The sequence below is a fragment of the Atractosteus spatula genome, chromosome 25, assembly GCF_055471065.1.
Source record: "Atractosteus spatula isolate fAtrSpa1 chromosome 25, fAtrSpa1.hap1, whole genome shotgun sequence".
In the NCBI taxonomy this organism is placed as follows: Eukaryota; Metazoa; Chordata; class Actinopteri; order Semionotiformes; family Lepisosteidae; genus Atractosteus; species Atractosteus spatula.
In genome coordinates, this window is record NC_142730.1 from 710,380 (window position 1) to 832,540 (window position 122,161).

General features: G+C 51.0%; 5 protein-coding genes and 1 long non-coding RNA gene across 8 annotated transcripts; 4 read left to right on the forward strand and 2 right to left on the reverse strand.

The window, feature by feature from the left end:
• Positions 1-8,893: 8,893 nt before the first annotated feature.
• On the forward strand, positions 8,894-38,370 carry kirrel2 (kirre like nephrin family adhesion molecule 2). 2 transcript variants are annotated; one of them, XM_088905236.1, is made up of 15 exons: positions 8,894-9,378; positions 27,608-27,757; positions 28,189-28,338; positions 29,959-30,116; positions 30,261-30,411; positions 31,257-31,362; positions 31,939-32,087; positions 32,403-32,530; positions 32,886-33,012; positions 33,541-33,641; positions 33,944-34,142; positions 34,725-34,832; positions 35,211-35,320; positions 35,644-35,730; positions 36,396-38,370. In XM_088905236.1, the coding sequence occupies exons 1-15, from the start codon at positions 9,333-9,335 to the stop codon at positions 36,840-36,842; spliced, it is 2,217 nt and encodes a 738-aa protein (XP_088761362.1). In that variant the 5' UTR covers positions 8,894-9,332; the 3' UTR covers positions 36,843-38,370. The 2 variants fall into 2 exon arrangements, with proteins under 2 accessions (XP_088761362.1, XP_088761363.1); XM_088905237.1 differs by having other exon boundaries at positions 34,728-34,832.
• Positions 38,371-38,948: 578 nt separating this feature from the next.
• st14 (ST14 transmembrane serine protease matriptase) lies at positions 38,949-56,709 on the reverse strand. The gene is made up of 19 exons (XM_088904953.1): positions 56,296-56,709; positions 49,219-49,366; positions 48,956-49,128; positions 47,941-48,011; positions 47,194-47,366; positions 46,577-46,612; positions 46,247-46,475; positions 46,012-46,151; positions 45,740-45,837; positions 44,975-45,084; positions 44,293-44,423; positions 43,840-43,944; positions 43,220-43,327; positions 42,835-42,948; positions 42,408-42,539; positions 42,105-42,285; positions 41,202-41,470; positions 40,802-40,938; positions 38,949-40,028 (listed from the first exon to the last, which is right to left on the reverse strand). The coding sequence occupies exons 1-19, from the start codon at positions 56,323-56,325 to the stop codon at positions 39,867-39,869; spliced, it is 2,547 nt and encodes an 848-aa protein (XP_088761079.1). The 5' UTR covers positions 56,326-56,709; the 3' UTR covers positions 38,949-39,866.
• A 3,995-nt stretch (positions 56,710-60,704) lies between these two features.
• On the forward strand, positions 60,705-87,543 carry aplp1 (amyloid beta precursor like protein 1). 2 transcript variants are annotated; one of them, XM_088904919.1, is made up of 15 exons: positions 60,705-61,107; positions 74,976-75,149; positions 75,977-76,106; positions 76,214-76,326; positions 76,839-77,023; positions 77,128-77,354; positions 77,444-77,649; positions 77,928-78,215; positions 78,741-78,840; positions 79,198-79,383; positions 79,607-79,627; positions 80,853-80,920; positions 81,563-81,628; positions 81,971-82,114; positions 82,771-87,543. In XM_088904919.1, the coding sequence occupies exons 1-15, from the start codon at positions 61,048-61,050 to the stop codon at positions 82,870-82,872; spliced, it is 2,070 nt and encodes a 689-aa protein (XP_088761045.1). In that variant the 5' UTR covers positions 60,705-61,047; the 3' UTR covers positions 82,873-87,543. The 2 variants fall into 2 exon arrangements, with proteins under 2 accessions (XP_088761045.1, XP_088761046.1); XM_088904920.1 differs by having other exon boundaries at positions 60,712-61,107; positions 76,217-76,326.
• Positions 87,544-98,684: 11,141 nt separating this feature from the next.
• LOC148814928 (uncharacterized) lies at positions 98,685-100,565 on the forward strand. Its single transcript, XR_016086082.1, has 4 exons — positions 98,685-98,983; positions 99,318-99,404; positions 99,780-99,847; positions 100,162-100,565. It is a non-coding gene; the product is annotated as an uncharacterized LOC148814928 (long non-coding RNA).
• Positions 100,566-102,438: 1,873 nt separating this feature from the next.
• On the forward strand, positions 102,439-108,730 carry LOC148814929 (uncharacterized). Its single transcript, XM_088905610.1, has 11 exons — positions 102,439-102,483; positions 102,805-102,983; positions 103,576-103,634; positions 104,262-104,447; positions 104,920-105,069; positions 105,506-105,556; positions 106,265-106,318; positions 106,588-106,632; positions 106,957-107,030; positions 107,372-107,406; positions 107,803-108,730. The coding sequence occupies exons 3-11, from the start codon at positions 103,583-103,585 to the stop codon at positions 107,885-107,887; spliced, it is 732 nt and encodes a 243-aa protein (XP_088761736.1). The 5' UTR covers positions 102,439-102,483; positions 102,805-102,983; positions 103,576-103,582; the 3' UTR covers positions 107,888-108,730.
• Positions 108,731-114,158: 5,428 nt separating this feature from the next.
• LOC148814930 (uncharacterized) lies at positions 114,159-118,720 on the reverse strand. Its single transcript, XM_088905681.1, has 3 exons — positions 118,349-118,720; positions 116,788-117,165; positions 114,159-115,551 (listed from the first exon to the last, which is right to left on the reverse strand). Exons 1-3 carry the CDS (start codon positions 118,440-118,442, stop codon positions 115,400-115,402), a joined length of 624 nt encoding a protein of 207 aa, XP_088761807.1. The 5' UTR covers positions 118,443-118,720; the 3' UTR covers positions 114,159-115,399.
• Between the last annotated feature and the right edge of the window lie 3,441 nt (positions 118,721-122,161).

The following is a 122,161-nucleotide window of genomic DNA, read 5'->3' on the forward strand; positions in this document are numbered from 1 at the left end:
GGGAATTCCAAGTCATTAACTCTCCCGGTCAGGAAGTAGCCCTGTTACAGTGTTGGAATAAGTTAAAAAGAAGAATAGAGAAGAAGTTACAGTCTGGAGCTGGATAGCTTTCTTTCCAACTATAAAAGACATTCCAGTGGGACAGTTTGAAGGCCATCCTGCACGTCTGAGAGTCTGCCCGCCCACTGGTGATCGTCCTGTCTGTCCTCGTTAAGTCTCCCTTCCGTGCGGCCTCTCTCGCCAGTCCTGAAGGGTGTCGTGGGGAAGGAAAACCAGATGAGGACACCAGCGAGGGAGTCCTGGAATAGAAAGAGGAGCTCAAGGAGACAGAAGAAAGGAAACGTGACCCCTCTGTGCAGGAAACCACTCCTTCCAGCCCGGGAAGAAACAGGAAGTGCGCTGAATTCCTCTCCTTCACTCCAGGAGAGAACCTGGATACCATCTCCTGGCTTATCTCCGGGTTCTCCGGCTTCCTCCCAGCCTCCAGACGCAGCATGGCTCGGCTCATTAGAGCCTCTAAACTATCCCTGCACGTGCGTGTGTGTGCGTGTGCGTGTGCGTGCGTGTGTCCACCCTGCCACACTCTGTTGCCCATCATGGGTGTGGCCCCTCCTTGACTGAGCTCGGAATTTCCAGGAGCCTTGCGGGACGGACAGTAAGAACTGGACAAGCTGGACATGTAACGCACACCGACAGGCAGCGATGAACACACCTGGGCGCAGAGAGACTGAGACACTGAGACACTGCTAGTGCAACAGAGTGAGAAACAGATTGATTGACAGGCAGGTTGATAGATACGCTGACAGACTGATAGGCAGACTGATAGTTTGCTCCACTACAGCTGTTTGAAGATCAGACAATTAGAAATCTGGCTGATGCTCCAGACAGCTGAATCCTAATATAACCAATCCGTTTCCCCTTCTTGTTTTCTCCGGGTTGGTCTTTGTGTTGGGGGTCCAGTCCAGCGGCGGCGGGCCAGCGGAAGGGGACGGCCGGGGCAGGAAGGCGGCTGTGGAGTTCTGGGAGAGGGGTTGATGTCCTCTCCTGCTCTCCTGCTCTCCTGGCAGCAGCTCTGCTCCTTTCAAGTCACTCCAAGCGTCCTCAGCAGCTGGAGTCTGCAGTCACGACTGCGTCCCTCAGTGTGCACGCGTGTGTATCTGTCTGCGATTGTGTGTGTGTATCTGCCTGTGATTGTGTGTGTGTAACTGTCTGAGATTGTGTGTGTGTATCTCTCTGTGATTGTGTGTGTATCTGTCTGTGATTGTGTGTGTCACACAGAGCTAAATTGATTGTGTGGATGTGTCATAAATTCTGAGGCCCAGCTGTGGAAAACGCCTTCGGTTTGACTTCCTGCTTAAGGTGTGTTTTCCCCTGGAAGCTGGAAGAGGGTCGTGCTGCTCGCTCATCCCTGTCTCGGGGTTCCTGACAACAGGCCGGCTGCCTGCAGCCGAGAGAGCGATCAATACCCCCAGCCTGGGCGTCAGCACCACTGACTGGAAGGTCTGATCTGCGCTCTCGCCTGACACCCCGGCCACCCACAGCGCCCGGGAAGAGCTGCCTCCCAGGGTCGCTGCAGGAGCGTGCGGCTGAAGGAGCTGCCGAAGAATAAGAGCCCTTCGGAAAAGACCCTAACGACACGGGGATCATCTCCAAAGGGGGAGGAGAACGGATTGGTAACGCTTGCTAACACCAACACACACAGCAAAGGCCACACGTACCCCACATATCCTGTTGTTTTCTTGGTTATTATTTCTCAATTTCATTTCAATTTCTCATTTTGAGACCAGAATCATGTTCCAAACTTTTTTTTTTCCACTCTCAGGTCTCAGGGTGGCCAAGAGCAGTGCCGGATTTCCCGGATTTTCGGCCCTGGCGTCGAAACGACCGCTCGTGGTCGACGTTCCCCGGCGCCGCCCGCGGGCCCTGTTTCTGTTTGAATGAAGTGAAGGTGAGTAACGAGGGGGGACAAGGGGGGATTCAGAAGTGCAAGCAGCTCCACTGCGGCGCCAGCTCCCTCTATTAATAGTTGGCACCTATCAGCAGGCATTACAGTGACGAGGAGCGCAGGGGGCGGCTGTCTGAGACAGGGGGTCGCGCTGCCCGGCCCGGGGTCCTGACCCAGCGAGCGCGCGGTTCCTTAAAGACAGACGGGGGGTCCCCACGGCCCCCTCCCTCCTCCCCCGGCGTTGTATTTATTTCGTTTTTAATCCATGTCTCGGGCTGACGTGCTTAATTTTTCATCGGCCTTGTAAATTAAAAATGTGAGCGGTCATTATTTATTTGTCACGCCTGCGAGCATGAAGGGGTGTCACAGAGGGGTTTCTGTAAGCACCGGCTTCTCTCCTGTGCTGTTCAGGGGGTGTGTTGAAGAGGGCGACACCGTGGTCTCACCGCTATATAGCGCCTTGAAGATCGTAGCCTTGACACCACTGCACTTTTTGGTTTTGTTCACGAGGAGAAACTGCGGTTCTGCACTGACTGGAGCCTCTGGGGCGGAAAGTGTGTCACACTGATCACAGAGCTGCTGAAAGACGGGCTCAGGAAATGGGCTTTCTTCTCTAATCAAGATAATTATCTCAGCAAAACTCTTGAGGGTGGGATGAGAGTCACAAAGCTCAGCTTCCATGAATACTTCACTCTTCTTTCATTGCGCAGTCTTTTGCCTGTCTGCACAACTGCAGATACAATGAAACAACAATGAAAGCTGGGCTGTCCAGTCCTGGTCCTGGAGGACCAGTCAGTGTGTCTGCAGGGCTGTCCAGTCCTGGTCCTGGAGGGTCAGTCAGTGTGTCCGCAGGGCTGTCCAGTCCTGGTCCTGGAGGGTCAGTCAGTGTGTCTGCGGGGCTGTCCAGTCCTGGTCCTGGAGGGTCAGCCAGTGTGTCCGCGGGGCTGTCCAGTCCTGGTCCTGGAGGACCAGTCAGTGTGTCTGCAGGGCTGTCCAGTCCTGGTCCTGGAGGACCAGTCAGTGTGTCTGCAGGGCTGTCCAGTCCTGGTCCTGGAGGGTCAGTCAGTGTGTCCGCAGGGCTGTCCAGTCCTGGTCCTGGAGGGTCAGTCAGTGTGTCTGCAGTTCAACCATATCTTCCACTGTCCTGCACAGACCCCCTGTGATGAGTCACTTGATACAGTCCTCGGCACTGTGTTACTGCCGCTCACAGAGCACTGAGGTGTCAAGGTAAGAACACGACTGCTGGTTTGTGATAATTACAGTATTTACTATAGTATTATAGCTAACAGGATAAACAGATTGCTGGTTGGCTTCATTAAGCCAATAATAAGATAAGTGAGTTTGCTAAGATGTGAGTTGGACTGCAAGGTTTTGGGCTGGACAGCCCTGATTTCAAGAATCTATTGTTTAATTTTTTGTGCCACATTTTCTTCTGATATAAAATTTCCTGCTCATTGTCTGAGACTGTGTAGAGAGACAAATTAAAGACATGTACAGGTCTCAAATATGCATATATATGTAGTTATGTCTATAGACATGAAAAATGCACATATATTTCTATTTCATATTGTGTCTTTGTGTTTGTACCTTTAAACATTTAAAATTATGTTTCCAGAATGCTGCGCGGGTATTGTATTGGTGCCATACACAGAGAGGGACTGAAAGCCAGAAAGCTTGTGGAAATGGAAAAGGTGCCCTTGTCCGTCTTCCCGAACAGCTGCTGTTCGCGGTGTCGTGGTGGAGGAAGGTGGGGCGCTCGCCATGACAACCGCAACGCGCCCCAAGAGATATGGGCAACTTCTGGTTGGTTTCCAGCCCAGCGCCCAATTGCTTAATCAGATCAATTATTAACGTAATGGAGCAGAACGCCCTCTGCTTCCAGGCCATCAGCTACACTGAGCAGTGAAATACCTACGCAGAACCCCAGCAGCTCTGTAAGACCACAGTAGAGTCAGCATTGACTGGAGGAGAGCCACAGCTCTCACTGACAGCACTGCAGGATCACAGCAGAGTCTCCATCCCCTGGAGGAGAGACGCAGCTCTCACTGACAGCACTGCAGGATCACAGCAGAGTCTCCATCCCCTGGAGGAGAGACGCAGCTCTCACTGACAGCACTGCAGGATCACAGCAGTGTCTCCATCCCCTGGAGGAGAGACGCAGCTCTCACTGACAGCACTGCAGGATCACAGCAGTGTCTCCATCCCCTGGAGGAGAGACGCAGCTCTCACTGACAGCACTGCAGGATCACAGCAGAGTCTCCATCCCCTGGAGGAGAGACGCAGCTCTCACTGACAGCACTGCAGGATCACAGCAGTGTCTCCATCCCCTGGAGGAGAGAGGCAGCTCTCACTGACAGCACTGCAGGACCACAGCAGAGTCTCCATCCACTGGAGAAGAGACACAGCTCTCACTGACAGCACTGCAGGATCACAGCAGAGTCTCCATCCCCTGGAGGAGAGACGCAGCTCTCACTGACAGCACTGCAGGACCACAGCAGAGTCTCCGTCCACTGGAGGAGAGACACAGCTCTCACTGACAGCACTGAAGGACCACAGCAGAGTCTCCATCCACTGGAAGAGAGACACAGCTCTCACTGACAGCACTGCAGAATTCTAGACTCTAGAAGTCACAGGGGGTAATTTTTACCAAACACCAAGAATACATCAAATACCCTCCAAACAAAACATCCCCAGTGGTGCTTGGAAATGTGTACGTCAGCAGTCCTGGGCACAGTCACCTAATGAGCTCAGCCCTCTGACGTGAGCACAGACTCTACCAAGACAGGGTCTGCACTATAGGTCTCAGCCTGTGCTTAACCCTGAGGCTGGCCTCTGTGAGAAAGCAGCAGTTTGCTTTAAGGCGTGATTTCCAGAGCTATTTAGGGCGCTGCTGCTAATCTCATTCCAGATCCCTGAAGTGCGTTAGCAGCCTAGCTGCAGTGCGGTCACAGCACTTCCTGAAGGGCAGTGTTCAACGTCCCGGGAGTCCGAGTTTCTGTGCCAACGTGTCACTCTCGCGCTGCCTCGCTGATGAGACACCATGGGGGGTGGTTAGCGGGGAAAATACAGATGAAAATGCAAAAAACAAATAACAGTTCACCCACAACCTCGGGGTTTGTGTTTAGGCATTTGTCTTTACACGAAGAGTGGTGGGTGCATGGAGCAAAACGTCCCAGACATGTCATTAGAGTGGGCTCCCCGAGATCTTTCAAGAAATGGGGGGGCACAATGCAGCGGGTCACCTAACTACCAGTAAGACAAGCAAGAGGGATGAGCTGATTGGCCCTTTCTCGTTTGCAGCCCTTCTTCCTGTTGTGATCTTATGCCAAACAACAGGGCCCCTTGTGCACAACGACTGCTCTTCACTTCACACCCAGGGCTTGCAGGCACTGACTGATCACCCAGTATCTTGGTAGCTTCAGGACCATTTAGTGGGAGCAGCTAATTAGGGGACAAAACAAACAAGCATACATCATCCTGAGTGCCCGGACAGCAGTCAGTGCTCTGGTCACCCCTGCCAGATCCTGTGCAAACACAGCTCAGCTGGACGACAGCGCCTGGACATGACTGGACATGACTGGACCCTGATCCTAAGAGGAGCTGACCGCAGATGCCTTCTTTTACTTTTGATTCTGCCGCGATCCGTCAGAGCTCGACCGCAAATGAAGTACGAAAACAAATCAGAAATGAAAATGCCAGGCGCAGCTCTGTGACGATGAATAATGTATGACCGCGCGCCTGTCACTTCCCCGGCTTCGTCAAGCTCGTGCCAGATCATCGTTAGGGCTCTCTCTCTGTCAGACTGTCACAGCGTCGCAAAAGCACGACCTAATTATGAACAGCTGCCCCCTCTGGACTGTCCGTTTGTCCATCCACAGAGCAGAGACAGCACGGTTTATGTCACCATAGAGCACTTGTCCTAGTCCAGTCAGTGTGTCTGCAGGGCTGTCCAGTCCTGGTCCTGGAGAGCCGGTCAGTGTGTCCGCGGGGCTGTCCAGTCCTGGTCCTGGAGGGCCGGTCAGTGTGTCTGCAGGGCTGTCCAGTCCTGGTCCTGGAGGGTCGGTCAGTGTGTCTGCAGGGCTGTCCAGTCCTGGTCCTGGAGGGTCAGTCAGTGTGTCTGCAGTTCAACCATCTCTTCCACTGTCCAGCATAGACCCTATATTTACTATAGTATTATAGCTAACAGGATAAACAGACAATAAAACTAGTAAAAACGGATCAACTACGTTGTGAGAGGAAATAAAGCGAACATGTGTACAACTTGCGAAAACGGGGTCTTTTTCAAAGTCACGCCCATCTTATTCCACAGCAGACGGGCTGAGCCGCAGGACAGCGGGGCGTCTACAAACCTGGTGATGATTTATTGGACACGTCACGCGTGTTCTCCTCTGAGCGAGAAGAACGGTTGTAAATCGCAGGCGACGGTGAAACGTTTCGTGAGCCCGAAGCCCCCGCCGTCTCAGAACTTTGCGATGCAGCCGCGCTCCTGTTCGTCAGGCGGCGACGATCAGCCTTGGTAACACCGAGCGCCGGCCCCGTCTCCTCTCGCCCATGTCCTCAATTACCGAGGCGTACAAAAAGCACTTCAGAGCTGTCATCGGATTCCCCCCCGCTTAACAGTTTAGTAAATATCAAACTGCATACATTATTAAGCACTTTAACATTCCGCCTTTTTATGAATAATTCAGGCGAATTCGAGCCGGGTGATTTTAGACCCTTCTTTTATTTCGGAAGCCAATTATTTTGTTTGTTTGTTTTTGTTTGTTTGTTTTTTAACAAGGCAAACACATTTCTGCTCGGCTTTAAACTCGTCCCGTGCGAACGGTGCTCTCAGCCTGCCGGATCCCACGCCTCGTGCCGCGTCCCTTCGCGAACATCTGTCTTGCCGGCCCGCGCGACGCGCTGGTGGGGTAACAGGAACCAGAGAGAGGCTACAAAGCAGAGGAGCCGACCGCAGGGCCGGAGTGGGGGGTGCGCCGGGCCGGAGTGGGGTGCGCAGGCCGACGGCACTCTCTCTCCGACCCGTGCAGAAAGAGGTGGATGGCGTCCATGGACGTGACGCACTTTAAACTCGTCTAGTGCTAAACCACGTGACTGATGGGGCGAGTCGCACGTCCATACTCCACGTTCCTAGTGCAGCCGCCTGGAGAGCGTGTGATTATTGATCTGGAGCACCTCAAGTCGATCGCAAGCAAGCTGTTTCAGCTGGTTTTCCGTCAGTCACTGGTGTTTCCCTCCTTCCTGGGCCCTGGGCACGGTGCCTGCACTGCCTCATGGGAAACCCGGCACCGGCTGTTCGCCCAGCCGTTCGGCAGTTAGTAGCTGAGCGATCGAGGGTCTCATCCTGCTGTTTCCTGCGAGAAGTCAGGGTATCGGCTTCAGCCACTTGGCTGCACAGCCTGTGCCCCACCCCTGCAACCTGCCCCACCACGCGGGGAGGCTCGGTCCGGGGGGGGGTTCGTGGTGAAATTGCACAGTGAGAGCTGAACAGCACCATCGAGTGCGGTTCCGGTCACCACAGCGCAGTGAAGGCGATGACCAGGCCTGCTCCTCGCCTGGCCTGACTCGCAAGCGGATAAATGACCTCGCTCATCTGCTGACAACCCCACTTCACGCTGCACCCCGGGACTGAGGGAACTGAACCTTTTTAGCATCGGAACGAAGGAAACGGCGTGGCGGCGTGTGTCAGGCAGGTGGTTACAAACCCCTGACGGGCTTTTAGTTTAGTCCTCAGATGAAGCTTAGGGCCGTTCTGAGGACAAAAAACAGGAGACCTTGCTTTACGCAGAGGGTTGCGGGGGTCTGGAGTCTGGTCACGTGCGAAAGAAAGGACTGGCGGAATGCTGGGATCGCCCTGGCGCGAGCTGAGCCCTCGAGAGAGCAGTGCGACACGAGCGTCCTCATTCAGCACGACTGTTAAAACAAAAACAATGCTTTATTTTCTTCACAATATTCCGTTTCCTTGATTTTATTCAACGGGGAAAACGGGTGCGTGCGGTTGAGCGACGCCTGGCCTCTCGTACCGAGAGTGAACGTCCAGCTCTTCTCCTCGGAGAAGCGCGCAGTGCACAGCAAGGGGTTAATATACTGAATAATGCGCTGGAACTGGAGCTTGTTCCGTCCTTCATGGTGAATGAACAGAGCCAGGGAGAATTATTCACATTCCCTGATACTGGCGCTCGGCAGAATTACAGCAGACTAATGCGGTATGTCGGATACAGTAACTTTAATAATGATAATACAAATCTAAGTGGTGCTTTGATACCCTGTCCGCCGTATACGCGTCTCACATACTTCAGGGAAAACGTGCGCAGCTTCTCCTATTGCCCCGCGGAGCAGATGCGCCCTTCCCTTGCTGGGGGGAACGACAGAAGACCACAACACCGGTGAAGCCTGTGACTGTCGCCTGATGGCTCTTCCGGGGTTTCTCATTCTAAACGAGCTGCGTTTGAGGGGGGGGGGGGAGCGAGAGAGCAGCTCGCGGCTGTGAAGGAGGTGGGGGGGGCTCGGCTCGAGCAGAGAAGCGCCGGTTCCGCCCGCCTCGTGACGCCGAGGGGGGCCCTGGCTCCTGGCGGACTCACGGGCCCCAGCGGCCGCCGAGAGCCGGGAGAGCCCCCTCCGCCCGCCTCCACACTCACACTTCAGCAAACAGTTGCTCTTAAACAAAACCCACAAGTTTACTTTTCCCTTCTCATTCTGCGGCACCCCGATGGCTCGCCCCCCGCCCCGCCCCCCGCAGGTGCCGCCGCGACGGCCCCTCCAGTCCCCGACACCGTGTTCAAAGTCTGACCGGCCAATCGGTGTCCGCAGGGCGGGGGGAGCGCCGAGCCGCCCCCCTCACCTCCGGGCTGCATCGGGAATGCGAAAGTTGGGAAAGTGGGAAGGACTTTCTCCCTTTTTTTTTTTTTGTCCCGGCGGAAAAGTCGCCTCCCTCCCTGATTTGTGTTCAGTCCTGATGTGTCTAAATCCGAGAACTGCTCGGCACATGATTGTCAGTGCGGATTAGCGGCGCGCAGGCTGCAGACGGGAGAGAGGCGGACGGGAGCCACACGCGCAGATTAGCGCAGAGGCACAGCGGAGCAGCGCGGTTCCACAGGGGCAGTGACAGGACGCGGGAAGAGCGGGGATCAGCCGGCTGAGGAACGTACAGCAAGAAAAGTTAAAGACGATTCCTCCGGGCGAAGCCGAATTCATCAACAGGGGAGCGGATAAAGTACCGGGAAGAACACAAGGGCATCGCCGAGGCAGCGCGATCCCGACGGGAGCGAATTGGATCTGAGCGAGCAGATCCGGGGTCAGAGCCTCAGCGGCCAGCCGAGCTCTCGCGCGGCCGGAGCCGGTGCCTCGAGCCGAGGAGACGTCCCCCGGACCGGGCGCGCGCCGGACGATGTCACCCCTCTGGGTCATCCTCGCCCTGTGCCTCGCGGGAGCAGGTAAGCGGCGTGGGGGGTCTCCCAGCCGGACCGGCGACCGGCGCGAAGATGGGAACAAAATGCGGCGGCGCTTCGCGTCTCCAGCTCCGTGCTACAGGGGCGCTCGCTGCGACAGAGCCCCGGTCCGCCGACACCGGCACCGGCACCGCGCGTTCTGGCGCTGCTCTGTCTCTCCGCCAGCCTGCTGTCAGTGTTATTTAAAGACCCTGAAGTTAGCCGTCGAGCACGCGTCGCTCCTGCGGAGTCCCTGACGGACGAGCCTGCTGGACGTGTGGTACCCGTGCCACTGCGCCAAAAACACTGGAACGAGAACCGGGAGTCCGGTCTGAGCGGGCTGGGGGTGAGAGAAGGGGTCACATACTGTCGCCGACTATAAACTTTATTTCACAAATTGCGGGGCAGGAGGATAGTGACTGTCGCTTTCCTACTCCGGCTTGAGGCGGGTGACCAGCCCAGCGGAGAGGTACCGGCTGTCACGGGTCAGGACCGGTCCCCGCAGGGCTACTGGCGAGAGCAACAGTCCCTGACCACCACCCCCTCCCCACACACACACACGGGGTCTGGGACTGTTCGGGCTGCGCGCTGCTGGGGGGCCAGAAGGCGGGTTTGGGGGTGACAGTCCGGTCCGGGCGCGTGGAGCGAGGAGTGAGTGGGAGTGAGCGTGGGGAGGGGTAGCGGGAGGGAAATATCCGCAGTGAACCGGGATAACAAGCCGCCCGCGAGTGTCAGGGGCCGGCTGTACGTGCGACCGACTGCCTGCTTCCTCTGAAGGGCTTTCTGTGGGGGGGGGGCGCTCGCCACGCTTGATCACGGTGTAAGGAGGTGCAGTTTTCACAGACCCCCGCCCCCCCACACACACACACACTGACAGTGCACGGCAGCGCAGCGGTGCAGTTTTCAATTATTCATTTTACATTTCCACCCAGCGCGTCCCCTGAAACACACCTTGTGCCCTTTCTCGTGTGCAGGAATAGCTCTGCTGGGTCCGCCGCCCCCCGTCCGCGTCTCTGCGGGGTCCCTGTAGCCCTTAAAGAGCGGGGGGCTCTCGCTGCGTCTCTACCCGAGCGCACAGCGCCCTGGGGTAAATTGAGAAATGCACTTACTCGCACACCGACTCCTCGGCTTAAAAGTCTTTCTCTATAGATTTCAGCGTTTCGTGAGCCCGCAGAGCTGCTAAAAGCATCCCTAGACCTATAATAATAATAATACTAACACGAGCTCGCAGAGCAAGAGAAATAATGGACGGGAGCTCCGCTGCTTCACGCGCTGCGCGCGCGCCCGTGCGCCGCTGCTCGCGCGAGCGGGCCCCCGTGCTCCAGGTGAGACCCGCACGCGGACAGGCGGCCCAGCGTGCCTTGCGGAGGGAGCGCGCATGTGTATGGTTACCTGTCGAGGCCGACGAGCTGTATGGTGGTTCAGGTGTGTAACTGCGTCAGCATGCGTAGGCTGCAAAGGAACAAGTAATAGGAACAAGCATGCGTAGGCTGCTGAAAAAAAGGAGAAAGAAAACACAACGTTTTGGCCTTGTCTTTCTCACACCTGAAGAAGACTCCACGGCCGAAACGTTGTGTTTCCTTTCTCTTTTTGTTCGAGCTGTATAGTGGTCAGATCCGCATCTTTTTATACAAATGAGGACATGCAAATCAGCTTGTTGTGTGTGTGTGTGGGGGGGGGGGGGTTATTGGCAACTTCATTTACAGTCTGTTAATGTAGTAGTCTTACACGTGAATTCGCTCGACGCCCGAGCAAAACAATTCACTGAATCCAACAGCACTCCATCACAAAGACAAGAAGAACACAGAATACACGGGTTCTCCAGCCGCGGTGACCTCATGGGTCAGTGTGAGAGTGACCGAGGGCTGGACGTGCGTGTGTACAGGTGGGCAGCCCAATAGCCAATAGGACCCAATAGTGTCCAGCGCGCACACTGTCCCGTTCCGGTCCCCTGCCCTCCCAGCGCCACAGCGAGCGGGTCGGGACCGGAGGGTGTGTTCGGGTCGCCCTGGGGGCGTCTGCGAGCTCGGCGCGAGCAGTTCCGCCCGCGCGCTGGGCTTGCGCGTGTTTTTGTTCTGAGTGTGGGCGCCCCCCTTCCAGAGAAAAACGTGCTGAGACCCCAGCTTTCCTGTGTAGTATTTTCCGAATCGGTCGGTTGTGAGGGTAAGAGGTGTCGTTGAGGGCACGCAGTTATTTCCCATTCTCCGTCAGAGTGCCTGAGTTTCTCTCCTCTTCCTCCCCGCGATGTCTCCCCTGGTGGGCGGGTACGTGATACACTTGGTATCCAGCGGTTTGTCAGACGGGCGCTAATCTCGGGCTCCCTGTTACATCAGATTCACCGAGTCTAGGAACCCGGCCGATCTGCGCCCGTGACGTCACGCAGATGACGTCTGGGGCTCGAGATTGCCAAAGCCCGTGATTCCTCTGTCGTCTTCCCCGGGGCGCGCGCTGGTCAGTCTGGCAGCGTTAGCGGTCTGTGCCCAGTCTCCCTCATCTTTGCCTGATGCAGTACATCGTGTAAGGGGAGAACAGCATTAGACAATCATCTCATTTTATAACATCTGAACCTGAAGTGAAATTATGCCTTAAAGCAAATCAATCTTGTATTCATTCATCTTCTGCATGTCTCTTTTAATGCCTAATCATGTCATCGATCTCGATAAGCGATTCCCTTTTAATGTAACTCTAGTAGTTTTCGATATGTTAATTTAATTGGCCGTTATTTTGTATGCACTTTACCACTTGTAATATCTATTTACAATATTTCTCCTAAGATACGTCTTGAGACGGCGTTGGCCTGTGTCTTGTGTGTTGCTGGGGGTGTCCTGTCCTGTCTAGTCCTTCAGCGGCCACAGGACTGTGGCCCGGGAGGCGGGTCCTTGCCTGATAGACAGGCGGCTGGTGTTTTGGAAGAGATTCGGAAGGTGACTCGTGCCACCGCCTGGAGTTCGGACCCGGCGGCGTGGCTCCGGTCCCGGGACCAGACGGGCCCTGGAGGTCCGCGGGCGCTCCGGTGGTCGGTGTTTCTCTGCTGTCTGACAAACGGGCCGTGACGACTCTAAGACGTGTTCCGCGTTTCGCTAGCTGGCGTTCACACTGGCAGCGCGATCGCGGATACAATAAGCGTCCCAGGACGCGCCACCGCTGCAGCATTCGGGCCCGGCTTTGTGTTAACAAGACCAGGCGGTGTGTGTTTGAACGCATCCCCGTGTTAAACTTAACACCTTCTGTGACGAGCGGGGCGGTTTCACAACACTGCAGTCCGTCTCCCAGGGCTGGAAAAACAGCTACCGCGGCTCGCTGGTCTGTAAATTAATGTATTGCTTAATTCCGATCTAAATATAGGTGGACAGCGTTGTGCACATGCAGTGGCAGTATGTTTGTGAAAGATGCATAGATGGACAAACTCATGAGCAGGCACACAGAAGGGGAGAGAGAAAACAGAGGCAGGAGCGGTAACAGTGCGCAGACACACCGAGAGGCATCAGTACCGCAGCAGATGCTGCTGCCGTTGTGCCAGCCTCTCGGCCTGGGTACTCTGGGGCCGGGGCGGGCAGAGAGGCTCGCGTCGCCGGCGGCGCTTTCGGATGCGCTCGGCGGCTTCGCCTCCCCGCGCACTGCGGGGCTGGCAGGCGAGGCCCCGGGCTCTCGGGGCCCAGTTCCTCCTCGGCTCCAGCCGCCGTCAGTGGTGGAGTCTCGGCGGGCGCAGTTCAAAGGCAGAGCCGGGAGATCACAGCGCGCTCCTGCAGCGAGAGAGACGGAGAGATTGAAATACCCCCAGCGACCTGAAAACCTCCGCAGCCTCCTTTTTTCAAGACTTCTCTTTTATTTAAAGACCGCAATACATTTATTTTATTTTTGTTTTAGCTGGCCAGGGCTCATCCATTAAAATCCATTTATATATATATAAAGTAGTAATAAACTACCAGCAGGAGTACACGATAAAACATTTGTTTCTGTTTTTATTTCCGTCTTTGCTCAAATGCACTCGTGCTCCGTTTGATTGCTACAAGAGGAGTCAGGCTGCTGACTGCTCTCGGCATCAGAAATATTTTATGACGGACCGTCTGAAGCCGGTTCATTTTTACTGCCCTGCATTTTTCATAAACCTGGGCTCTGAATTTATGGATGAAGAGAGATTAAGAGCTCATGCAGAGGCCCAGTTCTGGAACTTCCAATAAACTTGAGCCCCTGTCGAACCGGACCTGACAGGAACCGTGAGCGACGCTCTCGAGTTCTCATTTCTGTAGCGAACGTCTCCGGGCTCGAGTCTGACCCGAGTCCTGGCTCTGTCTCGCTTACACGGGGGAGAGATGCCTTTAAGGTCTGAAAGCATGAAAAGCCTCCGAGTACAGCGGCTTCACTGCTACAATTGATCCGACGTTTCAATCGATAGATCTTTTCTCAGGGCCGGTCTTCGGGAGGATCGATCACTTGAACTGCAGGAGCCTGTTGGAATTATTTTTGGGAGAGCTCTGGGGGAGGTTGTCCCTCTTCTATCAGGAGAAACGCGGTGCCCTGGGATGTCGGTATAGTACAGTACAGCAGTGCTTCTGACTTGAGTGCAAATCTTCCCAACAAACTGGGCATCTGCTCGTCATGAAGTCACTGTGGGACTTCTGGAACTGTGGAGCACAAGGGGCTTCTGTAGCCACAGTGCTTTCTCTGTGACACTTGTGTTTTTTTCTAATTTTATGCAATCCCCCATTTAACCTGATAAATTAGCTCAGGCGGAGCTGCAGCCCCTGTTAGTGTTGAGCTCCAGGTGCAGCTCCTCACTCAAGGGTACAACAGCTGTGGCCCCACAGGTCAGCAGTCCAAGGCCACTAACTGGGGCCTAGAGACTGGCTGATCTGCACAGATAGTTCAGGGCCTTTTAAGCCTCCATATGTTTCCAGCGATCTTTCAACAACCCTCAGAGGGTCTCGGAATGACAAGGTTAATCGCCACTAAGCATGGTCACATTTTGTTTCTGCTGGTGCAAAGGCCTCCTAAGCACAGGACCACAGGACCCCTGTCCTTCCGAGAACTCTCGTACCTTCGGGAGAGAGGGGGGTGGGGAGGGGGCTGACACAAAGGGCTACTGTGTAGTCTTTTCCATTGTGTTCTCAGCAAACACGGCCAACAATAACAAGATTTCTTTGTGCTTGTTTCACCCCCCTCCCCTCACACACCACAATCCCGACTGTCTGAACAAGACAAGAGGAGGACGCAGGGGTCAGGGGGAGGGGCAAGGCAGAGACAATAGGTTACATTCTCCCTAATCAGGCTTCCTGCTCAGGAAAACTGGAGATAAAGATATCTGCTGTTGTGTTCTGCACCTTCTTACCCACTGTGAGCAACTCCAACAGGCCCCGCCCCCCCATACCTCCAAAATGCTTCATGGCATTCTTTGATGGGCTAAACGCATCCTGCATCCTGTACGCACTGACAAGCCAGCAAGTAAGGGGCTCTATCCGGATACACACACACAGCTGGGTGGGTGTGACATTTGTTCAGCAGAGGAACAAGTAAAGGTTTATTCCTTTTCAATGTTTCGGCTGTGGAGTCTTCTTCAGGCATGACACAACTCGGGAATCACTGTTACCAATCAGAGCTTTGACATTAGTTAAGTGTAAAGTGGAGTCCAAGATAGGATTCAATAGGCTGAGCATACCAATCTACTGTACTGTGGTCCTGCAGTGCTGTCGGTGAGAGCTGTGTCTCTCCTCCAGTGGACAGAGACTCTGCTGTGGTCCTGCAGTGCTGTCAGTGAGAGCTGTGTCTCTCCTCCAGTGGATGAAGACTCTGCTGTGGTCCTGCAGTGCTGTCAGTGAGAGCTGCGTCTCTCCTCCAGTGGATGGAGACTCTGCTGTGGTCCTGCAGTGCTGTCAGTGAGAGCTGCGTCTCTCCTCCAGTGGATGGAGACTCTGCTGTGGTCCTGCAGTGCTGTCAGTGAGAGCTGTCTCTCCTCCAGTGGATGGAGACTCTGCTGTGGTCCTGCAGTGCTGTCAGTGAGAGCTGTCTCTCCTTCAGTGGATGGAGACTCAGTTGTGAAAACACTTGAGTGATTGAGATTTCTTTCCTGTTATTAAAGAAAAACAATTGATTGCTTTTGGTTTTTTTCTTACTTAATTCTTTGCACTCTAGGACCTGTCCCTCATTTGTTAAAGCCCTCAACCCGTGACCTTGCACTAGTTATCACGCCATCCACAGGGCTGTGCTGGACAGCAGTTCACATTGAGCTTCTTTCTCCTCCCTCTCCCAGGATTTTGAGTCTATGTCAGCAAAGTCAGTCATCCTTGACACAACTTGTCAGGCCAGAGTCATCAGCGACCATTCTCAAGCCTGCCGGCGAAGGTCTTTAAGCCGTCTGTATTAATTATACATGCAGAGTCATATATCAGCTCTTCATGTGCACCAGTAGCCAATGGCGAATGTTAGAGCTCTGTGCTGGAGTTAACCTGGAATTGCCTGTAGAGGCTGAAGACTTGCTGCCCCGCTCATTCGGCGAGTTAAAATTAGCCTCCTTTCTCTTCCAGGCGCAGTGCCCTTTTTGTAGCGATTAGTCAAAGCAGAGCTGTCTAATTAATAACGCCTCATCTCTCAGGACATGTCAGTTACTAGCTCAAGATGCAAAAGAAAACTGCAGTCAGGGACATGGGAGCTGCTTCACTGCTTAAAGGGGTAGTTTGGGTGGTTTACTGTGTTGTGCTGAGTCTCCCACTCTGGGGGTACTGTCTCTGATCTCACTGGGCTTTACTGCACTGTATTGTGTTTTTACCCTGATCTCACTGTGATTTTCTGCACTATACTGTGCTTTTACCCTGATCTCACTGGGCTTTACTGCAGTGTATTGTGTTTTTACCCTGATCTCACTGTGATTTTCTGCACTGTACTGTGCTTTTACCCTGATCTCACTGGGCTTTACTGCGCTGCACTGTGCTCTTATCATGGTAGTCCACAGTACACTTGTGTAAAAACCGGTTGGGATATGGGCTCCAAAAACCCAGACACGTCCGGATGAAACACCAACACCGAAAACATTCACCAAACGCCCATATCTGTTTCTCCCCTGTTCTTCTTGCAAGACCTGAGACCGTGACTCCTGTCGCTGCAGGGCACAGCCCTCGTGGCATGGTCTTTCTTTCGGGGGCCGGCAAGGAGTGAGAGAACAGCAGCCGGCATCCCTGTGAAAAACCAACCCTTGGAAGGGGAAACCCCCGGGGAGTCTTTCTACAGAGGAGAGGCGGACGAGATCCCAGACCTTGTGAAGGCCAAGCTCCTCCCTCCCTGCTGCAATGTAGCAGTGACCCGGAGGCGCGTTACGGCAAGAGTAGCAGGGGTGGGCTGTCTGCAAAGGTCAACAGGATTTGTTTTCAGGAGCAAGACTGCAAAGGTAATGGATACCCCTGCTCCACTGTGGGAGGCACCACCACCCTTCGCCCTGAAGAGCAGGTTGCCGTGAAAACAAAGGCTGAAGGTGTCAGGAGTCACAACGTGATAAATAGCAGCTCACTGTGAAGCCCGGGGGCTGCTCCTGCTCTCCGAGCGCAAACAACACCGCAGTCCTGTCCCAGGTGACGAGCTCACGCCCGCTCACAGAGCCTGCGGATTGATCGCAGAATCTCCAGGAACAACGCAGGACTCGATACCTCCACAGCTCCTGTGTGGAGCCCCAGCCGAAGGGATTAGATTAAGGAGTGCCCCTGTGGGAAAGTTTCGCCCGTGGCTCTGGTGCTCAGTGCTGAAGTACTCAATGGCGATTGTCATAGTTCGTTGTGCGTACTGTTACCATGGCAATAATATAATAATCTGCCACCCTCATGAACCATAACACTGTTGTGCTAGTACATGTAGTTATGTCTTTGAAGAATAAACGCTGGTACGCTGTAGTTTACCACAGTGCTCTCTAGTTTATTACCCGATGCCTGAGATCGACAACAGTGTATTCGATTACAATCAGGGGACACCTGGCCATGTCGGGGTGGAATTAACCTTCACCTGCTTCCTCTCGCTGTAATGAGAGGTGGCCTCTCCTGAGCCACAGCAGTCCGTGACTTCGCTAGCCCAGCAGTGGGCCAGAACAGGCGATGGCGGCCGCTCGGGCGCCTGAAACTCCCAGCTCTGCCCAGGGGCTTGTCTCCGGGTGGGCGAATATTTCCCCAGCGATGAGCTCGGGAAGGCAAGGAGTCTGGGCTCTGTCTGAGCCTCCTGGGCCAGGGCAGGGCCACGGCGAGCCCCTGTGATAGACGATGGGGCTGTGATCACGCACGCAGGCCTGGGGCCTCTCACTCAGAGAGGGGGGAGTGCGCAGTCTCACAAAGCGCAGCGTGTTTCGGCTGTGAGAAACGTGCAGGTTGCTCTCGTGTTACAGCTCCATTTCGGTGTTTTTGTTTTAAAGAATGTCCATGTCATGCGACACCGGCGAGTTATCCAGGGGACGCTTTTAACGCAAGGCAGCCTACAGCGGGGGAGGGCCTGAACACAACGGTTCTCATCCTATCCCCTGGCCGTGTTTGGGGTGAAAGATTTAGCAAGCCGGTGTGGAAGAGGGGTGCAGTCTTCCAGCGTGATGTCTGTTGAACCCTGGGGAGACACAGGCAGGGCCTTCTGGTCTCCCCTGGGTGAGCACTGGGCTTTCCAGGGGCGTCGAGTAAGGGAAATTACGGTGTGGCTCCGGTCTAGAGCAGCAACGCTCAGCGGAATTACAGCATAACAGTACAAAAACATTTACCATAGTAAAATTATAGTATTCTTATAGTCTGATATAGTTGATATCTTGATATCGAGCCATAGTCAGAGGCTCACTGTCAGAGTGCATCCTGGGTTCTGTAGCATTAAGTGGACAAGAGGGCACATGAAAGTATAAAACCTTTTGCAATAACGAAATATTCAAGATGCCATTCTGTGTTTCCGGTAGTTCCTGGAGATCATCTTCCCCGTGAGGAACAGGTGTTGTTCAGCTTGTGCAGTTCGCTCTGCTGAAGGCGTGCGGTGCACTCGGGGCCGGCTGGTCCCACTACAGGGCTTCCGGGCGAGAGAGGAGGAGTGTGAGGGTGAGGGTGGCTGCAGCGAGGTGAGCTTTGAGTGATTTGAACTCAACACTCTCACACCTCTACCCTGGCTAAAAAGCACACACATCCCCCAGATCCCAAGCCTACCTCCAATCCAATAAGGCCAGCGGCTGTGCTCATTGTCTCGCGGAGTGTTTACCTAGCTCCAGAGCTTTTCCACTCCATCATCTGGGAGCTTAGTGCCAGGGAGGTCACTCCTGGGTCCGCCCGGAAAGCCGCAGAGAGAGAAGGGATTTGAAGGCTGGCAGAGCCCCAGTTCCCTCCCCCCACTTTCCATCCAAACTTAATTTCCTTCCCTTTCTTCTGGATTTTAATCCCTCTGTCTGATTGTTCTAAGCCTCTCGACTGGGCCTATGGGAATGTTTTTTGCAAGGAGTCCCATTTTAATTAAGATTTAAGAAGCATCCCAATAGGCGAGACTTAGGGGCTCAGACGAGCAGGATGAGCTGAAAGAGAAGGCAGAGAGAAAGGAGGGGAGGCAGATGGGGTGCAGACTGTGTGCAGGAGCACAATTCATATATTCCTCACAGTGAGATCAGGGTAAAAGCACAGTACAGTGCAATAAATCACAGTAAGATCAGGATAAAAACACAGTACAGCGCAGTAAAGCCCAGTGAGATCAGGATAAAAACACAGTATAGTACAGTAAAGCCCAGTGAGATCAGGGTGAAAGCACAGTATAGTGCAGTAAAGCACAGTGAGATCAGAGTGAAAGCACGGTATAGTGCAGTAAAGTTCAAACTGCAGTCACGTGCAGTGACATCATGTTAAAACGCAGTTTACGCAGGGAGAGCACAACTGTAACCAAATCTGTTGCAGAGTAAAGCTTGCAGAATTCTGCGCACGTCTGCCCTGGTTCAGTGCTGCACAGGGACTCCAGGCTGGGGTAGACGGCTCGTGACAGCCGGGCAGTACAGGCCCGCTGCGCGCTCTTCCAGAGACAACCTGCCCCCCTGTCGTCAGGTCGGAGTGGAGGTGTGGGGGGTGCCTCCTCCTCCCCTGCCTTCACCCCCGACACACAATAGACTGTTTAAGTGACTCGGGCCACAAGTCGCAGCCAGCCGGCCGGCCGGGGTGTTAATGAGCAGGCAGGGTCAGGCCAGCGGCCCTCCCCGCTCTTTCAGAGTGAAGCACAGGCTTACAAGCACCATATGTCTGGGGTCCCCGAGTCAAGGGGGTACTCAGCCGGAAAGAGACAGGGGTACACAATGGAGCCATTCAAAGCCACTGAAGTCTGCAGAAATCCAGAGAGTGGGGAGGCACCCTTGCCGGCTCGCCCCATGCCGCTCGGGAGGCAGCAGCAGTCAGGATGGGTTTGCTCGGCCTGATTTCCGCCGAACTCACTAAGGGGCTGGTTTGCGTGGGCTGGCACTGGCTCTGAGGTCTTGGGTACGACTGTGGGTCTGGGGCACCTGTCTGTGGGGAGTCTGCATGGGCCTGGGGCCAGCAGTGACGCCCTGCTCCTCAGATGTGTGCTGTGGGCAGGTGTTTCCCATGGTGCTCTGGAATCTGCAGGGCTGTGCTTCATCTCTGCCTCCCTGCTGGGACAGCCAGCCATGCTCCCTGTGGACCCCACATGCTCTTATGTGGAAATGCTTAAGAACACAAGACAGGCCTCAAACATGTGACCTTTTGACCCCTCTAGCCTGTTTGGTAATTAGTTGCTTAAAGACTCGCTTGTTTTTTTTTTAAAGAAACCAGTATATTGGCTTCAGTTACATGTGGCGATATCTTGTTCCACACTCCCGCAACCCTTGGTGTAAAAACATACCTCCTGTGCTTGGTTTTAAAAGCTCTTCCCAGTAGTTTCCACTTGTGGCCTCCTCTGTTCAAGACTAAAGATTCAAGATAAGATAAATATTCAAGAAAAATATTCAGTTCCTCCAGCCTGTCAGTGAAGAACATTTCCTTAACCCACGAAATGTATCTGTTTGATCTTCTCTGGAGTCCAGAGCAGCCATTTCTTTTCTATAACATGGAGACCAAACTTGTACACAGTGTTCTAAATGAGGCCTTTCTAGCGTGTGACACAGCTTGATCCGGCTGCCCTTGGTTAAAACTATCCCACGTTTGTGGTTGTTTCCCCGCTTTGATTAAAACACGTGACCCGCGTCTCAACGGTTTTCGTAAGCAGCCTCTTCCAGCTCAGTGTTTGCCTTTCTATGCTTGTAGTTTTTTTATTATTTTGACTACCTGCATGCACAAACCCTGTGCTTTTCTTCCAAAAACCTTCACTTAAAGCTCTGCTTTTGAAAGACAACATGGAAGAGCCTTGCTCATGCTAGACCACCGTGACCAACACGCGGGAACCTCTTCTAATAATGATAGTTAATTGACTTAACGAACTCATTTAAAAAACCTTTCTTCTTTTTAACACTTTAACACATTCCAGGAATTCCCCGTCACACTTCCAACTCCACCGTCCGCCCTTTCCCTCCTAGTTTTCTTTCTCTTCCGCAGAGCTGGCTTAATTATTAATTGATTAATGAGCTCACTCATTAATCATTTAGCGGTTAAACACGAGGGGAAGGGGGGCTGTTTGCAGAGGAAGTGGTCGATGTGTGAAAAGCTGGGAGAGAAATAATAATAATAAAAACCCTGACTCCACATTTCCTTCTAATTATGTTTCGGCGATAATCACCGCGAAGGCAAGGAGTTTCAGGAACTGAGCATTTTTCTGCCTCTGTTCTTACTTGAACACCCCCATGTTCTCTGCGCCACAGAGCAGGACCTGTCAGAGCTGTCAGGTACACCTTTTCGTCTTCTTCTCAAACCACTTAGTCATCAGGAATTTAAAGAGATTTTCAAATCCCGACCGAAATCTGATTAACCGAATAAAGTTTGGCGTTAATTAAAACTTCTTCCCTTAATTTTTCTTGATTTTTTTTTAAAAAGAGAACAGTAGTTCTCACTTGGATATCAATGGACTGAAGCCATTTTGGGGGGGGGGACATGCAGTTATACCTGTTGTCATCAGTCCGTGATATTTACGTAATTTACGTCGCTTTACGGGAGAGGGTCTAATAATTTAATCATCACAGGGGAAAATGGGTCTGACGTTAAAAGTTTTTTTTTAATTAAAGGGAAAAATCTTACTAAGACACATCCACAGTAAAGATCGCCGAAACGCAACTTTGAAGTAAATGGATTGAAAGGGAGATAAACTATTAATCCTCTTCCTGGACTCGATGTATGTTGATAGTCGTTACCAGGGCGTGATGTATCTGCAGAATTACACTAATTTATACTTTCGCAAACATATAACCCCCCCCTGGTCCACTCACAAGCTGGCGGTCGCACCCCACGACAAACACTTTATAAAATACTCTTATTAATAACGCCTTTGCTCCCAGAGCTTAATTTAAGAAAGGACCGACATTCCTAGCTCAAATGCTTCTGTAGTCTTAATCCGCCCCGGTTGGTTAAGACCTAAATAATTCCAGCTGCTTCTAGAGTGTTGTGAGAATTTGAGAAGAAGTGGGTCTTCTACCTGTAAACGTTGCCACGGGTTATTAATATATATATATAGCGCCTTTCATCCCAAACGACCGCACTGCGCTTTTACATACAGAAGGGAGTTTCTCCAGCGAGGCGATAGACGAGGCAGGCACTCCATTAAAAAAAAAGATAAGGCATTTACAGCGTTACTATCCTCGAAAAAGAGGAAAAAAATAATTGAAAAACGGGCAGCTTCCCTATGGCACGGAGCCAGGCGGTACTCTGTGGGGGGAGAGTCAATTAGCAAGCGTAGGCCGCAGAATCCCCAGCCTCGATTAATTGACACCCCTGGGCGTTGAGCTAGTGTCCCAGCGGAACGGAACAAGCGAAAGAATCCCCCCTTTGTTTTCTTTCGTTTCCTGCAAGAGCGAGTGACTTGTGTGTGTTATTTTTTGTTCCGTTTTCGTTTGTTTTTTTCCCCCCACGTATTGAAAGAGCAATTGCAATTAATTATTCCTTTATTCGTTATAATTTTTTGTCATCTTTTTTTTAGGACTGTACCCGGGGGACCGGGCTCCGCATACGATTATTACTATGATGATTACTTACTCGCACAACTTCAGAACAAGAAACTGTCACAGGGAAGGAGGGAGGGGGCTGTGGGTGTCTTAGCATCGTGCCCTTTACCGCTGCCTCCCTCTGCCTCTCCGCGTTTCAGTAATGGCACGGAGAGTTAATGATTTAAACCTTTTCTTAAAAGCGTGGTAAATCGCCATGAAGGCGCAGCCGACCAAAATAAAAACAAACTGGCAAGCAGAGCAGCCGTCTCTCGTACGTATCGGGAAAGCACCTGGGGCGAGAGAGAGCGAAACACCACGGTTTGGTCAACAGACATCTTGTCAACAAGCTGACGGGCGCCGCGCAGGGTAAAAGTGGTTTGGGGGCTTCAGAGTCTGCCCTGCGGCTGGCTCGGATCTTTCTCTTTCTGCGCGGGGGGGTGACAGTCAGAGGAGAGTCGGAACTGAAACAAGACTTCGGGGAGTTTTCTTCAGCTGGAAAACTTCTCGGGGCCCCCCTAGGGAAGACGCGAGCTTGCTGTGAGGGGCTGGGATGAAACTGCGCGGCCGTGAGCGCTCTGATGCGGGTGCGTCGCAGCAGAATAGCAATTAGAGAGAGCAGAGCGACTGCAAAACGCGGAGCATCGACAAAGAGTGAGGCGATCCGCAGCACAAAGGTATTCAACTCCACAAGCACGGCAACTAAGGCTTCCTTCTTCATTCAACGTGAGCTTGAGAGCCACCAGTGTATAACTGAGAGCGAGTTTGTGTTCTGAAGCCTTCTTTCATTCCTCATTTCAATTCACTGACACTGGCAGTGAAGTCTATTGACAGTCCCCAGGCTCGAGGATTCTTTATGAAGACAAATGTGCTTTTGTGGGTTTTCTCCTTCCCCCTCCTCTTCAGCACACGTTGACTTCGCAGGCAATCCCTGTTAGCGTCGTTCCTCTTTCTGGGAAGCAGGAGTCACTCGGTCAGCTGATGCTTGCTCTTGATTGTGAGACGGCTCGAGGGGTTCCAGGTTCGACCCCTCTGGGTGTGGCAGGGACTCGGTGTTCCTGTGGCCGGTGCCCCTGCAGCAGCGGGTGGTGAGACAGGAGCAGGAGCCGGGCGAAGACCGGGCCTTCTCTGGGTTTCTGATCTGCTGCGAGGGCTGACTGAGAGTATGTGAGTGTCTGCTGGGGTCTCACGGTGGCACACGGGTCAGCATTGTCGCCTCACAACCCTGGGGCCCTGGGTTCGATTACAGACCTGGGGTGCTGTCTGGGTGGAGTTTGCATGTTTCCCCCAGGAGCTCTGGTTTCCTCCCACAGGCCAGAGACATGCTGGTGGGTTTAAAGACTCCTGGGAAAACTGGCCCTGGTATGTCTGTATGTCCTGTGATGGACTGGTGTCCTGTCCAGGGTGTGTGAGTGTGTCCTGTGATGGACTGGTGTCCTGTCCAGGGTGTCCCCTGCCTTGGGCCTGTTGCTAGCTGGGATAGACTCCAGCTCGTCTATTTGGAAGAAGTGGTCAGAAGACAGATGGATGGAAGAGAGTTCCTGTGTGTCCTCCAGCTGTGAACTGTGTTGACTGTGACCTGCGGTGTCTTTAATCGGTGAGGATGGAGAAATCGGCACAACCGGAAGATCCCACGTGACCCGCGTAGCCCGTCCCAGAGCCTCCACACTCGTCACACCCGGCCCCTGTCAGCTCAAGCCAGCCGTTTGCCCTTCGAGGGCTTTCGGAACTCCGCCGCCCGGATCCGGGTCAGGGCCTGTGCCTTTCCGGACGCAGAGCCCAGGAATTCTTCACTGTGCTTCCCTACGGATGTGGGGGGTTTTTTGCTCATCTTCCAAGACTGCCTTGGCTCTCCGATGACTCGACAGCAACGGCAAAAAGTGACTGAAACACCTTGTGTTTTTTCTCCGACTCGCCCGTGATGGATCGGCACTCCAGAGCCGTGTCCCGAGGAAAGCTCTCTGGCTCCTGGGACAGCAGCAGGACGCAGTGTAACACCTCTCTGAAGGACAGGAGGCATTGATTTTGAGATTTTCCGGCTCAGTGCAAGCCAATGTGACAGATACAATGGGGGAGGAGGGGGGTGTTGGAGTGCTGATGGCAGTTGTGAGTCTTTGTGTGTGTGGGGGGGCTCAGAGGGGGGTTAGTGAGAGAGGTGGGGGGTAAGGCAGGGAGGGCGCCCCTTCTCATTGAAGGCCTCTGTCAGAGACAGCTCACACAATAAGGACTGAAGATGTGAAGAGGGTGGTGGAGAGGATTATAAGGGGAAAACAGCTCTTAAAAAGCTGTTAGGCAGCAATTTATTAAGAGGCAGAAAAGCAGGAGAGGGGAGCGGGTCAGAAGGAATGTTGCAGAAGGAGAGGGCGTGGATAACTCCTCTCCGGGCTGCAGGGGCTGAGAGGGAGAGGGAGAGGGAGCTGGGGCGGAGCGGACGGGCGAACCGCAGCGATCCCAGAGCGGAGCCCGGCTCGGCAGAACGAGTGCTGGTTCTGCTGGCCCGTCCTGTGTTCAGTAGCTCAGTGTTACAGTTCTGGGCCGCAGCGTGTTCAGTGTCTCAGTGTCCAGAAGAGCGCCAGGCCGCAGTGTGTTCAGTAACTCAGTGTCACAGTGCTGGACTGCAGTGTGTTCAGCAGCTCGGTGTTCAGCTCCATGGGCTCTAGCTGGTGCAGCTGGTGCTCCCGTTTCCAGGCGCTGCAGAAACACCCGTATTAATGCCACGATACAGACGGCAAAGCCATAGAAGCTGTTGAATACATCATGTCCGCAGTCTGCTCTTCACTCTGCGTGGGGGGACACGGCGTGTCCGAGTCACCCGCGCGCGCGCGAGACGAGTCCCTGCAAGTTTCCTGGCCTATTTTCGCGTCTACAGCGCCGTGAGATGATATTCTATGTCAAAATCCGGATTAAAGCGCATTGACCGAGCATGTTTTAACCTTGCTGATTAGAGGGTAAAAAAATACAAACCTACAGGTCGTACTATTTCTGGCGTTGACATTGCTGCTGGAATCGTCCCAACACACACAAAAAAAAAACCGCTAAAATTGAACAAGGATCTGAAAATAATTCTAATAAGCCCATTTTTCTTCTCTGAAATGCTCAGCGACTGAGAAAAACGGTTTAAACGTTAAAGACGGGGCTGACAAGTCGCTTACGACTGTCAACATCCATTAGTTACGGATATTTCCTGGATTCGGAATATTAAAGGTTTTTTTACAGATTACATTTTTAAAATTCACATAATTAAGCCGCTAAAGCACCGTCAAATAATTGGCTAATTCGGCAAAAAAGGACTTAAAAGGAATTTTATATGAGTCATTAGCGTAGTTACGGTTTTGTGTGCGTTCAGCATTTCCAATAAGAATTCAAGTGCAAAGAATTAGTTTTTTTTTCATTCCGAGACGTTATTTTTACTCAAGCGAGCACGTCTTCGCAAGACAAGACACGCGAAAGAAAGAACCGAAAAAAAACAAAAGAATTAACAGCAGAAAAATCAGAGGTGTCTCTGTGGCACGCGGGAGCGGATGGCGGGGCCCCAGTACACGAAGAAAGAAAACAGGAGTTTGTTTTTAATGGAAGATCGTTACAGCTCCCTTTCCGAAGAGGGAAAGAAATCGGTTTTCTGGATTTAGGAGGACAATGGGGCGCGGCGTCTCCCCCGATTTCCCGGCTCTTAGGGATGGGCACGCGGTCGTGTCTCGGGAAGAGGGTTCGGCTCCGAGCGGGGTCCCCCTCGCGCTGGGGGGGGGGTATTGACTCGGGCTGTGCGTGTCCCGCGCTCAGATGAAGTGTATAATTGACTGCTGACAAAGGCATAGCAGAGCCGGCTTGTTCCCTTTCAATAGAGCACCTTCAAAAAGAGGAGAGAGGGTAAATCCTGCCCCCCCCCCCCCCCCCGTCTCTCTCTGGGGAAAAGGCGGCTATTGAAAACCTATTAAACACGCATTTAACAGGGCTGGATTGGAAATGAAGAGGCTTATTTAAAGAGAGGGACGGGGGCACAATAGCGGGGTTCTGGACGCCGTATGTCTCCCTTCTTTCAGCGGCTGTTACAGGGGGAGGCCCCAGCACGCTGTGTTAAAGCGCTCCCCCCCCCCCTTCTTTGGGGAATAGTTTGAAGGGGTTTTAGTGCCGCCTGAACGGGCCTCCCTTTATCACACGGTCGGTCACCGTTTTCTCTCAGCTTTTTTAAACGCACAAAACAAGAAAAACGAGGGCAATTTCCCCCTCCCCCCCTCTCTCTCTCTCTCTCTCTCTCGATCACTTCTTAAAACCCACTTTCTCCTCTTCTCTCCGCCCGCCGCGCTCCGCGAGCCGGAGACCCTCGCTGCGGTGTCGCTGCTCGTGAACTGCAGCTCCGCCTCGACAGCATCGGTATTCACTCTTCCAGCGCGATGGCAAGCTTATCCTATGGGTTGATTATGCATTCCATACCTTTACTTACTTAATATTGCTTTCATCCTGATCTCACTGGGCTTTACTGCGCTGTACTGCGCATTTATCCTGATCTCACTGGGCTTTACTGCGCTGTACTGTGTTTTTACCCTGATCTCACTCCGCACTGACGTGCTGTCTGGATGAGAGCATCCAGTCGTGGTTGCAGAGGAAAGTCTCTGTAAAATAAACGAGACAAACGGACCAATGAGGCGGATGTGCTGACGGCCTCACCACCCAGCCGCCCGATAATTACAGCACCACAAGCGCCGCTAATTACAGTCTAGTTAATAATCCCGGGGCTCTTCTCTCCAGCAGCGCAGTGCTGCAGCGCTCTCGGTGCGGACAGCGGCTTGCCTGCTGTCGCCAGCGATGGCGGTAATAAGGATGAGGAGGGTGGGCTCTATGTCGCCCTTTCCTTGCGGTGTGTGTGGGCGCCTGTGTCCGGTCCGCGCTCGGAGACCCCCCTGCGCTTTCGGAGTAAACAGTGTCACTCTGAGCAGATTGTTTCTTCTGCTGCTGCTCCCTCAGACGCCCTGCAGTCTCCTCTCTCTTCCAGAGGGAATCCGGTTCCAATCCACTTGTAAATGTTCCTGGATGTATCAGACGATCTCCTGGTGCATGATCACGCCTGGTCTTTGTTGAGGGTCTGAGCAGTGGGCATGGTGGGCACAGCAGAGGGCAGAGAACCAGTCTCTTCACTGTCTCACCTTCCTCACATCCTTTCTCTCTCCTCCTCCTCCGTCCCAGCAGGCAGGGCGGCCTACTTCTCCCAGGAGCCCAAGGACCAGGTGGTGGTGTCAGGCCAGTCGGTCACTCTGCCCTGCGTGATCGTGGGGTACCGCGGGATGGTGCAGTGGACCAAGGACGGGCTGGCGCTGGGCGGGGAGAGAGACCTGCCAGGTGAGGTCACTGTCCGGCCGTGCGGAGGGGGGGGGCTGCACCAGGACACTGCGAGGCAGAGAAACACGTTGTGTTGGCAGGTGGCAGAGGGGTGCAGTGGTCACCATTGCTTTTTCTCAGTACTGGGCTCAGTTCCTGTCTGTGTGGAGCTTGCATGTTCTCCTCTCATTTGCATGTGTTTCCTCTGGGCGCTCCGGTTTGTTCCCATGGACCAAAGACGTGCTGGTGGGTTAGTTGGCTTCTGGGAAAATCGGTCCTTGTGTGTGTGTGTCCTGTGATGGACTGTCCTGTCCAGGGCGCATCATGCCTTGTGCCCAGTGCTTTCTGGGATAGGCTCTGGGCTGCCAGTAAGTGGTTATTGAAAGGATGTGATAATGTTGTCTTGTTTTGTGCTGGCTTGACGGCTGTCTGCCTCGCGTCTCCCCCTGCAGGCTGGGAGCGGTACTCCATCATGGGCGACGCCTCGACGGGGGAACACAGCCTCTTCATCGACTCGGCCGAGCTGGGGGACGACGCTGTGTATGAGTGCCAGGCCACGCAGGCGGCACTGCGCTCCCACCGCGCCAAGCTCACCGTGCTGGGTAAGGGCCAGCGCCCGTTTTTAACCCCAGTCCGGGCAGGACTACAGACTAAAGAGGCTCAGTTCCTCCAGCCTGTCAGTGGGAGACACTCTCTTCGGACTAAACTCACTCCCTTCAGACTAAAGAGACTCAGTTCCTCCAGCCTGTCAGTGTGGGACACTCCCTTCAGCTCCAGAATTTATCCAGTTGCTCTTCTTTGAACTTGATTCCAGAGCAGAAAAACAAGATTTTCACTGACTTACCCAGAACCACTTAAATGAAATGAACATGTCCCTGGGTTGCTGGGCTGTCAAATTCAGTTTATGGAGGGTCTTTCCATACGGCTTGCTGAGCATTCAATTTTAATTGGGCTTCATTATTTAGTTAATAGGACTCTGTGGGAAGATTCTGGAAACAGCTCTTAGATCTAACGCATCTCTATAATGAGCTGTGAAAGACCTTGAATTCTTTTTGAAAATGTAAGTCGTGCATCCGTGGCGTCTGTTTAAACAGGCTGTGGAATATTAAGAGAGACAGAAAGTCTCTCTTTAGCTCAAGAGCTGGCAGGTATGTTCACGTACAAGCCTGACAGCCGCTGATAGCACTGCGCTAACTCCGGGTAAAAAAAGCCCAGCTCGTCTCCATTGGGCTTGATTGATCGAAAAACGCCGAGAAGACGGTTGATCTCTGCAAAATGTTCCAAAATGTGATTCTGAGTTTTCAGGGTTATCACTGGGGCGCAGTCGCAAACTGACTAGCATGAACATTGAAAAGTCAGGATTCTGCGCAGTTAGCACATTTTCCAGTGAGTCACGAAATCTGTCAGCGGCGCGGCCCCTTTCTGAATTAACGCAGAGTGATCTGCATCGCGTTCGACAGAGCCTCTGGCTGGGGCGCCGCGGCAGAGCGAACGTGGAGCGGCAGTGCCATCTAGTGGCCGCACTGAGTATTGCAAAGTCCTTCTTATTGCTGGCGGACGTTAATGACTTAATAGGTTCCACTTCAATTTGGGAAATTATTTCCTGTAGCTATTGTTTCTCATGTTTAAGTACGTCTCCTAATGTAATGATAAAAAACTTTGTTATATCATAAAACTATATACCCCTGTTCCTCTCAATACTACCTCAGTTCCTGCACTGACTGGCTGTTGGAACTGAACCCTTTTAGTCTTAAACAGAGAAGTCTGTGAAGGGACCTGGCGCCAGTATTCAACATCCCCGACGACACTGGCAACATCAGCCCGGCAGACTTCTTCAGAATGAACAGTAAACCATGAGCCAGAGGTCACAAGCAGAACAGGCACTTCTATCCGATTGTTGAAGTCGGTACCCTGGCTTCTTCCCCGAGCTGGCTGGAGGAGATCCTGGGATCAGTCAGCTCCTAACGATGTCAGATGGGCTCAGTGGGTCAGACCAAAGGCGAACCGGCTGGGTTATGGGGTTACGGAAAGTGTGTGACGCTGTTCCTCCTGCCAGCAGGGGTGCAGTCTATGACTTTGTGATAGTAATAATCCTGCCTGCCAGCACTAGGTGGCAGTGTGGTGCATCGCGAGGGTGAGGTGGACAAACAGGGTTCCCAGATTGATTGCTGCTTCGCGGGGCAGTTCCTAATATTTTGGCCGGCGGTTGTGTGTTGTTCCAGTGCCCCCGGGGGACCCCGTGGTGGAGGGCGGCCCGGTGGTGAAGCTCAAGGCCCACGCACCCCACAACCTCACCTGCCGGGCCGCGGGCGCCAAGCCCGCCGCCGAGATCACCTGGTACCGGGACGGGGAGCTGCAGGAGTCCGCCATCTACTCCAAGGTAAGGCCTCCCACCAAGCCTACAGCGCCCCAACATCGGAGAACCGAGAAGGCCGTTACCCAGAATTCTCTCCGGCTGGCGTGGCGCCGTGTCGGAGGCTCCAGGGGGCGCTGTGCACTTCTCATTCTCACCCTCTCTATCCAGAGTGTCATGGAGGATGGGAAGAGGGAGACGGCTGTGAGCATGCTCCTGGTCACCCCCGAAGACAAGGACACCGGCCGCACCTTCACCTGTCGCGTCACGAACCCGGCCGCGCCTGCTGGGAAGCAAATCTCTGTGGCCCTCAACGTGCAGCGTGAGTCCCAGCACACTGAACAGCCCAGTCACAGGGCTCTGGACTCGACTAGTCATTGTGGAGTCCAGCACACTGACACAGCCCAGTCACAGGCTCTAGACTCTTCTAGTCCCTGTGGAGTCCAGCACACTGACACAGCCCAGTCACAGGCTCTAGACTCTTCTAGTCCCTGTGGAGTCCAGCACACTGACACAGCCCAGTCACAGGCTCTAGACTCTTCTAGTCCCTGTGGAGTCCAGCACACTGACACAGCCCAGTCACAGGCTCTAGACTCTTCTAGTCCCTGTGGAGTCCAGCACACTGACACAGCCCAGTCACAGGGCTCTAGACTCTTCTAGTCCCTGTGGAGTCCAGTACACTGACACGGCCCAGTCACAGGGCTCTAGACTCTTCTAGTCCCTGTGGAGTCCAGCACACTGAGACACAGCCCAGTCACAGGGCTCTAGACTCTTCTAGTCCCTGTGGAGTCCAGTACACTGAGACACAGCCCAGTCACAGGGCTCTAGACTCCTCTAGTCCCTGTGGAGTCCAGCACACTGACACAGCCCAGTCACAGGCTCTAGACTCCTCTAGTCCCTGTGGAGTCCAGCACACTGACACAGCCCAGTCACAGGACTCTAGACTCTTCTAGTCCCTGTGGAGTCCAGCACACTGACACAGCCCAGTCACAGGCTCTAGACTCTTCTAGTCCCTGTGGAGTCCAGCACACTGACACACAGCCCAGTCACAGGCTCTAGACTCCTCTAGTCCCTGTGGAGTCCAGCACACTGACACAGCCCAGTCACAGGCTCTAGACTCTTCTAGGCGTATACAGTAAATATGTCTGTTTTTTCTTATGTTTACAGACCCCCCGTCTGTCACCCTGTCTGTACAGCCGCAGACGGTCATGGAGGGATCAAAAGTCCTTTTCCTCTGTTCTGCTTCTGCCAATCCAGAAATCACGGGATACAGGTCTGTACATCTCCTCCACGATACCAGTACACCCAATACCCCCCTCCCCAAGCCCATACTGTACAATAACTGCATCCGGGTCCCTGTCTCCCTCTCTCCTGGAATGCACCAGTTAGGAGAGTTTCAGATCTCTATAATATGTATAGAAAAAATCTTAAAAGCATGTGGAAATAACTCTTTAATCAGGAGTGCAGTGATGAAGACAGGGGTGCAGTGATGAAGAGCTGTAGTGATGAAGACAGGGGTGCAGTGATGAAGACAGGGGTGCAGTGATGAACAGCTGTAGTGATGAAGACAGTGGTACAGTGATGAAGACCTGTAGTGATGAAGACAGGGGTGCAGTGATGAACAGCTGTAGTGATGAAGACAGTGGTACAGTGATGAAGACCTGTAGTGATGAAGACAGTGGTACAGTGATGAAGACAGGGGTACAGTGATGAAGACCTGTAGTGATGAAGACAGGGGTGCAGTGATGAAGACAGGGGTGACGCCTGGGGTGACTGTGAGGTGTCATGTCTCCCCCTGGGCAGTGCCCTGTTGCCCAGCACTCGCTGATCGTGTCCGGCTCTCTCCCAGGTGGGCGAAAGGCGGGGTCCCGATTTCAGAGGCCAATGGGGACAGCCTGGAGGTGACCGTGGACCACACCTACTTCACCGACCCTGTGTCCTGCGAGGTGTCCAACTCTGTGGGCAGCACCAATGTCAGCACGCTAGTGGACGTGCAGTGTAAGTTCCTGGCTGACCCCGAAGGCACCATATCAATGATTGAGATCAAGTTCACATAAGCACCCCCAAACCCTGCTGTGATCACTCACAGTCTCTGTGGGAGGTCAAGGGTTAATTGTGTGCTGGTCACCAGCATGGCCATCATCACACTGGCTTGGGTGGTGACTCTGAGTGGGCATTATGCCAGAGTTCAATTGCATTATTGATTACATATTGTCTGTTTTTAGCCCACGCATACATCTCGCCAGTAGACTGTATTGATCAGGTGTCGGCTGTGCAGATCACGCCGTGTTGATCCCGTGTCCGTGTCTGCAGTTGGCCCTAGGCTGCTGTCCGAGCCCAGACCGCTGGTGGTGGACATCGGGATGGACGCGGCCTTCACCTGCTCCTGGACGGGAAACCCGCCCCTCACCCTGGCCTGGACCAAAGTGGGCTCCAGCGTGGTGAGTTAGGGCAGCGAGGTCAGCTCTGCATCTGGCCTGCTTGACAGGGGTGTTGTAGCAAGGAATCCCTCATTGTCGGGGGTTCAGGTTTGGGTTTAGGGGTGAGTTAAGGGTTAGAGGTTAGGGTCAAGGGTCAACAGTTAGAGAATAGGGGATAGGGTTCAGGTGTAGGATTAAAGGTTAGAGGTGTGGGGTTAGGTTACAGGTTAAAGGGTTAGGATGAGGGATAGAGTTCATCATTGGGTTTAGGGTTTGGTTTAGGGTTAATGGGTTGGAATAGGGGATAGGGGTTAGAGGTTATGGTCAGGGTTATCGTTAATTCACCATGTGCTATCGACCCCCTGCTGTCCCCCAGGTCCTCAGCAATGGCAACACTCTGCAGCTGAAGGCCGTCACCCAGGAGGACGCTGGCATCTACTCCTGCAAGGCCATCGTGCCACGCATTGGCGTCGCCGAGAAGGAGGTCACGCTCACCGTCAACGGTCAGCGCCCCCTGCATCCGTCCTCCCTTCCCTTCGGCCCCTCTTTGGCTCTCGTCTTGTCTGGGATCTCCTTCTTTCTCACAAGACGCTAACGGGAGGAGGCCCGTCAAGCTAGTTTCATACCCAGTAGCTAATTGATCCATGGATCTCTTACAGTTATTAATTGAAAGAAGGGTATCAGTTTCAACAACATGGACAGCTTGTTCCACACTCCCACCACCCTTTGTGTACAGAAGCACCTCTTGTTCTCAGATTTAAATGTGCTTCCCCATAGTTTCCATTTTTATCCTCTGCTTTGTGTTTTGAGTGTCCATGTTGACAAAGCACACTGGGATGTATAGACGAGTGACTTAGAGGATTTTGAACACTTGTATCATGTCCCCTCGTAGTTTTCTCTGTTCAAGACTGAAAAGGTTCAGTTCCTTCAGCCTGTCAGTGGAGGAACTTTGTAATAATATAGGTAAAGTCGTCATCTTCATCATTATTTCTGCCTGCCTGACAATGTGCCTCCCCCCTCTGTCACCCCAGGCCCGCCCATCATCACCGCCGACGCCACGCAGCACGCAGCCAAGAACACCAAGGGCAAGCTGGAGTGCCTGGTGGGCAGCAGCCCTCCCCCTGACAAGATTGTAAGTGGGTGTGGCACGGTAGTAAGTGAGCTTGCTGTGAAAGTGGGCGTGGTTGAATAGCAAGTGGGAGTGGTGAAATTACTAGTAAGGGGGCGTGGTCAGATTGTAAGTGGGCGTGGTGAGATGGCAGACTTGTGTGCTGTGAAAGTGGGCGTGGTGAGCTAGTAAGGGGGCGTGGTTGAATAGCAAGTGAGCCTGATCTGGGAAATGAGTTAAAGCAGAACCAGCAGCTCGAGGAGCCTGTGCCTTTCATGTCACACTCACAAGGTGTTATTGACAAGCTCTTCCCTCTCTCTCTCTAGGTCTGGTCTTTCGGGGAGACCACCCTGGCCGCCGGCACGTCGGGGCGCTTCTCGGTCACCACGGTGACGACGGACCGCGGCACGCTCTCCTCGCTGGTGATCGCTGAGACGCTGCCCGAGGACTTCGCCCTACGCTACAACTGCACCGCCTGGAACCGGTTCGGCACGGGCACCGCGTTGGTCACTCTCAAGGAGCAAGGTGGGGGGCAGCAGGGCGCTCTCCCAGCTCAGGGGGGCCTTGAGTGTTGCTGGAGGGTAGAGGGTATTTGCTCATGATTATCTCAATAACGAGATCAGCGCTTCATGGACATAACAGGACCCAGTTCCCAGTCCTTCCCAGTTACAAGCTTCTGCCATGTTTTCAGGTATTGATGCTGTAAGGAGACCTAAGAAGCCTGGCTAGGAGGAGCAGCAGCGATGGTTGAATAATGGTTATTTCTAAACTGGAGAATAAATTAACATAGTTGCTTACTGTCTGTAGCAGAACTGTCTCTTAGGTCAGCGAGTACCAGGCACCTGAGCCCATAACAACTCACAGGGACACTCACTTTCAGGTTCATGAGGCCTTGTTGCAGAGTTTTGATAGGGCTTCTACACAAAGGAATCTTGAGAAGCGCTTTTCTTTCTTCACGAGCGCTAGAGGCCCTTTGGCGGCCTCTGGTGGCGAGCCGCTGATACTACAGTCCCTTCACACACCAGCCTGCCTCCTCACCGTTTAGGAAAGCGCTCACCCGGGTGTAACCCAGGGGTCCTGACGGCTCTGCTCTGTCTCTGTTGGCAGAAGCGCTCCCTCTGGTGATCATCGTGGGCGCTGCAGTCGGGGGCGGCTGCGTGCTCCTCATCTTCCTCATCACCGTGGTCTCCCTGTGCTGCAGGAATTCTGGGAAAGGTGAGGTCAAAGATCACTGCCAAGCACAGCAATAATGTACCTAATTAGACCTTCTCAGCTGTTTTTCTGCTTCCTAAGGCAGATGAGAACTTCAGGCTACTTAAAAGTTTCTCTACGTAAAGTGTCGCTAAGTAAGTGAAACAATACAAAATGGTCTTAGAATATTCTTAGTTAATAGTTAGTCTGAGTGGTAAATTTAAAAACCCACCAGTCACAAGAACCAGGACTGGGGTGTCCTGACGTAAACATGGGGTGATGAAGATCTTTAATCCCCGAAAGCCAAGGAAGTTTTTCTCCAGATCCACTCTCTTTGTTAGTTTCCCGATCTCACAGTCTCTCACTCATCCTCCTCTTCTTCTGTTTCTGCCCCCACCCCAGGCAAGAAAGGTGCCCGTTTGTCCAAGAGTGACATTAGGGTTCAGATCGTGCACAGCGACCACAATGCCGCGCGAGCCAACGAGGACGAAGAGGACGTCAAAGAGCCAATGGTACGTCTCCGTTTCCTGATTGGCGGGGCCAATGAGACTCGTTCTGCAGCAGAGACGTTCTGCTCGGGTTCCACCAGCACCAGGACTTCTCTATGTGAACCAGCACAGGCTCCTCCCCCTGCTGTGACACCTTCCAGTTGCTTTCCTGCATGTTTGCAGCATTTAGTGCCAGAAGCTCGCAGATGGTAAAATCCGGAACGGATTTCTGGATCGAACTGCAGCGTACATCTGCAATTTGGTCGAGAGGGTGTATCTTAGACTTCTAAAATGGAAAAAAACACACAGCTTTGTAAAACTGGGGCACCCTTCCCTTGGTTTTCCAGGCTCCTAACAGTGAGTCTCCCGGGACGTCCCGCACGGAGCACAGCGATCTCCTGGAAGAGGAAGAGGACGAGCGCTCGGATATCAAGGTACGGGGTTCTGTCCCGAGTCACTGGAGACGGTCCTGAGGTATTCCAGCTCTGCCTGTCTGTGGGCCGTGCCAGTGTAGGCCATGCTGTAGGGCACAAACTTACTCAGATTTACACCAGGAAGGCTCTGCCCGTCGCGGACATTCAGCCTATTTCCCAGAGGTCAGATCTCTGAAACGGAGTATAGCGCCCCTCGACAACATGATCATTCGCGCTACCCGGGCTGAGTACTGTGCGGTGTCTGGCTGTAGTATGTGTCCTGGAGAGCACCAGGATCCTGAAGACAGTGCACACACACCGACAGTGAAATGGGTGACAAAATAGATGCCAGTGAACCACTTGTTCTCCAACCGCAAAAGAAAGACGTTAAGGTTTAAAACAATTTAAGAAAGTCCATTTTCTCATTAGAAAGGTGTCTCTCAGGGCGAAGTTCAGCTGTTTCTGTGTTATATGCACAAGTGCAACGAGGGGGCCAGCAGAGCAGGAGGTGTTTCAGGGGGCACACCGGGCAGCCTCCTCTGCCCCACAGAGCACCCGGCAGCCCAGCCCGGCAGCCCGGTGTGCCAGGAGGGCGGGAGAAGCTGGCGGCTGTACTAGCGGCCGCGCTCCTCCTCTTCCTCGCCCCCGGCCTCACCCCGCCCCCCCGTTTCTCTGTTTCCCCACAGGACCCGACCAACGGCTACTACAACGTGCGCACGCACGAGGACCGCCACCTGCGCAGCGGCTTCTCCGAGTACGTGCCAGCCGCGCGCCCCATCTACACGCCCTCACAGCTGCCCTCGCCCAGCCCCCTGTACAGCCAGCCGCGCGTCTACGACTACAGCTCCCGCTACGCCACGGCCAGCGGGGGGCGCCCCAGCTACGAGCCGCCGCCGCCGCCGCCGCCGGAGCGCGCCTACGCCCCGGAGGCCCTGTACCCGGGCTCGGCCTACCTCCCGGCCACCTACGGGCGCGCCTTCACCAGCTACGTCAAGCCCTCGGCCTACGAGAAGGTGGAGGCCTACGAGCACTCGGACCAGGCCAGCAAGGCGTCCAGCTCCTCGCGCTTCTCCTACGCCTCCTCGCACGAGTACGGGCGCCCGCTGCACCAGCGCATGCAGACGCACGTGTGACCCACGGCCAGCGCTCTCTGAGTTGCCCCTCAGGCAGGACCCCTCTGGACACACCAGACACACCGGCCACCCCCCCCCACCCTGCAGACCTGCTTCTCTCTTTTTCCCCTTGTGACGTTGGGTACGTGTGACGTCAGACGCACGCGAACGCCTCACGTCGAGCGTCATTTCCTGGGAGCGGCGGACTCGCTGGCGGGGGCGGAGCCTGGGCGCACGCTCCCACGCGTGTCTGCAGCGGACCTGAGAGCGGTTGTCTGACTCGCAGGGTATTGCGGGGACAGATTCTTTCGGCGTTTACAAGGACCTTTTCACTGGATCTTACACAACTGTAAATGTATATGTTGCGTCTTTGTCTTCGGCGTCTGTGGGCATGCCAGCGGTTTTGTTAAGCACACGCGTGGACGCCTGTGTCCTCATCGTCGCCGGCCGGCCAGCTGGCACCGTCGTGGCGGGGACTCGGAACGGAAAAAACCCAGGAACAGTCCCCGTGGGAACACAGCTCAGTTTTCTGGATTATAAATTCAGCAGGATCCTTTCTTTCAGAAATGCACGATTTCTTCTCTCTTGTTGAAAGACGTGTGTTTTTCCAAGCAGCATGCAAGAGCAGTGGGACAGGACCGCCCGGAGGGAAGCGGAGGTGACCCCCCCCCCCTCTCCAAGCCCTGAGTGTTGGGGGTATCAGAGGTGGTATTTCATAGCCAAAGTGGGAGGCGAGAGGTGGGACTGCAGCGTACAATCCTGGAAGAGAGGAGCTGGAGGGGCGGGTCCTCTGGGGTACACGGCGCGGCGCCCCCTGCTGTCCGCTGCAGGACGCTGGCTGTGTGCCCGGCGGGAGGTGCTGTTCGTGTGGCGCGTCAGTGCAGGAGTCCCGTGTTGTAACTCATGCCTGGTCGGCTGGGGGGGGGCTGTGTCCTGTGGCGCGAGGTACTCTCCCCCTGACTCTACTGACTCTAGCCACGCGGGCCTGTTCACCCCACACACACACACACACACACACACACACACACACACACACCGTGCGCGCACCCCCCCCCAGTGCCAAAGCAAAATTAAAAAAACTGCCCGGCCGCCTGCGGCGAGGGTGACGTCAGCGAGCCCGGGGAGGGTGGGGTCAGGCCCAGGGCGAGCGGAGTCGGGGGAGACCCCTCTGTAGGTCCTAAGGACTGGGACGCTCTTCCCGGCGGCGAGACTGCGGCCGGAACCATGAAGGTAGAAACCATTGCTTGTCTTATTTTTATATTTTATATAAGCCTTAACGTACAGCTTATTAAGCTGCTGTTGTAAATTATCTTTATGTATAATACATATCAGTATATATGAATACCTATATATCTGTTCTGATTTCTCTTCCACACTGTTCCCCACTCCACCCTCCACAGAAGGAGAAAAGAGCAAGCTTCCAGCGCACAGCCAATAATCGTTTTTCGTTTTTTAAAGAAAATGTACTGAAGTTTATTTGCTAAAGGATTTATCGTCGCCTGTATCTTTGTACACATATTTATATTTAATAAAACTATTTGAGATAAAAGCAGCTGGCTGGCGTGGAGTTATTCTGACCGGACCCCTGGACCGGACACAGACACTAGGACAAACCTGGGAGAAACGCACTGACTGCACACGGACCGCCGCTCCTGCCCCGGGTTGTACTCCAACACAAAAGCCCTGGAGGTAAAACGGAGCTGGGCTGGTATTGTGCACCTCACGGACAGCGCGGAGCTGTGGTTGGGCGACGTGGGAGGTCGCAAGTTCAAACCCCTCATGGGGCTCTCCCTCTGAACACCCCTGAGCCAGGGACTGGGTCTACAGGCCAGCCATCAAGGCTGAACTCTGAGCCCTGTCCCAGCGGACCCCCCTAGAGTGAGGCTCCTGCAGCAGGAAGGGGACTGGGCTTGAGTCTTTGGCCTCGCATGGCTGGACCAGTGGATAGTGACAGCGGTCAGAGGTTTTCACTTCGCTGAGGGGGGGGCAGGTGGGCCTGACTTGACCACCATTGGAACTTTGATGCCCCAGGTGGATGGTTGCTGCTGTCTAGTCCGGTCGGGAACATAGTTTCTGTCTGGGGGGTGGGTGGAGAGTTCCCTGCCACACTAAATAAATGTGACAAAAGAATAAAATAAGTTTATTATAAAATAAAATCTTACAGTCTCATGGAAGAAAGTTTAAAATATTTCCATCTTTATGTTACAATACATTTTACTTTGAGCCGATAAGACAGCCGAAACCAAAATCTCATTAAAAACTGTACACATCCAGCATATATACAGATACACAAGCCCCACCCTGCCCCCTGCTCTCCCATCACCGTTCCCCGAAGGCACTAAATACAGGACACAGGGGCACGGCTGGTTTCAGAGGAGAAACGAAGATCCGTTCTTGCGGATGTGTTTAACGATCTCTCACATGAACTGCACACCCAGCTCTGCCAACACGGAGCGTTCCGAAGGAGGCAACATTGGCCCTGATGACACAACAAATCCTGGGATTCTCTGTCTCCAGAGCAGATGGAAATGGAACAAGTACAGCGAACAGGAAAGTTATTAGAAATGGGAAGGGAATAATGAGACCGGATGGGAGGGCAGTCTTCAGTAGAAGCGGACTAGCTCGGATGTCCACAAGTGACAGCATGATGTTGCAGGGCGACACCAGCCCACATCCCTCCCGCAGCTGCACAGAGCCCTCTCTCCCTGCTCGAGCGGTCTTGCAGTGGCGAATCCTTCATCAGCACGGAGCTATTCCCTTTCGGAATGGAAAGAGCCCTGAAACTGCTGGAGGAAACCCGTGACCAACCTTGCACGCCGAGGGAGGCTGGGTGGATCAGGCAGACGTGGGCTGCACTGTGCTCAAGTCCGGAGGCTTCCTGGATTTCCAGCTGGGAAGTTCTCTGCGCAGGGAGACGCAGTGACAACTGTTTCCAGCTGGGAGGAGAAATATGTGAGGATTTTCCGATTTCATCCCCGGTAAAACTCTGCTGGCCTTGAGCTCCATCCCTCAGCCCGCCCGGCCCCCCCAGCCCCTCCCCGTGCTCTAGATCCTGGTCATCTCCCGGATCCAGTCGCGCAGCTTGGTGATGCGGGTGTAGACGCCAGGCTTGTTCTTGCGGGCGCAGCCCTCGCCCCAGCTCACTATCCCAGCTTGGAACCACTTCCCACTGTCCTCTCGGCACACCAGCGGACCCCCGGAGTCTCCCTGCAGGGGGCGAGAGACGGAAAGACATTAGAACACACACAGACACCGATCCACCCCACCAGGTCTGCACACCGGAGCTCCAACCGGATGGAACAGGACCCGGAGCGCTGAGCCAGGTCCAGAGGTGACGTCGCTCCCCTGTGTAGGACTCCACCGCGCACTGGGGCCAGTCTACTTGCGCGGCAGAGTTAGACACTGTCTCGGAAGCGGCACTGAGCTTGCTCGGAAACCTGTAAGCAACCAGAATCGAATCCAGGCGAGGGCAGGGAGAGGCAGGTTACAGGGGCAAGAGCTCTCAGAGGCCCCCGGTAAAAGACAAACAGAGTATCTTCACCAGTTACTCGGTGTCTGTGCAGGTTAAGTCTGTAAACTGTGACACTGGTGCAAGGCTGTTATAGTAGCAGACAATGCAGGACAGCACATGCAGAACATGTGGGCTCGCAGGGGTGGAAAACCCCCCAGAGAGAGAAACCTCTGTGGGCCCCAGGCCTGTCCCTGGGCAGTGGATTCAGTCATTAATGGTTTGTTTTACATTAATTATGATAAATCATGGACAATCTCTCCAAACACATGTCATCAAAACACAATGCACCGAGAAGAGGCTTCACCGACATCAGCACGAAGTATCTGGCATGCTACAGGAACTGGTCAATAACTGTGGTTCAACACAGCAGGGGGTGCTATAAGCACACTATCACCCAGAAGCCTGTCTGGAGTGATACTGCAGATCTCTGTGCCAGGAAGTGCCACTCCTACCAGTGCCAAGCTCTTACCTGGCAGGCATCTACACCACCAGCCAGGTAGCCGCTGCACATCATCCGCGACGTCACCTGTCCTTCTGTCACCAGGTTGCACACGGTGTCATTGATGATCTTCACCTCCGCCTTCTGGAGGATCTGGGACACACGGCCTGCAGAGAGAGGGGTTAATACACGCTGACTGGACACTCCAGTACATTAACACTGCACTGAGAGAGAGAGGGGTTAATACAGACACACTGACTGGACACTCCAGTACATTAACACTGCACTGAGAGAGAGAGGGGTTCATACAGACACACTGACTGGACACTCCAGTACATTAACACTGCACTGAGAGAGAGAGGGGTTCATACAGACACACTGACTGGACACTCCAGTACATTAACACTGCACTGAGAGAGGGGGCGCTCACCTCCCTCCTTGAGGGCACCCCAGCCTGTGACCCAGCAGCCCATGCCAGCAGTGAAGACGTGTGTAGAGGCGGGCAGGCAGATGTGGTGGATGGTGCTGGTGAACTTCAGGGGCTCGCTCAGCTCCACCAGGGAGATGTCGTAGTCGTAGGTCATCTGGCTGTAGAAGGGGTGGGGGATGATGGACTTCACTTTGCGCACCTGGACATCCTCCATGTTGAACTGGTCCCTCATGCCGCTGTAGGTCTGCCAGTTCTGCGGCAGGAGGTACCTGGGGAGTGGGAGTGAGTGTCACAGGCCTGGCACAGGTCTCCGGTCAAGCCCTGGGCTTCCAACCGGTCGGCTCTGGAGCTCCTTCTCCACTTCTCCTTCTTGCCAAAACATTGTTTTTATTCTTTTATTTTTGAGCCTACCCCAGCAAGCAACGGGCACAAGGCAGGGTACAGTGGTACACTGGACAGGACACCAGTCCATTACAGGACACACACAGACACACATCAGGGCCAGTTTTCCCAGAAGCCAGTTAACCCACCAGCATGTCTCTGGACTGTGGGAGGAAATGCCAGGGAGAACATACAAACCCCCCAAACAAAATCAACAAGCAGAAATACTTATGGATTATGAACAAACATGGAGAAGATTGGATGTGAAATATTCTTTTCTGTTTCTGTCTTTGCTTTGGGGAATCCTAACTTGAGACAACCCAGAGGGCGAGACGCATGGCTTAACAAATTAGGCTCTGCTACCATCTAGTGACCAGCTCTGGTAGTGCAAGGAATACAGCTTGGTCCAGATGCATTGTGCAAGACAAGAGACGCCCACAGGGACCCGAGAGTTGCAGCCTTTCCCATTTTCCTGTCCTCAGCTCTATCATGTAGATTCCGGATGTGCGGAAGATAACTCACTCTGGCCGCGAGGTCTGGAAGCAGTGGGCGGCCGACAGCAGCCAGGTCTCGGACAGGATCGAGGCCCCGCACACGTGGCCGTTGGTCATGAAGTGGAGGCTGACCTGCCAGGGCCACTCCCCGATGTCGGCATCCGTGCCCCCCACAATCCGGTTGTGCTTGTAGGGTCGTTTCCCACAGTCTGATGGTGAGAGAGACAGACGAGGAAGGAGGGGGAGAGAGAGGACTGGGGGTCAGTGTTCCGGTGTTTTCCCCAGGATGTGCTCCGTTCCCTCAAGCCCACCCCCAGGACGCAGCTCTCACCGCAGTTCTCCTCGTCCGAGCCGTCCGAGCAGTCCTGGACCTGGTTGCACTCGGCGTTGGACTTGCTCACACACTGCCCGCTCTTGCACTTGAAGGAGAACTCGGTGCACACGTCCGTGTCCGGGGACGCACCTGGAGAGAGGGAGGGGATCAGTAAGAACACCACGCACCCCTGAACACAGCCCGCAGACCAGCTGAAGGTCATCAGGTATCAAGAGCAGTTAGACAGGACAGCCTCCGAGTCAAGCCCGCAGACTCCTGCAGGCTCAACAGCGAAACACAGACTACGGGGCCGCGCCGAGAAACACAGGAACAGGAGGCACCTCTTTACGCCGAGAGCTGCGGGAGTGTGGAACAAGCAGATGCCCTGGCGTAGCAGGATGAGACAGGAAGACTCCCCCATCAGGAGGGGGTGGTGGGAACTTACCCTTCTCGCAGGAGGCCTCGTCGCTGCCGTCCGAGCAGTCCTTCATGCCGTTACACTTCATGTCCAGGCTGATGCACCTGCCGTCCCCACACTTCATCTCACTCTGCTCGCAGCCTGGGGGGGCGGAGGAGTGCTGGTGAGATTACCGCAGAGGCGCCCCGAGACCTGGCAGGTCCCCGGAAGCCCCTGACCAACAGATCAGTTTGCTGCCACGTCTCTCCATCTCATCTCCCTTCTTATGCTTAATTCTCTCTCTAATCTCCCTCTTCTCCTGCTCCCTGTCCCTCCCCCACTCCTGCTCTCCCTGTCCCCGTCCCTCCCATACTCCTGCTCTCCCTGTCCCCGTCCCTCTCCCTCTCCCTCTCCACCGGTAGGGAACACCTACTGCAGCCTCTCTCGTCGCTGTTGTCCCCGCAGTCGTTGACGTGGTCGCACACCCAGTACTTCGGCTTGCACATCCCGTTGGCGCAGGAAAACTGGTCGGCGTCGCAGCCTGCGGACACAGGAGGGGGGGGGTGGGAACAGTCTCACTCCCAGCAGACACCCCGACATTCGCCCAGGGGTCACTCACAGTGGCTGCCCACCTGCTCCCGAACAGCTCGGGAAACAAAACCAAGCTCATGGTTTTAACAAACATGAACGAGGAAAACCTCGATTTCTTATAAGTTGCACCAGGAAAGGCTTCATTATGAAACTGCTCATGAAATATCTGCTCTCGTTTTTCCACAACAAACCCATTCAGCTCAGCCAGATACCTGATGCTACTAAAATCACCTGATTGTACATGTACTGTATATACAAAAACAGGAAGAATTTCCTGTATTTCTAACTTTTTTTGCTAAAATTTCAAAATAGAAGACTCCCATATTTTTAGTGGGAACAGGAAACGGAACAGAGGAACTTGAAAGTGCATCCTCAGAATCTGGTTTCCCGGGAATCGATTGGGTTCTCCCAGAGGGAGTTTCCTGGGGGCAATGGGCCGATGGGCAGAGGCTGGTTACTCACTGCACTTGACTTCGTCACTCATGTCCCCACAGTCGTTCCAGCCATCGCACTTCAGCTCCTTGGCAATACAGATCCCAGACGTGCAGGCAAACTGCCCAGGACAAGCTGCTCGGAGAGAGGGACAGGGAGAAGGAGAGAGTGCAGAGACTCCGATTACAGGGCGCAGACAACAGCTCCTCCCATCCACAATGACAAGCAATCGCAATCTAAGGTACAATTTCACTGCTAGCAGTCTGCAAGCAATCCAGGCTCATTCTTATCATCTGGGAAAGGCCAGAGATCTGAACCTGCTCCCCCCACAGCAATCTCGTGTGGAGCTTGAACTTCCCAAAGGCAGCGCTCCACACCAATGCCGACTAGATCTCCGTGTCTGTCCTCTGGACGGGCTGCAGATCGGCCCCCCCACGGCGAGCGGAGCCAATCGCCGGGCTCCTCTCGTCAGCAGGTACTCACGGTTGGCGGGGTCGTAGGCGTTGTAGGTGGCGGAGAAGCCCTTGTCCGTGTACGACTCGTCAGAATGGAACTTGATCTCCAGGGTGTGATTTGGGCTCGCCAAGGCCAGGAGAGAGCGTTCGCCACAGTACCTGACACAGAGGGGGGACAGAGCGAACTCCAGGTCACACAGATCTTTCCCAAGACTCTTGAAACAAAACTCTCTGTTAGACCAGGATGAAGACTGGGACCATCTCCTGGCCTATGGGGGAAAGTGCTTTCCCCACTTCCTGAATGTTTCATGTTCAGCGGCTACTTCTTCTCCGATGTGGCTGGTGGACAGGTGGACAAATTGGGATAGCCAGTTCTAATCCTGGCTGTGTTGGTGGGCATCTAGAAACCGGGACCCAGGTTTGGACAATGCCTAGCTTGGGAGAATTGAGCCAGCTGCCCAGTATTTCCACTCGGACCCACGTCCGCCCCCTCTGTCAGTGCGGAGCAGGAAGGCTCCTCCATCTCGCACCTCTCTCCTGCCCTGACAGAATGGGTGCAGTGATGAAGAGAGACCCCTTGAAATCCCAACAGGTGATTCCAAATCACACAAAAAAACTACTTTTGGTTGTAACCTGCTCCTAGTCAGGGGTCAATCGCCAAAGGAAAACGTCCTACGCTGTTAGAATGGTGCACTGTGGGAAACTCTTACTTCGTCCCCAGGATCTCGACATAGTCCTTCTGGCAGAGCCGCGTGTCCACTCCGGGCTCCTTCAGCCGGAACATGTCGAACTTCAGACGGATCTTCATTCCTACGGGAACCTGAAAGAGGGAGATGGAGAAAAGGGGAAAGAGTGAGAAGAAACGCTGCAGTAAAGCTGTAAGGGCAGCTTGATCAGTTATTCTGGAACGAGAGTCCTCTAAGGAAAACCAGGCTGTGGCAGGAGGAGGTGTCAGTGTTTGTGGACCAGTAGGGGTCGCTCTTTCCACCAGAACTTCCCAGCCTTTATTCCGGTATGGTGACACTGCTGTAGGAAGCAGTGTAGGGTGGCAAAGTGGCACAGTGTTTAGCATTGCAGCCTCACAGCACTGGGGTCATGGGTATAGTTCCTGGGGTGCTGTCTGTGTGGAGTTTGCATGTTCTCCCCATGTTCATGTGGCTTTTCTTCTGGTGCTGTTTCCCCCCACAGTCCAAGGAGAAACTAGGAGGGTAAAATCCACTCTGGTGTGTGTGTGTCCTGTGATGGACTGGTGTCCTGTCCAGGGTGTGTGAGTGTGTGTCTGTGTGTGTGTCCTGTGATGGACTGGCGTCTTATCCAGGGTGTGTGTCTATGTGTGTGATAGACTGGTGTCCTGTCCAGGGTGTGCCCTGCCTTGCTCCTGCTGCTTGCTGGGATAGACTCTAGCTCCCCCCTATGTTAGAGTGGCGAGATGGATATAGAGAAAAGTCAGAGAGCTGTCAGAGGCCCTGCCGTACCTCGATGGTCCACTTGCAGTCCAGGGCTGGGGGATAGAAGCTGGGGTAATGCAGAGAGCTGATGCTCCCATTCAGGTTTTTCAGAACCTCATCGTACACTGCAGACAGAGGAGGTCAAAGGTGAGATGGCGACCCCATGTTACACAGATCCTGCACATCAACAGAGGCCACAACAAGAGCTCTGCGCCTTGGTCCTCAGCTTGAAGAGCTTCAGACCTGCGCAGCGCCGTGGGTCTCATTGAGCCCAGGCAGTCGGAGAGGCGGTGGGCTACCTGTGGTCAGCGGGATGTGCTTGTACTCTGCAGTGAATCCCGGCCTCTGGATGGCACCATCTGAGATGAGGTTGACCAGCATGACGTTCGTGGAGGAGATCACTTCCAGGGGGTTGCTAGGTGGGCGCTGACCGCACTGCCTGTAGGACAAGGGCAAGGGGAGGTCTTAAGGCACATCCCAGTGTGCGGCAGAAGACAGGGAGGCTGGAAGGGACCACAAAACGGGCACACGTACTTCGTGATGGCCTGCGACTCGTCGGGGCTCAGCGAGTCGTAGATGAAGACGAAGTCGTTCTTGCAGTCGTCCTCCACGTGGAAGAAAGGGAAGGAGAGGTGGATGGCAGTCCCCTCGGGCCCCCGGATCTGCCACTGGCACCGCACTTTGGGAGGGTACATGTTGGGGTACCCAGGAGACTGGAAAGTCTGGACCTGATCGCCGGCCACCAGCATGTGGAAACACTCCTCTGGAGGAAAGACATCCAGGCAGGACGATCATGTTCCAGACACAGCTTGCGGGCATGCAGTGAAACCACCGGAGAGGGATTGGGATGGGGGGGATACTTACCACCTCTTGGGTTCCTGACCATCCTGGGGTCGGTCTCTGCAACCAGAAGACAAAGAGATTTTCTTTACCTCGCGAATCGGACGACAGTTCATCAGATAGAGTTTACTCGCGATGCAGCAGGATATCTCGCGACGCACAAACGGACAAAGCCCCCTCACCTGCCCCCTATCCCTGCTCCCCGACCTTCGTAAGGGCCCCGAGTTTAGCGTAAGTCAATTATGATTAAACCCCAAAAACAGTGGGAACATAAATACGACACAGCAAATACATGAAACGCTGGAGAGAGAGAGAATCGAGTGAGATGAATTTCACTCCGGCATGAGAGCGCTGGACACTGGGAGGCACCGCACTGCCCTGCTCTGCGCTACTCATTCACAGGGACAACCATGTCACTACTTGCTCTTTACATATCTCACGTAAAGCTTCCAAATTGAGAATTTTATAGAGATCAGACTGCCGCGAGTGGAGTCTTGCACAACCCGGGGAAGGAGACACATTCCACTGCGACTGCGACTGCGACCACTCTCACTCTCACTCGCACACACACACTCGCACACACACACTCGCACACACCGGAGACGCGTTGTGACGTCCCACGCTGCTGCACGGACACTCACCGGAAGCGGTGATGCTGCTGATGACGATCTCCTGCTTTCTGGATTTGCCCGCCTGCCTGATGCCGGCCCGCAGGACCTCTAGGACGCGCTGTTCTGAGAAATCGGGCAGGCTCTCCAGGGCGGAGGCCGGGATGTCGAACTGGGTCCAGTGATAGGCGATCACACTGCCCTTGCTGCAGAATGATCAAGAGCACAAATATCATCAGGGCCAGCGAGGCCTGGGAGGTTCTTTTACATTATAATATGATATATAGAAGATCACTTTATTGGCCATATACAGTACAATTTCTTGTATTAGGAATTTGTCTTTTCGCATACTCCAACTTGCTCTCCACGAGACACACAGACAGGGAGAGAAGCTGGGGGGTCAGAGCACAGGGTCAGCCATTTATACGGCGCCCCTGGAGCAGTTGGGGTTAAGGGCCTTGCTCAGGGGCCCACTGGAGTAGGATTCTTCTGCCGGCCGTGGGATTTGAACCAGCAACCTTCCAGACACAAGCGCAGATCCTGAGCCACAGAGCCACCACACCGCCCACTTTGACCACTAAGAGGCAAAACACAGCCGACTGGGAAGAGCTCAAGTCAAGAACATCTTCTCTGCTCAAGGTTAAAGGAGAACATTACAAGGGGGCTTAATTTAAAATTCCACGTCCTAAAAGGATCTACTCAAGACACGACAAGTCTTGAAAAACACAAAACAACCCCCCATCCCATCAACATCACCCCCCCAGGCAGCACACAGGTTACCTGAAGGCAGAAATGACAGACTTGGTGTAGTACTTGGACAGAAGGTCATCCTTACTGTAGGTTTCTTTTAGCTGGGGGTCACAAACAAGAAATGACAGAATTAGTTCACACAGGGAAATAGTCATTAAGATTTCCAGCCCACCCCCCACTCCAGACACACCCTGCTATGTCACAGGTTTATCTGGATAAAAACATTCTCAGAGCTTGAAAAACCAGTTCAACCATCAAATTATGACCTGCTGCCAAGTCAGGCTATACGGTCTGTTAAGTCACAGACAGGAAGGGGTGTGCTGCTCACAGGGAACTGCTTTCTGTTCCAAATGCACAATATTTAAACCAGAAAATCTGGAGGATCTGTGTTCTTTTTTGGGTTCTTGGTTTTTCGTTGTCAGATGAGGGAGCAGCCAGTTAAGAACGATTTTCTTGAACGCTTTCTTACGGTTTCTCAGGGCCTTGGCTTTGTCAGTCTGGACACTGCAACATGTCCCACACTCCTGCGCTGACACTCGGCCAGCACAGACGCCCTCCCGCCCAGCAGCAAGCGCCCGGAACTTTCCACTTTCAAAACAACAACAATTCACGCTGCTAGTGTTTTTGGCTCTTCGGGTTAACTGCTGAAATCCCAGAAGCTGTCTAGGGTCTGCAGGGAGACACTCTCACTATCTGGAGCACATTTTTTCATTGCATTCCCCTGATCAATACAAACGCAGAATACTGATCAAGCAATACAGACTAGAGCACAGGGGGGAGACTACAGAAAGTGCATTTAAACCAAAAACAGGAGGCACGATTTTACGCTTAGGGCGGTGGGAGTGTGGCACAAGCTGCCCAGCTATACCGATAACCTGATAAAACAGCTACTACTTCAACCAGCTAAGGCAGTACTTTATACAAAGAGGTGTGGGAGTTTGGAACTTGTTCCTGGGATAACAGCTGTACCGCCTCTCGTTTGCGACCCTTCTGACGTGCTCTGGAGTCGGCGGTGCTTGGCGAGGGCGGGACGGGCTCCCCTCACCATCTGCTGCAGCTCGTCGGCCAGCTGCATGAAGGCGGGGTCGTTGGCGTTCTCCAGCTGCTGGCTGTAGGCCAGGTTGGAGAGCACCATGTGGCCGCTGAAGACCCGCACGGCGTCCATCCTCGCGGGGCTGCCGGTGGCACCGCTGCTGGAGCCGTCGCCGCTGGGCCGGACTGCGGGAGAGATCCGGGCAGCAAAGTCAGACAGACGCTCAGCCAGAGAGACTCTTCCGACGCGGCACGGCGGCGGATTCACACGCGTACCCAGGAAGTACCACACGAGGATCCCGGCGACGGCGGAGAGGACGAGGACAGCCGCGAGCATGCCCAGCACCACCCCCGTCAGCTTCCTGGACGCCATCTTCTCCTTGTTGGTCAGGAAGGTCACCTGCTCGTGCCCGCCGTTCCTCGCCTGGGGACGGGAGACAAGCATCCTGAGTGGCTTCACCGACGACAGCTTGCCCGCAATGGGGGCTCCGCCACCGGCCCACTGGAATTCGTGAGTGTGAATTCGAAGTCAGTCCAGAACACCGGAGCTCTCGCTGTGCAACGAGCAGCCCCTCGCGCCTGCAGACAACTCGTTAACGAGCGCTACAGCAGCAGGGCAGACCAGAGATCTCTACGACGTTCATTAACAGACAAGGGATTCACTCTCCCAGCAGCCTCCAGCGACCACAGCCAGGCAGACAACGCAGGGAACAGTGTTGCCGTTACTGCGCGCTGTGAAGGGCGCTACACTCTCCTACTCCCCTGTGTGTCGAACATCAGGAGACTTCCACTGGGCCAGCCACACGAGTGACTCACCAGGCAGGTGCAAAACGCTGCGAGCAGGAGGACCTGGGAGAGTCCATACCCAGACCTGCCCGAAACTGAACCCAGAGACCCCGGGCCCTTCACAGAAGTTCATCAGAGTTTCCAGAGAACTGACCTCCACGAGACAGGAAGGAAAAGAATCAAAGCTTCATTGAATCACAGTGGGTACTGATCTAGAACACACCACATTTTAAGGACAGCCATGGACCTTGCTTTCTCCTCCCCAATCACGAGCAGTCAGGATCTCGGAACACACTGTACACTGCCGTCGGCTTTAAAACCTGCCCGACCGGTTCTGCAGCTTCCCACAGTAAACTTCCAGCAGGTGTGTCAAACCACAGTGTACTCCTCACATGAATTCCCTACATCCCAGACTCCGGCGGTCAACATCCGGACAAGAGCCCCTGATGCATGAACACAGACTGGACTGGGGCAGGACTGCGAGTAAACACGCACACGCACGCTTGCACACAGCTCAGTCCTCCGGGCTGTTAGTGAGAGTTTCAGCGCAGTTTCAGTGCTCGTGACTCAGGACAGCCTGGAGTCTGACGAGTGGGGAGGGGTGAATCGAGAGGAAGCGAACGCAAGCTCACCGAATACTGCATGTTTGTCATTTCTCCCTTTCAACATCCTCTGAAACAGTCCAGCGATTAATACCCCCCCAGTGACAGATCTCCAGGGAGAACATGGTTAAAGGCTCACAAGAGGCTCCGAGTGTCCCTGAGCCCAGCGGTCAGGGGACAGAGGTCAGGCGTGCCGGCCGGACGAACCCTCACCCCCACCCCCAGCCCAGCCTCCACACACTTGAATCTGAAAGCACGACTGACATTGTGCCATGTGATCATGGAGTATCCTACAAGAAAGGGTTTGCACGCAGGTCTGGGATGAAAACCGGATGCTGCAGAAGCCCGAAAGGTAACACCTTCTTCTCATACTCCGCATTCCACAGTCTGTCGAGGAAACGGCGGAATTCTCCTCCGAATTTCTGGTTCTCGGATGAGTCTGCACCGTGCAGCTCAGCTGCCTCCCACAAGTATTGACTTCCAGCCCACCTACTCCTCCTTACTTCTGCCCGGGAAAGGCGGATTCTCAGCTCTCGGATCAGCATTCCAGTCTCTTATCTCCCACATGGAATAAGCAGCACCTGCCCCCCCCCCCTCACCCCCAACACCCCCGTCAGGCTGCACGCCCCGACTCCAGAGTCAGGGGGCTCCAGATCCGCAGGTTTCCCATCTTCCCTGCACACGTGGGCTGGGCATTCCCACTTGCACAAGAACTCCCAGCTCCTACACGCCTTTCCCAAGAGGATCAGGCGAGGCGTGTTCCACAGGGTCAGGGTTACTAATGCTGGTTCACGGACTGGCTGTCTGAAACATGAGCAAACGATCCTGTACAGCAGAAAGAACGACAACCTGGGCACATCGAGCATCGCTGGGGTGTCATCACACGCAGAGGGAGACCAGAGACCAGGGCAGCACACTGCCTCACAGAGCTGGGGGCCCAGTGCACTTCCTGGGGTGTCATCCACATGGAGTTTATATGTTCTCCTCAGGTTTGTGGGGGCTGGTAGGTTAATTAGCGTGTGTGTGTCCTGTGATGGACTGGTGTCCTGTCCAGGGTGTGTGAGTGTGTGCCCTGTGATGGACTGGTGTCCTGTCCAGGGTGTGTGAGTGTGTGCCCTGTGATGGACTGGTGTCCTGTACAGGGTGTGTCTGTGTGTGCCCTGTGATGGACTGGTGTCCTGGCCAGGGTGTGTGTGCCCTGTGATGGACTGGTGTCCTGGCCAGGGTGTGTGTGCCCTGTGATGGACTGGTGTCCTGGCCAGGGTGTGTGTGCCCTGTGATGGACTAGTGTCCTGGCCAGGGGGTACCCTCCCTTGTGCCCATTGCTTCCTGGGATATCCAGCTCCCCCGCAGCCCTGAACTGGATGAAACAGATGAGACTCGTCCCCCAACCCCACCCTCACCCTCACCCTCACACACACACACACACACACACACACACACACACTTTCCTACTGACTCTCATTCAATTGTATTTACTGGTCTCTGCTTTCTGGGGTGGAACAAGTGTGCAACAGGTGACGCTGACCAGCCACGGTGTCAAGACGACAACCTGTCTTGTTCAACGAGCAGCTGAATGAGATGCCTGGACCCTTTAGCTGTTAAATACAGAGTGCGGAAAATAAGCCAAATGACCCCTCTTGTTCGTGATCTTTGCGACACACAGACTACAGTACACCACACCGCCTCAGCGGCTTCAGCGTGCAAGGCCGAGAACACGATCAATCCTCTGCGACATTCACCCTTCCAGGGTATTTATTCTCACAGGCCAATGCGTTTCTTGTCAATTTTCGTCACCACCTTTCGTGGGGCAGAGCAGGTGCGTCAGAGACACTGTACCGCGGACTCCAGGGGTGTCAGAGTGTCCTCTTACTCTCTGATATATACAGTACAGGAGGTTAAGATCATTTGGAACGGATAACTCAAAACATTCGCTTCATCAGAGGTGCATTCACCTGGTTTTACATGTATGCAGTTCATCCGAATAACTGCACTCAGTGCTCCAGTGGAACAAAACCCAACGACACCGGACAAGCCTGAAGAGTCAGCACTGGACCCGCCCAGAACCACGTGTGAAATTCCGTTTAAACAAATTCACAACCGCATGTCTGGTTCCACAGGAAACTACAGGAATTGTTCACGACAGGAAGCCGACATCAAAAAAATTAACATCAACATGAAAAAAAAAGTTAAAATCGTCTTTGAATAAAGCAAATCAAATTTACTGCATTAGTAAGGTTCCCTTTTGTATGCATTAACGGAACAAAAGCAGCCTGTCATCTGTTGACGCCCACGTCCTATTGCGAATTACCGTTGCCCCCACCATGATGAATCTTAACACTTTTTATATTCGTTTCTGCAAAACGGACAACTATATGAGCTTACAGTTTACAAACTGTTCTAATCCGGTTTAAACTAGCGTCAGCCTGAACCCGGCAACATTCTGTGAAAAACCTTGACACAAACAGCTCCAAAAGCACCCCACACCCCACAGACTCGCACGGGGCGCTGTTCTGCTGTCACTCCTCATCAGCCATCAGGCGTCTGCCGGGGTCCGAGCAGACAGATGCAGACCACCGAACAGGCGCTTAAACGGACAGTGGCGTCAGACGAAGCCGTCAGAGCCAGCGGCTGCGCGGTCCAGAACCGACCCAGCTTCCTCTCTGAGTTAAAGAGTTCAGAGTAGTTCAGGTGTGGAGCTGCGTCAGCATGCGTAGGCTTGCAAAGGAACAAGTAACAGGTGTATTCCCTGCTGAAAAAAGAAGAAAGAAAACACAACGTTTCGGCCGTGGACCCTTCTTCAGGTGTCAACCTTCACCACATCTGAAGAAGGCTCCACGGCCGAAACGTTGTGTTTTCTTTCTTCTTTTTTTCAGCAGGGAATAAACCTATTACTTGTTCCTTTAAAGGTTTAAAGACAGCAGACCAAGAAACCAGAGTCCGACCTGGAAAAGGACTTGTCGACACGCATTTACTTTTCGTCGAAATAGCTCTTACCTACACCTGCCGCTGCCGCGCAGTGAGCTGAGAGCACATTCGGCAAGGCCTTTCTACGGCTGAGACAGGAAACACGTGAATAACATGTTGAGGCCAGGCCGTGTTGAAACACACGGCAGATGTGTCAATCCGATTTCAAAACACAGGCGGGCCCGGACAGGCCCGGGGCGTCCAGCTCATCGGGAAAAACATCAACTTCCCACCCGCACGACCGGAGGAAGAGGAAGATTATCCGAGAGAGACCTGTTGAGCCTGTCAGCCTTTGCTGTTTGGCCTCTAAATAAGTTTGGAAGCAAAGAAATAAAACATAATTTAACAACCATCTAAGGCCAACTTAAAGAAACTAGGCCAAGTAATATTAACAGGTTGTGGGGGTTTGGACTCGTAACCTCCATGTAAAACAGGACAGGACCTGAACCACCGGACCAGCTGTCCTCCCGGTGTAACAGGACTGGACCTGAGCCACCGGACCAGCTGTCCTCCCGGTGTAACAACACTGGACCTGAACCCTTGGGAATTGACATCCAGATTGCATGAGCATCTATGTTAGACCCTGCTTCACACCCACAAGGCCCAGCTGTCTGGGGCAGTTGGGCCTGGGCCTCCTGTGTCTGCTGCTGGTGTTGTACCACACCCACATCCTGACTGTCAAAGCACCCTGGGGAGCAGAGCAGTGTCAGCACCACTCTTATCTTGAATCATCTTCTCTGATCTTCAAAGAGACTCTTCTACAGTGGTTATTTGCCTACAGACCCGCTAGGACTTTGGCGGGCTTGCCTGACATTCCGGCCTCCACCCTCTGAGCTCTACAGGAGAGGCCAGGGTGGTCTGAGCTACAGCAGGCCGACGCTGCTTCAAATGCAGCTACTAGGAGAACCCCAAACCCCTCCCTGGGGAGACGAACGGGGGTGGAAAGAGGGTCCGACCACAGGCCTGGGGTCACGAGTTCATGACCGACCGTGACCCCAAGTTACCTCCCAGAGGAGCCCCCCTGCCCTGCGGTCAGGAGTCTCTGCCAGGAGCCGGGTCATCACAAAACACCAGCTGGGGAAAGTGTGAGCTGAACACCAGAACAACATACGATGATACAAAACGGCTTACGCCAAGCTCTTAGAGTCAAACCTCTGTGACCCAATTCTTCAGTGTATCAAAGCACATTCGATCGCAGGAAGCAAACACCTCATCCCTGCGATCGACTCTCACCTGACCAGTTGTCTTTCAGCAGCTGGTCAGGTGACCGAGGGCAGCAGCTCATTCCCCACAGCTTTCTGGGAAATGTAGTCCAGACAAGGGCTGCCCTCTTAAACTACCCAATGAAAACATGTGGAAAATCAGACTTCACGCATCGCATCTCATTCACAAAACACGGTGCTTCACATCCTAGCTAGTTTCTTAAAGGATTCAGGGGAAATGTCCAGGAGATTTAATCTCAAGCTGTGACTCATCCCATCCACTGCAATACAACACCTCAGTCTTTAGCACAACCAGCTGCTGGGGTTTCTGAACTGGAGATCAACAGGTTCAGAGGACAGGGCAGAGGAAAGGGAGGAGAGACACTGGGCATCTCATCACAGATACATGAAGAGTGTTGCTGTGCACAGTGGAATTTAAGCATTTATAAAATGCTGAATTTTCAGCCTGGAACCCAGTACTCCATGAAAGCGGGCTGGGCTCTCATCACGCATGTGACAGTACAACACCTGTCCAGCAGTCCGTCCCGATGAACACGAGCCCCCAGTGCCCCCGGCCGGAGCCCGCACAGCCCTGACCCAGTTCTACAGGACAGGCCCGCTGGGCTCCATGACTGAGGATCTGTTCCATATTTCAGACAGCCTTCAAGGACCACAGTTTCATCAACTGGGCACATTCATTCACTGACCGCTAACTTAGTCTCAGTCTTTAGAAATGGACGATTTAGGTCCACTATAAAACCCCAATACTGGACTGGAGCTGCCGTTGTCCAGGCGTATCAACACAAACTCGCTCATATTTTTAAAGAACAGAGAGCCCAGGGCGAAAAGGACATGTTCTCTTTTTATAGGTGCGGAAGTTGAACGAGCTTTTGAGCACCGAGGCGCACATAAATGAGAGACTCGCAGAACCAGATTCGAGCGTAGATCCCAGAGTCGGAATGTATTATTTTTTTAGCTACAAAACCTCCTGGAAGCTGACTGTGTCACGGGTGCCCTGTGTAGTTCTTTACCCGGGCCGCCGTGTCAGTACCTGTCTGACGAGCCCGGGGCGGTCGCTGTGCTCGAGCAGCCCTGCGCTCTGTTAATCATTGCAAACGATCTACACCGGGAAACTACTCCAGCTCGCTGCTTCTCCACTCCAGAGACCCTCCGATTCGGCATTCACACCAAAAAAAATCACCACTGATTCATCTTGGTAATGATGATAATCATTCATCATCCTGTTACGCAACTTTTTCTCTAGAAAAGAAATATCCTCCCACACGACTGAACAGCGTGTGAGGGAGACGCTGCGTATACTGGCTACATTTAGACCTCCTCCGTTTGTTTCTGCCGGTTGGGAACGCGAATATTGTCAAGCCAAGTTAACGCTTGACATCACGGGGAGTTTAAAGAAACACCTTTACAGCGCTCGAGTCACGCAAAGCCTCGGTTGTTTTGAGTTTCGCTGGTCAAGTCAGGAAGGTCATTTTAAACACTTATTTAATACGGCGACACAGATTAATGGAGGTGTAAATTTCGATTTCTGAATGGCTGATCTCTGAGGACCAGGTGATATTTGCTCTACCTGCCCTCCACTCGTGATAATAACCTCACTCCCCTGAAGCACCAGCGCTGAGTGACGGGGAACCTGGTCACTTTCAGGGGTCCCCCCCTGCTCGGACCTCATCTTTACCCGCGTCTGTTCACAAACCGAACGACACGCCTCTTTTATAAAAACAGAAAAGTTAGAAGTTAGAAACAAACTCAAACGAGTAAACCAAAAACACACTTACTTCCGACTGAAACCGCACGGCGGAACTCATTCTGGCCGCTCGGGGAGGGTGGCTCTCGGTCGAGTCGCTTATGCAGTCTTTCCGCAATTCAGCGCTGCACCCCGAAACTCGTCTCCCCGAAACCTCCTGCCCGGGGACCGGGGGAAGTCAGGCGCAGCTGGATAAGTAGTAAGTCGCAAACGTGTGCGCAGACAGACGCTCACGCCCCCCGAGGAGCGCGGACGGGGGGACGCTCTTCGTGTCAGGTGGGGTGCTGCAGGTGTGGAGCTCAGCGCTGGCGGTGCGGTCGCGAGGAGCTCTGGGTGACGAGTCCGCGGCCGGGCTCCGGTGTGCGCGAGCCGTACCTGCCGCGCAGGCGTGTGAGGTCATCGCGCTGGCGCTCGCCCTCACGCGCGCGCCCCACCCGGGACTCTCCTGTGACGTATTAACCCCCCCCGCCACTCTCACAGCCTCCTAGAAAAGACCGGTCGTCTTTTCTTCTTTTTAAAAGTACAGGGTCCGGCTCGACCCACGTCTGTGATCAGCTGTCCCATGAGCGCTACCGCTGTCACCAGCGAGGAGAGCTCGTGTGGAGCTGCCCGGCCGGCACTCTGGCTGCCCTCCAGACCCCAGGTCAGCTCCTGGGGTCAGTTAACTCTGAACGATAACAGGCTGGGTGGTCCGACTGGCTCCTCTTGTTTGTAACCTTTCTTATGTTCTTATGTTAATAGTAATAATAATAATAATAATAATAATAATTGCTTACACTTATATAGCGCTTTTCGAGACACTCCACTCAAAGCGCTTTACAGGTAATGGGGATCCCCTCCACACCCACCAGTGTGCAGCCCCACCTGGATGATGCTCCAGTCCGCTCCCCACACCCCAGCTCTCAGTGGGGAGGAGAGCTGATGGAGCCGGTTCAGAGAGGGGGGTTATGAGGAGGCCATGATTGGTAAAGGCCAGGAGGGAATTTGGCCAGGACACTGGGGTTACACCCCTACTCTTCTCGAGAGACACCCTGGGATTTTTAATGACCACAGAGGGTCAGGACCTCGGTTTTACGTCTCATCCGAAGGACGGCGCCTGTCTACAGTACAGTGTCCCCGTCACTATACTGGGGCATTAGGACCCACACGGACCGCAGGGTGAGCGCCCCCTGCTGGCCCCAACTAACACCTCTTCCAGTTCTTATATCTTTATTAGTGCTGTGTGTCGCAGTGTGGGGATTTTCGACGCTGGGGTCCGCTGTACTGTTTGAAATTGTGCCCGTCTTCGCGAGGGGTCGATGTCTGTGTGTTGCGTGGTGTAGAACACAATGCAGCTCTCTCACTGACTAAGGCGGAAGCTGGTGATGTGAACCACCGAACAATGGGACTTGTGGGCTCTTTCACGCCGACACGCGTCGCACCGCGTAGACGCCGTCACGATGAATGAAATCGGGGGTCACGGGCGTGTCGTCGTGTAGTAGCATCGCCCCCCAAATTCCCAGGCATCTCGCGCGGCCGTCCTCGCGCCTGCTGGGGCCGTGGCCACGCGGAACGGCGGACCGGGAGTTTTACCCAGGTCGCTGGCACGTTTTAAGGGGCAGTTTACCTTCTCAGGTGATCATGAATTATCTCACGTCTGTCTGCGTGCAACACTCACTGTTACCGAGAGGACGTCGGCTGTAGTTGAGGTCTGCAGTTCACAAATTAACGATGAGTCACACGCTGGAAAAATACATGACAAAAATAGACAAAAACAATTATAATCTATAAATATAAATGATAACAGACTGTCGAAAGTGACTAAACCTGATTTAGGACGACCACCTGCCGACGGAGCTGTGGCTGAGGACTTTGTAATCAGTCCAGTGAAACCGCCCTACCAGTGCTGAACAGATAAACGGCTCCAGCGCAGGAAAGAAATTAAAGGAGAAAAAAGAGATTTTGGATTTTCTAACAGGTCGGTCACAGCGGGTTCTTATAAGAAATACATTTTCAAGCGAAGTCGTTTTAAATACTGGTGTTCTGCCGCTTTACTATTTTCCATCTATATGAATGAAATGCAAATGCAGGGAACCTGGTTACTGGGGCCGCTGGAGAAGGGCTGGAGAATCGCTCCGGGCAGATCAGTGAACTGGAAGGGGGTGCGACTCCAACGTGCTTCATGAACCCCCACAGCTGGCTGCTGGTGACAGCAGTCTGTTAGACGTTCAGCCTCTCTCCCTTATTGGTCAGTGCCTGTGGGAGGTTGTTCAGGGTTTCAAACACCTTGGACAGTTACACATGAACTTTTAAACTTTGCAGACAGCACCAGTTGGAAGTAAGTCAAAACACATCCAAATACTGCCACGCAAGTCAGATATAAGTCAAGACACTGCTTGCACACAGCCGCTATCTAAATGCTGCTACCATGTTGCTTTGACTTCTCGTCTTCTTTGTCTCCAAATAACTGTGATGCCATTTTCTCTGTCATCTGTCATGTCATTTTGTCCTGTGAGGAACACGCAAGCAAGCTTTCATTGGGCTCAGGTACACAGGACAATAAACTTGATCTTGAACCCTTGCATTTTTAAGAAGGCTAGTCAGCGTATATTTTGATCAGGAAGCTGAAAGGGTTTGGGGTGAGTCACAATGGGTGTACAGAGGGTTTATAGAGTGTGAGCCTGAGCATTAGGAGTAAAGGCAGTGAGACGGAATTGTTAATACTGCTAGGAAAGTGATTGGTTGACCACAGAAGCAGCTTAAAGTGCTGTTTTGTACTGCAGTTCAAAGAAGAGCTCAGCTCGTCCTGGACGACCTCTCCCTCCCTCCTCACTCCTACCTCCAGCTGTACCTTCAGTCAGGTGGTTTAGGAAGCCTGTGGGCGAGAGACATGTCCCCCAGGAACCCTTCATTCCCTGTGCAGTGGGAATATTAAACACAGCTCAGTGACTGTGTCCTCTGTGAAGCTATCGGATTAGTGTAACAGTGGAGTAACATGGCCAGGGCCAGATGTGTGTGCAGTATGTGTGTTGTCGGATGGTAAGGACTGTCGTTTGTTTTTAACGTGTATTTATTTTAACATGTATTTATATACTGTATTGTTGAGTGGTATTTGTGTTCTGTAGTTGTTTATGGTGATGTCAAAGACAAATTTCCACCCTTCTGAATGCACAATAAAGTTGTATAAATGCAACACAATGAAACTCTGTCTAGATTTTTAGTTAAGCACAGAAAGGCCTGCAGGGGGCAGTGTAGTTCAGTGGGTAAGTCTCTGGACTCATGCCTGGGTTGGGGGTTCGAGCACCAGCTGCAGACACGGCTCTTGTACCTAGAGTGAGGTACTGTACCCCATTGCTCCAATCCACCCAGCTGTGTAAATGGGGAGCCAGCATTGCTGGACACAGACACAGGCAGAATGGCTGCCCAGAGAGGACAGACTCAGTGACCACAGTGGACACAGACACTCGACATAGGCAGACCTGGCTGTCCACAGAGAGGACAGGCTCAGTGACCACAGCCTGAACACAGACTCTTGACACAGGCAGACCTGGCTGTCCAGAGAGTGGACAGGCTCAGTGACCACAGCCTAAACACAGACACTGGACACAGGCAGACTGGCTGTCCAGAGAGAGGACAGGCTCAGTGACCACAGCCTGAACACAGACACTGGACACAGGCAGACTGGCTGCCCAGAGAGAACAGGCTCAGTGACCACGGCCTGTCCTCTCTGTCCATACAGAAAGCTGCAGGCTCATCATCAGCGTGTCCTTCCTTGTCTGAGGTGCTAGACACAGCGCTGTTTTAGACTCAACTGTTTCAGCCCACAGATCGTGCATTTGCTTTATTGTCTAACTGTCATAAACCTCCACGCACCCACCCTATTCCTGAAACTTCGTGCTGATCTCGATAGGGAACCGAACCTCAGCCTGACTATGGCCCGGTGTTGCTGGGGCACACGGGTCAGTCCTGGGCCGCTGGTGTTATATTCAGGATGAGTTCATCATACGACGCTCCTAGAGAATAATTTTTACTTCGTAAAACGTGTGTCTGTGAGTGCTGCGTGCTTACGTTTTATTTTCTGAGAGCAGAGTATCATGGGTCGGGTAAGAAAACGAAATTCTCAATTTTGTAGTTGCCAGCGCTGTTGTCATTCCGCTGAAAGCAATATATCTGTGTATAGGAAGCTCCCCGGTATGTTTCATTCGTTGTCAGAACGGTTGCGGTCAGGAAATGTCGAAAATTCGTGTAACACAAGCTGCCCACGCGGACCGTCCACGGTGAGAAAAGCACGCCGGAGTGGGGGGGGGGGGGGCATGGGGGTGCTCGCGGAGGTGAGTCGGATCACAGCGGACCTGGATACCGGCCCCGTGCGCGGAGAGAGCCAATCCGCAGCCGGGCCGCCTCCCCGCTCCAGAGGGCGTCGCCCAGCTCGTGAAGCCGCAGTCTCTCGCCGGCGCGGCCAATCCGAGAGTCGCAGCGCGGTACGGCAGCGGACCGGCTGCTATTGTGCTGGAGAGAGAGAGAGAGCGAGAGAGATAGATAGAGGAGGAGGAGGGGGTGGCGGATTCAGTTGTGAGCAGAACACCAGCGCGTCGAGAAGCCCCGGAGCCTGTGATTGGAGCTCGGGCGAGCGAGGTGAAGACGCACGACACAGCCGAGCCGTCGGAGGTAGGCGCAGAGATCCCCGCGCCTGTCCAGAGAGCATCACCGAGCCGCCAGGACACCGGCTGGGGACGCGGTTCGCTCCACTGCATCACCGAGGAAAACAGCGGATTGCCAGTAGCGAAGGAGACGGGAGCCGAACATGGGACCTGGCGTCTGCGTTTTTGTGTCTCTGTTCGCCTACGTCTGGGGGTACGGCGAGGTGAGTCCCGTGCGGGCGTGCCAGGTGCGATCGGTGTGGTTGGAGTGATCGGTGTGGTTGGAGTTAGCACTCCTGCGCGTCAGCGATGCGCCCGAGCGGGCCGCGCGCTGTAGGGGCAGTCCGGGGTGGGGGCGCGAGAGCCCCGCAGGTGGGGGTCCCTGGCGAGCGCGAGGGGCCGGGGGTGCACCTTCGCCCTTCCCCGCGCGCACTAGCTGACAGCGGAGCAGAAGAGTCGTAGGCGCAGAGCGCGCCGCTCCGGGGGGGCAGATGGACAGGCGCGGGCTGTGTAGGATGATGATGATGATGATGACGGCGGTGGTGGTGATGGTGATGAATCGGTGTACATACTGTATGAGCACGCGTCTGCCATGTTCGTCCGTGCCGGGGAGAGAGAGCGCGGAGACGGGGCTGGGGAGGGGGTCGCTACCATCTGGGATGTCGAGTTGATAAATGGGAGAGAGAAATTTCCTTGAACGTCTTTATTGCATCAGACCGAGGCTCGTGTGTTTTTTGTGAGGGAGGGGGGAGTCTGGAGATTTTACTGACACTAAAACCTCTGGAGAGGTTTCCCTGTCTAACTAATGAGCCGCTGGTGTTCATAGTCTAAACGTGGTCATCATTTCAAACACACAGGTATAGATGTAACGCATTACTAACACATGCGTGTGTGAGAGTGATTAATAGATCGGGCTGGGAAGATGGCAGACTCCTCTCCTGATGCCCGGGGCTGCAGGCAGCAGCGGTGTGCAGCTGTGTGTGTTGTCAGGGCTTTTGCACTGGGGAATAAAGAGATGTTTATAATGAGAGTTGCACCAGTAAAGAGCTCTGCCGATCCAGCCCTGCTAATGCACAGAATTACATTAGTCCCTATCGTCACCATCAGCAGCAGTAGCACTGTGGTGGTGGTTGTTTTTCTTCTTATTAAGAGATATTTAATTTACCTCTCTGACCTCTGTAGAGCACAAATGAGGGAAAAAGGCGCCTATAACAGCCCTGTTTTCTGGAAACTGAAATACATGTGAAGTGGTGTTTGCATACAGAGAGCTTGAGCAGGTTCTCAGTATCAGCAGCAGGACTAATGTCATCGTCATCCTCCTCACTGGCGCTCGATGGCTGAAGTCCTGTTTATTCAGAGGGCTCGGAGGCTTTGAGGATGAAGGCGGAAGGGAAGCAGCCGATGTTATTGGACTGGAAGTGTCAGCCAGCTGCAGAATCCGCCCGGACAGGATACACACAAACTTCCAGGCGTCTTCGCTCCCTGTAGCCCGATGAGGCCGGATATGAGCTTGTCGAGCTGTTTGCATGAAGGGGCAGACTGTTGATTTTCAGCAGAGTTCTGTTAATGTACTAGATTCCACCTCAGTGGGATTTATTCTGTTAAAATATTATTTTTGCACATATATGGTGTCAAAAACAGGGTTCAGTTCTAGCAGTAAATCAAACATAAACCCTGTGTGTATCACAGCACTCTGGACAGCACAGTAAAACACAGCACAGTGCAGTAAATCACAGTTAGATCAGGGTAAAAGCACAGCACAGTGCAGTAAATTACAGTGAGATCAGGGTAAAGGTGCAGTAAATCGCAATAAGATCAGGGTAAAAGCACAGTACAGTGCAGCTTCACAGTGGTGGATGTTGCCCTGCACTGGGTCCACTGGTCGATATGGCCGCGGCCGCGTATCTGATAGAGCCTGTCCGCTGGCAGCAGGGCGCCGTCGCGCGGACAGCACAGATGTAATCGCGCGCGGATGTTTATTTGCAATGTGACGGGCAGGTTGACACTTTGATTGAATTGCAGAGCAGGGCTCGAGCAGTTGGAACTCCCAGCAATTCAGTGTTCAGTGGGCTTTCAAAAATAGGTTTATTTGATCCTTTTAGAATAATTCGGGGACGAGGAGGAAGTGTCTCTTTTCTTCTCAGAGCTTTATGCTTTGCTGTAAGAACGAAAATCTTTTAAGCCGATATTTCTTACAACTGTGTTTTATACAGCATCTTTTAATCACTAGAAGAAATGTGTTTTATTGTTTTAGAAGTAAAGCCATTCCCATTTTGAAGTTGGTAAGATATCTTTACTGGTCTATAAAATATTACCTGATGTTTGAAAAAAAGCTGCATCGCCTACTGTAGCTCAGAAAAAACACGACTTGATTTGAAGGACTGGGTGAGTAATTCAAATATTTTTTTTAACCACAGAAACAATCCAAGCCAGGACATGTTTTTAAAGATGAGAAATGTCACGATGAGGTTGGCAGTTGGGTTAAAAACACACAATCTTGGCATGAAGTCATGTGTTACAATTTTTCTAAGATGAGATCTTTTTTCTGACAATCTCATTAAGATAACAAGGCTAGTAGGCTGAGACTCTTGCTGGAATAATGCAGAAAGTAAACCAAAATTTAATTTAATTTGTTTGGAACTTAAATATTTAAGGAAAAATAAGAAGGGAAGAGGACAGGCTCTGGGTTCAATTCCTGGGGGTCTGTCTGTGTGGAGTCTGTATGTTCTCTCCCTGTTTGTGTGGGTTTCCTCCAGGCGCTCTGCTTTCCTCCCACAGTCCAAAGTCATGCTGGTGGGTTAATGGGCTTCTGGGAAAACTGGCCCTGGTGTGTGAGTGAGTGTGACGGACTGGTGTCCTGTCCAGGGTGTAGCCTGCCTTGTGCCTGCTGCTTGCTGAGATAGACCCTAGCTCTCCTGTGACTCTGAATTGGAAGAAGTGGTTAGAAAATGGATGACTAACAAGGGAAGAGATGTGCAGAATTTCAGAACATCTCCCTGAGGCTCAAAGCAGATTGTCTGCACAGATAGAAGCCTTTGCCAGACTGTGAGCTGTCATTTCTGAAACCATGACTGCAGTGAGTGTTACCTAATAACCCCCTCCGGCACTGCGAGATGAGTCCTTATCTGTCACGACCGGACTGTGGCTCATCACACAAATCATCATGCTCAGGACCTGCCAGGAACGCCCAGGAAAATTACTCCAATTCTGGAGCGCTGTGATCCATTTAGGGTTTTGCAACTTACTCTGGCTCTTGCACAATAGCATGTTTGATATTGTGTAAAATATCAGTCCACTCTCTGCAAACAAGTTACTGGGCTTGAAATGTCCAGCAGATGCTGTTGGCTCCTGACGGAGCGTGAAAACAGGACATGGTGTTCTCGAAGCAGAGGAGGGGGACAGCTGTGGTGCTGAAGGCCATTCCTGGAGACTCTTCAAGTAACAGCTGGAGGAGATTCAGGGATCAATAAAAGAGCAAGCTTCATCCCCTCTCTGTAATAATAACAGTGGAATAATTAATCATTTGGCTGAAGCTTTTATCCAGAGCAGCACACAGCAGAGGCCTGGGGAGGAGGGGAGGAGACTGTGGCTTCTGCAACTGCAGAGTCACTGGGAGCAGGATCTCCTGAAGGAGCACAAGGAGGTGCAGTAACTCACCCAGGGAGGGAAAACCATGGAGACAGAAACTGTTAACAAGCGCTGCACCTTTGCAGCTGAACCACCGGCCCAGCTGTCCTCCTGGTCTGACAAGACTGGACCTGAACCACTGGACCAGCTGTCCTCCTGGTGTAACAACACTGGACCTGACCCACTGGGCCAGCTGTCCACCTGGTGTAACAGGACTGGACCTGAACCACTGGACCAGCTGTCCTCCTGGTGTAACAGGACTGGACCTGAACCACTGGACCAGCTGTCCTCCTGGTCTAACAAGACTGGACCTGACCCACTGGGCCAGCTGTGCTCCTGGTGTAACAGGACTGGACCTGAACCACTGGACCAGCTGTCCTCCTGGTCTAACAAGACTGGACCTGACCCACTGGGCCAGCTGTGCTCCTGGTGTAACAGGACTGGACCTGAACCACCGGACCAGCTGTCCTCCTGGTGTAATTAGACTGGGAGAGATGGGATTCTGGACACGTTCCCCAGGATCTTCATGTTGAAATCGCTGGTCCCAACAAACTGCAAATGTGTCGGGTCTTTATATTAAGGCAATTTTTCCCTCGCTTGCCTAGCTGAAAGGAGATGACAAGTCAGCGCAGAAGCGCAAATCGATGCTCGACGTCTTCCCCAATCAATCAGGTTTTCACTCCTGTTACCGAATGCATCAAGCGTCTTGCAGCTCTGCCTCAGTGCTTTGAGCTGTTAGTGAGTCTCGCTGCGGATTGGTGCTCATCACGGTCTGGAGCTCGGTCAGAACCTGCCCCCCTGCACATGGAGCTCCGGGTGATAGTGTGGGAACATTAAACATGGACGGACCCTGCATATGAATACGCCCATGCTCGTGAACCCTTACGAACCTCTGTGAACTCTTCTTATGGACCCTGTTCATGAACAATTGTGAACCCTGCTTGGGAACAAGAGCTTCAGAAAGGTTTGAAGCAAGAGGGGGTGTTCAGTTTGGCAGATAGTACTTGGAGTGGTTTGGGTTCGGGACTCAAAGGATAAACATTGTTGTCCCCTTGAGAAAGTTATTTCACCAGAATCGTTCTGTTAAAATACCCAGATGTATAAATGGGAGCAAATGTAAGTTGCTCTAGATAAAAAAAACATCAGCCAAATAGTAATAAGGTAGTAACAATAACAATATTAATGTACAAATCTCATTCAGTGCCTTCCTGTAGAAGCCAGGGTATCAGCTCCAACAAAATGGCTGGGTAGTTTATTCCCTACTCCCACCACCCTTGGTGTAAGGAGGCCATAGAAGTGCGTCCTTACAGTATGTAGTATGTCGTTTTAAATGCTCTCCCTTGTGTCCTCTCTGTTGATTCTGAAGAAAGCCCTTCGAGCCCTGCAGTAAGGGAGACTAAGTGAAGTGTCTTAAAGAGCTTTGTCTTTAACAGGCGTCTTAATTATATCCGATAGGAAATCGGCAAGAATGATTCTGCTGTAACACAGCTGCTGGCTTTGTGCACAAGAGGAAATTGCCGGATATAAAGGGATTGTTATTTTATTTTGCTGCCATCAGTAACGGTTATTAAGGTTATTAGCTGGCAAAGCAGAGTCTGATCCAGAAGCCGTTCTTGGGCGGTAAGAGTATTACTGGGATTAAGAGGAAATTCCTCTATCCTGGGTGGCAGGCAGAGCATTGGGATTATTCCTCTCAAGAGCTTGCCTGCTGCCTCGATGGGGGGTGCATGAGAAATTCACTTTGCTACTTTATATCTTATTACACCATACCACAGTTTACCGCAGTATATACACCAGTTTACTGCAGTATATACACCAGTTTACTGCAGTGTTATAGTGTACTACAGTATAGACCACAGTTTACTGCAGTGTGTTATAGTGTACTACAGTATAGACCAGAGTTTACCACAGTGTGTTATAATGTACTACAGTATAGACCACAGTTTACCACAGTGTGCTATAGTGTACTACAGTACAGACCACAGCTTACCACAGTGTGTTATAGTGTACTACAGTACAGACCACAGTTTACCACAGTGTGTTATAGTGTACTACAGTACAGACCACAGTTTACCACAGTGTGTTATAGTGTACTACAGTATATACCGCAGGATGTTGTGCTTCGTGGTGTAGACTACACTACACCCTGGAGTCTATTGTGGAGTTTCTCACCAGGGTAGGTGTAAAGACTCAGCCTTCTCCATGAGCATCTGCATCAGGCCCTGCACAGTGTGCTCGGAGCCCCTGAGCTGGACCAGCTGGGCCAGTCCAGTCTTGCTATGCACCGCTGTGTTGCTGTGTGCTCCGTCTTATGCTTGGTGTTGTCTTGCCAAAGTGTTGCCCAGCAGTCAAGCGCTGTGCATTCCAAGGAGACAGGAGAGAGTGTTTCCGCAGGAAGAGGAAAAGGGCGGAAGTGGGAACGCCGGCTCGTGTCGGGCTCGGATCGGGAAGGAGCTGCGCGGATGCTCCTCTTCTCCCGCGGGAATCTGCTGTGGTCTCCGTGGTGGGAGCTGGTGACAGACACAGCACACATGGAGGCGTTTATTAGGAAGCAGCCTGGCCTGTGGAAGGGAAACCGGGACAGAAGAAGGATTTTTCTCTTCCCAGTGGTTAAGAGCTGAGGGGAGAGACAAAGACCCCTTCAGTGTTTCGGAAAGACGCCTGATGTGGATTCTTCCGCCCAGAGGCAGGAGTTGTGGTGACAAACATCTGGGCGCAGTTATCGAGAGGTCGGGGCGAGGTCTCGGGGACCCGCTGACCAGACGCCCCGAGGAGATCGTGCACCCTGCGTCGCCCCCGGTCGGGCCCTGGAGCTCAGACAGACCTGAGCGCGGAGCAGAGCATGCAGGGGAATCGTCCCCAGGAGTGGCCACGCCTGGCCTGGCGCTGTCTGCGGACAGCGTGCGCTAATATTCCGGATATTATGATTTTATTCATCCAAAGTGAATTGCAGAGGGCAGAATTTAATAATCAACCTTCCCCCTGCGCGTTTGCATCAGGCCCTGATAGTTCCCAGATATACAGGAAGAAGTGCAGAACCCTTTGCCGAGGAGTAAAGGACCCCAGCTGTGTCCCCATTTCGGATCTGAACCCACACCCCCCTTGCAGCCTCTTGCTCATGTTTCACTGCTGATGTTTTCTCTTGAGCCTTGTTGAGTCCCTGGATCAGGTCACCCTCGTCGTCTCCTCTGTTCAAGACTGAAGAGGTTCGCTCCCTCCAGTCGGTCATTGTAGGACATCCCTTGAGTCTGGGAGGGCCATGTTCTCTGGCTCTCCGCGATTCATTCTGGCTGTGACCAAAATTGCGCACGATATTGTAAATAAGGCTGTACCAGTGCGTTATATAATTAACGGTCTGTTGTAACTGTTTGCACACATTCCTACTTGCTTGCGGCAGAAGGCATTAAAAACCTGAGCTTCCTAGCAACACAATTAGTCCCCCCCACCTTCCCTCCTCCCCCTTAATGTTGTTCTACCAGCAGCAGGGCCAGATCTGCTCAGGCACGCTGTCAGCAGACGGCTGTATAGTCTCTGCCAGAGCAGGATAATTGGGCCTCTGAAAACTGTTTTCAAAGCTCCTTTGTGCCGTCTGTGCATGTGCCACAGGGAAAATGTATCATTTTCCCAAAATTAGCATCTTTTATTTATGAGCAGAGCCCAGGGCACTGGGTACGAAAGGGCTGTTTGTGAGATCGGTCTTTCGTTTTCTTATCGAATGGATCACACTGCATTCCCAGCCCTGCGCATGCAAACGAGCTGCACAAGAACTGCACAGCAGAGGACAGCAGCGATGCTGCCTGGCAGGTGGGGCTGGTGGTGCAAAGCAGGACCTGGGCAGTACTGGAGTGGGAGACCTGCTGCTGTAATTGGTTCTGGTGGACCAGCAGGGGGTGCTCTTCCAATGCATCTTCCAATGACTAATGCATCATTAAACATTTCCAGGGCTGTTTGCACTGTCTTCCACTGTCTTCCGTGCTGAGACTGTATGAGCCTCCATCATTTGAATTCATTGAGTGATGAGGCGTTAGAGAGAGCAGCACTCCTTCTTGTTGTCGTTGTACTGCACATTCAGGATTTCCTCTACTCACCTGCTTTTATTTCCTGTGCACCTCCATTAAAAGAAACTGTTGCCTCTTCCAAATTCATGTCCTCTGAGCTTGCTGAGCAGTTGGCTCTGTTTCGGGAGAGAACAGGTGAAATATTGAGTTCAGAGTGAGCCCTCTGGGGCTCCACACCTGCGCGCCCACTCACCAATGGCCCTCCTCAGCACTTTTCTGCTCCGACAAGATGCAGTCAGCACTTTCCAGAGCAGCTACTGTGCTCATTTTCCCTTATTTTTTTGTTTTAGGGGAGAGGCAAATTTAAAAGAGGTCATTTTAAGTCATCTCAGTTTCAAGAAGGGGGAGCAGTGGACTGAGTTCTGGAAAGTGTAACTTGCTATGGATAAAAGCATCAGGCAAATAAATTAATAACAACAGTAGGCTTTCAGGTTGTTATTATGGTCCACACCTTTGAATAGGTACAGCTCACCAACACAGGGGCACCTGTAAGACTGACAGGACTAGGGCTCCCCAGGACCAGGACTGGAGACCCCCTGATTCAGGGGGACCTGTAAGACTAGATCTGGGGCTCTCCGGGACCAGGGTTGGGGCCCCTGTGTTTGTCCATCTCGATTTCTGGAGGGCCACAGTGTCTGTTGGTCTTCATACGCACTGGGAGGCTTAACTGGAATGTCTCGTCAGTTTTCGTTTTTTCTTTCGGTTTCGGCTCATTAAAGGTGCTAGTTGAGCTGCATTAAGGCATCTGCAAGATTTTTCTTCACCCTGCAAAAGGCGTCTTGCAGGTCATTTAGATAATTAGGTAGTTTTAGTTCAGTTAGGAAGGCCGGGAAACAAGGAGAGAGGTGACCCCCGCTCCTGGGAATGGAGTTTGGCCACCCCTCCTGCGTGAGCGTCTGTGTGGGGCCCTGCGCTGTGAGGCCCTGCAGTCTGAGTCAGCTCTGTCCCCTTGCCCTTGTGTTAAATCAGCGTTAATGTGCCAGAGCCCGTGTCTGCGCAGGAGCCTTTGTTCTTAATGGAATCCTAATAAAACATAACAAGGGTGATGCTTGGCTTCGCAGCAGCTGTTAACACAGAGACAGGAGAATGTCAGACCTTGACCCACTTTTTCTCTCTGATCTTTTCTTCCGAAACTCCGGGGGGGGGGGGGGGGGATGGTTTTCAGAGCGGAAAATTCCAAGGAGCAGCTCGGGATTGACTGCCAAGGGCGCCCGTGCAGCTGGATTGTGTGGCGTGTCTGAGCGGGAGCTGTGGAGCAGGGATCTAGATGGCTGCTCCCTGACCCCGGCTCTCCACCGCTCGGCCCCCTGTGGCACCTCGCTGGGGAAACCTGCACTCCGTTCTCCCACCACTGCTGTGGGTCTGAACCTGCGTACAGCGGGGATATCCTGTGTCATACCATCTGTTTCTTTACTGTGCTTTTCCCCTGATCTCACTGGGCTTTACTGCACTGTACTGTGCTTTTCCCCTGATCTCACTGGGATTTACTGCACTGTGCTGTGCTTTTCCCCTGATCTCACTGGGCTTTACTGCACTGTACTGTGTTTTTACTGTGATAGACATTAGAGATAATTAGGAATAAATCGGAGATAATTTAGGACTGAAGTCTTACTAGCCCTGAGCCAATAAGGAGCAGAGACCTTCTCAGTATTCTAACTGAATGTATGAGTGGCTCGATTCACCGGCGAGACTGGGGCTCCCCAGGACCAGGGCTGGAGACCCTCTGATTCAGGGGGACCTATCAGACCGGCGAGACTGGGGCTCCCCAGGACCAGGGCTGGAAATCCCCATCCTAGAACAAAGGTTGAAAGGAGATGAGCTCCAGGTGAACAGAAGCCCAGGAGGTGTAGACAGCGTTAACTATTTCAGACCCACCAGCGAAACATTGACGTCCCAGTCAGACACTAGAGAGGGTTTTGTCAAGGCCTGACTCCAGGGCCGTCTGGATGAAGCCTTTACCTCAGTGAAGCAGGAACAGCCCAGATGGCCTTGCGGATGTGCTGCTCATACTCCTCCACCTACGGGGTGCCGGGACTGGGCAGCTTGCACCCTGTGGGGCTCATGCCGTAGGCCTGACCTGGGTCAGCCGGGAGAGAGGTCCTGAGCCTCGCCTGACAGCGAGCAGAGCTGGCCAGCAGCAGGAGGCCGTTTATTGAAAAACAATGGCAGATAGCATGGAGCCGGGAAGAGGTGTGTTTGCACACGCAGCCTTAGTGACGCGGTACAGCGGTAACTGTGGCAGCTGGCACCCAGCGCCCAGCTCCCAGGTGCTGTCCTGCTGAAAGGATCAGCTCGTCGGGCGAGCTGGCGCCGCTGCCGGAGCAGGGGGAGCAGGGGAGAGGTGGGTCAGGGGTGGGGAGAGCATCTCTGGAGAGGTGGAGAGAGATGGAGAGAGGGAGCCGGAGAGGGAGTGTGGCACGCGCGCGGAATCCTGCAGGGAGCCGGTCGCCTTGGCAACAGGGGTAGGCAGCAGCGCTGCTGTGGGAGGCGTTGCCAGGGTAACCGGCCTCAGAGGCCGAGTGATGCTGCTGAAAAGTGCAGCTCTGAGGAAGGATGGGAGGAGGGGAGGGGGGGGTGAGGAGAGACAGAGACAGAGACGGATGATGAAAGGCGAGAGAAAGTGTCACGTGGCTGAAGCCCTAACGATGCTGCTGCATGTCGTTAATCAGCCTCTGCGAGTGCCTGGTGCCGGTGGACAATCTGAAGCTGGCAAGCCCTCTGTCGGAGAGCGGGACACTGCGGAGTCGTTCAGGCTCATGAGCACCTGTCCTGTCTTTTCCTGCAGAGGGAACTCGTGTGGGTGAGATCATCCCAGTTCAGTGAGGGTTGAGCATCTCCAGGGCGCTGCCTCACGCCTCGGGCGTCTGGCTCCTCCTCGGCTGCCTTCGTTGTCATCAGTCAGCCTCTGCGAGTGCCATGTGTTTGGGCGATTCGGCACGTTTGCCATACCGTGCGTGCCGGGCGCCAGCTCCTGCCATAGCGAGCTGGGCAGCTGGGAAACGCCAGCCAGGACAGTCCAACTGGGGCTTTCTGGATCCCCAGCGCTGGTGGTTAACGACAATTATACCACTAATAGAGCACCTTTTCTGCTGCAGGCAAGCTCAAGCCCACCCATTCATCTTCTAACGGCTTTATCCAATGCAGGGGAGCCAAAGCTCTTTCCAGTAAGCAACAGGCACAAGGCAGGGTCACTCTGGACAGGACACCAGTCCATCACAGGACACACACATACTCACACACCCTGGACAGGACATCAGTCCATCACAGGACACACACACACTCACACACCCTGGATAGGACATCAGTCCATCACAGGACACATACACACTCACACACCCTGGACAGGACACCAGTTCATCACAGGACACACACACACTCACACACCCTGGACAGGACACCAGTCCATCACAGGACACACACAGACACTCACTCTCACACCAGGGCCAGTTTCCCAGAAGCCAGTAAACCCACCAGCAATGCTGACCACTGCGCCAATGTGCCGCCCATTTCAACAGAGTCAAACAGACTCTTAAACAGAGAGAAAAAAGAAGCATTAGAAAGCTCAAGGGGTCAAACTGGAGATCACAAGCAGCCCACACAGAAACAGTCTCCAGCAACGTGCTCATTACAGTGCGTCAGGTTGAAAACTGCAGTTCAAGTTTGGATTTGACAGACAGTCAGTGAGGGTCGGTCACTGCTGCTAACGAGTACGGATTGCTTGTCGTCCATTAACAGAATTGTTAACGTGGACGGGGAAGGTGGGGGGCGTTGACCTGGCGGCTGCAGGGTCACTGAACACAGCTGCTTCTGCTTCTCCCCCAGCGCTCTCTATGCCTGAACGTCGCTGTGTGCTTGGAGGGCTCTCTACCCTCCCCTTGTCCTGGTCCTGGAGTTAGGAATGCTGCCTAACTGATTCCAGTTTCCTATCGGGGATGCATTTCTAAATTGGCTTTTGGGTTTTAAAAAGACAAAATGGAAGTTGTAATTGGTATCAAAGCTGTATGATGTGAGAGGTTCAGAACAGGCCCCATTCACCCCGTGGGCGTGTCTGATACAGTGTCACTCATCCTGTGGGCGTGTCTCATATAGAACTACTCCCCCCTGTGGGCGTGTCTGATACAGTGTCACTCCTCGTGTGGGCATGTCTCATACAGAACTACTCCTCCCTGTGGACGTGTCTCATACAGTGTCACTCCTCATGTGGGCGTGTCTCATATAGAACTACTCCCCCCTGTGGGCGTGTCTGATACAGTGTCACTCCTCGTGTGGGCGTGTCTCATACAGAACTACTCCTCCCTGTGGACGTGTCTCATACAGTGTCACTCCTCATGTGGGCGTGTCTCATATAGAACTACTCCCCCCTGTGGGCGTGTCTGATACAGTGTCACTCCTCGTGTGGGCGTGTCTCATACAGAACTACTCCTCCCTGTGGACGTGTCTCATACAGTGTCACTCCTCATGTGGGCGTGTCTCATATAGAACTACTCCCCCCTGTGGGCGTGTCTAATACAGTGCCACTCCTCATGTGGGCGTGTCTCATACAGAACTACTCCTCCCTGTGGACGTGTCTCATACAGTGTCACTCCTCATGTGGGCGTGTCTCATATAGAACTACTCCCCCCTGTGGGCGTGTCTAATACAGTGCCACTCCTCATGTGGGCGTGTCTCATACAGAACTACTCCTCCCTGTGGACGTGTCTCATACAGTGTCACTCCCCCTGAGCAGAGGGCTGAGAGCAGGGCTGGGCCGACACTCTCTCTCATGAAGGTGTTCTGACCCGAGAGCTCCCTGTGGAGACCACGGCATGAAATTGAAATTCTTCAAACGTCACTCTCGCAATCACGCCAAGACTACTGCTGCTCTCTGACGTTCTGTCATGAGTCTGAGAGACGTCACCCTCCCTCCCCCCACCGCTCTGCAGTCCCATATGTGCTGTAATTTGTGTCAAACAGAAGCCGTTTTCATCTTCCCTGCCAGTCGGACTCCACCGCGCTTCGCTGAGCTCGGAATCGCGGCTGTTTGTCAAGGCAACTCGGCAACGCGCAGGGGAGAGAGCGAGAGGCTGAGGGAGAGATCGATTGTTTCTCAGCAGGCTGCTGAAAGATCAGCTTTTCAGCTCAGGGATGCTGTCAGGGGCTCCTGCACATGGTAGCATCGTTTTTCTGAAGACGGAGGGTGAAAGCCTATTTTTCTGGAGAAAGAAATATGATCTCATTCTGGTTGCTCAAAGGGTTTTCGGTTAATTTGGAGGTTAGAAAACTCAATTAACTCCAACAACAAGACCGGTCCTAATGGCTCTGGCAATAGCTCTGCTGTATAGACAGGGCACCAGGCCATTATAATACATTGCGCTGTATTCTCCATTGACTTGCCTGGCGGAATAAAAAAAAAACAATTCTCCAGATAACAAGGTCTGCTTCCTGTCTTAGTCTCAAATGCACTCTGTGTTTTTCACTCTGTCCAACTCTGTCCATCGGCTCGGGCTCCAGATCTTTCCCGTATCAGTGGCGGGGGCGTGGTTACAGGGGGGTCACTGAGTGGGGGAGGTGTGGGTGCTTGCAGGCCGGCCAGCTGGGACGTGTCTCCTGCTCGGCTGTTCGGCAGCTCTGACTCTCCTGAGACCTGACAGAAAAGACACGCGTTGCTGGATTGTTCTGCTTTCAGGCTGTGTAGCGGTAATCGGACTCCCATTGCGTAGCAGTCCGGTCCATTTCAGTTCCCGTTTTCCAGGGAGCGTGTCTGTGTGCGCAGCTCTTTGTCATTTGAGGCTGCAGTGTCTATCCTCGCGCCTCTCAGACCAGCCCCACGGGTGAAGTTTAATGTGGAGCTTCTGAGCTCTCAGGCCTGTTTTATTGCAGCTCCACTTCACAACGACATCTCAGAAAAGAGCTGCAGCTGTCTGTGAGCCGTGTCTGTCCCTCACCCATCACACACACACATACTCTCACACAACCGCACACACACACACTCAGACTCTTCCACTCGCAAACTGCTGACACCCGTCTCTCCTTACAGCAAACACACAGCTGTGTGCCTCCACAAACCTGTATCTCATTAAACTACCTATTGAAAAGACCGCTCTAACCCCTCTCTCAGTGCAGTGTTAATGTACTGGAGTGTCCAGTCAGTGTGTCTGTATTAACCCCCCTCTCTCTCAGTGCAGTGTTAATGTACTGGAGTGTCCAGTCAGTGTGTCTGTATTAACCCCTCTCTCTCTCAGTGCAGTGTTAATGTACTGGAGTGTCCAGTCAGTGTGTCTGTATTAACCCCTCTCTCTCTCAGTGCAGTGTTAATGTACTGGAGTGTCCAGTCAGTGTGTCTGTATTAACCCCTCTCTCTCAGTGCAGTGTTAATGTACTGGAGTGTCCAGTCAGTGTGTCTGTATTAACCCCTCTCTCTCTTTCAGCCCCAGACAGTGAGTGCTGCCTCAGGCCCACTGATGGCTGAGCCCCAGGTAGCGATGTTCTGCGGACGACAGATTCTGCACATGGACACCCGGACTGGACGCTGGGAGCCTGACCCCATAGGGAGAACAGACTGCTATACCGACCAGGCCCAGATACTGTCCTACTGCCAGGAGGTACATACTGACACTATCACTCTGACTGCCAATCTAGCACGCTGACTGACTCTCAAGCACACAGACTGACTCTCGGGCACACTGACTGACTCTCGGGCACACTGACTGACTAGCACAGTAACAGTGTCTGACAGACATGATCACACTGACTGGCTGACACACGCGGCGTGTTACTAAGTTTAACAGTTACAGTGGAACCTGTCTGTTCCAAAGTACTCTGACGGCAACAGTCTTTACTGTACTGAAGTGAAGACGACAGGAGCAGATTCCTGAAGCTCTCCATCGTAGAGTGGTGGTTGGATGACCGACGCGGTGACAGCTCAGGCTGGAGAAACCCGCTCCCTGAGCTCTACCTGGAGGTAGCAGATGCACTCTGGAGGCTGGGCAGGGACCAAAGCAGAGCCGCCACATCTCTGCACAGCTAGGCAGAGATGTGGCGCACAGCTCGCTCAGCAAACATGGCCTCTCTCTTCTTCTCTCTTTCATTTCTCTTGTCCTGTCGGTATCTATGCAGTCACGTGCGATGGGCAGCCTGCCGAAATACTCCTCGGCAAAATACTGTCAGCCCATCTCTCCCCCCCTCTCTGACTGGTCTGCAGGAACAGCGCCCCCCCCAGGCTCTCCGCCCCCCCCTCCCCCAGTCACGCAGGGAGGTCATGTGACGCCACTCCCTGCTGTGAAGCCCCTAGTCAGTCTATATCCCTGTGCCCCTTCTGTACCCACGTCTGTCCCTCTCTGTGTCCCTGGCCCTGCTCCTCTGGCTCCTGGCCTTTGCCCCCTTTCTGCTCCTCCCTCCTGTCCTAACCCGACTCCCTGTGTCCGTCCAGATGTACCCCGACTTGCAGATCGTGCGTGTGGAGGAGGGCCCCTCACCTGTCACCATCTCCAACTGGTGCCACCGGCCCGGCGGGCACTGCCAGAGCCACCCTTACATTGTCATCCCCTACCGCTGCCTGGGTAAGACTGTCTGTCTGTCTCCGTGCCCGCCTGCACTCTCCCTCTCTCTGCTTCAGGGTCTAATCCGCCCGCCCCCTGTCCCCTGTTTCTCATCCCCTCTCCCTCAGTAGGAGAGTTTGTCAGTGAGGCGCTGCTGGTGCCAGATCGCTGCCGCTTCCTGCACCAGGAGCAGATGGACGCCTGCGAGAGCTACGTGTACTGGCACAACATCGCCAAGGAGGTGAGCGCCTGTGTGTCGCTCTGTCTGCACTGCGCCGTGTGCACTGAGCCCGACGACTGCCACACCTAATGTGTACAGACTGCTGTCTCTGTGTACGGACCGGTGTGACTGTACGGACTGCAGTCTCTGTGTACGGACTGGTGTGACTGTATGGACTGTTGTCTCAGTGTACGGACTGGTGTCTCGGTGTATGGATCGGTGTGAGTGTGTATGGACTGGTGTGACTGTATGGACTGTTGTCTCAGTGTATTGACCTGTGTGTCAGTGTACAGACTGCTGTCTCGGTGTATGGACCAGTGTGACTGTATGGACTGTTGTCTCGGTGTATGGACCAGTGTGACTGTATGGACTGCTGTCTCTGTGTACAGACTGGTGTGACTGTATGGACTGTTGTCTCAGTGTATGGACCAGTGTGACTGTATGGACTGTTGTCTCGGTGTATGGATCGGTGTGAGTGTGTACGGACTGCTGTCTCAGTGTATGGACTGCTGAAACGTCTCTCGGTATCTCAGGCCTGCTCAGCAGACAGCCTGGAGCTGCACAGCTACGGAATGCTGCTGCCCTGTGGGGTGGACAGGTTTCGGGGCGTGGAGTACGTCTGCTGCCCGGGGCGAGCGCCTGGCGGGCGAGCCGAGGGCGAGGAGGGGGGCGAGACAGGGAGCCCTGTGACCACAGCTGAGCCCAGGGCCGGCCCAGGGTAAGAGCTGGACGCCGGGACGAGGGTGAGACGGGGTGTCTGGGGAGGGCAGGAGAGAGGGACGTGTTCCCTCATCGGTTCGTCCGCTCTGTCTTCCCCCGCAGAGCCAAGGTGACCGCCCCTCCCGCGAGCCCGTCCCCCGACCCCCAGGCAGAGGGGGATGAGGACGCGGAAGAGGAGGAGGGCGTGCGTGATGAGGAAGAGTATGAATACTCCATTGACTCTGGGCCCTACCAGGCCTCTGACTACCTGGACTCCCTCTACTACGAACGGGGTGTCCCCACCCCGCGCGGACCCCCAACGCAGCCCCCGCAAACTGTGGGAGACTCCGGTAAGACCTCGCCTCTCGCCCCCACCCGCGTGACTCTGCTCTACGGCGCCCCCCTCACCACCTCTCTCCTGCTCGCCCCCTCGCTCCAGCGGTGCCCACCCCCCGGCCCACGGACGGCGTGGACGTGTACTTCGAAATGCCCGGCGACGACAGCGAGCACGCCAACTTCCTGCGCGCCAAGATGGACCTGGAGGAGAGGCGGATGAAACGCATCAACGAGATCATGAAGGAGTGGGCAGAGGCGGACAACCAGTCCAAGAACCTGCCCAAGTCAGACCGGCAGGCCCTCAACGAGGTGAAGAGGGAGAGACCTGCCTCTCAGGGCAGTGTTAATGTACTGGAGTGTCCAGTCAGTGTGTTTGTATTAACCCCTCTCTCTCTCAGTGCAGTGTTAATGTACTGGAGTGTCCAGTCAGTGTGTCTGTATTAACCCCTCTCTCTCTCAGTGCAGTGTTAATGGACTGGAGTGTCCAGTCAGTGTGTCTGTATTAACCCCATTCTCTCTCTCAGTGCAGTGTTAATGTACTGGAGTGTCCAGTCATTGTGTCTGTATTAACCCCTCTCTCTCTCCAGCACTTCCAGTCTGTGCTGCAGACTCTAGAGGAGCAGGTCGCTGGGGAGAGGCAGCGGCTGGTGGAGACTCACCTGGCCCGCGTCGTCGCCACGCTCAACAACAACCGCCGGGTGGCGCTGGAGAGCTACCTGTCCTCCGTGCAGGCGGACCCCGCCCAGCCGGACAGGGTGCTGCAGGCCCTGAAACGCTACATCCGGGCCGAGCAGAAGGACCGGCGCCACACGCTGAGACACTACCAGCACATCGAGGCCGTGGACCCCCAGAAGGCGGAGCAGATGAAGTTCCAGGTGCTGAGAGAGGGAGGGAGGGAGGAGGGGAGCCCTCAATCATCTGTCTGACTGTCCGTCCGTTTTTTCCAGATGCTTTATCCAGGGCAACAGGCGCAAGGCAGGGCACTAGTCCATAACAGGACACACAGACACACACATACACACACACACCAGGGCCAGGACACCAGTCCATAACAGGACACACAGACACACACACACCCAGGGCCTCAGCGCTGTGAGGCAGCAATGCTGACCACTGCGCCCATCCTAAATTATAAATACTAATATTCCAGTAATCATTCCTTGCACATTTCATCCTTGGGGATCCCAAAGGTTTTTCGTGAATTTCCTAGGAACGCAAGAATATTTTCACAGGAGAGAAGCGTTCAGCCCATCTGGCCGGTTGGGTGGTCCGCATTGAATTGATCCTGGGATCACGTCCGGTCAGTTGTTGAAAGAGGCTTGTTCTTGAGGAGTAGCTTGCTCCCCACTCCTGCCACCCTCTGTGTGAAGATGTGACAGACTGTGACTCTGTGCACGCAGGTGTACACTCACCTCCACGTCATCGAGGAGCGAATGAACCAGAGCCTGGCGCTGCTCTACAAGGTGCCCAGACTGGCCGATGAGCTGCACGACGAGATTCGTGAGTCTCTTAACATACTGTAGTGTGTGTCTCTCTCTGCAGTGCTACTGTACTGTAGTGTGTCTCTCTCTGCAGTGCTACTGTACTGTAGTGTGTGTCTCTCTCTGCAGTGCTACTGTACTGTAGTGTGTGTCTCTCTCTGCAGTGCTACTGTACTGTAGTGTGTCTCTCTCTCTGCAGTGCTACTGTACTGTAGTGTGTCTCTCTCTCTGCAGTGTTAGTGCTCAGGTCCAGGCTGTGTGTCTCTCTCTCTGCAGTGTTAGTGCTCAGGTCCAGGCTGTGTGTCTCTCTCTCTGCAGTGTTAGTGCTCAGGTCCAGGCTGTTTGCCCAGGTTAATCTCTTCTCCTCTCTGTGCAGAGGAGCTCCTGCGATCAGAAAGGGCTGATGCCAGCGAGCTGCTGACCACCTCCTTCTCCGAGACACGGACCACCGAGGAGCTGCTGCCTGCTGACAGTGAGGAAGAACGAGATGATGAGGAGGAGGAGGAAGAAGAGGAGAGGACCTTTCCTCCCCGGCCCTACCCTCCCCACTTCAACACGCCAGGTAGACTAGAACCCTGACTGACACTCTGACACCCTGGCACCCTGACTGACACACTGGCACCCTGACTGACATGCTAGCAAACTCACCAGCAGTCTGACTGGCATGGGCACACTGAGCAACACGTCGGAAATGGACTTAAATAAAATTCTAAAACCCTCTCTCTCTCTCCTTTCTCTCTCTCTCTTCTCCCTGCACTCTGCCTGTCCTGCACCCTGAAAACCAGACTCCCAGACCACAAAGAAAGGTAGGTTTCCTCTGTAGATCAGGGATAAAGCTCCATTCACGCTACCTCTGCAGTCATCTACTACACTTTCCCTGCTGTCCATAGTCGACATCCGTACATCTGCCAGTTTCCGTGAGCCTGTGATCCTGGAGGGTCTCTCCCAGCAGCACCAGGGGCAGCCTCCATTGTAGAGCCCTGGGGGGAGTTGGAAAGTGCCCGTTCAGCACAGCCGGTCTCGCTGGAGGAGGGAGACTCCAGGCACACTGACCCAGTCGGACAGCCGTGCCTGGAGTCTAGCCAGCAAACCAAAACGATTCCTTTGTCATCATCGGCGCCAGCTCTGGGGGTGCTGGGCCCCCTGAATATTTCTGATCATATTGCTGAAGCAGGGGTGAGGGCATTTTTACTTTGCTCCTGTTTGGGAGGGACATCACCGTAGGATGACATAATATGTCTATTAACACTGGCATGTCTGGTGCTGGACTCAGCGGTCAACTTGTTGGTCTGTTAGTTAATTATGATTCAGTTGATTCGTCAGTTTCATAATGAGATCACATGCGTAAATAATGTTTGATCCAAAGAAGTGTTCGCTGCCGACCTGCAAACTTCACAGGCAGTCTGCCCATTTCAGAAATCAATATTTTTATGATTGTGAAAAGCAGCCCAACAAAAAGCTGTTGTCAGACCTCAGGGTCTGCACTTGACTTGAATTCTGGTTCGGGTTATGACACCACAAAGCCTCTAGAAAGCTTGACGAGCTCTTCGTTGACGTGGATGAATGTCAAGCTGAGCGCCCTGCTCATCTGGGTTAATTAGCACCTGTGCTGGAGGCCCCAGTGCACTTTTAGCTTTTTATTCCAGCTCATCATTTAACGAACTAAATGACCTCGTTACTGTCTCACTGGAGCGGCTTAACAGATTCTCCCAGCTCTTCAGACACCTCCAACATTAAAGATTAGATTAGATTGGATTAGAATAGACACAGTTTTAAAGTGACCTTTAACAGTCAGTTATAAACAGCAATTATATGATAGGCTGAATTTCACAATCCACATTTTTCACTGCACAAAACTGACAACAATATGTCAGTGACAGCATCAGAACTGAAACGGGTTAGATAAGCACTGAGCGATTCATTCACCTGTGTAAACGAGACAGAAAGGCAGGCAGGCTTTGCGAGTGCAAACGCTGGGCACGGTTTTCCTAACGGGATTATTCTTTCCTCTCTTCCCTGTTTGCCGGTCAGTCTCGGGCATGGATGAGTACGACTACGCCACTGTGGACAAAGTCCCCAGTTACGAGTACGAAGAGAAGGTAAGGGGAGGGGAACGCCCCCTTCTGGAATGTTAATCCAGTCGCTTTTGTTTAAAACATCAAAAGCAGCACAAAGCGAGAGCAATGTTCTGAACGAGAGGCTACTCATCAACTCCTGCTGGTTTGGTCGTTACCAATCAGTTCATCCCAGGATCTTGACCGCCTGCTTTTGGAATGAAGCCGGGATATCAGTTTCAGCAACTTGCCTGATAGCTTGTTCCAGACTCCCACCATCCTTTGTGTAAAGTGGTGCCTCCTGCTCCTGTTCTCAGGTTTTAAACTCACCACTGTGGTTTGTGTGTCACTGCTGATTCTGAAGACGTCCACTGAGCTGACCCTGTCACTGCCTTGGAGAGTTGTGAATGCTTGTATCAGCTTGCCTGTTCCATACTAGTAGTAAGGAATCTTCTCTTCTGTTGCTTCAGCCTGGCAGTGCAGGACATGGCTTTAAGCCCTGAATTAACTTAATGAAATCCCCCTGAAATGAATTCAGTTTAATTCAAGGGGCTTTACAGGCATGGCTGACATAGTGCTGTCAAGGCAAGTTTGTGACATGTGAGGTGGACTAGAACAACCTTTTTAAAGGTGTAAATGCCAGAAGTATGTGACGTCAGTTGTCTGTCCTGCTGTCTACCTGTCCAGGTGAACACCTCTGTGGACATCAAGCAGGTGGTGTACAAGTCGTCTGGGATCCAGAGAGATGAGCTGGTAAGGCTCCCCGTGACTCGTTAGAGAGGGCCTCGTGTCCTGTGTCTTAGTCCACTTGTGGGAGCATCTGAGTCAATACCTCTGCCAGTTACTCAGTCGATTAACTTTGTACCACATACATGTGCACACTGATTCACACGCAGCTATTATCATGAGCACTACACCTCTCTGTGCCGTAACCTGATCTCACTGGGCCTTACTGCACTGTACTGTGCTTCTACCCTGATCGCACCGGGCTTTACTACACTGTATTGTGCTTTTACTTTGTTTTACACCCCACCTGTATTAAATCCAAATTGCTTTTTCTCATCCCTCACACCTCCTCCCTTTCCCATCTCCTAGCAACCAGACGCCCTGGAGACCTTCAACCGCGGTGCCATGGTGGGGCTGCTGGTGGTGGCGGTTGCCATAGCGATGGTGATGGTGATCAGCCTGCTGCTGGTCCGCAGGAAGCCGTACGGGACCATCAGCCACGGGATAGTGGAGGTAAGGGAAGGGCAGAGCGCCCCCTCCTGGCCAGCTCAGGCTGGACAGCCTCCACCTAGTCGACATCCACACAGGACAGATCACTGAGTGACTGATGACTTCTCTGCCCTTAGGAAGTGAAGTCATCTGTCCTTAACAGGATGGGATTAAGTATGGGTTTTTGTGCTCACTAGTCAGAAGGTGAAAAACAAACAAAAATAATCTGTGTTTAATAAGAATACATTGCATTTATAGAGCACATTTCATCCTCAAAAAATGTCAGAATGTCACTGCAGACCGCCTGGGAGACACACAGTGGCCACTCTGCACCAGCGTCGTTATTGACCAGCTTGTCAGGATCTCGTCCTCCTGTAGCACAGTGTGCCCAGTCATCAATGGGGCATAAGGCATCAGTATAGAAATGCTGGTCCAGAGGGAATGGCGCCACCTAGGGGTCTCCCAGCGCATTTCCAGCAGCGACCTGGTTTTCCTTAGGGGTCTCTCATGCCTGGACTGACCAGGGCCTGCCTTGCTTAGTTCCTGAGATCTGATGAGATTAGGCTAAAGGGCGGAAGTTGCAGCTGTTAGTTGACCACTGGTGGGTCGATGTGGATAAATTCTCTCTGTGCCCCACAGTTTCACCCTGCCTACTCGCACCCTCTCTCTCTCTCTGACAGCAGGTTGACCCCATGCTGACCCCGGAGGAGAGGCAGCTGAACAAGATGCAGAACCACGGCTACGAAAACCCCACCTACAAATTCTTCGAGCAAAGGAACTGAAAGGATTGGATTGGGGGAGGGCAGGGCGGGGGCGGGGTCACATGCCACACCCTCACTCACATTGAAACCATTATCACACCGCAAAGCCCCTCCCCTTCCCCTCACTAGTGGGAGGGGTGGGGTGGATGACGGAGGGGGCAGGGGGCGTGGCCTAGCCTCCCCTGTGTCTCACAGTGCTCCTCAAAAAACGAGATTCGATTAAGGAAATGACGCTAAGGAGCAGACCAACGTTAAAGTGCGCTCCGTAATCTCTCCACTCCCCCCTGCACCTCACCAGTGAACCGTAATCATTCCAAAAACCCCAAAACAGCATCCCCACCTGATCCCTGCTGTGCACACTCTCGTAGCCCTGATTGTGGATGTGGTTGTTATTTTTGAGCTGTTCCAGCCACTGAAGTGGCCTGCTGGTTGTCAGTCTTATTTTTAGGGATTCCTCTTAGGCGACTGGTAGTTTGGTCACTGGTCACTCTTTTCTCAGCTGTCCAGTGTAGGTGAGCAGACATCGATCGCTCGCTCGCTCCTCGCAAACTGCCCATTGCAAAACGGACAAACCGCGATCGACAGCGAGCCGGTCACTCAGTTCGACACCCGCTCCTATATTCAACTTCCCCGCATAACCTACTGCAAAACCTACTGTTTGTTTTTTTTAAAAATCTTCCTATGTTGGACCGGCAGAATCACACAGACTCCAGGCTCTGTGACCCGGGTTCTGAGAGTACGGTTCTCCGGACTGGCTCAGAAGCGCGGCGTCTGTTTGTTTTTTATTTGCCAAAAAATGTCGGAGAGAAGCGCTGTGACAATTTCACCTCCACCACCACGTCCCCTCGTATCAACCAGGAGATCGTGTAGCGATACGCGGGTTCCGACTGGACCCGCACACTCCCCCGTGTCCCAGTTTCGTGTTAGTTAGTCCGCGGACTGACGCTCGAGTTGAAGGTGGCCATGCGTTGGAAGGTGTGCAGTGTGGAAGGAGATGCCCTTATTTCTCACTTTTATATATATTCCCCTGATTGATTTTTCTTTCTTTTGTGGTGAAAGAGTCTGATAACTGTTATGTGTTGGGGATAATGACGATGAGAATTATCATAAACAATATTATTAATCAGCATGTTTGTTTTAAGAAAAGATTTCCAATGACAGAGTTATGGAACTACCTATCTTGTCTGATTTAATTTGCAGAAGAGCAGAGGCGCCGTCTGATGACGTCGGTAAACCGACACCTCCCTTTTGTAGTTCTTTACTTCCTTCACGCCCCAGTACGACCGAACTTGCCCGGTTTCTTTGTGTAACAAGGTCGTCCCGTTATAAGTACCCCCTGCCTTCCAGATCCCTGCGGTAATATATGTTGAACATCCCAAACATGTGAAAATTCAGTTTTGAAAACCAGGAGTAGAGATAAGGAGTTGAGATGGGTCATAGGGAAGATTGTAACCATCACTTTCTCGCCCTCTCCCTCTCGTTCTCTGTAAGGAGCGTCTGTTTTAGGATTTGGGAGTCTTTATGGTCGGTGTTGTACATATTAACTCGAAATTCATGTATATACATTAGCAGATTGTCATTTTTGAAAACAAAAAAAGCACGTTAGTTGTCTGTTCATGTGTCGACAGGACTGGTGAAGTCTTTTGCAGAGGAAATCGAGCTTTTTGTGTGAAGGAGATGGTTTTCATGCCTTATTCAAATCACCTGGAATTAACGGAGACAACGGACATGGCGATGAAGCCGATCCGGTCGTGAGCTGTAGGGTTTTGTGCTCCTGTCGGATGTGCAAGTTCTTGCATGAAACCAGACCAGCCTTGTACTCTATCCTGATAAGATTCTAGTCTTTTGTTAAGCCTGTTCCGGGCATATGTGGGAATTTGGAGATTTAAAGGAGATGGTAGTTTGAAAGTCTCCTTTCCCACAGTGCATTGAGTTTTAAAACTGATTTAGCTTTGTAATTTGCGAGGCATCTAATAAAGGGCTGGACCGAAGATCCGTAGACAGCTGCATGCTAGATTTGATCCTGCATTCTCCGTGAATTAGGTGAAATAATCATTGAACGCTGAAATTTCTTGAATGGTCTTGAGTTGTAGATTAGGGTGTGCACCCCACGCCCTACGGGAAATGAGCAAGGGCCTTCACCAGTTAGACTTTGTTTATTTTTTGTAATGACACGGCTATGTGATCTGTAAATATTTAAGACGAGTTGTTTTGTCACATTTTGCGGCAATGAAACACTTTTCGATGTTTAAACGAGCAAAAACTAAATAAAACTAGAAGCCTAGCGTAAAACGTTAAACGTAAAACGGTTCTGTCGTCGAAGAGTGTTGCCTTGGATGTTTTATTTTCCCTTTTGTTGTTTCTACTGATATTTTCTCCTTCTGCGTAGTTCCCGCACCCTGTGTACATTCCGAGGTTAAACCCCTCTTTTTACACTTCTAAGCGTTTTGAAATGTAACCCAAGTCCACAAATACTCTTTTAAAAAGCATGCAACATTGAAGCGATGTGTAGAAACGTGTCTGGGAGTCAAGTGGTAAATTACAAAGTTTCGGGTTTTCCATTGCAGATGCATTTAACGCCCAAGCAGCAGAAAAAATGAAAGGTTTTAAACATTATATTAACAGCTTTAGTCTGAGATCTATCTAGGCTTCGCAGAATTCGATTAACAAACCCCTGTGCTAAGATAAGAGAGTTAAACAAATAAATTATAAACATGGCTGATTGAAACAGACTGTTGTAGTACCAGCACAGGGGTCTGAAATTGTTACATCTGAATGTATTTTAATATAATATAGGCTGATGTACGTGATTATTTTTCTGATTTAGTCTAGCGTTGTCAGGGAAACGGAAGGTAATGTTGAGGCCTAGTGGCCTGGGGCCTGGGGCCACAGTAGTTTCCTTCGGCCGAGTGATGTGCTTTGACAGGTGGGCGAGTCCAGCTAAATTATCAAAGCTATAAATAAAACGATGCTTTTCTTGGAGATAGTTTACGTGTGTTTTATAAAATGTTGTTAATCACTTGATTTTGATGTGCAGAGCTGTCTGCATTTGATTGTATAGCATAAACATTCTCTGATGTCTGTGTTTGTCACTTTGTCCGCCACTGAAGATATTTTGCTTTTTCTTCTTCAATTGAAAAAAGTTTTTGTGAAGAGCAAAGCTCTGTCTCATGTATATATATTTTTTGTAAATAACTGCTATCAAAGGTTGCCACTGATTGACAAGGCACAGCCCTAGCCTCCTGTTCTGGGGACAGTTGTCTTGTTATTTTTTATTGTATTTTACATTAATTCAGTCCCTCATTTAAAAAAAGCAAAGTGTCTGAACTGTAACGTCAAGGACATGTTGTAGCCTGTGTCTCAAGTTAAACTACCAGGTCCTTTGCTGCTAGTAAGAAGACTCCTCTGGCCACCCTTCATTTTTGAGAATGCTAAGGAGGCTTTATAAATGCATAGAAAAAGAAACCAAGCAATTAGCCTCCTGATTTATATCTGGTGCATCAGTGTGGATGGTTCTGGACACACAAGTGAGAGATTACAGTTGTATCCCTGATCAAGGTACTTTACCCAGAGCACTCCAATAAAATACCCAGCAGTATAAATGGCTGTTAAAGTCACTTTGAATACAAGTATCAGCTGAATAAAATAGTACTAGCAAATAGATCTCAATGCTGGATCTTGAGGTGTGTGACCCAGTAGCTGTTCTGTTTTGCTTTAAATGGTCAGCAGCTCCAGGGTGTGCAGAAGAGATAAACGGGTTTAATTAAACTCTAATTGGATCAGTTTAACCCTCCTTCCAGGGGAGGAGCCATTAATTAATAATGGAGGGCAGGTGTATCTGCACATTTTCAGCACTCTGAAAAACCAGCACCTGAAGAGCTGGAAGAAGCTGCTGAACTGGTCCAGGGGAGCCTACAGTGAGCTGCTTTAGGTCATGAGGAGCTCAGTTGGATTGAAATCTACAGACCAGGGGTGTCACACCCAGAGGCTGTTGTCTTCTGTTCCACTCGAGCATCTGATTGCATGGTGGGTGTAATTATTTATTTAACTGCATTAGTAATATTTCTGACCTAGATCCAAAGTGTTTTGTAGGTAACTGCATTTAGAGATAGTTGGGAGTTATCAGCTGTGAAAGACCTTAAGAAACATCTCCTGTGCATCAAAGCAAGAAATCCATTAGGTTAATTGTTGAACTAACTGCTCAGGTTGGAACAAATAAAACCCAGAAGATAGTAGTCCTTCTGGGGACTGGGTTTGGTACCCCTGCTGCAGACACACTGGCCCCAGGCACAGAACTGGGGACCCCTGGAGACAGATTGGCCTTGAATCCAGGTGTTTCCATAGTGACAGGAGGCTGGCTGGGTTAAACTTGAAACCCCTGAACTAAAGTCCTTGACAGTTGCTGGATTGGTGACAATTTATAAAACCCAGGACAAGGCATGGTCTAGAATTGGGCACCATTTTTACAAGCCAGATTAATATAGTCAGGAGGCTGGGGGGGGGGGCTTGGTGGGTGTTTTTTACATGGGCTTGTTTTTAGAGGCTGAAGCTGCCTTTTGCTTAAATGAACTTTGACACTGTATCGTTTCCAGTTTGTGTGCAATTAGCAGTTTTTTTATTTTGTTGCTTTCTAATTCCTTTTACCCCTCCCCATCTCCTTCCCAAATAAAACTCTGAAACATACACAATTAATCACGTATTATAATTGTACATCTTATTTACTTTTCTTATGTCTGGTGCCACACTCACAATACACAATGAAACCTATTAGTTCTGCTATTCAGTAAACCACTACTTTAAACATGAACTCATTATATACAATTAGTATTTGTTATATAAAATATATATAGTTTATTAAGTACACCTGCTGTGTGGACTGTGCATGTTCTACTCCATGTTTTGAAGGGGTTTTCGAAGTTTAATGGAACCAGCTCTGAGTGTTGACTGAGGGATTCAGTGAGACAAAAAGTCCAGCAGGTGGCGCTGGTGGTCTTTCTGACCACAGCAGAGGCACTGCGCTGACACCAGTTTTTTCCTGCACCAGCGCCAGAGGGTGCTGGTAAAACGCTTGTGACGGGCAGTGCTGGAAGACCAAGTGTGGTTACTTGCTCAATTGATCATTGAGCTGAGCTTTTAATTAGTTGTAGCCTTCAACAGGATACTTCAATCACTCACTCACACAAACTGGTTCTCGCTTGACTTAATTGGCTTATGTAAAGGATCTGAAAGTCTGCCGCAGGATGGAGGGCTGCAGCTGTGAGTTCGAGCCCTTTGCAGAAACCAGTCATGGCCACAGATTTGCAGCGGCTGTACGGTACGGGAATAAGATGCGTTCAGCCCAGGCACCCTCTCACAGGGCTCTGGAGCTGGTCTGCGTCCAAACCCAAACCCTGACACCCTGGGAAGAAAACCTGCAGCAGCTGAAACAGAGACAATGAAACAGAAAACCATTTTCTGCGTGAAGGGGAATTCGCCCGTCTGTAGACAGCAGATCTTGGCTCCAGAGATCGGGTTTTTGGCAGCCCCTTCTTGGGACACGACTTGTTTTGTGTGTGGGGCTTTTCCAGAAGTCCCCATCTGAAAAGCAAAACATGTCTAGAAGCCACAGGAATGTGCATACCATAGCAGACATCTGAGACCGAAAGCATCTGGATGTTTTTATTGTCCATCCCAGATCAAAGCTAATAGGAAGCTAAATGAAAGTGATAGTTCGAAGGGTGCACATCTCTGTGTCATGTTGTCAAGATTTAATTGGATCTTAGCAGCTCCAACTGAACACTCCTAAAGGTGAAAAAAGTCAGCAAAACCCCCAAAGCAAAATCGGAAACAGAACTGTTTATTGTGTCTGCATTCAACCCTGCAGCAAACTGAACTTCGTTCAGGTGCACAGAATTTCTTTGGCAAAACTCACAAGTATTAATGCCTTTAGTTCGTTTGAAATAGTCTGCATAAGATCCTACAGTCAGGCAGCGAATGGAAAGCAAGGGGATGAGAACGAGCTACAGGCCTTTCCCATGTGGATCAGTCTTCTGTCTGCATGCTGTCATATCGCTACGTTTCTGTTTCTTCCACAGTAGCTGTATATGGAGGATTTAGATGCACTGGTGCTTCCTGTTCTAATTCACAACAAAGAGTAGCATTTTCACCCCTGTCTTTGACGACACAGGTCCCCAGCTGTCTACTAATTTTAATAGCAGCAAAGCCAAATATGAGCACGCAGATTGTGGAAATACCTCTGCAAGGCTGCTTCAAGATGATTACTATTTGTTTGTGAAACCCAGCTTGTAAAGTGTTGGTAAATGTCTAATTTAGGCTTTATTATGGAAACAATGGATATGTATTAGTTATTTATTTCTTACCATCATCTTATTACCAAAGGCGATAAGTACCTACTGTAAGCAGGCCTTATACAGGGGGTGTCCAATACACATCCATCCATTTTCAAACCACTTTGTCCAGGTCAAGGTCGCGGGTGTGACTGTGTACTGCTTTGCTTTGGGAAAGCACCTGGACAGCTGTGGTGTTATTGACGAGCCAATTTAATGAACATCGTCCCACACTCGGACAGTTTACGTCAGAGAGGGCCGTGGATCGTGTAGCCCCGTGTTTGAGGCGCGGAGGGGAACGGTGATTTTATTACTTGAGGAGGAGGAGGGGGGAACATGTCCACATGGTTATTTCAAGTTCCACTCCCACAGCGCGCTGTCTTCGGGGGTTTGGCATAGAAGTCGCTCGGTTCCGATTGGCAGCTCAGCGTCCTGCGCCAGAACCCCAAGCAGACTGTGGCGCAGATCCAGAAGAGAATCGCGCTGTTCAGAGCGAAGAGAAAGTACACCAGGCCCAGTGCTGACGAACCACACCCTGCAAAGATAAAAGCACACAAACCTGAGCCCCTCCTGAAATAAAACACCAGGAGGCTGGAAACAGGGATATCTTTGGAGGGACTGTAATGACTGGGGAGCTGCCACCAGGGGCCGCCAAAGCCTTCTAACTAGTGTAAACATATTCACCATGCGTCTCAAATCAAAATCAAAGTTTATCAAAAGTACAACAATACAGCGTGCAGCAGTAGTTGCTGGCAATGAAATGTCTTTTCTGTGAGCTCACAAAAATCACAAAAACACCAAATCAGAAGGTTTTTAACCTCCTGATCACCTTCTATTATTTAAACTCCAGAACACCTGTGCAAGTCCTGCAGTGCACTGCAAGCTGAGAAACCTTGTCAGAGAGATAGCAGCGTTGTGAAGATGTTTATCTAAAACTGCAGCGAGGTGATCTATTTCTGTGTCTGGTTTCATATATGTGTGTGGACCACAATAAAAAAGCACATGTTCACAGGTTAGTACTAGCTAGAAGCTGTACTGCAGGATGGGGAAGTGTACCGCATGCACCTGCATGCACAAAGGATCCCCGGCTGGGGTACTGGTCACCACCCCACCACTGGAATCTGGTGACCGCCCTGTCTTCCGGCCGGACGGCGAGGGAAAGTGGAGGCTACTGACCTGTGCCACATGCTGCCGCAGGCGGGTCCGTGGCGTTAAGAGTGCTGCCCGTCCCCCAGAAGCCCGAGCGCTTTCCGGCAACGTGGCAGCTCATCCGGCAGTAGAAGGTGTTGCTGTGGTTCAGCTGGAGGCCCCGGAGGCTCAGGAATGTGTAGTTGCCCGGATCTTCCAGCACGCGGAGGCGGCCCACGTACTGTTTGGCCCTGCTCACCTCTAGAACCGGCCGGGAAGACTCCGGGTCGGGGACGTACCAGTAGGGCACGCAGTCAGCCACCTCCTCCCTGTCCGACCCCAAGCTGCAGTAGAAGGTGACCGAACCGCCGACGTGACAGCGCACCTCCGCGGGCCACTGGGTCACCCGGACTTCCCCAAGAACAGGCGCTGAGAAGGACAGGTGAAGCCTGCAGGTGTCAGATTCAGCCACACCTTGGCAGCTGTGTAGTCAAGGATGGGCCCAGGTGACTCGTGGGATATATTAGCCCCATGACAACACTCTAGGGCAGCTCATTTTTAAATACTCAATGAGTACAGAATAGGGAAATATGTTAACTCCTCCTACTTAAGCAGTTGATGGATCCTATTAAGTCATTAAGAGCTCAGCTGGAATAACAGAAGATGCTATGGCTGTTCAAGAACAGGGTGACAGATGTTTAGGTTTTGGGGTAGCAAATGACTTCAATAAAACACACAAAAACATGAAAACATTTGATGGAATTGAGAATAGTCTATTTTAAAATAAATGTGAAACTAGTTCTTAGTGTAAGTCTGCTCTTGTCATGTTAATGAAAAGGAAAGTAAAAGCAAACCCTAGTTTAGAGTATTACTGACACAATGATGCACTAGAGTCACCTACTCCCAGGTGGCGATAAGTCTTCAAACTGCAAGGGCCACTAATTCTGGCAAAGAGGAAGTGGTCGTGCATGGTTCTCTGTTTATTGCTCTGTCCTAATGTGTGTCCCAATGTCACGGTCTTTCAGCCAACAGCAGATCCCTGGTGACTTTGGTGACTTTAGTTTCTCCTGCGTTCCAAACGTACACTACACTTAATCCTTCGTTGAAGGTGAACAGTCCTCTGAGCTGAAGATGTCTGTATAGCCCCAGCCCTGGGCTGCGTTAACTCTCGGTAAGATGAAATGAATTTTAGAGCTAGCGAGTTAATCGCTCTTGTTAAAAGCAGCTCGCTGCCTGGTGCCGGAGTTTGTAATATTCAATCAAGAGTTCCTTCATCTTCCTGCTGGGATCCTCCTTTCATGGCAGAGTCCAGCTGCTTCAAGGGAACTCCAGTCCGGGTTTTTATTCCACCTCTGCTCCTAACAACCTAAATCACTTTCCTATTGGCTCAAGGTCCCGCAGCTTTAAAGAGTCCTAGAAAACCTGGTGACGCACTCGCCAGTGTCCCTGGACCGGACTTGGACCCTGTTGTCTTAAATGGTGCAGATTAACATGACCTCTAAGCACTGATTATTGACCCTCCTAATCTGCGAGGTCCCCCTCTTACCTGTCACGGCGAGCAGCATCCTGAGCAGGACGCTGAAGAACATGCTTTGCTCTGGACAGTGCGGGAGCCGGGAGCCACAAAGCCTCCTCTGCCTGGGTCTGTTCTCTCTGGTGCTGACAGCCGCTCACCAAACGCCCTGTGTCTCTGCCTGCCTGCCGGCTCGACTTCCTGCCTGCGCGTCTCACCACACAAACCAGAGCAGAGCGTCAGGCGAGCAGGCCGACAGCCTGCAAAACACTGCCAGACGCCCCTGAGAAGAAGTGAATTTTCTTTGGGTTCAGTCAGGGGATTTCCTGAGCAGCAGTAGTAGCAGCAACAGAAGTGATAGTAGGAACAGTAGTAGCAGCTGGCAAATGACATAGCCACTCTTATAAAGGTTGACTGCATCATAATACAGTAAAGCCCCTTGAGATCAGGGTAGAATCACAGTACTGTGCAGTAAAGCCCAGTGAGATCAGGGTACAGGCACAGTACAGTAACCAGTTCTTTAAGAGGTACAGTATAACATGGTTATAGTTTCTTTAGTTCCAGCTCCAGGGCTGAATTTAGCACTGGCATGGTTTCCAGACACAGGAAAGCTTTGAGACTGTGAGATAGGTCCGCCAGTACAGGCTTGTCACCTTTACCCAGGAACCTGCTTCCTGAACGCACACCGATGAGAACACGTCCTGGCTGCAGCTGTGAGAGAACAGGAGAGACGGGTCTACCGCTCTGCCTCCTGGAGCTGGCACAGCTTCTCCTCCCACTCCTCAGACCGCTCTGTCCTGGGTGACCCCGAGACCTGGTGACAGATGGCAGGACTGGTCTCGGGGGGGTTTACAGCACACACAGGAAGTGCCAGCGGGGCCTTCAGTCCAGACAGCTGCCCGGTGCCCTGGGCTCTCCACCTCCTTGTCGAGGACGTGCGGTGGATCAGAGGGGCTTGAGCACTGGAGCAAGTCCTCCTGCTGCGTTTTTCTCTCCTTGTCTGTCAAATTAAAATGTTGAAATTCAAACAGCTTTCTTGGTGTTACCAGTAAATTACAGTGTTGCCAAAGCATTTACACTCAATATAACATCTACATCCATTTATAATACAAACACATCATAGGACATCATTGGACATACGACACACAGCACATAGAACATTACTGAGAGACGGGCTCACTCTCCCTCAGGCTGGGACAGGAACTCGGTCTTCGTCTGTCTCCCCAGGACAGAAGAGAGTCTTTGCCATGTACAGTAACCAACAGCGGTTTGAATTCCTTTCCTCCCAGTCTGAAGATGTGCTGGTGTGTGTGTGTGTGTGTGCGTGCGTGCGTGCGTGCGTGCGTGCGTGCGTGCGTGTGTGTGTGTGTCTGGGTCTGGGTCTGGGTCTGTCTTCCCTGTGATGGACTAGTGTCCTGTCCAGAGTGTATCCTGCCTCCTGCCTGTTGCTTGCAGGGATGGGCTCCACACTGCCGTGTTCCTGAATTGGGAGAAGCGATCAGAAAATGGATGAACGGATGGTTTTAATCTATAAAGCCTTTGCAGATGACAAAAGAGAGGATTTAGCCTCCCAGACGATCTCAAAGCAGGGTCTACTGATGAGCTCCTTCATCCACCTGCTCTTTCTTCTGTTTGCCCAGTCTGTTCGTCTCCTCTGCTGCTTGTTTGGTCTAAAGAGGTTTTTGGCCGTCAGAGGTGTGCAGGAGACATCCGCTTGAACCCGGGATCTGATCCCTCATGGGTCTCTTTCACTTCTGTCAGATGTCAGGATTGCTGAACTAACTGAACCCGAACGTTTCAGGAGGCGGGAAAAGATCAAAGCATTTTTTTAAAGTTCAAAGAAACTTTGCAACACGAACTGGCTGCTAGTGCTGAGCGTACAAGAAACAAGAACTGGACTCCTAGCTGGACCGGGACCTCGGACCGGGTCCGTACATTGAGCTGGTTCTGTAAACAGAAATATTAAGTTTGAAAAATGTGTGCGCACCAGGGTGGGATTTCACAAGATGGGACAAGCTGTAGATCAATATTATGGGCAGTCTGTCTATCTGTGGAAGCATCTTTTGGTGTGTATCCAAGTGCTTTTGTTGGAAGAGAAAGTCACGCAGGCGAATCTTAGGGACTTACCTGAACATCCGACAGCCTCCTTTCTCCTGTCCGGTATCCCCTAGCGCTCCCCAAAACTCCCCCGGACAGCCAACGATGCCGGCTGGGCCTGCGCGCGTGTTCCACAGGGATAAAAAGGCGCCGGTGGTTTCTGCATGTTTACCGGCTGTCGGTTTCTCGGCGAGTTTCACGCGTTAGCTGGGGACCAGAGTCGTGTGGACATTTTTACCTGCACCCACCACGTCGACGGAAGCAAAAGTTCACTTTCCACCAGACCGGCGCGGCCGAATGAGACCACACGAGGGCTCCGAGCATCTCCCGTCCTTACGGAGAGGGGAGACTGGAACCGCGCGTGGAAATGTCGCGGGGGGGGGGGATACAGATTTCCTGGGCGACACCAATGGGGATTGGCTGGACACTGCACCGGTCAAAAACACACGGAAGCAGACGCGCAGTGGAAAAGCCACAGGAGTGACGCGCCAGGTGACGCCATTGCCCGCACTACACTGTACTACAGCCCAGGCCCACAATCCCGGCACATCGAGCAGCCTTCTGCTAATGTCAGAATTCAGGTGTATTCGCTGCAACGTGTCCTGCGATCTCCCGGAGAGACCGGTGTCTTCAATGGCCGGAGGGCGAATCCTGGACCGATGTTGAAAGCTCGGATAACGGGCTGCACCCGGAGGTTTGTGAGTCACCTTGGATGGGACGACGCCGTCTGAGAGCCACCTGCTGTGTACATGCAGGTTATCGTAGCAGGTGCAGGCATTTAATAATAATAGTACTACTACTAATACTACTACTAATAATATAATAACAACATTATTAATCCTTACACTTGTATAGCGCTTTTCTGGACACACCACTCAAAGCCCTTTACAGGTCATGGGGATCCCCTCCACCCCCACAAGTGTGTACCCCCACCTGGATGATGCGCCAGTCCTCTCACACACACCAGCTCTCAGTGGGGAGGAGAGCAGAGTGATGGAGCCAGTTCAGAGAGGGGGGTTATTAGGAGGCCATGATGGGTAAAGGCCAGGGGGAAATTAGGCCAGGACACCGGGGTTACATAACCTACCTTTCACTGAATGTAATTCCTGTAATCTGAGATATTCAGTGAATTCTGACATTTCTCTGAATATCCCAGATTACAGGAAACAGCGGATGAAGTCCCCGTTCCTCTGGAGTGGAGTATAATTAATGTTGTTGTGGGTGTGTCGCGCGTCAACCCCGCCCACGAGCAAAAGGAAACCCAATTTACAATTTACAGCTGTAATACAAGTTGCCCCTTGGGGGTAATAAAACCTCTTCCAGTAAATACACAGGGGTGAGTATTTTTTTTTATCACAACAGGCTACTAGATGCAGATATTCTTGCTGAAGACTGGGAGGGAGATCTCTCGCATTTTCACAGCGGGTAAGAGACACAGGGTTGATCATAGAAACTTCCCGGTGGAGATTAACAGTGTCGTATTGCAGAGGTGGCGTGACGTGACGTGCACACCTGTGGGTTCAGGAATCGCGACTGTGAGCGTGCGTGTGAGGAGAGAAGCCTGCTTGCAGACCGTCTCCAGTCCCAGACAGCTGGGATTGCGGGCAGGCTAATTAATCTTTCTATTCTTATCCAGTTTTAATCGCGGGTGAATCAATCAACCTTTTATTCCTGTGAGAGAAATTTGCACTCAACAGATTGTGTATAACAGATCATCCTCGTAATTTGAATTACACGATTTTAGGTTTTAAATTATCAGTAGCCAGAATAGTGCGTTCATTTCTTATGTATTATATTACTATTTTTTAACTAATTGATTCGTGACTGCTGTCTTTCCAGCAGTTTCGAAAGGAAGGCAGCGCGCAGGAGTCTGGAGTTCTGCTGCAGCTCCTGAGACAGCGACTTTGAGCACACACACCGTGCCAAAGCAGCCTGTATAAGCTTGGGTGTGAACGCTTTGAATAAACATCTGGACAGGTCGCTGTATTCCTGGCCAGGTGTTCAGCACACCGCGCTCGCTCTGGGCTGGGGGTCGCGGGGTCTCGGCGCCGCGCGCTCGGTCCGCCCGTCCGGAACGGACCGCGCCTGCGCCTCGTGGCGGTCTGGGCTTAATGCCGAATAGACGCTCTTGTGCTCTTGGACCGTTTTACCTTCCAATGAAACCTCTCAACCCTATAACCCTTGCAGTTCATAAAAACACGCACAGCTTCTGAGAAGTAACAACCCCTTGTTATGAGCTAATGCAGTTTAGCTTTAATTCGTTATTCCTTTTAAAATTCGCGTTAAATCTTCGCGAATCTCTCTTAAAATTTGAAGCGTCTTCGGAGATCGAGTTCAAATGTAAGAGGGATGGTGCTACACGATTGATATTCTACATCGACATTGATTTACAGCTTCTTTTCATACCATTTCACAACACAGGCCTCACACAGCTGAGTAAATAACGGTGATTCGCAGAAACCCGTGAATCAGATCTTAAAAAGAGATTGCTAAATCCGTCCAGGCCTTTTCTTCACACAGGAGGAAGATGGAGGGAGGTCTGATCAGGAAGCTGCTCTTCTGCTGCATATTGTCTGCAGGTAAGAGGCTGTGATGCCGCCCTTGTCATTCTGTGTTGTGTTTACACAGACACACGCCACCCGGCTGCAGCACCTGTTCATTACTAATCACTGAAGACCCTGTTGCTTAAATGGAAAATGAAAGTGACTCCCAGGAGCTTCAGATCTAGACCGGCCCAGATTCTGCGGTGCCTTCTCACTTCCTGGAAGGCCTGTTTGAGCTGTGTCAACCAGGCAGAGCCTTTTCCTGTAAAGCTCTCTATTCCAGAAGAGGCCAAGTAAAAACCAAGCATTCCGCTGTGCGCTGGCTTTGAGTCTCTTCTCTCCGCCTGTCCCTGTGAAAAGTTCCCACAGGAAGTCCAAACAGAATTCCGGGCTGTCCGTTAGTGAGGGACACAGGACTCCTTGTGGAAGAGTGAGGGAATGTCCACATCCCAGACACACTGTGTGCAGGGCTGCTTGGCGTGATTGCTCTGGGAGAAGAAGACTGGGGAAGTGGTTAGTAACAGGGTCCCCAGCCCTGGTCCTGGGGAGCCCCAGTCCAGTCAGTCTTACAGGTCCCCCTGAATCAGGGCGTCTCCAGCCCTGGTCCTGGGGAGCCCCAGTCCAGTCAGTCTTACAGGTCCCCCTGAATCAGGGCGTCTTCAGCCCTGGTCCTGGGGAGCCCCAGTCTAGCAGGTGCAGGTTTTGAAGGTCAGCATGAAATGACTAATTTCTAAAGATATGGAACAAGTCAATCATGATCACTTAAGCGGGTGATTTTTAATGAAGTAATTCTTGTTTAATCAATTCAAACAAAAAAATGAAGTGATTTGGAAATGGTTTAGAGGTAAAATCCAAGCACTCTTCAGCTCTTCAGACTAGAATTCTTTTAATTAAACAGGTGACTTGGCTGATTCTTTGCTGTGTTATTTCAGCGGGCTGTGTCTGCTCCGGCTCGGGCCTGTGTGTGCCGGAACACGCCCAGAACATGTCCTGCATGGTTCTGCTCCAGGAGGCCCAGGTCTGCGATTCCTTTGAAACGTGCGGAGTCGGGCCGGGTCAGTGCGTGGCACTTCGAACCCGAGAAAAGCTGCAGTGTTATATCAGACTCAAAGCGGACGGTAAGCTTCTTTCAGCATGCAAACCAAAACAACCCGAGGAAGAGTAAACTCTCCTCCTGCAACGAAGGTATAGTTCCAGACAAGGGAACCGGCAACTGAATTCCCATGGCCTCTAAATAAATATCACAGCAGCCCTGTGATCTTCTGGGCTACAAGCTGACCCACAGAAGGGGCCTCACCCTCTGAGCCAGGAAGGTTGCAAACAAGAGGCAATTTGTACCTAATTGATCAGCTGCAAAAGCCTGGCTGGGCAGCTTGTTCCATGCCCCCACCACCCTTTGGGTAAAGATGTATCTCCTGCTCTCAGTTTTAAATGCACTTCTCTGTAGTTTCTACATGTGATAAAAACCTGAAGCTAAGGCCTACAGCTTTGCCCGAGAAGGATCCTTGCTTTACTGTTTGTCTGCAGTCTCTGGTAAGAGAATCTGCCTCACTGGACACATAACGGACTGGCGATGTGGTAAGAAAACAGATGGTTCCTGCCTGAAAGGCTGTGTCAATGAGAACAACTGCACTGACTTACAGAGATACGTGGCGTTCTGTGAAGTCACCTATGAACCAGGTAAGCACTGCAGCTCCTGCACTTAACATTCACACGCATGCCAGTACTGTTTATGGGTCTCCTGACTCGCTGCTGAACACTGTCCAGATGACTCAGGGACTCAGAAACCCATTTATCTTCAGTCCACTTCATCCAGCTCAGGGTCGTGGGGGAGCTGGAGTCTATCCCAGCAAGTAACAGGTGCAAGGCGGGGTACACCTTGGACAGGACACACACACCCTGGACAGGACACCAGTCCATCACAGGACACACACAGACACAGATACACACACCAGGCCCAGTTTTCCCAGAAGCCTGTTATCCTATCAATATGTCTGTGGACGGAGGGAAGGAACTGGAGCACTTGGAGCCAACATGGAGAGAACATACAGACTCCACACAGACAGAGCACCAGGAATTGAACCCGGAGCTCCAGTGCTGTGAGCAGCAGTGCTGACCACTGTGCCCCCCGACTTCCTTTATAATAAAGTTCCCATTAACTAGAGCCGGTGTCTGACTTTCACAACCGGACTGGGTTCAGAAAAAACTAAGAACTCTAAACTGAAAGGAAGCAATGTTCTGCTCTGAAGGGCTGGACCTTTGTCTATTAACAGTATGTGCGGACGTGCTAGACTTTTGGCCCCCCGTAAGAAAAACTGATCTTATTTTTCATTTAACTTTCAAATAATTTTGGCTCAAAACGGGTGCACTGACTTTCTTTCAATGCACGGAGCCCGTCCGGTTACTGTTGCACCTAACTGTGTGAGAAAGTAAAAACGCAACAACCAGAATTTCATCTGCCTCTCCCCCAGGCGCCTCGCCTCTGCCCCGTCTTGCTCCTGGGGCTGAAGTCACCACAGGCAGCGGTAAGAATCCTGCTGGCGACCCCTCGGCGGACTCCCCCCCCCGCTCTGAGCTCCGCCCCGCCCCACCCCACCGGCCGGTCCTTGATGGGGTGTATCGGTGGTGCTCTGATAGTTAAGAACCAGTTCTGTCAGGTCTCTACACGGTGTCGTACTGAAGTAACTGACTCAGGGCTCCTGCATGAGCTGCTGTCCAGCAGTGAGTGGGAGGAGTGGACTAAACTGATGCCTGTTTCACCTTTGAAACACCCTCTCTGTTCACCAAGCAAGCCCTCCTAGATGACCTCCTGCACGTTTCCTTTCACAACAGCCCACGAGACTGTCTCTCTTCCCTCAGCTGTTACTGCGGAGAGCAGATCCGACGCAGATCCAAGTGTGTCTTCACTCGAGAACACAGACAGGACTCTCGGCTCTTGGGCTCCAGGTTCGGATTGGGGCTGGGGAACATTCTGTGTGGAGTTTGCATGTGCACCCTCTAGCTGTTGAGGATTGTGCCACCTGCTGGTGTTTCCTCCCACAGTCTGAACATGTGCTGTCTAGGGTAACTGGCAGCTCTGGATGGTCCCCCACCTGTGTGAGTGTGTGTGTCTGTGCCCTGCGATCGACTGGTCTCCTGGCCAGAGTGACACGGTCTTGTGCCTGCTGTCTGCCATCGCTCCCTGGCATCTTAGTCAGGTGGGAATACACAGAGCCCTCTGCGTGGAAAGGCTGCCTGCCGAAAAGCACGTCGGTGATCGTTCTGAGTTCTGTTTCTGGCCGGCGTTAGCTGTATGGCTGACACGTTTCCCATTCCTTCCAGACAGAGAGAGGACTGTGGCTGCTGTGATTGGCACTCTGCTGTCTGTAGCAGCTGCTGTCGGCACTCTGGTATGTTGCTGCCCTGCAGGACTGATAGACTTAAAGAGATTAGAGAAGCTGCCATTCGAAGGCTTGGAATGCTCTAGACAGATGACGGTGGTGGGGTCTGTGTTTTTGCTTCCTGTAATCCTTAGCTTCATGCCTATCTCGATAGCCCTGATCAGATAAGAGGAGCTGGTGTTGCAGTGCTCTAAGATATCATCTGTGTCTGGTTTGCCCTGCTGTGCCCTCCTTATGCCAGCGAAGCTGTGTAGGTGCATCAGGTGCAGATATGGGGTACTGGGGTACTGGCTCCCTGACTGGGGTTCTCCTCTCTCTCCCAGGTCTGAGTGTGCAGGAGGCAGAAGTAAGTGCCACGCCTTCCGTCCCAGTGAGACACTTTTCCAGTGCACTGCTCCCCCACTGGTCAAGAGCAGATCCTAGAATCACTCATGGGAATGTCCTTGAATGACCACATCCCTGCACCCCCTCTCCTCGCTCCTCAGCGTCCATCCTGAAAGTCCAGACAGCAGCGGAGGTCCGGGGCCGGCCAGTGAGGACCCCCGTACCGGAGAGGCGGAGAGGCCTGTGGGCTGACGCCCCGCCTGCCCCCCGAGCAGAAACACGCAGGGCTGGAGACAGCAGGAACCTCAGTCCTGATGTGGAAGAGTGCTCCTTATGCATCCTGTACCTGTACACCTCCCACCAGAACAGTGTGACATGGGATGTGCCCAGTCTTTGATCTCCATTTCCCCTTAACTGGGAGTCTCTTCCAGACTCTTGGGAGCTGACTCACATTCTGAAAAGCAATAAATACCTAAACCTTTTTGTCTGAAACATGTGCTTCAGTGTTGCCTGATTTTGACAGTGAGCTCAGTATAAGATAAAAACCAGGGGTCTGCAGTCTACCCTTGGAAGGCTGGTGTGTCTAGACTTTCAGTCCGACTGGTGCTTGTAAAGACCTGAATCAGCTCTCTACTGGTTTAATTGGGACCAGCTGAACCACATCACTCAGGTCTCCAGTGCTGGTGCTTTAAAGAGACCTAGAAAACCTGCAGACACACTGACCGGCCCTCCAGGACCAGGACTGGACAGCCCTGCAGACACACTGACCAGTGTCTCCAGGACCAGGACTGGACAGCCCTGCAGACACACTGACCCAGGACTGGGGACGCCTGTTGTGAACTGACTCTTGTATAATAACATGTTAATAAAAAATGAAATGAATGACCACTCTGATTTGCATGACCTCTGCCACTGAACTTGTAATCAATAAAAGCATAAGGTTAAAACTTTTCCTCTGCACTGTTCTTATTTACCACCCTGGCTCTGCTAATGGAGTTTTTAACAGGTTTCTACTCAGACATCCTCTTGCTGAGTTATCTGTGATCTGTCTACCTGTCTGCCCATTTGGGACAGCAGTGACCAAACCCAGAGACCAGCGGTCCTGGAGCTCTGTGGTCATGCAGTTCAGATATTGCCCCTCAGAGCCTTGTGCCAGAGGCAGAATGTACACCCGCTGGCTCTCAGCCCTGTTCCAGCTGAGCCCTACTTCTCCAGCACTAAGTGATGACTTCATTAATCCACTTGTTATTCAACCAGGTTCTTCTGTCATTCCTGAGTTTCAGAAACACCTGACTTCAGGGGACCCGTTTCCACAGGTCTGGAGCTCTGTGGTGCCCGATGCTCTGTCTTCCTGCAGTTCAGAGATTGCTTTCACAGAGCTCTTTGCATGAGATAGAATTTATACATACAATTAAAAAGAAATAGTTAATGATGCTTTGTAGTCAAGACCTTCAGAAACTGATGCTACTCCTGCTGTCACTGCTGCTACTCTGCTTTACTCCCCTGTCACTCAAGACTGTACTGCCAAGTTCAGCACAAGCACCACCATCAAGTATGCCGACGATACTACCGTCGTGGGCCTGATCACTGACACCGATGAGACTGCCTACAGGGAGGAGATAAAACAACTTGCAGACTGGTACCGCACCAACAACCAATGTCTCAACATCAGCAAAACCAAAGAGCTGATCGTTGACTTCAGGAGACAAGGAAAAGTCCACTCCCCCATCTACATCGAAGGGTCAGCGGTGGAGATGGTGAATAACTTCAAATTCCTAGGTGTTCACATCTCTAAGGACCTCACATGGGCTCTCAACACCTCCAGTCTCATCAAGAAGGCACAACAGTGGCTGTACTTCCTGAGAAGGCTGAAGAAAATACACCTACATCCACAGATCCTCACCAACTTCTACAGATGTACAGTGGAGAGCACACTGACCAGCTGCATCACAGTCTGGTACGGCAACTGCACCGCATCCGACCGCAAGGCCCTGCAGCGGGCGGTCAAAACTGCCCAACACATCATCGGCAGTGCCTTACCATCCATCCAGGAAATCTACAATGCCAGGAGTCGGAAAAAAGCCACCAGAATTATGGCTGACTCCACTCACCCCAGTCACAACCTGTTCATCCCCATACCCTCTGGTAGAAGGTTCCGGATGCTCCAGTCGCACACAGCTAGACTCCAAAATAGCTTCTTCCCCGGAGCCGTCAAGCTGGTGACGCCCCCACTCCCTCCCATCATACTATGATCTCTCCTCCCTTTTTCCTGTACCCACAATGACTGTACTCCTACACCACTGCATACACGACAACTAAATGTAAGCCGAAATTGTACTTAAAACTGTACTAGTTGTACTATTTATTATTCACCGTATTATTTTTGCACTGTTTTGTCCTGTTTGTATACTTTTCTCTGTTTGCGTATTTGCACAGTTTTTGACAATTTTGCACTGGCACCATACTGTTGTTTACACTGTTATTGTTATTGTATTACTGTCTATTGTCTTGTCTGCTGTTCTATATATATATATTGCACCTGAGAGACTAATGAGAAACACGTTTCACTATACTATGCACCCGTGTAAGTATAATGACAAATAGAGTTGAATTGAATTGAGTTACTTCCGCCTCACTAACAGAATCGCCCACTCAGTCTGCCTGTCAGGACTTGCCCACAGAGACGCAGCCCCGAGACTCAGCTACAGGAAGACTGGAATCCTGAGTGTGGGACAACTGGGATTGTATGACAGTTGAGACCTAAACTGGACCAAACCACCACCAGCTGCAGAGAATTTGTCCCAGTGGGATTAGTTTTTAGGTAAGCAGCTTCATGAACAGTTGTGTTTGTCCTAAGATGTGCTTAAGTTAAGTTTAGCCATTATAAACTGCAGTGTGATTATTTTTCTAATTACAATACTGGAAAATTTCCAGCTGTGCAAGACAGGGAAAATTATTTTCCAGTATTGGCCATTTTACAAATAAATAAGGCTGTTCTAAGGACTGATTAAAAACTCAATGCTCTAGTAACAATTTTGCTTTGTGTTGTAAGGATTCAGGTTTATTCTTTAATTTTACAAAAATAGTGCATTTTACAAAACATTTACAAAAACAGTGCAATTTGACTAACTCAGTGCTTATATTAGGCCTCAGTATAGATCTTTCGCAACAGATCACAAGTATAACTTTGTAGTCTGAGTTTGTTACATTTTATTCAAAATTATTTCTCAACTTAACTATTGCTCTTGCTAATTTATGCAAAGTGCAAGGTGATACTTATAATTGTTGTGACTGATGAAACAAAGTGACTATATACTGTCATGCCCATATCATTGATTGTGCTGGAAAAACTCATTTCAGTTTAATGTCTCCAAACAGCTTCATGTGTAACAAGGTATTGTTTCTTCCAACAGACAGAGAATGGAGAGCACACTGGTCAGGAATTTGCTTTTCTACTGCATATCAGCTGCTGGTAAGAGCCAGTACTGTTCCCTTCATAATGTTATAAGTTTCTTTTTTATTTGGATTATTCACATGGACAATAAACTACAATTCCCTGGGGATGGATTATTGCAATTTCTCTATGCATTTCTCAGATCAAAAACTGAATAATTAATCAAAAGATACAGTGGGATGAAAACCTAATCACCTACCCTTGAAGTATGCTGCAATTTTGTAAAATTTAACTGAAATGTACACTGGATTTATAGCTGATTGATTTCGGGATCTCGTCCAGCTGCTTCTTAAATGTCTGGGTCCTGTTTCTATTGACTTCAGCATGCCAGGGCAGCTTGCTTCCCACCCCTACAACCCTTTAGGTAAAGAAGTGCCTCCTGTTTTATGAGCACTTTAAATTTGTCAATGATTTTGAGGCTTTAGATGATATATGCTTTCGGCACAGTTTTTTTTAAGTCTGTTAACACAGTGACCAAGGAATTTAGAATTTTTGTCTTCAGCTTTCCAGTCCAGATTTCCAGACTTCCTTTACCCTATTCCTTGTCTATTCACCTGGTATTTGCTGTCAGAGTTGTGACGTATTCCAGAGTATAGTTTGTACTAAGACACATTGATGAGAGTTTTCTTGTTTGCTTCTTTTCAGCTGTGAGCTGCTGCACAGGATCAGGGCTCTGTGTCCCTGAACACACTGAGAACATATCATGCAGAACCATGGACCCTCCTGGCGTTTTCTGTCAGTTCTTCAAGGAGTGTGGTGCACAGCCAGGCCAGTGTAAACAGCTGGATACCCCAGACAAGCTAACATGCACTCTCAGATTCAGAAAGGAAGGTACGTTTCCTCTGGGCAGATTGTAATAATCAGACACTCCAGCCTTAAGAATATAATACGTGCAGAGAGCTGTGAGAGGAGGTGTGTAAGTGTGAAATCTTCATCTTCCATCTCTTCCATCATGATGAGTCTGCTTGTCCTGGTGCAGCAGGAACACAGGTGTGGACAAACCCTACAAGGTCTTTAATTCTCAACCAGTGGAGACTCAACTCAAAGCAGGCTGAGCTGTCGTGTGACAGATTGCTGGTTCTCTGGACTCAGATTCCCAAAGAGGTGAAGTGTGACAGGGTGAGCAGTCAGTCAGGGGACTCTGGTGTTGCCAGGTGTTGCTAGGTGTGCACTGCTATCAGCAAGAGCTGTACCTGTCCCCTCTGTGCTGTTAGAGCCATAGGGCTGATGGTGTGGAGAAGAAGACAGGAGACTGGGGAAGAGGCATCTGCAGTGCTGTAAGACATTTGTTTTACAATTTCAGCTTCCAAAAGAATATACTGCACTGAAGAGATTACTGAAGTCAGATGCTGGACGAAGAAGCCTTTTTCACAGTATTGTGATCAAAACAATTGGTTGGACCTTAGTGAAGACACACAGTACTGTCACCTGACCTACCAAAGACCCACCGGAGGTAAGAGTCTGTGTCACCTCTACCTGTGTCCTTCCCTGGTTTCTGTGGCCTTAAGCTGAAAGGATCTTGCCGAGGGTGAGGAGATGCTGATGACAGGACAGGGGTCACTCATGCCTCCAACTAACACACAGAGGGTGTCACTCAAGTGGGGGTGTTACATCTAAATATCTGTTCTACTGTATAACACCTATGTTCTCAATGGGGTCTCCCAGAATTTCCTCCTCTTGCTGAAGTGCTTGGGACACCAAGGGATCTGCTCTTCATTCCAATGAAGAAATATAAACGCAGTGAGACTTGTAGGCTGAAATGTCATGGCATGATTCTGTTTGCTTGCTTTCAAAAACAGAAAGGTTTGTGTTTTTCTTGAAGGATGTTGAGCCTTCTGTCTGGCAGTGTCTTCATTTATACAATGCTATGGTTTATTTTTTGAATACAGATTTTCCGTCTACAGGAGTCAAGACAACCACAGTGACCCCAATCACTGAAGGTAAGACATTGTTTTGGGAGTCACAGTGCTGCTTGTCTGCTCTCTCACCTTCACCCCCAGTTGAGGAAAAGCTCTCTTTCACCAGAATATGTCCAGGGGTGCCAGAATTGTTCCTGGTTCTGTCAACAAGTCATTTTCCATCATGTCTGTGGGTTGAAGGGGAAAAATACCCAAAATAGGAAACTGAACTGGTCTCCGTCTCAGAAACACAAACAACTGCAACAGTGCTTATTCATATAAATGGTGATAAATTGGTTATTATGTCATTGGTCATAGATCTGGTCATTTTCATCATCGGTAGTATAGTAGGGAACAACTGAACAGCAGTTAAAAAACAAGAATAACTGCTTCTATGCAAGCAATGTTACACACTTAAGATTAAAGGAATAAAATCGCATTAGTCTTGTTATAGGAATTTTATAGGTTTTTAAAATTCTGAAAATGCACTGAAAAAATAACACAGGAAACAGAACTTCCAGCTCTGCAAAGGACAAGAGTCCTGACTGACAATCAACAAATGAATATTTAAAGTCTAAAAAGTGGACAGCTTTGAAAGGGGTGGGATTAAAACTGAGACAAACTGTGAAGCAACACACTGGCAGCTTGTGGCAGAAGACAGATTTTGTGACGAACGTGCTACTAACCCATCATTGGATCAAGACAGATCTTTCACGTTACCTTTCTTATGTTCTTGTGTTTACAATGCAGTCCTGAATACCACCTGCACTGAAAATCAAATCCCAACTAAGGATTCATCCATATGTAAGTCTGGATTATCTGTGTCCCTTGTTGCATTCTGTCCTTTTTGTCCAGTTTAATTTCCCTGAGTCCCTGGCTTGTCCTGCTGTCCCAGCGATGAGTGGACACTGGGGGGCTGGGCTGTGTCCTGTCCTGTTCAGACTGACTCAGTGACTCAGAACCTGTCACAGGGCCTATGATGAAAGATTTAATACTTTTTAACTGTAATATCTGAGGCAGAGTGAAGAAACAGTGTGCACCTTTATTTTAATTACATTTTATTGATCTTTTAGCTGACAGTTCCACAGAGGACAAAAACCCAGCAGCAGACTCTAACGGTAGGTTTACTCTTTATTATTCCTTCTTGTGAGTCCTGGATCAGTGAAAAGAGGGAGTGGATTCTCTCCAGAACCCAGCTGTAGCCACTTTCAAGCTCTAATGTGTCTGAACACTTACAGTTAACATTTAAGAAAATGTACCTCAGTGAAAACATACAGTAAAGGAAAAAGATAAGAAATAAGCAGTATTTCTGCTGTACTCCTTTGCCAACAGTTCCTTGTATTTAAGACTCATTCGTTCTTGCTGCTGGTATCTGAGATCCTCAATTAAATTGATTCTTTTGAAAATGGGCTATGTCAGTTTTGTGTTTTCCTTTTTTCCAGGCAGGGTGAAGAGTGTGGTTGGAGTGTTTGTGACTCTGGGTCTGTTAGCCATAACAGCTATTGCTGTCACCCTGGTGAGTCTCTGTGCTTTAGTGCTGATCTGCACACAACACACACGGACCTCCCTCTCCCCCTCCTGTCTCCTTGTACCCCTGCCCCCCACATTCTCCTCATCCTCCCAGGACTCCCAGCTCCTCCTGAGGAGCCTCCTGCTGGGAGTGGAAGTGCACTCAGACTGGGGTTCAGCACTGCTGCTCCAGCACTCTGGACTGAACATCAGAGCCTGTGTTTCAGCCCTGAGCCTGTCTGAAGTCTGAAAGGGAGCTGACTGCAGATCTTACACATAGTGACCCCACTGTGTCTCCAGTCAAACCTCCTGCAGCTACTGACTGGATTTCTCTTCTTTCTGCCTCAGATGCTGAAATACAGGCGCCAGGCTGGAATGTGGAAGTAAGTGTCATTTTTCAAACTAAGACTCTTTTGTGGCATGGTGGCACAGTGGTCAACATTGCAGCCTCGCAGCTCTGGGGCCCTGCATTCAATTCCAGACCTGGGTTACTGTCTGTGTGGAGTCTGTATGTTCTCCTTCTGTTTGTGTGGATTTCCTCTGGGTGCTCTGGTTGTCTCCCACAGTCCAAAGACATGCAGGAGGGTTAATAAGTTTCTGGCCCTGGTGTGAGTGCATGTCTGTGTCTGTCTGCCCTTGTATCCTGTCTTGCCTGTTGCTTGCTGGGATAGGTTTAGGTGACCCTGAATTGGATAAAGTGGTTTGAAAATAGATGGATGGATATAGTAGAGGACCCTGTAATATACCACTGCCTGAGCAGACTACTTCTGTTTTTTCAGGAAACACCTAAAACTGTTAGATCAGAGTATGGAGAATGGGATCAATTTTTCTAACAGTGATAACCTGCTCTCTTCGCTGGAGTGATTATCCTGAGACTGTGGAAATGATCACACTACAGGAAACTTAAGGGAGGAGAGACCTCATCTACACAAGCAATTGTCACGACTGGAGTCCCTCCCCCTTAAGGGCGCTCCGGCCCTTTCACTTTGGACTTGATTTTGTGCACTGTCTCCTGTTCCCAGTCCACCTTAAAAGCCAGGCGCTGACATTAATCACGGCTCTGCATCTGATTTCCACATCGTGCGAGCCCCGGACCTGGCTCCGTTATGTTTTTAGCCTCCTGCTCCTGCTCCTGCTCCCCCGCCGGTCCCGAACCAGCACCTGTTTTTAATACCTGGTTTTTGGATGGACCGCTTGGCTTTGGACTTTGCCCGTTTTTTGGATTGTTTGCCTCGGCCACACCTCCCCCGTGCACCAGCGCACTGTGGACACGCCCCCCTGTTTTCATCCCCTATTCCTGCGTGATCTTTTTCCCCGGCGTTTCCTCACAATTCTGGATTGTGTTGTCCGCATAGGGTCTGGAAAGAACTGTTCGTTACAGCAATAAGCCCCAAAGGAAAAAGGTTTAATTAGAAAAGTGGAAGAATCTTTCAGTGATATATCACCCCTCAGTGGTGTGAGACAGAGATCACACCTTTCATTCATCCATGAGGAAGATGTTCCATTAGAAATTTTGTAAATACCTGTTTGTTACACACTAATTTACTTACTGTATTGTATACTGTGTACAGAGCTTACACTGGTAGCTGGTGAAAGACACTTTATAAAAACAATTTGATGTCTGTAGCGTAGAGGGTAACTATGTATTCTGACAGCAACTATAAAACTACACCTTAAATAAACTTCACTACCACAATTATGATGTAACTATGACATCATAGTTTTTTTTCCACTGGCCTGATGGGGGATTTGTTATGGAAACCTGTTCTGAGAAGGAGCTGAAATTCTCATGTCTGTGCTGCTGTGTGACAGAAGTTATTGTCGAGTCTCACTGCATGATAGGTCACCATGACAACTATCTGTTGACAACAATTTCCCTTAGTCTCTTAAAGATGGGATTTGTAATTGGTTTCAACCCTGGACCAGTTCCTGAGTTTCAGAACTGCCCTCATCATAACCAGCTGGACCTCTGCAGAAGTCACAGTGCCTGTTGGGAGCGAGTCTGGTGCAGTCACTCCCACCTTCAACAGTGAATCAACCTGTAAGAGCTGTGCGGTCTGAAATAAGGGTGAGTTGAGGAATGGGTGAACTCAGTTCTTTGTGCTGATGTTGTTTGAAACGGTACCTTTGAAGCTGGGTGCAGAAACAACCAAATAACGGGACAAGCAAGCAAACCCATCAGTGAGCGCCCAAACCCGCCCACACCGAGCCCCCCCTTCGAAAACTACACCACGATTTCATTAAAAAACTAGAAATGTTTTTTTTTTTTGCTTCAGTGCAGTAGCCACATTCACATGCACATGCAAAACAAATGGTCGCACGGTGCAGGGTTTCCATCACGCTATTCGAAACCGGGCGGGCCGGGCTCGCGCGGGGGTTTCGTTCGACAGAAGACGCGAGCCCCCGAGGGCGGTCCAACATGGCGCCGGTCGGACTCGTGAGGAGGGTCTCCGCCGGGGGGGACAGCGGCTGTGTGTGTCTGCAGGTAAGAACTTGGGGCTCCAGCTCATCTGAGCGGAACTCAGGCGCTGAGTCACCCCGGTACCCCGATAACAAAACCCAGAGACCAGCCGGCCACCAGCAGACGTCTTCTCCAGACGTTAGCACAGTCCTTCTCTGGTCTGCAGAAAGAAATACGCGGAGAATGTCGAGAGACTCGAGACCCCAGACGGGTGAAATGAAGAGAATCCTCTTCCTTTCGGTTTCGTTTCCTCCGCTGGACGCGCTACTGTACAAACCGGCGGATCCGGACGAGCGCCTTTCACCCTGACCCGGAAAGTACTGGGATTTGGGTTTAATTAGTTTGAATAATTAGACTCCATTTCGGTTCAGTGTGTAACGCAACGGGGGCTCAGGCGGGCGCCCTTGCCGCATCAGGTCGGCCCCACACTGTCCGGGGCTCGAACCCGGGAGTTCCGCGTCTCTCTGCAGCGACCCAGCCCCGTGAGCTAAAGAGAGATCTCTCTCCAGCCCAGTAGCTGTAGTCCTGCTATCACAGGGAAGGGCGGTGACGTCACCTGCTCTGGTACGCCGGCTCTTACACAGTGTCTGTCGGCCGTAAGCGTTGCAAGTGTCTCAAAATCAATTTAGTGACACCCACGGGGAACAGTTACTTTTTAAAAAGAATCTCTTACATTTCCAAGTTACTCCTGTTAGACACTAAATTTATTTCAAAGCCTTTTGGGAAATGACGTATTAGTTCTCCACAGCCGAAATGTTGTGTTTTCTTTCTTCTCTTTTCAGTATGCAATAAACCTATTACTTGTTCCGTTATTCACGCTTTATTGATCAGTAAGTTATAACTTTTGGGGCAGACACAGGACCAGTTAATAAAAGCCCCTCTAAAGAAGAAGGTTTTGAGTTTGGATTTGAAATCACTCAGGGTTGGTGACTCTCTGATATCCTTGGGGACAGAGGTCCGGAGCGTTGGGGTGCAGCAGGAGAAGCCCTGTCACCCCTAGAGTGTAGACGGGCTTGGGGGACAGACAGCAGGGCAGAGCCAGAGGAACGAGGGCTGCGAGGTGGAGAGTAGAAGGACAGTGACTCAGATAAGTACTGAGGAGCCGAGCCGTGTGGAGTCTTGCAGGTGAGCATGGGGATTTTGAAGTCGACACGAAAACTGACAGGAAGCCAGTGCGTGGACTCCAGGACAGGAGTGACGTGACTGGTCAGGGTTCTGGCAGTCAGTTTCTGGACATAACAGGGCTACAGCACTGGCTTTACAAACATTAATTAAGAATGGAAAGGAAGTGAATCTCCTCCCCTTCTTCTTGCTCCGAGCAGACCACCATCCCCTCTTTCAGAAATTTACTGAGCCTGAGAAACCGAGACAGACGGACTGAGACTCGCAGAGCTAAAGAGAAAGAAAAGCAAAAGAGAGGCAGGCAGGGAGAAAGCTCAGAGAAAGTAAACATACCAACCGAGGATAAACATCTCTGACACTGGGACACGCACAGTCACCCCATCACCTTTCCCACCCCCCCACACTCTGGGCTCCCTGCCACTCAGATCACAGGGTCCTGTTCAACGGCTTTGCAGTTCCTCCCCAATGGAAACTTAATTGACCTGCAGAAAGAAAAACAAGGTGTCTGATATCCTGGTGGCAGATTAGAGCACGCAGACTGGAAAGAGCGGTTTGCACAGGAGGCAGGAGGCGTTTCCTGGAGGCGGTCGAGAGTCGGATTCCTGAAGAGTGAGCTGTATTTTCCAGGATTCCCCCCTTTTCAAAACGCAGCTGATTACCCCCAAAACCAGACGCCGATCAGCGTCTTTTTTTTAGAAACACAAAGGTGGCACGACAACTTAACAGAAACAAAAAACAACCGATTTATGAGTTAAGAGTTATGGCTCAGCGGCCTCGCCTTCACTGGCCATTGGTCTCTTTCGCAATCTGTAAGGAAATGACCAGATCTGAAACGCGTCGGAGCGCATGTTTATCCAGACACCCAGAGCGCACGGAGAGCTGATTTATTCTGTAGCTGCACTCACAGCATGGGAGTAGACACCTGGACAGCTGATAAAACAAGCAGATGTAGTTCAAGTGTGTAGCTGCATCAGCATGCGTAGGCTGCAAAGGAATAAGTAATAGGTTTATTCCCTGCTGAAAAAAAGGAAGAAAGAAAACACTTCTTCAGCTCACACCTGAAGAAGGCTCCACGGCCGAAACGTGTTTTCTTTCTTCTTTTTTTCAGCATGGAATAAACCTATTACTTGTTCCAAAACAAGCAAATAACTGATGTCCCGATTGTATAGATTATTATTAATAAACTGCCTTGTGTGTATCTGAAGTGGCTTCGCGTGCAGCCATTTACACATCTGAATCCTTACTGAGGGTGATCCGAGTTGCGTACTTTGCTCAGTGTACAACAGCTGTGCCCCATCTTGGGCTGGAACCTGCAACCTCAATCAGAAACCTGCTCTTCCACTTCTGTTTGGCCACATCGATAATGTAGAGTGATAACTGGTGAGGTCATTTCTAAAAAGTACATTTATATCGGAATCCCTTGATTGGAGTCGCTAATTGTGTCAGATCTTAATGAACCCTGGGGCAGATTCAGGGAGCACAGAGGACAGCCCACCTTCTCTGTCCTGCCCACTGGCTGATCCATGTCTCGGGGACGGGGATCGGGATCTGCTGGGAAAGTTAGCGCTGATCCGAGATCCGCTTGTCTCCCTCCTGCAGGAGCTCAGGCAGTCAGGGGGACCCCGGGAGGCTCTGCACCAGTTGAGGGGTCACCGCTGTCCCACGGAACCCTGGCCGCGGTCCCGCCTCATGTCATGACCCGAATCAGGCTCGTGGACCACAGAGCTCAGCCTGGACTGCTCGAGCCACTCGGGATCGACCCGTTTCAGCCCATTGGGGACCAGCAGACCCTGACTGACACCCCAATGCGCTTCACAGACTGGGAAAAAGTGAGTTTTTGGTTTAGTCTTAAGCTAATATTAGCATAACCCTTATTATGTGAGATGAGTTTGGGGGAAAAGTAAAGTGCAGATTTAAAGGGGACCTGCAACACTATTTTTATATTCGGGGCTTCGAAAGAATCGGTAACAGTGAGTGTATTTCAAACCATAATAAAAGTAAAATGTGCACAGTACTTCTAAAACCTCCAGTTTTCATAATAAAATAGAGAAAAGTTCGAGGTATGAGTTCTGCAATTCAGAACGAGGCAACAAGATTTGCTGTTAGGTGAAGTGGCCCTATTACATTGTAAACAAGCAGACTTGTGAATGCATCTCTCTTAATCCAATAGAAGTGTTGCTCTCTAGATGGTTTTGCCAACAATTACTACTTACTCATTAACTCTGCATGCATATAATGTTTGAACATTTCTGTGATGAAATGTCGGCTGCACAGCCTGTACTTATCCGCTCATACGTCACAGGACATTAGTCATCACAGTGACTAGTGAGCAGGAAGGGCTGTTTCACATCTCAATTCTTGTAAACTCTCAACAACATGGCAACTATGCAATGCTTTCCCAAAGTTCCCGGTTTTGTGTTTCATTTGGAATTTGTAAAATTGTGCGATACCGTCAATTAGTTTATTTTGTTACCGATATTTAATAACCAGTCTGAGAAATTGGATTCCACTTGAACACACTTTTACTTTATTTATAATAAAAAGAAGGGGTTCAGCTAAATTTGCACGATATACATGCTGCCGCTGCTGTACGTGCATGCTGTTGATGGAAACGCGCTGTGTAATTGTCTTATTGAAAGATGATAGAAACATTAACATGAATCAAGAACACAATCTTGAAACGGGGAGTGGAGCTGGGCCCTTAGGCTGTGAACTGGCTCAGCCGGCTCAGGAATCCTGTGTTCACAGGAGGATTTAATGATGAAAGTAGATCTGCAATCAGGAGGCAGTCTGCCTACAACAACGTCGCCCTCGTCCCCGCTGAACCCCAGGGGCTCCTCGGAGACCAGTCACGACAGCAGACAGAGCTGCACGGGCTGGGCTTGTATCCCCTTGGGTGGCTCGAACCCCGGGCCCGGCCGGCTTTCCAGCTTGGTTTGTCCTGATCCAGGACCCGCAGCTGGGAGCTGGGAGCTCTGAGTCCCCTGTAAACACGAGGCCGGGTGGAGGGGCGATCTGGGGTTCGAGGGCGGAAAGGTTTCGTCTTTATCGTGCATCTGGGACACGTCAACTTCAAGCGGAAGAACTGCAGTTTCGGAAAGCAGGGCAAAGCCTCCTTTGGGACAGTCCCAGACTGTCTGGGACAGACAGACTCCTCTGGGATTTAAGAGTCACTGACTTCTGGGGGTTGTTTTATTTGGGGGTTACTGTTATTACTGTTGGTTAGTACTATTATTGTAGAATAACAGCAGCCTACGCAATAGCCTTGTGTCCTCGTTCCTCGGTAGGAATTTCCGGTGCCGTTACCAGTCAGGGCAGCTTTTCCAATCCTGGCATTATGCCGCTCACACTGACGATTGTATCTCAGCAGCAACTGCACCATCAGGGTCAGGCTGTTGTGATGTCTTGATTGTTTATATTGGCAGCTATTCAGGTATATATATCCGCCTCGGACATACAGGAGGTTGGAAATGAGAACATGCATGTTCTGGTAGTTATAAGTCTTATTAATTGCTATTCTTAACTCATAAGAGTAATAATAATACAAACGTGTTCTTGTACAAACCTCATGGCAGTATTTATTTCTATGCTTTTATCATACAACAAGTTATTTTTCATCATCTCAACGAGGGATATTCATCATCTAACCCACTCAATCCATTGTTATGCCACAACCCTTAAATATTTCATATTTTAATTGATAATGAGCAGAATCTGTAGAAAAAGGAAGACGCTGTTGGTATCAATGTAGTCAGATGGGAGGATCGCATGTTGTATACATTGTGCATCACAAACATTTTCTTTAAGCTTTTTTAATTCGTCTATCCATCCTACTGTGGAGGGTGAACAGCGAGTAATTCCAGCATGGCACTGGGGTCATAGCCTGGGAGAGTCAAGGACAGAAACCTCTGTACCGAACACTGTGGACCACATTTGTGCCGATTTAATGTTGCATTATTTTACTTTCCCTTTGTTGTTGCTAAATAAAAGCATTTAAGCTCCTAGCTCTTCAAATAGTGTCCTGTTCCTCTTCCCTATTTGACTTTGATGTGGGGATCTTACAAGACACACCTTACCTTTACAGTGTCCAGCAGGTTCTGCTATGTATCACGCAATGTGTAATTATTAATCTGCCCTGGCCATTTCTCCGTCTGAAGAAAGCTTCCCCTGTATTAGTCTGGCGTAGCTCCATTTTGACATGAGTCATTACTGCAGTTAGCAGCTCAGTCACAGTCCTGACATGAATCTGACAGACACTGCAGCAGGGCTTGTGACTGCTGCCCACTGAGGATCCCGTACCGACTAGGCAAAACGTGAGTGTGTTTGCCAAGGAGAACGGGTGAAATTGCTCCATCCTGGTGTGCACAGCTTGTAGAGACTCACTGCTGTAATTACTGCCAACAGCAGTTCCACTAAGTTACTGAGTCATGAGGTGTCTGATTGTTCTTTGCACTTTTTACTGACTTTTATATGTCTTTCACTCATACATGTGTTCAGTTTCAGCCTTCAAGCTATGGTTAAACATATTCACTTTAAGAACAACAGGTACATAGCACATCATTTTCTCACCCAACAAAACAGGACATCGGTGGGGGGGGGGTTCTGCAAGGCTCTGAGTGTGTGCTCAACGACAGCGATGTGCAGGCCAGCAGAAACAGCAGACAGGAGCACAAAGAGCGTCTGGTCGTGTGAGGAAGTGGGCTGGTGGAGGGTAGCTCTGTGGCAGAGGCTGTATTGTGATTGTAATTGAAGATGTCCCCTAGCATGATCCTTGTTTGTTTACTTGGCCCATGTCATCTGGATCTTGTCTTCAAGGGCTTGGCGTAGAACGCGGGTTGTTGGCGTCGGCACCACGGTGTCCTCCGCAGGACGGCAGGGCAGAGCGCGATGACCCCAAGCAGCACGAGCCCATTCACGGCAAACAGCAAGTACACCCACCACACCACTGAGAGGCCACAGAGCAGAGGTGGAGAAGAAGAACTTTAGCATATAAAAAAACAACTGTTTCTGCATAACCATATCTTGTGCATGCTTTTTCCAAAAAATATATTTGCAGTATTGCGTAGATTTGTTGAAACCAGCTGCTTAATAATGGCTTTGGATTCAATTTTTATGAAGTAAACTATTAATATACACCGCAGTGCAAAAGTCCTAGATAAAATATATATATTTTTTTGAACATCAGCAATAAACCTGAGGCCTCTATTAGTGTTGTCTATTATAACAACTTTGGTAAAATAAAAAGCTTATCTTATTTAATGATCTTTAATTGATCTAAACAATATATCGGTAGCCATTCTGCCCTAAATTAACAAAAAAAAGAGTAATTATTTGATCCAAGAGTCTCTTCTAGTCATTTCTTGAAAGAAGCCATGGTGTGTAGGGTGTTCAATTATCCTACAACCCTGATTATAAAGAACTGACCTGCATCCATGAGCTAGTTGGGAACTGAACCCAGATTAACTCATTGAAGTGTATGGAAGGCAGCTGTAATAACCACCTACATCACCAGCACAGCTATTAGAGTGCATAGATCGCAATCTTCAAAAACTGTCACAGCAACACAAGGCAACCATACATGAGCAGCCAAAGTGAAGTATTATAGAAGATAACCTACATTTACTAATCAGATAGAACCCACTCATTACCAGAAGGTCCTTGTCATAAACGCCATTTGTTCTTCTGTGCACATCCGCAAAGGTGAAATGTTACATTTTTTGTCAGCATTAAGGGTTAGAATAAAATGTCTCAGTTTCTATAGAAGATTGTAAAATTGTGTTTTGGCCTTAAGAAGGAATTACACTGAGCGAGAAGAGTAGAATGAAGCAGAAAGTCGGAGAAGCAGCCGTGATGGAGAGCTGGCTATTTTCTGTGGGGGTGTGTGGAGGATGTGTGTGTGCTAGCTGCTCAGATAATGTGACTGCCTGTCACCACAGCAGGTGTTACGGATGTGGTTTAGACCACATAAACTTCACTTGTGTGTTTTCTAATGGTTATGCCCCAAAAAGAGCTAACAGACCTAAATGTACAGCAACTTTTTTTCACTCTAAGCTCACCAGTGTATTTGACCTCTTGAAGCTACACATGCAACTTCTGGACAGCAGGACTCTCTGACATTTGTGTTGCGTTTTTCCTCAAACTCCTCAGGTCAGACCATAAAAGGTGAATTCCTGTTACACACCTCTGCTGCTTTCAGGGGGCTCCGTAATGTTCAGAACACTTCCACTTCCCCAGTAGCCTGTGCGGATGTTGTGGCGTTCATTTGTGCACGTCATCTGGCAGAAGAAGGTGTTGCTGTCGCTCACATGGAGGTCTGTAAGGCTCAGGATCGAGTAATTACCCAGATCTGTAAAACGTAAGCGATCTGTATATTGTGCTGTCTCACTTACTTCCAGCGCAGGCTTGGAAGCCCCTGGACTGGGGATGTACCAATCTGACAGGCAGTCTTTGACTTCCTCTTCACCCGTCTGCAAGGCACAGTAAAATGTAACCGATAGTCCTGAGCGACAGTGGACTTCCAGAGGCCATTGACGTACCAAGACCTTACTGAGGGCAGGGGCTGTGTTAGAAAGGAAATAAGAATAATGTTACAATCTCAGATACTGGCCAGATCTCCTAAATCAGGCAATAATTATTGTAATAATTATTAATAATAATAATTGCTTACACTTATATAGCGCTTTTTTTGGACACTCCACTCAAAGCACTTTACATGTAGTGGGGATCCCCTCCACCCCCACCAATGTGAACCCCACCTAGATGATGCGATGGCAGCGATAGTCTCCAGTACTCTCCCCACACACCAGCTCTCAGTGGGGAGGAGAGCAGAGTGATGAAGCCAATTCATAGATGGGGATTATTAGGAGGCCATGATTGGTAAGGGCCAATGGGAAATTTGGCCAGGACGCCGGGGTTACACCCCTACTCTTCTCAAGAAATGCCCTGGGATTTTTAATGACCACAGAGAGTCAGGACCTCAGTTTTACGTCTCATCCGAAGGACAGCACCTGTTTACAGTATAATCAGACACAACAAGGCTGTGTCTGATTCTACGTTTATCTAGATATCACTTGATGGATATTTATCAGACCCACGGTTAGCACTCTAGATGCACAGAAAAATGTATTAAAAAAATATTTTTCTAACACATCAATTCAACAAATACAGAGATATTGTTTTTCACATTCCATCTTATACTTGCAACTTCACTTCAGCAGTTCTTACTGAACAACAAACGTAACACAAGTGCTAAGTACAAATAGTTACACATTCAGTTTCACATAAACATCCTCCTTGAAAAGGGCAGCTCCTTCTGCTGGGACGGAATCAGAAATACAAGTAAAAGTTTGAGATTATAGCAGCACAGTGTTTAGGCTGTAGATTTGGAACTGGAAGAATGTTGATTCAAATCCTACGAAAAACACTGCTATTGCACCTAGATTGCACCAGTAAAATACCCAGCTGTAGAAATGGATGCAAATGTAAGTTAGAAAACAGTTTTGGATAAAATCTTTAGACATACAAAACTTATTGAGATTAATCAGAAACAGCTGGTATTGTTTAGCTGTTTTTTTTGTATTTCTGTCCTTAAACACTACAATTTTCCTTTCAGAAAACCCATCCTCGGTCTGTTGTATTTGGTCCTTCATTTATTGGACTCTATTGGACTCTCTGACATTTGTGTTGCGTTTTTCCTCAAACTCCTCAGGTCAGACCATAAAAGGTGAATTCCTGTTACACACCTCTGCTGCTTTCAGGGGGCTCCGTAATGTTCAGAACACTTCCACTTCCCCAGTAGCCTGTGCGGATGTTGTGGCGTTCATTTGTGCACGTCATCTGGCAGAAGAAGGTGTTGCTGTCGCTCACATGGAGGTCTGTAAGGCTCAGGATCGAGTAATTACCCAGATCTGTAAAACGTAAGCGATCTGTATATTGTGCTGTCTCACTTACTTCCAGCGAAGGCTTGGAAGCCCCTGGACTGGGGATGTACCAATCTGACAGGCAGTCTTTGACTTCCTCTTCACCCGTCTGCAAGGCACAGTAAAATGTAACCGATAGTCCTGAGCGACAGTGGACTTCCAGAGGCCATTGACGTACCAAGACCTTACTGAGGGCAGGGGCTGTGTTAAAAAGGAAATAAGAATAATGTTACAATCTCAGATACTGGCCAGATCTCCTAAATCAGGCAAGGCTGTGTCTGATTCTACGTTTTTCTAGATATCATCTCATGTATAGGTATTCATCAGCTCACTATTTAGCACATCTGGTTCCACTAGAACACTGCCCTGCATGTTTTACAGTGAACTCAAAACACCTTCAGTGACAATTAAGGCCAACTGCATCAATGGCTGATTTGATTGAGCAATCGTAATGTTGAACCTCAGATGTTGGAATGAAAAAAGAACAAGAATGTGGATGACCAGGACGCGGGGTGAGGATCGCCACTGTAGAACAAGGATTCCCACCACTCGCTGGCTGTTACCCCATGTGAGCTAACACAACTGATTTGATCTCTGATGGCTTTTGGGTCATAAACCTACTGAATTTCTGTCTTTGAACTATTGTTTTTTATAAGTACCTTCAAATCTCCAAATTTTGATCATAGTAAATTTGTGAAGGACTTAATAAATTGATTTGTTAGTCTGTCGATAATTTCATCATAATCTTGATATTTCGATTGGAGAGGAGATGAGTTAAATACAATATCAATCTTTAAGGAAAATTAATTAACAAACAAAGCCAGAAGCAAATTTTGTATTTTTAACATTTCTAGTTGTTGTAGTTTGTAAGCTATAAATGTGTGTGTATGACAACTTCTACACATAGGTAGATATTATTTTGTTTTTTCCTGTTTAACTGTAAAAGAGGATGCTTGAATACACAAGTTGATTTTGAATGATAATGGAAATTAATGTATATGCACCACTGGACTAAAATATATTAGCAGATGGATTGCAGAAGGTTTTATATACTTCATCTTATTGCTTAACTTTTCTGTTGTTTTAGATGTTGTAAAGATTCTGGAATATATCAATTTGTTTTCTGCATAGTACATTTCTAATGGATTCCACCAAGAACAATAATGTGTTCATTGCAATAATATTAATGTGCTATTTTTAAAAACATTTGGAATGTCTTCATTCTGATTTATGTTGGCTCCTTTTCATTAAATTTGATTAAATTATTTTATAACTATAAACACAATTATAACTCATCTGAAATCTTTGTTTTCAACAAACAATGTTTCAATATGACTACCATGGAGGTGATTAAATCCTCTCAATATACAGTACAACATGCCTGTATACATGACACTATACGCTTTAACAAATTACAGACATGATGATGATGGTTTCTGCTCTAAGTTCACAGAAAAAATATTAAAAATAATTTAGTAATATAAATTTTTAGAAAGCGTAGCAGAAGATAACACAACCTAAACTTCTAATCTAAACTTTATCTCAAAAGCCATGTCCTCCTGGTTTAATTCAGAAGAAATGCAATAGACCTTCAGCCTACTGGAAATGACTGATGGCTTTAAGATGAAATGATGATGCGAGCAAACATTTTGATTTCAGCAGAGCCTGAAATCCAAGGTTTAGGTCTGGAAAATGACACACTACATTTTTTTTCATGTTTTGAAGCTAGAAAACTTCTCTGATTTTCGAAAAAATCAGAACAGTAAGAAGCCCTTCACATGTTCGACCTCTCTTACCTGTAAGCAAAAGGAACACGCTGAACCGGACCTCGCAGGACATTCTTCAGTCTTTAGAGTACAGATGCAGGCTTTGAGATGTGAAATCAGCTTGTTTGCGCTGTGATGGAAAAGGATTATATGAATGTGTTTCTAGCCCAGAGCTGTGCCCAGCTACTGTTTTTTTTTATTTCCTGTGCAGGGAAATAAAAAAGACAACTCTACTCACCACACAAACCAAACTAGAGGTATTGGTACATGCTACATATGCTGAGGCAAAATACAGCAACTCCCCCCCCCCACCACCACCCCAGAGAAAAAGTAGTTCCTCTTCTCATCATGAAATGATTTATAAAAAAGAGAGAATGACAAGTTTGCAAACCACATGGATTTTTTTTAAAAACTGAAGAAACTTGCTAAATTTGTTTAAAAAGTTAATTTCCACTTTAATTGTATGTAATTTCCAATTTACATACTGTAACTGTAACTGTTTACAAATGGAAACGTTTAGTTTGTTTCTGCTAATTTGAAAGTGTCTGTTTACAATGTCAAACACTTTAACAGTAAAAAGGGGCAGGCAAGTGAAAATTTTCCAAACGTGCTTACAAGCACATTCTGTGGCCTTTGAAGAGATGACTGACAGCCACACTGTGGGGGCTGTACAGATATACTGTAGCTGTGGGTTTGTTAGACAAGAGCCAATGTGTGAAAAAAACTATTTCAGTGCATCTGAATGAGTTTGGCACAGGACGGCAGCAAGACGTCATAATTTTAGACATCAGAATAATTTTAGGAATGCTGGAAACCAGTTCAACAAAGGGCTTGAATGTGCAATAAGACTGCATAGAAACATTAAAGCCAACAGCAAGTTCAGACAGGAGCATCGAGCTGAGGAGACAACATGGCACATTAACGACATGTAGTTTAATGAAGAAAAAACAGACTTGCCACATTTTTGGTGAGATGCCCGTTTGGTTTTGGTCTGTCTGGGAATTTTGGTCTGTCTGGGAATTTCCCCACAAAAACGATGGAAATGAGTTTTGCTCATTCAGACTTACTATCTCCAATGTGTGATACCTCTGACATGAACCCTAAAACAAATCACATATACAGTATATTTACTTTTTTTCTGGGTACTTAACAGTGGTTTCCTGACCATCCAACTGACCTGACATATATTTGTATTGAAACCAGCATTTAGTGTTAAATGCAGAAATGAGAACCTACTGTAGGTTTACACCAGAGATTTCAACTGGGAACAGGAGATGCTTCTTCACACAAAGGGTGGCAAGGGTGGGGAACAAGCTGCACAGCTACATTGATGAAGTCGATTTTCTTTAAAAAGTTGGAGGAGTTTCTAGGATAAATTAGCTGTTGACTACCAACAGGATGGATGGGCAAAATGGCTCTTCTCGTTTGTGATATGAATGTGCTTGTGTTCCACCAGGGCTTTGCAGCACTAACTTTATGCCACATGCATAATAGACAGGGAGCCTCTCGCTCAGGAGTAACAGAGGACAAGGACCATGGTGGCAGGACTCTAAGAGATTTAAACTGATCCTACACATTTACAGCCTCTTTCCTCCAGAAGAGTGCAGTAAATGACATGAGGAGGGGGAGATGCCAACTTTACCAAACCACTGGAACAACACGCTTTCCTACCCCCATCATTAACGTTTTAACATGGCTTGTCATCCTAACGAGTGTGAGGAGAGTGCCTCTCAGTCCCAGGACCCCCCAGTCTTGGTGTGCTGCCAGCCCCTGTTTCAATGGCAGTTTCATTGTGTAATACAGGTGAAAAAACTCATGTTCACAGTATCGATGTAGGACAGATTTATTTTCTCTTTATAAACATGTTACT

Coding starts and splice junctions, on each gene's coding strand:
- LOC148814930 (XM_088905681.1), bottom strand. CDS start 118,442: ATGACGTGCACAAATGAACGCCACAACATCCGCACAGGCTACTGGGGA. Junction 117,166..118,348: donor GCCCCCTGAAAGCAGCAGAG/GTGTGTAACAGG, acceptor TTTCTAACACAG/CCCCTGCCCTCAGTAAGGTC. Junction 115,552..116,787: donor GCCCCCTGAAAGCAGCAGAG/GTGTGTAACAGG, acceptor GTGGCCTCTCAG/TGGTGTGGTGGGTGTACTTG.
- kirrel2 (XM_088905236.1), top strand. CDS start 9,333: ATGTCACCCCTCTGGGTCATCCTCGCCCTGTGCCTCGCGGGAGCAG. Junction 28,339..29,958: donor CGCCAAGCTCACCGTGCTGG/GTAAGGGCCAGC, acceptor GTGTTGTTCCAG/TGCCCCCGGGGGACCCCGTG. Junction 35,321..35,643: donor AGGACGTCAAAGAGCCAATG/GTACGTCTCCGT, acceptor TTGGTTTTCCAG/GCTCCTAACAGTGAGTCTCC.
- LOC148814929 (XM_088905610.1), top strand. CDS start 103,583: ATGGAGAGCACACTGGTCAGGAATTTGCTTTTCTACTGCATATCAGCT. Junction 104,448..104,919: donor TCTCAGATTCAGAAAGGAAG/GTACGTTTCCTC, acceptor TTACAATTTCAG/CTTCCAAAAGAATATACTGC. Junction 106,633..106,956: donor CCCAGCAGCAGACTCTAACG/GTAGGTTTACTC, acceptor CCTTTTTTCCAG/GCAGGGTGAAGAGTGTGGTT.
- aplp1 (XM_088904919.1), top strand. CDS start 61,048: ATGGGACCTGGCGTCTGCGTTTTTGTGTCTCTGTTCGCCTACGTCTGG. Junction 76,107..76,213: donor CATCCCCTACCGCTGCCTGG/GTAAGACTGTCT, acceptor CCTCTCCCTCAG/TAGGAGAGTTTGTCAGTGAG. Junction 79,384..79,606: donor TCCCCACTTCAACACGCCAG/GTAGACTAGAAC, acceptor CCTGAAAACCAG/ACTCCCAGACCACAAAGAAA.
- st14 (XM_088904953.1), bottom strand. CDS start 56,325: ATGAGTTCCGCCGTGCGGTTTCAGTCGGAA. Junction 49,129..49,218: donor CCTCGTGTGGTACTTCCTGG/GTACGCGTGTGA, acceptor TCTCTCCCGCAG/TCCGGCCCAGCGGCGACGGC. Junction 46,476..46,576: donor GGTCAGGAACCCAAGAGGTG/GTAAGTATCCCC, acceptor TCTTTCCTCCAG/AGGAGTGTTTCCACATGCTG.